General features: G+C 32.1%; 5 protein-coding genes across 6 annotated transcripts; 4 read left to right on the top strand and 1 right to left on the bottom strand.

The window, feature by feature from the left end:
- The first annotated feature begins 22504 nt into the window (after nucleotides 1–22504).
- Nucleotides 22505–47965, top strand: LOC132728251 (uncharacterized). The gene is made up of 15 exons (XM_060713858.1): nucleotides 22505–22584; nucleotides 23978–24148; nucleotides 24654–24848; nucleotides 29936–30085; nucleotides 31220–31414; nucleotides 33414–33572; nucleotides 34297–34476; nucleotides 35016–35153; nucleotides 40792–40914; nucleotides 41497–41709; nucleotides 42249–42362; nucleotides 43123–43312; nucleotides 43988–44095; nucleotides 45118–45225; nucleotides 45574–47965. The coding sequence occupies exons 1-15, from the start codon at nucleotides 22505–22507 to the stop codon at nucleotides 45838–45840; spliced, it is 2391 nt and encodes a 796-aa protein (XP_060569841.1). The 3' UTR covers nucleotides 45841–47965.
- A 13035-nt stretch (nucleotides 47966–61000) lies between these two features.
- Nucleotides 61001–66350, top strand: LOC132728261 (uncharacterized). Its single transcript, XM_060713874.1, has 4 exons — nucleotides 61001–61891; nucleotides 62574–62618; nucleotides 63604–63774; nucleotides 66173–66350. The coding sequence occupies exons 1-4, from the start codon at nucleotides 61497–61499 to the stop codon at nucleotides 66348–66350; spliced, it is 789 nt and encodes a 262-aa protein (XP_060569857.1). The 5' UTR covers nucleotides 61001–61496.
- A 423-nt stretch (nucleotides 66351–66773) lies between these two features.
- Nucleotides 66774–92128, top strand: LOC132728252 (uncharacterized). 2 transcript variants are annotated; one of them, XM_060713859.1, is made up of 10 exons: nucleotides 66774–66879; nucleotides 70336–70518; nucleotides 79548–79703; nucleotides 80502–80654; nucleotides 84371–84523; nucleotides 85531–85719; nucleotides 86892–87081; nucleotides 87386–87493; nucleotides 91156–91263; nucleotides 91497–92128. In XM_060713859.1, the coding sequence occupies exons 1-10, from the start codon at nucleotides 66854–66856 to the stop codon at nucleotides 91761–91763; spliced, it is 1533 nt and encodes a 510-aa protein (XP_060569842.1). In that variant the 5' UTR covers nucleotides 66774–66853; the 3' UTR covers nucleotides 91764–92128. The 2 variants fall into 2 exon arrangements, with proteins under 2 accessions (XP_060569842.1, XP_060569843.1); XM_060713860.1 differs by lacking the exon at nucleotides 80502–80654.
- An 899-nt stretch (nucleotides 92129–93027) lies between these two features.
- On the bottom strand, nucleotides 93028–108383 carry LOC132728256 (uncharacterized). Its single transcript, XM_060713863.1, has 23 exons — nucleotides 108213–108383; nucleotides 107368–107444; nucleotides 106572–106675; nucleotides 105747–105836; nucleotides 105173–105313; nucleotides 104793–104908; nucleotides 104270–104370; nucleotides 103630–103715; nucleotides 103222–103337; nucleotides 102827–102951; nucleotides 101731–101823; nucleotides 101342–101514; nucleotides 100758–100853; nucleotides 100395–100523; nucleotides 99766–99909; nucleotides 98136–98220; nucleotides 97402–97514; nucleotides 96914–97070; nucleotides 96429–96563; nucleotides 95749–95937; nucleotides 94536–94769; nucleotides 93396–93509; nucleotides 93028–93187 (listed from the first exon to the last, which is right to left on the bottom strand). The coding sequence occupies exons 1-23, from the start codon at nucleotides 108311–108313 to the stop codon at nucleotides 93066–93068; spliced, it is 2841 nt and encodes a 946-aa protein (XP_060569846.1). The 5' UTR covers nucleotides 108314–108383; the 3' UTR covers nucleotides 93028–93065.
- A 2527-nt stretch (nucleotides 108384–110910) lies between these two features.
- On the top strand, nucleotides 110911–119433 carry LOC132728250 (protein flp-like). The gene is made up of 6 exons (XM_060713857.1): nucleotides 110911–111813; nucleotides 114058–114237; nucleotides 116417–116674; nucleotides 117063–117316; nucleotides 117580–117713; nucleotides 118137–119433. Exons 1-6 carry the CDS (start codon nucleotides 111485–111487, stop codon nucleotides 118743–118745), a joined length of 1764 nt encoding a protein of 587 aa, XP_060569840.1. The 5' UTR covers nucleotides 110911–111484; the 3' UTR covers nucleotides 118746–119433.
- Nucleotides 119434–124580: the final 5147 nt, after the last annotated feature.

Genomic DNA, 124580 nt, shown 5'->3' on the forward strand with positions numbered 1-124580 from the left:
TCGAATTAAAGAACAAAAAATATGATAAAATAAACGTGACAATATTAAAAATTGAAATACAAAATAAAACGGAATAAATGCAATAAATGAAATAAAATGAAATGTAATTGTTTAATTTTATTAACGATGCAAGAGCATATTTATTAATATTTTATACGATTCTGTCACAATGGTTTATGATTATTAAGACTAATGATACAATTGTTTTGTAAATCTAGTCATTATTATTGTTTGATTATATTTGTCATTTAGTCACTATTAAGTGATCATTGTGTCTCTTCTGACGTAGATTAAATTCTTTGATAATGTCTTTCATTGTTTGTCCCTGGTATCGTTTTATAACATAGTATGTGCAATCAAACCCACACGTTTGATAGAAAAACTCTGTGGTCGTTTATTTTACAAGATATTTTCTTTCTTAAGTATCTTGTCAAAGCCAAATTAGCCAATGCCATAGCTTTCAGGGATATATACAAGTGAGTCAAAATATTCGTAAGGCCCGTGCTTAGGAAAATAGAATGCCACCCAATGTTCTCCTGGTCAATCACTCGTATCTGTGTTCGAAATCACGAAATGACTCCTTTTAACGCGTAATTAAAATTAACATTTCTTTTGTTTTTATTTATTGTATTTATTCCGTTTTATTTAGTTTTTCTGTTTTCAATATTGTCACGTTTACTCTATCATAATTTTTTTCTTTAATTTGAGAATTTTAACACGCATTAAGACTCTTATTATAACGTTCTTAATTAATTAATTCAAACATTCATTCATTCATTCAATCTTAACTTTGTCTTATTTACGCAACCCCGAGTACCCGCTGATTGGTCAATTTCTGCTAGCATTTGAATGGTTTACAATTTTAAATTTCCGAATTCATTCTGTTTTGAAACTTTTTGAATTAGTAATCAGAAAGCGTCATTTCTGAACCGATCAAAATTTAGTATATCCCCCTTTTGTTAATCTTTACCGTCATTTTCTGCGCACTCCTTGATTTCAATTTCAAGTAGTTGGTTATTAAACGCAAATATTATCAATAAATTATATTGACTAATTCCTTAAAACTCTGGCTTAGTTCACAATACCCACATTCAAAAAAATTAGATTACTTTTCTTATAATGCACATTTAATATAATAATATGGCTTTATTAACGATAAGCGTTAATTTCTGCGCACTCCATGGTGTTATGATACGCGTGTTATTCTATTAATAATACAATACACACCAAAACGTAAGTAATTATATTATATTGCCGATTTGTTGCGCAAAAACGGTTGACTATTATTTTTCTTCATTTTTTGGTTTTATATGAAAATTAAGTTTATGTAGCATCGAATTCATCTACTTAAGTCAAGTCATTACCATAATTTAAATCAATACTTTGAATTACCAGACAATAAAACGGAATTTAATGAATACAACATTTTTACTGAGATTAGAAAATGTATCCATCATTCATGCTATAAAGCATATTTAGATTTAGATTCTTTTAGAGGTTATTTATTTCGTACTTTGGTATAAATAATAATCAGTTATATATTTTTTACCGCATTGTAATCTATTCAAAAGTGATATTCTGTAAAACAAACAGTATTTAATATTTAAAATGTGACCAAAATCATAATTCATTATGTAAATTACACATACTTAAAACGTAAATATATTTGCTAAAATATCGCATTTTAATATTTTCTCATCGAAAAGTACAGTAGTTCAGTGTTATCATTTATACCTTATAAGAAACTATTCAAGAGGGATATCAGTATTCTGTATAACAAACAACATTTAATATCAAATTTGATCAAACCTTCAACCATATTTATTCTTCTTATTAGACCAAAAATTATAACGCTTTTATTTTATTCAAATTTGACATAATAATTACGGGTTTTAATATAAATTTACCAGCACAAAAATTCTATTCTATTTTTTCCAAAAGCAATCATTTTATATATAATTTTAATAACCATTCCAAAATTCCCTCCCTTTGTCATTATTATAATACACGTTTAACTAACAATACACCTATGTTCGTATTCTTATCCCCTTCGTTATAAAACGCGTTTATATAATACACACTACTTGATTAGGTATCTTCGTATATACTTTAAATCAAAACCAACAAGAATTGCGGAATGCCATTCAAACTATAATCCAAAATAATCTCGCGCATACGCAGTGAGTGGGGTAAAGTGACCCCTTTACTACTCAACAGAAACTCGGGCTTTTTATATGATTAACAGCTGATTCTTTAAACACGGCCTTATACAGAAACGATCAGACAAACAAGGTAACTAGTGTAATGTAAACAATCTAAAGATAATGACCGAGGTTCGCCTACTGCTTTAAACAAGGTAGCAGACGATTATTTCTCTAAAATAAATGGGATTATTTTAATTCTAACATGATATGAAACAATGTATCGCTGTAGAGAACTATTTACTTGTTGTAAAAATATATATCTACAGATAAACTGACAGCGTAAATGTATGCAAATATATGATAGCAATACACAATAATAACACTAGTAATAAGATTAAATTATTAAAATCACCAAATGGTTTAAGGGCCTTAAATCTGTCTAATCGAATTTTATTGTAAATATATTCAGTATTTATCGGGTAACTTAGATAAATTATACGAAACTGTTGACATGTTTATTGAAATATAATAAAAAAAGGAACATATATCGCAAAGGTAATACTTTTTTCTTACATTTTATTTGTTACCATGAAAGCAGACATGGTAAGTTTTAAAGATTTTTGACAGGTTCCTTATATAGCGGTCGTTTGTTTGTATTTTTAACCAGAGCCACCAGAATCTGTCAAAAATCTTTCCTATACAACGAACTTTCTTTGAAAATTATTTCATAAAATGACAGCAGCCATGTGTATAGTTTGTATAAACGTCACGATTTAAGCTATGAAAACCGAAGTTATAAACGCGCAGTATCATAAAGACATATTTTTAACATTTGTTCACCAGCTATTATTTATTAAGAGGGAGTTGAATTTTCGTGAAATTAGCCAGACAGCCGGAGCAGCCGGAACAAATGTTTGTCTAGTCCGGCTGTGCCGGCTACTCCGCCTAGCAGGAATCCGGTTCCAGCTGAATCGACTAGCAAGAGAATATATAGTTAAACCTTTCGCAAAAGACCATTGGTTTATTCCATAATGTAGTTTAAAAATATTAACAAGGATCACCTTGATCTCTGGCTATTCCGAAAATTAATGCTATCTAAGATATAAAATAGTTTATACGAAAACAGATTTATAAATATTTGTTTCGTGCAAGTTGTGATCGTGTGTCCGCGGGTATAGATGTATCCGTTTGGAAGATTCTGGTACTTTGCAAACGTTGAGCCAAAAATCGTTCCATAGACGGTAATTTCAGCTCATATCTGGTCAATTCAAGTGGGCCCCCTTGAGGCCCAGCCTCAATTCCACAGAACCCCATATAGTGGGATGGTTAGGGGGTCTGACAAGGTGTCCTCGGGTATAGGTGTGACCGTCAGGAATTCTCTGGTATTTCGCCGACATTGAGCTAAAAATCGTAACATAGACGGCCATTTCAGCTCATATCTGGCCTATTTCGGCTGGCCCCTGTGAGGCCCAGCCTCAATTCCAAAGAACCCAATATGGTGGGATGGTAAGGGGGTCGGACCGTATGTCCGCGGGTAAAGGTGTGTCCGTCGGGAATACTCTGGTATTTTGTCGACGTTGAGCCATAAATCGTACAATAGACGGTCATTTCAGCTCATATCTGGCCAATTCTGACTGACCCCTGTGAAACCACGCCTCAATTCCGCAGAACCCCATATAGTGGAATGGTTAAGAGGTTTGACCGTTTGTCTGCGGGTTTTGGTGTCGGGAATACTCTGGCATCCTGCCTGCTTTTGTAAAAACATTTCATTGTCATTACCGCCAAGTTAACCTTCTTTTTACTATTGTGTTCGTTTCTTTAGAATTTAACCTTGAGTAAATAGATTTCACCTAAAAGACAAGATAACGACATATTTACAAATAATATTAACATCAAGTAAGCCTTTTTTGTACCATAGATAAACTTTGAAAATAAACATGTGCAATGAAAATATCTTGAAAAATAGTTTCGCACCTCCTTTTTATCACTATTCAGATTGTCCAGTAAACTTTTTAAATTAAAAAGCAAATTTACAAATTAGAACAGACATTAATATATCACATGTTCTGTCTCAAAATATATTAAGGAACACCAATATTGTCCCAATAAGTTTAAAGACGATTCTTACCACAGAAATTTGAAGTAAATCTTTTTCAGTATAATTTAGGGTATTTTATCTCCATTTTCTCCTTTCTGTCCAGTATTTAATTTCTTTTTAATTCTTTGTTTTCATGATTTTTCGTTTTGAGTTTGTTCTTATTTGTTCTTCACTTCGACGAAATTTTCATAAACCGAATACTTTTTAAAACAAGAGCCCGGTTTGAGCGGGGTGATGCTCCCCGAATAGGTTTTGGACACAGGAAAGTACACCTCTTGTAGTTTCAGAGTTATGTCCCTGGAAAAAGTTCAAAGTGCAAAGTGCAATAATTCCAAAATTAAGCAAGGCAGAGTAACTGTTCTTTGCACTGCACTTCTAATCAATGTGATCAATCAACCTACAAAGTTTATTGATGATATCTCTTATGATTTCCGAGTTATGTCCCGAACAACTTCAAAAAGTAAAGATAAACAAAGGGCAATTACTCCAGAATTAGGCAAGTAAGTGTTATGATTCTTGTGCTCTGCACATCTACCCGTTGATATGTATCTACCTACAAAGTTTCATGTTGATATCTCTTATAGTTTTACAGCTATGTCCTGGACAAGATTTTTCTAAAAGGGGAGATAATTCAAAAATGAGGCTTAACAGAGTTATGGTTCTTTTGCACTGTACCTTTACTCAATGAGATCTATCTACCTACTATGTTTCATCTTGATAGCTCTTATAGTTTTAGAGTTATGTTCCGGACAAAGTTCAAAGTGTTAAAATTAACAAAGAGAAAGAACTCCAAAATTAGGACAAAAAGAGTAATTGTTCTTATTCACTACACATCTACCCATTGAGATCTATTCACCTACAAAGTTTCATGTTGATATCTCTTATAGTTTAAGAGTTATGCCCCGGACAAGATTTTTCTATAAGGGGAGATAATTCAAAAACCGGGCATAATAGAGTTATGATTCTTTGAAACTGCACTCCCCTCGATGCCCTCTACCACTGTATGAAGTTTCAACAAATTATCTCCAAGGGTTTTCAAGTTATGCTCCGGACAAGACATACAACGGACAGACGTACCAATTTTTCAGGTTTATGAGCTATTTCTATTGTTCTTTTCTTTTGTTTCCTTGTGGCCTAACTATTGTTTCATATTGAGCTAACTATTATTTACGGAATGAAGTCCTTTGTTCTCTTTTGTCACAGTGTACCGTTAGTTAGCTCATATACCTAAAATGTTTCTGCGGACAGACGGACAAGGCGCCGACTATATGCTCCCCTGAAATTTTTCGGGGACCATAAAAATATTAATTTAAAATGTGTTGCTGCAAAATTACATTAAACTCAATTTTAGCTACTATCCAACAAATTGTGGTATTGGCGTTTTTAAAATAAAATGTCATCAAAAGACAAAATTTCACGACAGGCTGGTACATTATTATTGAACAACAAGAAGGTGATTAATACATGTCCTATTCGACAAAAAAGTAAAGTTTTTGCAATGTTTATCATGCTGTCATTTTAAACCGTTGCAACGTTTTATTTTGGAAATATTGACTAAAATTATAAACACAACAGTTGACTGGGTGCAAGTTGATCCGTTAGTTGCGGGTTGAGCATTTGTGCGCTTGGTAAGGTTTTTAATTGCTGCACAATTTATCGACATAAAGAGGAACATATCTCAATATTCCGGTATAAAACTAACATTAATATAGTAAGGTCTACCTGTATCAATCTGTCCTATTTACTACATGTTCACGGGTGTGATAACAGGGGTGTTTATATCCCAAGTGAAACATAACAACCGTTAGGTCACAGTAATCTCTTGAAAACTGCAATGTTTACTTCTATGCCTTTTAAATAACTGTAAAGAGATATGTTGAAATAAACCCATTTTGTGTGGGAAATTAACTTAAGCTTTAAGAACGAAGTACACGATAATTATATGCCCAAGTACACAATAAATATATGCTTAAAATGATTTTTATTAGTTAAATTTATAACAAAAGAAAAAAATATTAACGGGGAAAGACAGCGAAGGTTAACATGGTCACCTTAAAATAAATAAATAAATAACATCTAACATGGCTTGATTTTAATAATAGTTTGTAACTCCATCTCTTCTGCGGCAATCCCAGCAAGATTATTATTGATACAATTTAACTAGGAATATACTGACCGGTCCGATAAAAACCATAGGAACTCGAGTACGGGACCGCTGATTGCGGCGCACATTTTCGATCGTGTAACGGTTTTTAAAAACGTTTCTGCTACATCTAAATATATTTAAGCATAATCCGAGCATATGGCCTCAAACAATATATTATCACTTGAACCCAATCTGTTACTTTTAAAACTAGTCAAATTTTACTGTATTATAAAAAAAGACAAGGAGTGACATCCGCCATTTGCCGCAACGTTCGGCATGAGTTTTCCCCCTTTGGCTACACTTGATTACTATTTTTTCAGAATTTTGTTCCCGTTATCGTTGTCAACTATCAGGTATCGTAACGGTTTATTGTTTACACGTGTTGACATGCACTAGTGTTTGACATGTATAGTCGGCATTATAACGGGCGTATTCGTGTTATGATTTGTTTACATGGAGAAAACAGACACTTTAGTAATATGGTCTAATAGATTTTGCGTAACTGAAAAAAAGGAATATTAAAACATGATCCATAGATAAATATTCAAGGCACTCATCTGGTATTCCTTATTAGGAAATGTGAAAGTTTCCCATGTATTGAGTGACATAAAGAGAGTACTAGAAAAATTAAAACAAAAATCAAGCATATCAAGGGGGATAACTTACGCCGAACGTTGCGGCAAATGGCGGATGTCACTCCTTTTCTTTTTTCAATATACCGTAAATTTGACTGATTTTTTAATTAGCAGATTATACTAAATTGAGATAAGATAATTAAAGACCATCCGCTCGTATAATATAAAAAGATATTCAAAGGTCGGACAAACAATATGTAAAGCTGGTACGGATTCGGATTTATGCGCCGCAATATGCGGTCCTGTTCCAGAGTTCCTATGATAAAAACATGCCTTTAGTCACTACTCGACTTTTATACAATTGAATACTTTATAATGGAACTGCTTGTCAGAAAGTTATTGGTCTTTATGTTGGAAAAAAATTATTTTTCAGTCATTTCCTACATGAAGTTTCGGTTTTTGATAGTGAAAAACGGACGACACCATGATTAAACACAATATATACATTGAGCTTGCTAGATAATCTCTTTAAAAGATTGTAAAATAATTGGGTGGTGTATTGACTGTGCTTATCATTTTACCACATACTTCTTTCATGCAAATGTCCTTGAACATAACGGTATCTAAAGAATTTTCATAAAGACATTGAGATTTCGATAATACACAACACAGTGACGTTATGTTTAAATGTCGACAAAATACCAGTCTTTATCTAACGGTCTAACTTGTACCAGCAAAAAAAGGTCTTTACCTTTGCAAATAGTTAACACAATAACATGCCAACACATGTGGTTCTGCAGAATTGAGCCTATAACTCACAGAAACAAATCGGAATTTGCGACATTTGAGCTAAAATGACTACATTACTAGAAAAAACAGCAGACACACATCGGATCCTTTAATACCTCAGACCACCTTCTTATATCCTCGGGCTCATCTTCGCGAATTCACGATTGCAACTTCTCGAATGCACGATTTCAACTTTGTTATTCACGATGAATTCACAATTTCAACTGTATGACGATTTAAACTTCATCAATTCAAGATTTCAACTTCACGAATTCACGATTTAAACATCACGAATACACAAATTCAATTATATGACGATTTCAACTTCATGATTTCATGAATTCACGATTTCAACTTCACGTATTCAAGATTTCAACTTTACGTATTCAAGATTTCAACTTCAAGAATTCAACTTTACGACTTCAAATCCGTGAATACACGATTTAAACGTCCTGAAAGTGAAATCTTGAATTGGTGCAGTTGAAATCGTGAATTCGTGAATTCCGTATGTTAAGTCAAAATCTTTCATTCATGAAGTTAAAATTTTGATTTCATAAAGTTGAAATCGTGAATTCGTAAGGTTGAAATAGTAAATTCACGAAGTTGAAATCGTGAAGTTTAAATGATAAAATTTTGATTTTATGGAGTTTAAATTGTGAATTTGTGAAGTTGAAAGAGTGAATTCGTGAAGTTAAAACAGTGAATTTGTGAAGTTAAAATCGTGAAACTGAAATCGTTAATTCGTGATGTTGGTATGTTGCAAATGTAAATTCACGAAGTAAAATATGTGAATTCACGAGTTTAAGATGAAATAAGGTTTTCATGAAGTTGTCCGAACCAGCCTTTCATGCCTAATCATAAAACGTGGAACTCGGCTTTGGGATCACAGATTCAAGTTGAAAATGGCGAGATTTTAGCAGATATAACAGGCTTTATTCGGCTAATTGTCCGCCCAAAATAGAGGATTCCAAAAAGTGCTCAAAGTAAATTGACGAGATATGAGCTGATATGACCATTTACCGTTCGATTTTTGGCTAAACGTCGGAAAAATACCAGAGTATTCGCGACGCAGACACCCAAGCAGAACGCTTAACCATCTCGCAATATTGAAGAATTGAGTCTATGGCTCACAAGGGGCAGCCAGAAATGTCGAGATATAAGCTGAAAACACCATTTTTCGACGGACACACGTATACCATCAACACTTACAATGCCAAAATATGGGATTCCGCGAAATAGAGCGTGTGCACACAGGTGCTAGTCAGAAATTGCGGGATATGAGCTAAAAGAAGTATTTACAGTTCAATTTTCGGTTCAACGTTGGAAAAATACCAGAGATATCAAGACGGCCACATCTAGATCTATACTAGCGGACACACAATCAGATCCCCAAACCATCCCACTATATTAGGTACTGCAGAATTGAGGCTTGGGCTCACAGGGGCTAGCTGTAACAGTGTATAAGCTTAAATGATCATTTATAATACGGTTTTCAGTTAAACTCGGCAAAATAACACATCTATACTAGTGGATACACAGGCAGATCGATTAACCATCCCACCACATGGAATTCTTTGGAATCAAGGCGTGGGCTCACAGGGCTAACCGGATGAGGCGATATATGAGTTTTAATGGTCATTTATAGACGATTTTCGGCTACATGTCGACAAAATACTGGTAGATTCTTAGAGTGTTGAATTATATTTTTCCGGATTGTAGCAGGGATCCAGGGGCAGGGTGGGGTGCGGTGTCCAAACACTGACAATGCCACCTGTGAGGAAATCAAGTTGAAAATCGAATTAAGTGTAAAAAGGAAAGGGACAACTAAACACTGAGCTTATGGGTCATGTAGAAGTGACATGAGATACCCTGACAAGCCAGAAATGGAACTCTTTTTCATACGATTTCCGAAAATAAAGACGTCGGAGAAATGCACTCGCTTGGCAAAAAACAACAACAAAAACTAAAGAAAACATCATATTGTTAGTTATTAAAAATATAGCTAAACCATCATTTGCCGATGAAATTAGGGGCCTAGTATATTTATGGTAATTTAGTATTTGAACGGAAGTCAAAATACTACAATCACATTTTGCTACTTTTATGACAAATCATTTCATATGTGGCACGATAGCTCAGTTGATTAGGGTGGCGCGATAGCTCAGTCGGTTAAAATATGATAAACAAGATCAACAAGGAAAGGAAAACCACTGGCTGTCACTCCTGAGGTCCCGGTTCGATCTTGGTATTATTGGATTTTTCAGGGACACTTTCAGTGTTTCCCACCTAACTAGAGGTGTACTGGTATGAAATCCAGGTAATCCTCGCATGTATCATCAGTGCTATACACTAGGCATGTAAAAGAATCAAGGGGTTTTTTTTTTCAAAAAGAGCTAGGGACTGGTTCCCGGATTCCCTCGTATCTCATAGCTGTCTCTGAAGTAACTAGTCTAGAGTCATGTCTACCAAGTCGGCCAAAGAAGGCCAGCTTAGCATTCTTGATGATGTTCCGGCCTGAATACTACATTACATTATTACATAACAAATTCATCTCAACTTTTTTCAGGTAACATTTGACCTATTCCTTTCCATTAAACCAATTCTTTCCCAGCCATTTTACGCTTCCGTAAAATCCTCACTTGTAAAACTATGTAATGATATTGCCTATAGGAGCTCTATATTGATTTTGTAATCGATATGCCGGTGTATGGTGACAGTGACACATGAAATACTTGTTTAATCAAGAGCAAGCGTCTCATTGGTATAACATTTTGAAATGTGTTAGTTATAATTCTTTTACCTAAATGTTAAATATGAATATAACTCATGACTGGTATAAAATATACGTATGTTTCTAATTAGACCACTTCTTAACAGAAAAGGAGTCAAAATATGATAAACAAGATCAACAAGGAAAGGCGGCGTTCAATGAACGCAACCCCCATACGACCCAGCAACAAGAACCAGTGGCAAGGAGCCCAGGCGGACCCCAAACAAAAACAGGACAGGGCACAAGACAGAGCACGGACAGGTTAATCACTAAATGATAAATAATAAATAACTGATTAGAAATTCAAAGAAAAAAAATAAATGAATGAAGTTCGTCCCATTTAACTGATTTTATGATATCATTGATTTAAAAGTTTTTTTAAAAGACTAAGAAAAGACAGTATTTGCTATTTGTAATGTCTGTAACTTGGTGTCTTCCTTAATATGTTAAATCTGGAGGTACGTCTTTGACATACATATATATATATATATATATATATAAATCCATCACATATGCTAATACACTACAAATTGCATATGGACTTCTGTAAAATTCATTTACATATAGCATATCGATTTTAATATATTATCTTATTTACAACATAAATTTTGAATTCCATGTCGGATTTGTTTTATATGTTATTTGGTTTTGGAGTGATATATGTGGATATATATTTTACTATCAGGCGGGGGTGATATTTTATCTTGGCAGCTAATATATCCACTATATCATTACAAAAACAAAAATTATAACTTTACAACCCTTCCCTTGCCGAGTAAGAAGATTATCACATAAATCATTGCAGTTTCAATTGAAACTATGAAATAAGATTCCCTTTAGGGCACGCCTTCACCACAACCTGACGTCACATAAATACAGGAAGTACTTGCTTCCGTACCTAGCGAATGTAAACAAGAGCAAAGGAGTAGTCTGTTGAAGAAACTTATTTGTAATAGTATCAAGCTTTGACGAGGTCATATTTGTTTTCAATAATGATAAGAATATTGATCATTACTCTATTTTGGTAAATATTTTTTGTTTGACAGTTAAAATTTGCTCGTTTATCGGAATTCACACGGCGAAAAATCGAACCGTACGCGCATCGCCACAGCGCATGTTGTTTACAACGTGGGGTACCCAATGGGGTGATTTAGTGATATATGGCTTGGTAATATCAATTTCTTTTAACGAATCAATATCCAATCAAAAGGGGGGGGATCTGGAAAGGTTATAGAGCAATATATTTTTAAATCAGTCTCACAAAATAACTTACCTTATAATATATGTGTTTTCTTTTAATTCAAGCCAGCCGTATTGCTCATCCTTGCTTGACATTTATGGACGAGTAGATGATATCATTGACTCTTAGGAACTTAACAATCACTCCTGTGGATTTTACAAGTTTCGACAGCTTTCAAAGACTTGTGTTTCTGCAACAGTGCTTGAGTGTGCGGGAATTCGATATTCATCGTAGGAAAAACAACTTTTCATTTGTTTGATATAAAACTAAAGGATTACAACGGAAAAAAATATTTATGAGGCAAATAATAGTAAGTGATTGGTTTTAAATCAAAATAGCAATATTTATTGCTGAAGATTAAGAAAATGTAACAGGGTGTATCGTATTTTAAAGCTATCAGTTTGTATATCAAGGGACGGAAACGGATATCAATGAAGGCAACTAGGTTGGAAAGTCGTAACATTTTATTAATTGATATCATTAGTCCCCTTTTTCAAAACTGAATTCCAAACTAAACACAATCTGGTAAAGATACATAAGTAACACTATACAGAATGGCAAAAAACAAGACAATTAATGAACCAGAACACACGGCGTCTGAAATAAGTGGCTTTATAAGCGTTCGAGGTCAGTCACACTCGGGCAGCGTCTCAAAGGAACCGGAAGATTATCTGTATGTTTCTTCTAAAGTTATGTCTTCGATTATGAGAAGATGGGATATGGAGACACCTATAGCCTCTCCCTTGTGTGAATCACAGTGTGAATCATCTCCAATAGCTGACATGTGTACATTCTGTGCATCAAAGGGAATAGGTATAATCGCAACACATATATGTCGAGACTGCAGCCAGTATGGAAGATACTTTTGTCAAAAGTGCTGGTACTGTCACAATAAGTTCTTACCCACTCATGATACACTATCACTTTCCGTTAGCAGTGAGAGGTACGTTGAAATAAATATTTTTTTTGAAACCTGATATCTTGAACGACTCGATATTGAGTCACTCCAGTCAAAAACAACATCACTTAAAGAAATCTAGAAAACAAAAACTCTTTTTTTCATTCGAAGGGTCATATTTGTAACGTGTCAAATTATTATATATTTTGATAACATTATATAAATTGTGTTTAAATTGATTAACAATGTCATATTGATGAAGAGCAATGTTTTATTTGTTCGGATTTTACCTTTTTTCTCAATCTTAAAACATTTAAATCAGATTGGTTAATAAGGGCTTTCATTGCCCTCTTGTTAGTTTGAATTTCGATTGATATTTTATTCAGATGAAATTCGACCCATACAAATAGAAAAATGATTAAAATATGTTCAAATGTACAAGCATGTATGGTGTGATTAAGGCTTGCCTAAATGTTCTTATTTATGATTAAGATTCAACACATAGTCATTTAAAATATTATTACTTATGAACATTTGCAAAATGATCCTGGCAAAATTCATAACTTGCAATATCCAACAAACAACTAGTCGAAATGAGTCCTAGACAAGTTTATTAACAATGTATAAGGTAATTGAAAAGAATAATTTAACTGTTTGATTAATTACTATACCTACCTTTATTTCGTATTATCCTTCGCCTATTCAAAGAAAGTAAGTTATAGAAAATGACCATGCTCGTCCGTCTGTCTGTCCGTCCATCTGCCAGTCTGTCCATACTTTCGATATGGTGCTTAATGTGGTCACAGAATCAATAGAAAACTATACCTTTTTCTCTTTCATGTCATTTATTTCTTAAAATGCCTACTGACAATAAACAGAACACAATGTTGCAGTGGGCAAGACTTCGAATGGTTTATTGCTGGAGGAATAAACTCTCTGCTTAAGCCTTAAGATTGCGTACCTAAATTCATGTCTGGCACGACTTACAATTTTAATTTGGTTACAATACATTCATGTGCGTGAGAGTGAATAAGCTTTTCTCTTTCAACGGAAACATCTCGAATCAGATCTGCATGCTGGACGGAACAAATATATATCCGAAGCGGCACATTTTTTGAAACTAAGTCAAACAGCTTCACTAAATGTTCTGGCAATAATATATCTTTCCTTTGTACATGACTAGAGTTTGTTCCTTTTGCACATTCAAGCATTCTTATCACCGTAGCATTCTTCCTGGGATCAGTTTAATCGTTAATTTCATGTTTCTACTTAATTGCGTAGACAGTGTCATTTTTTGTAAATCTGTTATTACATCCAAAAGATACATCGCTACATTGATAGGATAAGCTAGGAAAGTTTTAAATCCGTGTTTAGAACAAACTCTTTGCATTGTTTAACATGTAAATAATACTTTGAAAAAGTTCCATCCTCTATGGAATGTAAAATTTGACAAAACAGTATGCCCACTACATTGCCAATGTTTCTCACTGGAACTGTGGTATCCATAATTGCTTTTACGGATTTTGTGTGAGGCGAACACCTGAAAATAATAATCACAATGGACAGAAGTTACTGTAATACACGTTTCCATCTTTTATGTGTTTTAGCGTTTATAGTTTGTACAGTTGCACCGCAGTGTCATCATTCTGAAAGAAAATGTTTCCTTGCTGCAAACGCTGTTGTTTCCGTTGCCCCTACAAACTGCACCTGTAAAGGGTAATACAAACGTATATTCAATGAAATCTTTACATATTTCCTGTACATCTACCAATAAAGGCCAAAAGGGTGTAGACTTCACATTTGGAATAATAAGTGGACCAACACCCTTCTTAAACTATTGTCTAAGCAACGACGCTTTGTGGTTAGACCATCCATATTTTTTCATTCTTCCACATTTGATCAAAGAAATTAATACCCTCTGTACCAGGTACTCAACATGACGAATTAAATCTCATAGGGTGTAGACCCCATATTTTATTTAAAAACTGAAATACATGATTGCTTACGTACCAGTCATCCGAGTCTAAACATCTACGTAAATGATCACCTCTACTTCATGTAAGTGCTCTTCACTACTAGCTGACTCAGAAATAAACTTTAAATTTCTGTTGTAAGTATAAACCTTTATACTCTTATCACGTTATTTCGGAAAATTGTTTAACAACACCCTATACATTCTCTGATTAGATTATTTTGCATGCCATACGCCGACTTAATGTGATATTTCATATATACTATGCGCTTCTAAAACGACTCTTTTGAAAAAAATGCTTCGCTACCGAACCCACAACTACTATGAGCCACTTCCGAGAGTCCGTCTATCCTCGTGTTTTATACTTAAGAATTTTAACCTGACTCCACTTCCGGTTATACTATTAGTGTTAACTTCCGGATACAATTTTGTTCAGTCTACCACTTAAGTCTTGCTGTTCAAGACTTACCCTGGACAAACTCAAGTTCACTTCCGGGGACCTATTTCTGAAGTTTTCTACTGAAGGCTTACGGTACAAGTTTCTCACCCTGTATGCTTTGTTTGAATCCACTTCCCAGGATCCCTTGCTCGAGTCTACATCTGGAGACTCAATGTTAACCACGTCCGGGAGCAACAGATTCGAATTCACTGCTTTCTTAAAATCCATACCTACGTGGTCATCAAATGTTTGGGCATACTTACTTCTTGTATATAATTCCTTGCTAAGATTGAGTATAAAATTCATTCTAGTATTTAATTAGTCTTTTATACAACGCTTTATTTTAAACTTTTATAGATACAAAATACAAAAGTATTTGTATACACACAGTCGAAGTCATTACATGTTATACAATGATTAAAAATAGTAAATAAAGATCATGGTTTATACATTGTTAAAGCACTTAAATTTATGATATATCATTGTATATACATTTTAACATTCATCGTCGGATACCCACAATTGATAAACATGTTACATAACCTGTAATCAACCGTGGGCAAAAATTAAATGAATCAAATGTCATTGATATAAAGCAACAGGTGCGTAAAATATCGACCAATGAAATCCTTTTTAGCAAAAGTTTTATTCTTCGACAGCAAAGGAAAACAACTACATGTATCAAAAACAAAGAAGCAGCGCCCACGGTGTAAATCTTTTTCACATGTCTTGCCAATATAAAAGGCAAATTGAATACTATTCCCAAACTAAATTATTCCACAAGCAGAGAGCACAATAATAATATAGTAATATTTTTATAGAATTAACGTTTTACCAAACGTCGTATAATACGAGCGTTTCGATTGGTTTTAGTCTCCTCATGAAATCGTTATATATATTTAATATAACACACCTCGTAAAAAGCGAAACAAAAAGGGAAGAAAGTGGGGCGGTTGGTGGTCGTACAGAAAGCAACGCAACGCAAGCGATTCTATGAATGTGAATATCATATTTTATCATTTTTTCTTTCTCTGTACAGGACAGGAATAATTTTAAATTAACAAATTTTTGACTCCCTTTTATCACAGATAAACAGTTACTTATACTTGAATACAACAACTCTTTGTAGTACACCTTCAAGCAGACCATGTTAGATTTGACCTTTAAGATTTGTTTGAATTTTGCTAGCTATAACTATATTATTAATCACTGGGTTGTCTTAATATCTAGGAACAACAATCATGTTAGGCATACCTATTATGAATGACCTCTTCTTTGAAATCATATTTCTGAATTTTGCTATATTTTCGCTATTATTGTCTGTGATTTTGTTATTTTCGGATAATTAAACAAAAGCAGTTTGTGGGCAATGTCTTAAACAAGATTAAGTTTGTCATTGGCCCATTAACGGTCAAACTATAGACATATCACCGTTTAAGTTTATAAGAAATAAATGGATTCCCCTTTTACTTAGGCACACCAATGCTTTGGACAAGACGAGAATATTCAATAAAACTTGAACTTCTCTTTTTATTTGACCATTACATTTTATGTCAAATTAGTGAAAATAGAATAATTGGCCATAGCAATGTTACTTATTTTTGGATTTGATTTATACTTCCAAAAACACTTGTGACAAAACAGGCTTGTTTAATAACATAAGTATGACCTTAATCTTTAAACGACCTTGACTAGTGAGGTCTAATTTTAAAAATTAAGCTAAAATAAACAATACATTATTATTTTTACGGATTTCGTACATATTTGAACAAAATACTTTTTTGATGAACCGACATTTTGTAGATAATAAAATGACCTTGTCCTTCAAGCTCAAAAATTCAAAAATTGTTTTACTTATTTACAGAGTTGATTCATTCGTAGATAAAACGACACAAACGGTTAAACTTATTTGATGAATATTTCAAATATGACCCGAGCCTTAAATGACCGTGAAAACAGGGTCATATTATTGAATTTTGCTGACCATTAAATGGTCATGATTCATGCTTAAACTGACAAACGCAAACTTGTGAATAATTGAAATATGACCTCGACCCATAAATGACATTGACCTCAAAGGATGAATAATTAATATTTGCTAACTTGTTTAAATATTATGTTATTTTTTTACAGATTCGACCCATAAGAACATTTACGCACAAACCGAAATGTTGAATAATTCAAATATGACCTTAACCATAGATGTCAAATTATCAAATTTAGTCCAAGTCTCTGTTTTGGGGTATTTATTTATAACATAGATTTATGCTTGGACAAAAACGCATAAAGCACAATACATGTATTGAAAAGATAAAATGAACACGGCTGTTTATGTCAAATAATGGTATTTGTCTGTCACGTGTTTTTTACTGTTTTGATTTATATTTTGACAAAAAAACTCTCATTGCAAAACTGACATGCCATATTTATCAAGTTTGACCTAGACCTCAGACTAATATTGAACGTTTAAATGTGTTTAAGTGTTTATATTTTGCATAAATTTCTATTACTGTGTTATTAATTATAATTGACAAAATTGATTCGTACTGGTCCCTCGATATGTTTCATGTTTAGGTATAACCTTGATGTGTAAATGAAAGACCTTGTTTGTGAAGGTCATATATGTATTTTTAATCATATTCAATAAATGAAAATGATGTTTTCTCGGCGAATGCTTTACTCCAATATTCATCTTCTTAAGTTTTTGATTTAGAAATATTGGTGATTGCTCGTGTAAAGATATCGCAGTATCATGTTAAAGTCATAAATGTAAATATTTTGAAAATAACAAACGATTGTGTAGAGTCAGAAAATGTTAAATATTTAGATGTAGAATTGCACATTTAACAGGATATTTATTTCAAATGATTAGATAAATGGTCAATACCAATTAAGGATGATGCGGATCTGGTGGAAAATTCTTAAGCTAATGGAACATGAGTTTCCATCATGTTTTTGAGGCACATATCTATTAACATTTGAAATAACAAATTCTAATATTTAATTTAATTTTATCCATCAAAACGATATCACCATTTGAATAAATTGATCAAAATACTAGTTATTTGCATTAAGATATCTATTCATTCAGTTTCTACTTTCTTATAAACATTTGAACATTTTAAGGGAATGCGGTACAGATAAAAAAGTGAAAGTTGCAGGACGTATCCAAAGCAACGATAGCAGGTATTCGTAAGTGCCAACTATATTTTACTTTAGAATTGTAAAACATTAACACTGAATATATCTTTTGTAAAGTACGAGACATATCATAATATCATGCATGTAATTGATTTACAAATTATATATATTGCGTAGCAAAAAAAAGAAGGTTATGATTTCTTTTCTTGTACTGTGCTCATTCTTAAGTAGAATATTTTAATCACAGAAATGTATTTAAATCTATAAAATTATTACTTAATATGTCTAATGTGAAAAAAAGAATGAATAAACTATGTATTAGAAGCTGAGTTCTCTATAACGAGATAAGTGAAGTTCACTGTTGATACTTTTCTTGAAGAAACTGCTAGTTTTTAACGACATTATATACCGGTATTCCTTTTGTATCAACATATAAAGTTTTAAACATAACATATCTACTTCATGTGAAGTCAATGACATGTTTAGGTTATTTTGACAAAGAGACTGTGCAGAATTTACCAATATTTTTAATGTCAAATTTGATCATAATATACATGTATCTTTACATATTATTTGGTGCTTTCTTTAAGTTTTTCTCGACGACGAGGAACTGAAAGGAATAGAACAAAGACAGAGACACCACGAGAATCTAGCAGGTAAATATAACATTTTTAGTTCATTTATTTGTATTAATGTAATATTCAGAAAGTTGCTTGGTCCTATAACCATTGCTGTGTACTTAATAGAGACTACTGAATTTTTATACAGACAGAATGAAAAACGCTATCATTGATTTTATTAACATTTGTATGGCTTTAGAATATTGTCAATAAATTATGTTTAGCAAAAAGGAAATTATAAGTTTTCTTTCAATAAACGACAAAAGCATAGTTCAATTTCAGAAATTATATTTTTGTATACTAAGGATCAAATAAGTTATAAATCAAATATATAAAAAGCACATATAAATAAATTACCTGTGTGTGATAATTTATATGTCATCTTCAAATACAATCCGAAATGCTTTGTCAGTCTGTGTGTACAATAATCATTCAAAGATGATTTTTCCATAAAGCCAAACCAAAGGCGAAACTTAAGGAAACAAAGCATTTGCATGTGGTCAAATACTTTAGGATTCGATTTCAGGTCTGTCGCTCATCCACTTCCTGTTTACCGACATTAATGGTATGTTTTCGTAGCAATTTATTTAGCAACTACTTACTCTCTTGATATTTGGTATACAACATTGAAACGTGGTCGTCCTATACTGTGATGTTGATTTCAGGTCTGTCACTCATTCACATATTGTTTAACAACTTAGTTAAATGTTCGACAAATTTTCGACATTAATCGTGAATGGTAGACAATTTTCGTAACATCACAGCCACATGATATTTGGTGTACAACGGGTGTGCAGCCCTGCCATTTCTATCTTTGACCCATTTTTTATCCTTATTCTCGTTTAATTTTTTTTTTTGATTTGTGTGTGTGTGTGTGTGTGTGTGTGTGTTTTCAGAGAAATATTTCTATTTCTCTCAAAACAACAGCGTATCGAATGAAAGACATAAATACATTTTTTTTGTAACATAGCTATTCTGGCTACACGCTTAGAAGTATCAATGGAAGAATTGGAAATGGTTTTCAGCTCCTCAGCAACAAACACATTTAATTCCAACTGATCATATGTTACAGAACCTGTGACATACTAAAAATGGAGGCCAGGATGAGGATATTGTTGTCTGTTTACAACTTCATTTCCAGCTTTAGCCTAAATTCCAGACTTTGTTTTGTTTTTATTAAGTAATCTTAACATCATCTGAACTTTCAGAAGAACTTGATCAATTATTTTGACATGCTTTTTCAAATTAGCATGGTAAAAATTCAAAATAAAACTTGATTCTCATTCAAATACAAATGTATATCTATAACTATTTTGAGAATTTGGGATATAACTTTACGACGTAATTTTTCTTTTTTTTTTTTCTCAGATCTTTTATAGAAACTTGTTTAAAAGTAACATCAGTTGTTGGCTGAATGATCTTTTTATCACTATTTTGGAACAAATAACCTTATCTCTCAACTAATTAATGTTTTTTTTTAAAACTTTTTATGATAATCGTCTCCTCAATTCCTCTGCTTCTGACAACTGTCAATTTCTTTTCTTTCCCCTGCAGAAATGATAATTCCTATCACATTTGAAGATAATTCACAACGTCCCTGCTATCATCTCACATTTATTTGTTTTTGTACAGGCAGTTTTTCTGAATCCTCACTGGCAACTCCAGTCTGTAGCTGCATATCATCAAGGATTCCTGGACATTAGTTCCGAACTCATTTAACTGACGATACATGTAATTAGCTATTAACTAATTATTCTTGCCTCTCTAGGGTAGCGACTTATATGTACCGTATCTGTCTCCTTGTACGCATTTAACCCGAAGTTATGCTAATTACTACGTAGTAATTTTCGAAGAACGTCCACACAAAAATTGTTAATTACAAAAACGAGCAAATCAAAAATCCTGAATCGTCTGGTGAACAAGACATGCCAGTTCATTTACAAAATTAAATTTCAGTAAAGTCGGAAAAATTTTCTGTAAATCAGATCAAAATGTCAATTATTTCTAAAGTATGTGATCCTTCGACTACAAAATACAGAATGACATTTTTTTCCAGATGAAAAAAAAGAAAATATTTTACCGCCAATGATATAAGCCGTTAATGAAACGTTTTTATACCAATCTGGTGCATCAATAAATTTAGATTAAAGAAAAGATTTGATTTTTTGTTAAGGTCATACAACTTGATAAAAAAAGTTATTTTTAGATAAAAAATAAACAAGATAAGGGGTTTCCGATCTTAAAACTAAATAATCTGCCTTTGAATTTATGGTTTTTTTATGTCGTTGTTGCTATAACTATTGTTGTGTAAATGATAATTACTTAATGGGGATAAACTGAATTTGCATGACTTTAGAATATGATCAAAAATTATTTTAGAAAAAACAGGTTAGGCTTCTTCGATCTTGAAATTAATTAATCTGCTTCTGAATTTATGCTTATTTTATGTCATTTCAAGGGCATATGACTTAAAGTTTTAAACAATAGTTAAGACATTGCTCATTTTAATTTTTTATTATATACCCGTAAAATAAGCAATATGTGTTAAAAAAATATAACACCGTTATATGTTATTCTTATCACATTTTTGTATAGATCATACATTTTTTTTCGTATCATTGAAAATATAATAACATTCTATCATTTTATAAAATTGACTTCAGTTTCTTGCACCATGACAGTTATGTTTCCAATGATGAATCATTGCATAAACAATCACCTTATTATTCGATTTAAATCAGGACTACATTTTTGCCAAAGACCGCCTCCGTGGTCGAGGGGTTAGAGTCGATGACTTCTAATCCAGTTACCTCTCTGGCGTGGGTTCGATCCCCGGGATTGCTTTGGTATTTTTGCGCGGGGAAAGGTATTTATACAAAACCCCAGGACAATGGTTTTGGAAACACCCGCCTATATGACTGAAATACTGTTTGATAAAGGCGTAAAATCAAACAAACAAACAAACAAACATTTTTGCCAAAATAAAAACATACATCGTCATAAAAAATTACTATTTTTTCCGGAAGGGAAAGGGTTTTAAAAGCGAAGTGAATGGAAAATAGAAAAATTGAAAGAAAACTGAATCGCAATGAAAAAAAAACTATATACGAAAAATTTAATTATAAACATCAGTTTTTGCAGGGAAAGAAAAAAAATCCCACTAAAAAAACAGTTTAAAAAGAAATGAACAGGTAGACAGGTACGACAGTTTTCCTTATGACGATAAAAATATTTCAATTATGAATAAGAACAAAAAAATGTATTTTTTAAATGTAAGATATCATTTCTTGATACAAGAATCAGACCTTTGAGCTATTGGGGGATTATAAAAGACACAGACATGAGTCTTTCACTTGAACAATATCCAATAGAAATTACATGTTGATAAAAAATAGTTCTATTAAAACGTTTAGGTATATGTCTTGATATATAAATTTTCTTTTTCAGAATCATAACACATCTTGAAATGACAAGGTAAAACACATATTACACTTAACTTTAATTTCCTGAATATATCTTAACACACATATTTTATCAGCTTGTGAATTCATTGCGTACAAAATAATTTACACATTAATGAGTTGATTCTTGTAAAGGAAATACTATGAAATGATGTGTTGCCTTTATGGTTCATTCTTGTTATTTCACATGTCAGCTGTATATTTCAGAGGCATGAGTAGCGTAAAAGGCAAATCCAAATTTAAACTCGTACAAAATGTCACAGAGAATGTACAACGTGAAGCTAAAGCAAGGTAATTCTTCCTACTTACCAATATATTTCTAGTAGCTCTGTAAACAGAATTTTTATATTAAAGTTTGCTTTCCTAACTTAATATCAACTGTATGCATATTTTATTCGTATAACTACCTCATATCAATATAGAGAATTTTGCCTTTTGTGATATAATTAATTGATTTCATAGTATAATCGCAGAGGTATAGTTTGATAATAATTGATAATAATTGTTTTACATATTGACGACAATTTTGCTTTATTTACTAATAAGTAACATGGTATAAAACAACCGTTAAAAATAAGTCATTGGCGACATACACTTGCTTTGCATAGTTATAGTTATTAATGGTCTGAAAATATCACAGAAACTAAAAGATCGGTATCTGTTGTTAACAATGCAATTAATAATAATAGGTTGGGTATGCATTATTCAATACAAAGGATATTAGAATAATCGGAACAAATTTGTTTCATTGTTTATTGTTCCTGAAATTTGAAAATTATGTCTCAAAAAATACATGATTACCTCCCAGCAAGTAATTATGAGAGTTCTATAATTATTAAAATGAAAATTATTTAAAACATTACACTAGAAGGAAATTCTGATATATTTAATTCTGATGTATTTTCGATAAGTAATTTATGTAATGTTTTAAAGAAAACAACAAAAACCTGGATTACTTACAGTAACCCAGCAAAACAATGACAACAGTCTACAAAATTCTTAAACTTCCATCAACTACATATAAAATAGTTTAATAACTACTTATTAACATCAAAAAGGGGGCGTATGAGCTCATTATTATATTGTTGATTGCTTGTTAATGTCAAGCACACTTTTGATACAAGTTTTTTAAAGTGGGGGTTTCCGGCTTTTTTTTTTCAAAATTTAAATGTGAAACTTACAAAGATTACCAAACATTTCAACATTTCATAAAGATAGTTAAAACTGCATGCCTCCAGATGATCTAAACGTTTTCAAAATAATTAAACTTGAAAAAATATACTATGACTTCATGAAAATTAAAAGGATTCAAGAGATGGTTTGCATGTTTTGTTCAATTAATGACTGATTTTGCTGTATTTGTCACCACATTGATACTGCATTACTTATACAATACTTTCTTTTTTGGCATATTTTGACCGCTTTCTTGTTATCTACCTTGCCTGTAAGTGTTGTTTGCAATGTGTAATTAATTTCTTTGTAAATTTCATTAACTTAAGCATAAATCTGGAGGCATGCTGCTTTTATTCGAAGATAAGTAACGTTCAGCCCTTAATATATCTTATATATTCAATTAATAAGCAAATTCAGTATGTTGAGTCTTTTCTTATCAATATATGAGATGATAAATTTTATGTTGGTAAAAGTTTTGCACAAATTTAGTCTATTCTCGTCTATATCTTAGAATGAAAAAAGTCACTACATGCCTAGAGAAGTTAAAAGTGCAAATAGACGCAAAACAATTTGACGCTCTAGAATTTCAAAAGCTAGGAGGAAGTCATGACGAGAAACAAATAAAGTCTTGTTTGGAAGATATTTGCATGAAAGTAAAAAACATTCATGATACAGGTAAATGGTAGGTGTCGTTTTTGTCTATAAACATTTTCTAGGACCTTTGGAATATTTTCGATAAAGCGTTTGTTTCTTCAGAATTTTTGTTACAGAAAGTTAACAATATTGTTATTATATTGAAAAAAATAAAGCGTGCAGCTATATACGAGGATCAAAATCCTCAACCACAATTCGTCTGTAACAATATTTAAGCTCAAATGTTAAATGTCTTATCCTACCAATTGAACGGTGGTAAAGAGATGAGTGTACGTTCGCTTGATTTGACCTCAAGCAATGACGCCCAACAGGCGGGTTACCTTTCTTGTTTCAAATGGCTACACAGAAATGATGGTTGTATGAATCCTTAGCACGTAATTCTTCTATTAGATATCAACAACCCTACAAGATTTCACCCGTCTTATGAAAAGACTTAATGATACGCTCTGCGATATGACATGTCCATTTCTTTTTTATATTATAAAACGTTTTAATCGCATAAATTTATATGCATTTGTATATTTTTTTCCTAGGCTGAATGACATTCAGAAAATATTGAAAACAGAAATATCATCTCTTAAGAATGAAATTTCTCATTTTTGGGATACGGATGAACCTGCACTTGATTATGTCCAAGGGAACCATCCAAAATTAGTGAAAGACATACTTGATGCAAGACATATGCTGAATCAAAAGAAAAAAGAAGTTGCAAAGGAAGCATCAAAGAGGTAAATTTTTCTATAAAATGTTTTTTCATATTGTTTAATATACCGCCATATTGTTATAGTATGACCTTTGCAAAGTTTAAAGAGTATTGTAGAATTCAAATGAATATTGTATAATTATCAATTATTTTATTATTTACATACTTGTGTTTCTATCACGTACTTTAAATTTACAAATAACCGTTTTCTTAATATATTCATGAATAGACGTAGTTGCGATTTATTAACATGACCAATGGCCACGTCGGGTATTGATTAAAAACAGAAAAATGTGACTGCAAATACCGTTTAAAATTTATTAAGTTTTTGTTTAATTCAAATTGTTCAATTGTTTTTGGAATGATTTCATGACATTTATGCTTTGTATAATTCTTTTATGTACTGTTCTATATAAAGTTTTGATAATAATATAAAAAAATGGCTCAAGGACAAAAAAGACCGTGTTGCATTTGTATACCAAAAATCATTAGGCTCAAAAATTAACTAAGATGGTAAACAGGGAGTGAATGACTGACAGACCAGAAATTGAATCCTACGGTATTGGACTACGTGTTATCTGTATACCAAATATCAAGATACTGTGATAAGTAGAAAAAATGTTACGAAAATTTCCTACCATTGACCATTAAAATCGAAAATTTAACAGGAAATGGTTGAGCGGCAGACCTGAAATCGAATTCCAAGGTATGGGACTATATGTGTATGCTGTATATCAAATATTAATTGACTGATAGCAATCTCGTAAGGTTTTAATGACATCGTACAAATTTGGCAATACCATGATTTTGTATGCAATTGCTACGAAAACTGAAAAATATGTTTTAAATTGTTTATTTGTTAATGTAGTAAAATAAATAGAAACTTATATCAAGTTCTAGTTATGCCTTGCAAGATGCAACTTCATTAAGTGAGGCACTTTGTGTAACCTTGTTTTCTTGCAGAAATTTTCTTGACATATTTTTGGTTAATAATTATTGTACACAAAATGAATTTTTAACGTCTGCCCATTAATTGCTGTGCGGAGAAATACGATATTCCAGAAATGCTTAATATAATTCCGTGTTTGTCTCGAGGCATATTTTCATTGATCGTTTGGCTAGGTATGTGTCCTTAACACAATAACGGGATAGTTTATCCGATTTGGGAGGGTTTCTAACTCTGATTTACTTTCTGAGGCCTCTTCAATACTTTACACTGTCATATGTCAGTGAATGACCAAAGAATTTAAGGTTTTGACAGCTGATTAAACATTTGTCTTGGAGAAACAGTAAACACTTTACAACTGCTCGGGCCAAACGCGTGTCATGTTTGCATCATGCTCTTCGATGTTTGTGCAATTGCATAAAGATCGTCTACTTATGACATAAGACCAACCACGTCCTTTTAATATTCGTCAATTATTTTGAACAAAAATATCTCATTGGAACTGTTTATCCCCATTGGAAAGAGAACATATCGGTATCTACCGAAGTTTCTATTTAATGCCGTCAAGACTGAGGATTTGGCGGTCATTGTTTTATCAATATCCTTTCATCGCGTTCAATACACGGAAGTTTTAAGCACCTGTTAATTGGTTTGTTATGCCTTTTATAATTGTCATTGGTTAAAGGGTTTGAAAATACAGACATTACGTGCTTTTAGGTCTAATCATGCCATCAGCTCTCCATTGCTTGTTTTCTCCAAACAGACCTATAAATTTATCAATTCAGTCAGTCAAGTAAACATTTGGATACAACATTTCAATTCATTTTATCAATAAACGGTTCTGTAAGGCATTGGCGGACATACCACATGTATAGCTTCTGGTTTTTAAATGTAAACTACATGTTCATTTGGTTACAAGCCTATGCCTTTGCATACATCATTGTAATTAGTCAAGCCTTTTGTTTTTCAAGGGTAACAGATTGTTTGTCTACGGATTCTATGTATTATCATTGCGTTCTATCTAGGACCATCCAGAGAACATGGCATAAGTTTATGTTTTCATTGTCATTGATCGTTTGGATAGACAGGTCACAATGTTAACGGAACAATCCTGTAGGTTTAAGCGCTTCCGCATCATCTGCGTTTTAGGCTTGGTGAACGTCCTTGTCTGCCAACCTTCCATGCATCCTTGAGTATTTCATATTTTTAACAGTTTTCACTGATTTCACTGATTTGTTTGATTGTAATTCTGAACCCTCATTTATAATCTATTCTCGTACTTTCAACGAATTTTTCCGACAGAATTGTGCGGTGCCGTATCGTTTCATTTGCGTGTTTAAAACAACAGTCTCGTGCACAAGCTTCTAGACAAGAAAAAATTTATTCTTGTAAACTTGTATCTTGTGAATATTGGATACTTTGCTTGTACAAAAAGGCAACATATTTTAATAAAATGTTTTACGAGACCACCGACCGTATTTTTAAAGATATGACATAAAAGTTAATTTTAGAGCTTTTATTTTTATCTTTTATTTGCCCGTCGACCTCTCTTACTCACTTCTGTTGAAATTTAAAGTTTAATAACATGGAATGGTACACTTTTTCACTTTACACGTTAACGTTTCACTTTGTATTTGTTACCGATTCGTAACAGTATAACTTTGGTAAAGCAACGGAACTTACTAAATCTGAGCCTTTGAACTTTAAAATCAAGACACAAAAGGTGGAACAAAAGGGAAGGGCGATAACTTAACAAGCTTAAATCAAATATACCCTTGGCGAATATCACGCGACACCGGGTCACGGAAGTTCGCATAATACAACTATGGCAATTTGTAAAATAACAAAAACAAGAAGACCATGTAATCACACAAGTGCTAGCCTACTAAGCTGTTACAACACACAGCCGGTAATTACCATCCGTTACACAATTTGATCTGAAGTCATCTCCGCGTTCAGAACAGTGATGAATAATGGACAAGGGATCAAAGGTATCAAAATAATCGAAGGACTTCGACATGTTTACGGTAATATTTTCTCGATTCAACACAGAATATGAGAAAACTTCAAGAAACATTAAAATTTCGACCCGTGTTTATGTTTTATAAAGAAATTTATAGGGGAATAAATCTGGACTTCCATTTTACTTTGACATACCGAGAAAATCGTGTAATCGAAATTTGACTCGTATGTGTTCTACTGAGAACTGATTGTGGTAAATGTTTATTATGAATCTTTGAAAACAATTGATTTATTTATGCTACGAAAATGATACATTCCTAAAAGTTGTTTGGAGGAATTCTTTTTTAATTGTCGTCGTTTCTTGTTGAAATGCAAGGCTTCTTTATACTTGTACGGTACGCAGTCATCTATAACATTTATTAAGTTTATAAATGATATCATGTTAGGGAGTTATGTGTATTTTTAGACGTCTTGTTTACTTGATTTATACTTAATAAATTGGCCTGTTTTTAGTATGTAAGATTTTGAGCATTAGTCCTCTAAGATCTAAAAAAATTGCCTGTAATAAAACTCCAACTTTGTAACAATGTATGCCATTTGATTTTCCATAGACAGTCTGTGGCTTTCATTTTAATCCATAATTTGAAATACGAATAATTTTCCGAAATTTCAAAATTTCTGCATATGCGGACCTAAGGACTTTTCAAACTGACATTGTACAATATGTTTGTACCCTTGTGGCTGGTTAAGATAGCTGACTTCAAATCCTCTGCCTGTGATAATGTGGACAGGAACTTTGGAATGCAGTTTCTTTTTCTTCAGTTAGCTTATAATAAGTTGGTGGTTCTACCTGGTTGCAAGCTTGTGTCAGTAAAGCTTAAGAGTTACAATACGACCTTTTCTTGCATAGCAGACTGGCGTTTCCGTGAGGTTTTACCAATGCCGAAAATTTCATTTGTCATAGGGGTGCCAAATTAGTCGCGTGCCAAACAACAACGTCATTTTAGCGCACTTTAAGAATGAAACGCGTTAAAATGCCGTCGTTTTATAAGGGAAATATGTGCATAGGATGACGTCATTTTGTTATTGTTATTTAAGTTTTAAGTTCATACGCTATTGTTAGAAAATAGTTTTGGATGAAATGACTTTAATTTCCATGAACATATATCATATTGAGGTAAACTATTTTTAATATGAAATATTATGGCAGAATATGCAAGAAAAACATATCTGACATAATATCTGACATATGTTTGCGGATGGGTGGATTTCCTCAGGACGGATACTCCGATCCGAACCTCAACATATGATATATATTATTTTTCTGGAATCCGTTTAAATGAAGGAAATAAAGAAGGAATTTGGAGTTGTGTTGCATGTTAGCCCCCTAAGTGCAAAAAGACGAAACTAATACAAACTAGATCAGCATTAAATATTTACTAAAAACAAAAGCGAATGTGACTTTAAATGAATTTGTTTAGAATTATGTCAGAAAATACTTTAAAACTATTATTTGATTTTTATTACAAAATAAAATCTGTTTTTGGATTGTAAAGAAATGTATAAAAATAAAAAAGGTTTAAACTCTTTAGTAGTTTATTAATTATTTATTTATATTAGTATTTTGTTTCACTGTTGACTGATAAAAACTGAACTTTATTTTTATAATTATTCATAAGCTTCAGGTAAATTTGTACATTCTTAGTGTATTTTGGGCACTAAAATAATCAAAATGAATTTATTATTTCGCTGTTGTTTTAATTAACAATGTGCAATAATTCTGTTCGAGAAAAGATATGTCAATTGGTATCATTAGTCGAGATTACTTTTAAAAAGTTAATATTCTGACACCATCTAATATTGCACGTTTTTTATGTAATGTAATTGAAAGAAACTTAATAACCTAAACATGTTATGTTAGATACATACTAGCATATACTGAGCATGTCCAAACAAGCATACAAGGGTCAGTTCATGTTCGGAAAGTATGATAATTCTACATTATGCTGAATCCTTATATCTTTATTTTAATGATAGAAGTCTTAATATAAGCTTTTCAATAAATTTTGTGTAGAGACACATACGTGGGGGGAAGCTTTGCGTTCAAAAGCAACAGGAATTATGTTTTATAAGACTAAGATGAATCACTAAATTTGCCTTGTTTGCTTTGTCTTCATTGCAATTTTATTTTTTAATTATTAAAGGGAGTCGGGCGGTAGAGAAGCCAAACTTCAGCAGCATGTTGATGAATTATGGAAGTTGGCATTTGATTCTGAAAACAATAAGACAGGCCGTAATAGTGACGAAGGAAATTTGCTGAACATGCTAGAAAAAATAACACCAGAAATAAAAAAGTAAGAAACTCACAGAATATGTCTTTTATTTGTTAATTATCCACAAACTATGTTTGTGACGCTGCATGCCCTATTACTCATCACGTTTATTTGATCCTTACTTTCAACAAGAGTCGCTCATCAGAAACCACCGTTTTCAGTGTTGGAAATTATTTTTAAATAAACTTGCTGAAAGGCAAGTCCAGCTTTTTCGTCAAGTTCAGCTCAACTTTAACTTGCCCCTCTAGTAATATAATTCACAACACTGTTTGTTTTGAAAAGTATCAAAAGTAGGCCAGCAGATATCAAATCATCAGAAATTACACCCCTGGTCCAAATTTCAAGTATGTACATCACATCACAAGAAAGTATTTCTTAGGTCACGTTGTATCAAAAGTATCAGAAGTAGATCAGCTGCTAAATTCAATTTGTCATCAGAAATTGCACCAATGGTCAAAATTTCAAGTCTGTATGTAAAACAACAAGAAATAAGATAAAATGGTGTCAATAATATCAAAAGTAGGTGAGCAAATATCAAAATTCAATTCAACATCTAAATTTACACCCTTAGTCTGAATTATAAGTATGTATGTTAATATACACGGAAGTATGTAAATGATATCAAAAATATCAAAATATATAAGATTTTATCAAAAATTGAATAGACATCAGAATTTTCATCCGTGGTCCAAATTTAATAAAATCAAAATCAGGTTAGCTGAAATCAAACTTAAATATGGCATTAGAAAAAACATCCATGGTCAAAATTTTAAGCCTGTTTATCAAGGAGTATCCCCCTTTGATACTAATAGCTTACCATGAATATTCGGTTCTGGTGTGCTAAAAACCTGCCTTTCTATGACAATTTGGTTAATACTGTGTTTATCTACAGTGTGTATAGTTAAAACGTAATATAATTATCTTCTCTGAGTGTACTCAAAAGGTGGTTATTTCACTTATCAGTTATTGGAGCATAGTATATGTAAATTACATTTATGAGTCAAATAGCGTCGGCAAATAAAAATTTTGCTATTTAAGAATAATTATTCTTTGTATTTTTTTTATTTTATCTTTTTTTTTTGTGAATTTGGCGCATTTTTCTGTCAAGGCTTATTTAAATTTGTTCGCATTGTTTTTCTACGTACTATATATCAGGCTGAAAAATTTGCAAGCTACAATGGAAATGGAGATAAAAGCTCTAAACGATGACGTGGCAAAATATGATGATCAGATTGAGCCTTCTATTATTAATGATTGTTCCGAACATCCTCGAATAATTAACGATATCCTAAATACAAGAAAACAGCTAAGCAGCAAAACGATCGATGTTACGATACAAATAAAAGACAGGTAAGTTGAATTAGCATAGCGATGCTTTCATCTCTTATGATATTTTGTATCAGTCTTCTTTCAATAAACTGGCTGCATATCTTATAAAGAATAAATATATGGCTTACAACCAATTATCCACGAATTAATGTGCAAAATATTAAATAACAGGTTTCAAGTTACAGATCAGCATTTTATTTTCTTTCAATAAACTGGCTGCATATCTTATAAAGAATTAAGAAATGGCTTACAACCAATTATCCACGAATTAATGTGCAAAAATATTTAAATAACAGGTTTCAAGTTACAGATCAGCATTTTATTTTCTTTCAGTAAACTGGCTGCATGATTATTATTGCATTATTATTATTGATTATTATCAAGAATTAATAAATGGCTTACAGCCAATTATACACGAATTAATGTGCAAAATAATTAAATAACAGGTTTCATGTTACAGATCAGCATTTTTCTTTTAATACATTTATCATGTGTTAAATTATTAATCAATCAGTATTCACTTGCAACCTAAGTTTGATGGGGTTATACTTGAGTAAACTTGTTCCCTTCTCAATTTTCCGCACTTGTAATCTTGTAAATTCTCTCTTCCTATAACTCAAAATGGATGTAGTTTTTTTGCACATTGCAAACACAAGTGCAATACAAAATAGAAATGAGGTGCAATTTCTATACGCATGTTACAGGCGAAAACAGAAAAACACATTTCTTAAGCTTTTCTCACTAAAAATAAATAATTATACGGAGGCAATTATGTTATGGTTCCCTTGCAGTGAAAACTCACACACTACCGTGTGTTTATATTCTAAGTTTCATTTGAATCTTTCTTATACTTGCGGTGTTATTTTCTGGACAAGCAAACTACAGACAATGTCAACCTTTGACGTGTAAGTCTGGACTTGAGCTTGCTGGTAGGGGTCTCGGACTTGCACATGACACCTTTTTAAATGTTGTGATCTATATAACTTCACAATTTCTTTTCATAATTATGTAATGAATGGAAGTGATGAGTAGCAGACACAAAGCAGACCATATAACAAACAATTTTAATTTTGAATTCTAAGTTTGACCATCCCCTTGACGTTATGAGGTCAGGATGTTGGGCATGACATGTCTTTTTATGATGAATATTTATAGAAAATATTACACTTTATGGATAAAAAAGTTACGGACCTTATTCAAAATATAACCCCGAACAGACAATCTCCAAATTTTAACTTGCACGTATTCGTATGTGAGTTAACATATGTGTCAAGTAATTCTGACAGATAGACGGACGGAGCTTATTTCTTATCCCCTTATTGTTCGAAAAGACGGGAAACAAAAAGTACCCTGTTTATATTCAATGGGTATTTTGAATCATTTCATTTTAAAACGATTTAAAACAAATTAAAATCTGGAAAAATATGCGATCCCTCGGAAGCATAAATAACAACAAAATTACATTAAAATTGTAGACTCGGTATGATTTAGTCTGTACATGAGGGAAAATAAAAAAGAGCAACACCCTACATGCATCCTTGCACCGACTTGATCGGAATTCAATTTTTAACATTTAAACAGTGTTGGTTTCAATGGTTCTGAAGGATCAAACATATAACAACACTGAAGTGAAGAACGTGGCAAGTTTTATAGCTTTCACACAGCACTTGACACATGCCGTTGTGAAGTATGAAATTCTGAATAAAGTGTGATTCCTTGATAAATCACACCAAAATTACATAAAAATGTTAAAATCGGTTTGATTGAGTCTGTTCATAAGTCATAATGGAAAGGTGCAGCATTCCTCACGCCACCTATCACCGACTTGAGTGGTACTCCATTTTCAACACTTAAAAATGTTGGGATCAATGATTCCGAAGGACCAGAAAAAAATAATGACACTGAAATTAAGTACGGGGCAACTTTGTACAGCTGTCACACAGCAATTGGGTTGATGTCTTAGTCTGAAAAGTATCATTGTCAGACCAGGGGCAGCTCTAGTTTTAAGTTATTTTTACAGCGAAGAAGACAGAAATAAAGGAATATCAACATTGAAGCAACATGTAATTACTTTGTGGCAGTTAGCAACTGAAACGGAAAAATTGCCGGACAATGACGATCATGACAGTGTGTCGAATTTAGTGAAACTGCTGACAGATATTAAACTTCAAATGAAATAGTTTGTAGATCTTGCTAAGTATCGTTCATTATTCTTGGAAAAAAAACTTTAATAATCGGTAGATTATAATAAATAAATAAAACAGTAACAGTACAAGTCATATTTAAATAAAAAAAATATTGATAATTTGTTTTTTAAACATTTTATAATTGAAAAATGTAATTAGTCGTTTTGTAGCTATGATTAATCTATTACCATCTAACATTGAATATGTATCGACTCGAATCACACTGAAGCAATATTGTTTTTCCACAGTATTCAGTTGTCGCTCATCATGTTTCGAATTTGTGTGTTTCAGTCTTTTCAATGTAGCATTAACAGCTTCAATGTTGTTATTTTAATGCCGATTTCCATTATGTGTCTCATGAACATTTGCATGTAATTAAAGTTCTATGATACGATTTATTGTCCTCCTTGTATGATAGATTGTTCTCTTCTTTTATATTGTCGTAAAACTGTCGGGAAAGTATTGTGGCAATTCCAGAAATGAGACTTGCAATAAACTGTCATCATTCCACTACTAAAAATAATGCTTTATTTTCGTTTTGTTCTATATATGTTTTTATATTCAGGGGCGTATAACTTTTTGTAAACAATAGTTTTATCTAAATTCTTTAAAGTGATGCATTAAATAAACTGTTCTTCAGCAGCAAAATTTGATTTATGATTTGTACAAGACACTGTTTAAATACTTGACTAAAATACGTTTTTCAATATATAACAGTGAAAGGAACAAACAAGAAGAAGCACGGAAAGAAAAACAAAGTCAAGAACATGCGATTAAATATTTGTGGGAAAGAATATATCCAGGCAAGGTTATATCAGGCGAAGATGTGGCAACTCTTTTGGTTGATATAGTAAACTATGCTACCGACACACAGGAAAAGCTAGAAGATTTTGATAGGTGATTTGTTTTTGCATGCTTACACAGTCCGATAGACATGATTAACGTTCCATGTATCTTTTAAGATATCATTATTGTTACTGATGCTAAAACTACCACGTCAAAATTATTTAAATGGGAAACAAATCTCACGTGACAATTTATCTATTTAACAGATTCAAGTCATATACGCTATCATGATTGATTTTTTGTTCGCATTTTGTTTGAACAAAATGTTCTCAGATTGTCTATTTACCCTTTTATAAGGCTTTTATATCTTTTGACTTGGAAATTACGCAATGGTTATAGAAGCAAAGGTAGCCAAAAGCTGATTCCCTAAAATAGCATCACAAGACAAAGCAGCGGCCTAATTTGAATTTAGCATTTCATATGACAATGGTAAAGTTTTATTATTTAGAAACATCTGCAGAACGATCCCTAAACGAGAAAACAATGGACACAAACAACAACAAAAAGACAAAATTAAACAATAAATTGCAAAGCTGCGGCATTGAGTGAGAAGAAAAGCAAAACTAGTTATTTTGTCTATCTTTTTGCAGGATAGAAGACCTTGCATTCAAAGTAGAGGATCAGGCTCACAGAATTTATTTAGAGTTAACTTGTAGTAAACATTCGTATACTGACGACTCTAAGACAGCAAATGGTATATTAAAGAGGTCGCTTGAAATACTACAAAGGTACCTTTTTATTGAACAGAGAATTTGTGTCAACTTAAACAGCTTTATTGTAATAAAAACTGACAAAGGGAATTTAACGTTTTATTAAAATATATTTCTTGGTTCTTAACTCGGCAATTAAATATTTCAATATCTTATTCATTGAATTTTAATTATTGTGGTATTCTAATTAAACAATGCCGGCGTCAATAACTTCTCTACGTAACGATAGAAAAAATAGTTGATGTAGTCCCTTCTTACATAACACATTGCAATGATATCCGCTTCACTTACAGTTGTGTTTCGGAGACAAAGGCAATTGTATTAGAAATTAATACGTTCGAAGAAGTATTAAGCAGCCAAAGCAATAGTACATCGATCTCAAAACGATGCAAGTTGGCGACGCAGAAAGCAAAATGATGAGAATCAAACACATTCATACATACGAGGGGTTATCCAAAAATTCGTGGACTTATTAAATATCTTTTTAACAGCAACGTGTATTGTAATGAAATTTTATCAGCATACATTGTAGAATATTATCAACACATTTTGAAAGAAACAGTCAGTTGTGTCCATTAATAATGATTTCATGTTGCTTTTAAATAAGCACATACACGGCACCCGGCGCACGGTAGAAAAACACAGTAAGTCATCGTATATTTTTGCTAAAAACACTAAAAAAATAACGTAGAAAACCCGCTGAACATCGCATGTTTCTTCTATGATGTCATTTAAGTAATTCTTTAAAATAATGGACGTCATTTTACGTTTATTTTTGTTGATATCGCTAGAAACGCCAGACGCCTTTATTGTTTACAACTGGAAAATGACGGACACGCGGTAATTAGAAAATCGCAAGATCATATAACGATCATAAATTTTTGTTGTAATTTGGGGCTTACACCTTTAAAAACATTTCATAAAAATCAGCAGACGAACAGAGAAAAGAAAATTTCACAATCATTAGTGTTAAAGTGGCAAAATAAATTTATTGATGGACATAACATTGAGAAGCAGTAACCGTCATTGACTGCGTAACGTTGAAGCACAAGTTGTACGTTAATATTATGACGTTGACGTCAATAACTTTTTGGAGTGCGCCGCTGTCGCCGACATGTGTTTATGTAAAATTAAATATTGTTGGAATGTAAAAAGCTACTCACATGAATTTTTCTGTGTTAATTTGTTATTAATTCTTCTAGGCAGTGTAAGAATTTCAAATTAATATCTCAAATATATTTTACGCAACAAAGAAAGTCCACGAATTTTTGGATAACCCCTCGTATATTAATGTTTTTTATTCATTGTTAACATAAAATTCAATTGTTGCTATAAATTCATTTTGTTAACTTTATAATTCTAGAAATATGTTTAATGTTTTTCATTTTTGAAACCAAGCTTTGGGGCATAATAATTTGATCCAATGAATACGGGACTAGATAATTGTGCACCTTAATCTGAGGTTCGGTAGGTAGTAATACATTTTATAAATTACTTCAATTTGCATTAAGACTATTTAGGCCAAATATAAATGTTTACAGCTGTATCTGTTTACAGCGGTAACAAGGCTCTGTTGAGTTTCTTTTAAGCAGTTCCCCGATAGCTAGATATTCCTCTCTGTGACTAAAGCCGGTGTTTTATATTTTCTTGCATATTAATACTAACCATATTTCAGAAAGAAATTACGTAAACTTAAATTATTATGTAACTCTTTTTTCTTATAGAAGCATATGAATTTACAACTTCATTTAAAATGGCTAATGACATCATTATAAGGACGCAATTCATTTATAAAAGGCGCGCGGGAATGACTTCATATAAAGCAAGCGACCTGGGTGTAAGATTGATTTTTCTAGCACCAGTGTAATCGGTAGATAATTCTGTCTGATATGCAAGAACAAAACTATTTTTAATATTGTCGTATGTGACTGATTTTTAACAAAGTTTGAATTTATGAAAATAAGTTTTTGAAAAATATAATGTTTTAACATGAAATGTTCAATTTGCGAAATTGTGAAATATTTCATTTTGTGTTACCAGAGTTAGTTCCTTATAGTTTGTGTTTTTCGGATTACATTTGTCAACTCAATACGAAAACTTTTAATGAAATTGTGTTACTATTAGTCTGTTTGAGTACACATTTGGCAATCAGTTTGATACTTTTTTATATTACACTTTAGGAGATGATATACTCGTAATGACTTAGATCCACGTTGAAGTGTATAGGCTAGAATAACTGTCATGAGGGTCAAACTCTAATACGGCAATTGCCTTGTTATTTGTTCTTTTAAAACATAATATGTTTAATACATTGGATCAGTTTTAGAAAAAGGTGTTACATTTAAGTGATAAACTTGTCACAGGTATGTATTGGCTGAATAAGGATAGATATGATAACAAATATGGTGCTTGGTATTTAGAACGTCTCTTAAGATCAAAAGACATACATATTTAACAAGAGCTACCAATATACTTACAAGAAATGTAAACTTTGAGAACAGCCCTGAATTTAATAGTTTTAGAGATGAATATTTATCAGGCACACTTAGCAGAAAATAATCTAACGAGTGTTTTGGATAGGTGGGGTAAGGTAATTTTTATTTAGCTTTATAATTTCAGACATTTTGACTAGAAACAATTATGAAGCTTGAATGAAATGTAAGATAAATGTTATAAGATTTTGCTTAGTAACAATGATTAATAGGTATAATTGTTTCGTAAGCATGATAAAAATGATAATTAAGAATTTCCTTGTTTTTGAAAATGAACCCGGGTAATGATCAAGGTTTTACCGTAAGGCAAATTTTGTTCAAATTTGAATACAGGTATCATTTAATAAATGTTATACAAATGTTGTAAATTTTTCTGTCCCTGATAATGCCCGTTAGGGGTAAACTACCTTATATTAATTATGTTAATTGAAAGTTGGTTTTAACACGGCATATGCTAAAGAACTGAAAAGCAAGTGAACGTCAATTATTATTAAAACATATAGTAACAGTTACAGAGTCAAATATCTATGCATGCAATAGTTAGGTTGATTTTTGAAGCAGATCTCAATATATCTGACATTTTTTCGATAGAAGGACTCGTTTCGAAAGTAGAGGCAAAGGGTATCATGATATATTAAGATCTAAATAGAGGAAATCATTCAAATAATGACGACCCCAATACACTTGTTGATTCATATAAAAGTAGTACGCTTAGAATACTTGAAAGGTTATTTAGAATATAATAGAAATGTTATAAATGTTATATACTAATAAGTTACTTCACGTTTTTTGTATAGATGTCAATTGCAACACTTCGTTCATTCCCGTTATGCTTCGAATAAGTATCTGAAGTACTAATAATTAAAAAGATACATAGTAAAAACGGTATTCCGATTTAATCCGCGATTCAAGAATTAAACTTTAAAGAAGATAAGTAATTGCTTTTAATTGTTGTACATTCTGTAAATTCACGATGGCGTATCAAAAACACAAAGCGGCAAATATGAGGAGTATTTACATTTCATTTTCACTTAAACCATTTACGAAAAGACACCTTCCTGATGCAAGTACCTATACCAAAACTGTTTTCCGCTTTTATCACTTTAGTATCTTAACTTTTGCAGCTTTCCTTGACACAGTGCTGTCCAAAGCTGTTCTTACGCTAATTCTCCATTTCTCTAGGTTCAACATCTTTTTCCCTTGAAACCGTGTATATATCGTGTCATGTTATGCACCCGACTATCTGTTAGGAGGGTAATGTGAAACTTGTTATAATGTAGTGTTTAATTTACATTTAGCTTTTGTCCCATCTGTTTTAAAAATTTATAACGCATATGAAGTCACGTCAAAATATATGCACGACCTTGTTTAACCGTTTCATTACAAATCGGAAAAGCAGCATGGTTATTTGTTTACTTCATGTTTGTCCATAATGCGCGTATCATTTTAATTTGACAACATTCTTTCTCATTTGATATGTTACACATACATGTATTTACATTTTGTGACAAGAAGCATTTAAAATAATACTGTTTTGGAGAAATTTAGTCTCTTCATGTTTTAAGATAAATTTCGTATACTAACAGGTAATTCTTAATATAATTTTCTCAAAAACGCCATAATTCTTTAAAAAAGTTGGTTTTTTTTTTCAGTTTCCAAAATCGAACTCATGAGCCAAGTAGCTGATCCATCTTTTTGGCAATGAGTAAAGTTACAGTGATTCCGTACATATTGAAATGAAATTTGGTATACATATTGATGATAAAAATACCTAGATCAAGTTCTTTTTTTTTGGGTACGATCTAGCAATTTTAGGCTTAGCAAAATTCCAAATATTTGCAGTTACCGTTCATTTTCTTTGCAGAGGTTACTCATACTGAAATGAGACTTAGTATACAGATTAATTATACAAATGTCTAGATCAAATATTGTTTTGGGTATGATCGAGCAAGGTTTGACAGAGTTATGCCACAACCCCACCCCCCCCCACCCCCATTCTCCCCCTGGGCTTGAAAAATTCCAATTATTTTCAGTTTTCGTTCATTTTCCTCGCAACATTTCATGGATATTATAAAGTGGTTGCCATTGGACCTAAAATGCTCAGCTATCAGATATTATGGGAAAATATTACGTTACCAATATAAAATTCCTTTAGGACGAATATCCAGGGCTTATGTATATTATCATTAGACTTGCGAAACACATATAATGCCTGTAATGCACATCCAACATATTACTTGGACCACTATTATATCACTCTGCATCTACTGAGGTCATCTGATTGAATTAAATAAAGAATACAATGAAAAAAAAAGGTTGGTTGATAATAATTCATAATTAAGAAGTACAGTAAACCCTGTCTAATGGTCTATTTGCCAACCAACGTTTGTCAAACCTATTATTCAAAAACGTAAGCCTAGACACGTCATACTTGATAAGTTGATGCATCTCAGATAGTACCAGTAGATTTTAAAGCAGCACGCCTCCAGATTAATGCTTATTTTCATGAAAATTTGAAAAATGTAATTAAAAGTATAATATTGTACATTAACCAAAAGGAAGCAATTTGCACATTATCAATGGCATTTGCAATACATATTCATTACAAAAATAGGTCAAAATATGCGAAAATTGCACTGACTGCGTTAGTTTCTCAGGAGACATATAGCTACACATTAATAGAAAAATAACCACTAATCGCAAATAACATGAAAAGTATTACTCGAATCTAGAATCTTTCTACTTTTCCAAAACTCTTAGTACATTTATCGAAATATTTTCGCTCATCTGGAGGCACGCTGCTTTAAGTTCAAAAGGTAAATTTCATTTCCATGTATACTGCCTATAATGTTTCCTTCCGGTGGGGGCATAATGTTTCGCAAACATCTCCTGTTTCTGTTTAAATAAATATCTATTTATGAAATATGAAATGAAAATGAAAAGATGATACTTCCTATTATTCACTGCGATATTAAATTTAAAACAAATGATTTACCTATTTCAAATTTTAGCTTTTTCAAAGTAATCATTTATTATATTTCAGGTAAATAATAATAATAATTTTATTCTTGACCGTTCATTAAATACACGACGGTAAAGAAAAAGGGAAATGTGATCTAGCTTTCTTCATTGTGTATATATGCATGTTTTGACACCTATTCTAGCTGCAAAAATGAAACCAACGCATTTATCGAGATTGTTACAATGCTTGAAGTGGATTTGAACATCGATAGAAAATCCGATTCAGTTTCAAACAGATGCAAAGCGATTAAAAAAATAGTAGAAAAGTAAGTGTAGTTTTAACATTCATAAACTATATTCTAAACGGACACAATGTATGACTTTAATCCTTAGACGTGAATTATTCAAATATAAATTCCATGATTGAAAGAAATTGAGACAAAAAAGGACACACGCATGTCTTTATTCAAAAGATGGAGATTGAGTACTATGTAAATATATTTCTACCAAGAATGCATTGAATTGTATAATTCTTAATTAAGCATATCCTTCATAACTTAATCATAAGCTGTAGTATGACAGTAGTATTACAACAAAGGCTGCATCCCGTATCACAAGTTTCAGCTTTATCAAATTTGATCGAAACAAAAGAGACTTAGTGACATAGAACACTAATTACATCATCAAGACGACATTCAAATGTCACCGAAACGATCATAGGTCTAATCAACATTACTTAATGTATAAGGTTAGAACATTTAGCTTAATAAATTTGTATTCCCATGTCAAATATGTCTCTTCTTAATTAAATCTTCATCATAAAATACATTAATTAATATAACAATAGATATAAAACACATATATAAATAAAATTTTGATATAACCTTATCTACCTTTTTATATTTCAGACGGAAGGAAATATTTAACGAAATGCGGAGAGTGGTTGATGAGTCCACTCATTCTCTTGCTGTGTCATACTCTGAACTCTTAAACACACCCTACCTGTTTCTAGAACCACGCAAAAATGTGGATTCACAACGTAAAAAGGTACCAGAATGGTTTCAGAACCATGTAGCACTAATTGGTCGTATATGTGCTTGCACGAAGGAAAACAAGGAAAGGTAATTAAAAATGCTATATTTGATAGCGTCTTACTAAATTCCTATTCGTTTGAAAGTTGAAACAGTTATAATCAGCGTTAAATTAAGCGCATTGGTATTTTACGCTCCTCGTATGTTAGAAGTAAAATATTTGAGTAAACTGATAGAAATAGACATCGCTCAATCAGAATACTTTTATGTTGAGTATTTATAGTCTACATTTATTTAAACACCATTTCAAAAAGAGATGAAAATACAACAACACATACGTAATTCTTAAGACACATTAAATTTTGTTCCCAGAAAATGAAAAAAGTAGATACACATGTATATTTTTATGCATCAATAAAATGCCTTAATTCAGTTTTGAACATGTAAAAAAGATTATATAGATTATACTTAAAGGTACACTTTATCCTATGCTTTTATAATTATGAAAAAAAATTATTTCTCCACATAATGCTAAATCAAATCTGTACAATTTAGGCTGCAAACCTTAGTAAAAATTAAAATAATTTCAGTTCATTTTACATAAATTAAAAAGTCTAATTTGGTTTAAGTTTTCAGATAAGATATGTCAGAAGAGAAGATTATGATAATTTACAGGACAAGATGATAAATTTGCTTGTTGAAAATGAACAATTAAGGGAGGATAAAGACAGTGCATATAATAGGTATGATAAAGATATTTATAATTAAGGTACATCAAAGGAGATAAAGTATAATACTGTAAATGTAGAAAAAAAACATAGAGAGTAAAGAAATATATAAACATTTATATACAAGTTATTAACTGTGTATGTAGGTTATACTTCTGATATTGGTTTGACTTCATAGAATTAACATTTTCATAGTAAGTATGAGAATGATTACAATCGTGACTATTCAGAGCATGTCAAAAAAACGTAACTAGCGATAACATTCTAGTATCTGTACAGAACTGTGAGAATAGCAAGCTCATTTCTTAACGTAGGCAACACGATATTTCATTTCACAGCATTAAGTAGATTTTTGAAACATTAAGTAGTCCATGACATAATCAAAATATTTATAGTCACTAACAAGAATGATTTCATAGCAAAACGAAAGAAAAAAAATAACAAAATTTACAAAACGTCTTACAATTGTTAAAAGTATTACAGTCCTTTTTACGTCGACATTGCATTTGCATTATGATAACGTTTCTTGAGATAATGTTTATACTTAGCCAAAGCTTAGCTGTACTTTCTTTTGCAATTCAAATGTAAATACGTATTATATTTTAGGAATTATTATGTCAAAACGGGATTTTATCAGATAACAATGTTATGATTTCAAAGCAATATTGTTAATGTACACTTTTTATTTTAAGTAAAATGTGTAACATTCTTTTTGATCTAATTTTTTTCATTTTAACAATTTAAAATCTGTTATTTAATTTGTAACCAAATTTAGATTATCAAAGGTCGCTGGAGCACGTCTGACGGACAACAACCCATATATTGCAGATCTTGGTGATCCAAATCGTCCAACAAAAATTGCCGAACAGTTTTCAGAGTTGCATGACGACCCTTGGACAGAGGCATACGAGATATTGAAAGATAAAGATCAAGAAAACACAGATTTTTTGTTGAAGATTATTGTAGTAAGAGGCGTATTAAAGGCCCAGTATGCCTCAGAAATGCCTTTATTTACTTTTTATTTCTCAAAAGCTTTTTAATTTTGGTGTACTGTTAACATATCAAAAAGTTACTCATTGACCTATTACCTGAACCATCTTTTTTTATCTGTTGCTTATTTGGTCATCAGTACAGTTAAAATGAATTGGTATTTTGTATGAAAATAAATTACTACTCTGTTAATATTTTGCTACTTTTATGACAAATTATTTCACATTTTTTACTACTCTCTTCAGGAAACAAGCATCTAAATTTCTCCTCAACAATTTTTTAAACACTATAAAAGAAGAAAATATTTAACTGTTTCTAAGGCATGATGTACCTTTAAATTTAACCTGAAATATATACATGTATAAACAATAATCCAAATCTTAAATTGCACTAATAAATGAGGGGTAAGCAATTGGTTACTTATAATATGTATATTGTTAACAGTGTCAATAAAACCCAAATAACATTTTAAATTAAATTGTTGTTGATGTATAAAGGTAGAAACAACTAAGTAAAAGGATGTTTCCACGGCGGATATATTGCGTCAAATTAATATATCTTTATTTTTTCGACCTATCTAATAACATTGCTTTGATAACCTGGTATACTAAATTGAAAATGCATTTTGTTATCTATTACTTTCTTAATAGGATTGTTATGAAATTTGTGGAAAAATATCTATGAATCATCAACGGAATTTGAAGAATGCTGTGTGTTATCCTGCAAATAATATAGAAGTTGGACAAGCATCAGAACAGGTAATAAATAATTCTTGTTCCGGTATTGGTATCTATACAAGTTTCCCGTGATAAATAATTTTCACACAATATAAAAGGCAGTTGGGTATTTAAATATAACTTGAAAGCCGGGGCAAAAGAGGTTATTCTACATTTAAATCAATGGTTTCTTTGTTTGGAAATCATTTGTTTTGTTTATAAGGCTCTCTTACGGTAAAACATAACGTGCACTATGATCCTCAGTAGGGATATTTGTGTTTGTCTCTCTGTCTATCCGATAATTTTCTTTGTAGTTTTCACTTGACAATACCGTCCATGAACAGGCTCAATCAAACCGAGCCTGCAATATTTTCAATTTAAACATTTTGGGCTTTCTTTCGGGATTCTTATTTTCTGTATTTGTTTAGTGCCTGCAGTAAAGAGCGCTCCTTTAATGAATTCTTTAACGCTTTGTTTGAAATACTATATTTATAACATTTTACCAGTTAAGAGCAAAACATCAATTTTCATTACATTAGGCATTTAATTATGATAATTTCTCTACTCTAATTTTAAAATTACATTAAGCGGCATTATACCGACCTTATGTCTGAATGTTGGAATACTTGTGCCTCGCCTACACATTCTGGAAGAACCAGACATGAACTATCAGCTACTCATCCACTCTACACCTTTCTCACTTGCACATCCTTCCATCTCTCATGTGCTCTTTTTGGTAACCACCATCGATGTCCTTGTTTAACTTTTCGTTTTTTTTACGAATAAATGTATTCATATAAACAATAATAAGATATTACAGTTAGATATAAAGTATGTTTTATTGTCACGTTATGACACATGTATTTAGCAAAACGTGTACCAAATATTCAATGTACGTTTCTTTAACGAACAAACATTTATAAGTCAATACGTTAAAGCCTGTATGTGTTTGCTATACAATGCATTTTGTATATAGTTATTTTTGGAGAACATATATGATTTTCAACGTTATAACCTAATTATTACGTTTTAGTTACATACGAATTTGGATATCTCTTTTCCAGAAAAAGGGAAAAACGGAAAACCCTGTCTCCTTCTCAGCGGTTCCGTCAAAGGCTTTATCAGAACTTCGCAAGCAGACTGCAGATATATCTGTTGTTAATGTAATATCGGTATGTGTGTTCTAAAGCAAATGTTATGTCACATAATAAGATTATCACGATTTGTATAATACAGTCAAATAAATGCATGTAAACATGTTGCAAAATAGCCTGTGACTGAATTGTGCCGAGGATGTTTTCTGTGAACGTTGCCTTGCCTTGTTGATCTTTATTCTTATTTAATTTTAAATATTGTTTTTCTGCCATAATACAATACTTTACGAAAACAAATGTTCTTCAACACATAAACTATGAAAGAAAAAATAATGATACAAATTAAATTTATGATTAAATACATGACAAATTTATTAAAAGTATAAATTCAAATTAAAAGTATAATTTTACTTTATATTTTCATAGCAAATAGAATCGGTACATAAGGGCTGGTTTGGTCCGAAAAAGTTGCGAAGTTATACGACCCGTTGTATAGAGCTGTGTTGGTTAATGCACGTACAAACTCCACCTATTGTTATTGATACGTGCGCCAAGCCAGGATCCAACTTTGATACTAGCAGATATAAACAATATACAAAAGCTGGAAAGAAAATAGATTTTGTTGTTTGGCCTGTATTGTTGTTGGAAGAAGGAGGAGCTATTTTGTGTAAAGGCGTTGCTCAAGGAAAATAGATGTTAAGTATCAGTTTAATACTGTTCCTGCAGCATATTCAAAAGCACTGGGATATACTATTTTTACATGTATTCAGTTTATAACATTATCGCACACATTATCTTATTAAAAACCATTTCTGTCTACTGTGGAGTGAGCATATACATTTTAGTTAGCAAACTGTTTGTACAGCTGTGTCTGTGAACTACATTCAATTTGTATGTTTACATTCCTTGCCTTGGGAATAAAAAATACATGTAAACATGGCATGTTTGAATCTTTGGTAAGCATGGAATAACGATTATACATCCATTTAATGTATAAATATTCCAATTTTAGTTTAAAACATGTTTAATTATAAGGAATACAAATGTGACTGTTATCGTTTTAGTGTGTTGATAAATTATTTTTTGTTCATAATCAAATCAGTCAGTCATTGTTGTTTAGTTTCTTATGTTATTACATAAAGTGTTTGATAAAAATGTTTGTATGTAAGTATGTATGTACGTAGAAAATTTAGCTTTGTGTATATCAAAAACAAAACGATTTTTTCATGTAATTAATGTTTTAAATTTTGTATATAGCTATCTATTGTAGTCAATCGATTTCATCAAACTATAAAATTAAATTTGTAAATGATTATAACTTATAAAAAATATTTTAAGGTTATATCTTATTCTACAATACAGTTCTGCTTACATGGTCATTTTTAATTGAATGTTATTTGTTTTGCAAATAATAAGGGTAACAAAATTCTATTGTGTGTGCATTTAAGCAATAGAAAGAGCACCGAAACACGAGGCTATCTGATTTGTACGAGGGGGCGCAGCCCCCGAGTATTAATCAGATTGCCGAGTGTTTTGGTGTTCTTTCTCTTTTGTATCATAGTCAAACATAAAAGCACGTTCCCTGTTGTCACAATATGAAACCCCGGCAAAAATGAACGAATGAACGAACATCTGAATATGACATATATGTCGCTTTCCCTTTCTCTGCCGTCACAGTATGTAAACCCCAGCAAAAATGAGCCAATCAATGGGCATGCTCTTGAGTGCGGGTAACTAATACCCGCACTCCAGTTAACGCACTGTGCATGTATATGTATACGATTTAACCCTGACACATTTTCAACAGAAAGGTCTCCAAACTATGATACAATGTACCAAAGAGTTTTGTATTTTAAGAAATCGTACTACAAGAACATGTTGTTGCCATTCTTTGTTATTTTCTTTTCTAATTTGTTCTGTAAACAATAAAATAGTCCAGAAACTAATGATTTCTAGAACATGCAAAACAAAAAATAATGTGACAGTTTGGAGAAAAAGAAGATACTCAAAATTAAGTGATAAAGCTAAGCCACTACTATGAGATAATGAAACAACAACAAAAAACAAGATAAGGGATTAATCTGCTAGGATTTTGATACTTGTCGCAAGTTGTGGCAAAAGAATTAAACATTATTAATTTAACAATGCAACGTATACATGCATTCGGTTTAATGCCATTACAATAAATACCCACTGACAAAGCATTTTCTGTTATTTATTCCGATTGTACCTGTATGATAATTTGCAGCACCCCATGCATCATACAACATAGGTTTTGTGTCGGTATGTCGAGAAGTTTTGGACATTGCTGAACTTGTATTCAGCAACCGGAACCGGCTGTACAAATTGCACCTCTTTAGTAGGAATGTATTATTTGGTATTAATAAGTAAATTAACAAAGTGCTTTAATGATATGATAATGAAGACAACGCATAAGATTTATTACGTTTCCTGCAACACATTAGTGCTCAGTACTGCCAATAAAGCTTTTCTTATCTTAATAAAGTCTGTCTGTTTTTCTTAGTAGAGCTCTTTAGGGCGCGGGATTACTAGTAGTGATTAAGAGTCGCTGATTTGATCCGCGGGTAAACCGAAATTTCTCCCTGACAAATAAACTTAGATATTGATTCTTATTATCATTTGTCTCTCGCCACTTATTCCGAAATCATGTAGGATTAGATTTTAGATAACATAGTTTTGTATTTATACATGAAAATACTTTGTCATAAAAAGCACAGTAACAATTATTCCCACGGAGCATGTCAGGCTTAAGTCATTGAGTATTACTTTTTTGTTAATCTAAATTGATCTGTTTTGACCATTTATCTTGTCAATCATCCTTTTCAGGTACAAAAGGCCAAACATTCAAAAATCTTGGTCACAACTAAAAAATATATAAGTATAATAATATATATAATATAATTTAAAATGTACTTAAAGACTGTCTAGGTTCTAATCAAATGCGAACATGGACACAGTTCTATTGCCATTATCTTAGTTATTGTAGGTAATATTTACTGATTTTAAGATAATTATTCTTACGAATTTACATTTATTGAACATCTTTCCTTAAGGGAATGTTTTTTACAAACTAACATTTCTTTGTAAAAAACGCTAATCAATGACGCAAGATTTAGAAGTATCTTTTATAAAGGTACTCGGCCGAAGTACACCTGCCTTTTCTCATAGGTTATTTCTGAATTTTAAATATATGGAGAAATGTTTATAATGTTAAGTAATGAAAACAACTGTTTAATTACTAAATACAGAATGATAATTATCTATTATCCAATTCATTTTATTTTTTGGAGCCTGTTGCGAAAGAAGATCAAAATAATTTTCTCCAAACAACTATTTGTTTTCTAAAAAAGACATTAAACGGATTACATCAATATTACAATACATTATCCTCATTGTCTGCAAATTTCTATTTATAGTTTAGACATAAGTGTTTTAATGTATACCTGTTACGTCTAAAGTGACATAATGTGACAGTATTCTTCAGCTGTCAAAATGAGATCAAAGTGTAATATATTTTATTTCAAACGTTTTGCAAATATTATTGTAAGTGACCAATAATTGATATAGAAAATTGTTTATGATACAGTATATATACTAGCTAGATTATGTAAACAATTGTCACATATTTTTAAACCGATACATTTGCACGATATTTATAGTAATTTCCGGAAGTAACGTGTTTTGTTATTTATTATCATTTTCGGTGTTTAATATATTATTGAACAAATTATGGCAAAATGTCAATATTTTTTATCTTTACATGTTAACTGACAATTTGAACTTGAATGGGCATATGAACTTAACAAAACGTTAACAAAACATAAAAAAAATCCAGTTCATTACTTTCTTATCCATCAAGGAATTTTGAAATTACTTAGCACAAATGTTCACAATAAAAAGAAAGCGTATTGTGCGCAACACCTAGATTCCTATCTTCAAGGTCAAGGTCACACTTGGTGATAAAACATCAACATTGTCTGTTCGATCGTACTGTTGGTGTCTGTTCCATTACTTTTCATCCATCAAGGGCTTTTTAAATTACACAAATGTTGGCAATAATAAGACGTAATACCCGGATCGATATCTCCAAGGTCAAAGCTTAACATGGTCTTTTAAATGATTTTGAAATTATTTAGCACAAATGTTCACAATAATGGGACCATGTGTTATACTCAAAAACATTCAACGTCAAGGTCACACTTGAATGACAAAACTTAAATGGTTAGCTGAAAGGTATATTCAGTGTGCAATATATTTTTTTTTCATCAATCAAAGGATTTTGAAATAACTTGGCACACATGTTTACAATAATAAGACTACATGTCATGCACAACATCCAGTCCCTTGATTGATGACTGAACACAAAATATACTATATCACGTACCATATCCTCTATTAATTTTGTGTCTGTCACATTTTGAAATGGTGATAACAAGTACACAAATGCATTCTTGTTCACTGACAATTTGCACTTAAATGGGCATAATGTAAATTCAACAAGGCGTCCGAAATTTGATCAATTTTAACACAATTTCCTTTTCACAATTTAAGAATGATGTCATTTAATCTTTTAAGAATGATGTCATTTAATCTTAAAAACAGAAATAAAACATTAACCAATTTCCAAGATATGGAGGCTGAGCAGCACCACCCGACTTAAAATTGAAATATTCTCAGTTGGATAACTAGCATGTATTTGTTTAGTTATCACTATATGTTTTAGGTATTTTAACCTTATTCTATCTCAAATGCATAAATGCATAAATACAACAAACTTGTTATTATGCAAGCCCAAATCAAAGAACTCTGATCCTTATTTAAACCCAAAACAAACTTACATCGTTTATTTTAATAACTGAAATTAAATAAAACGACTTTGAGTATTTGTATATTTATTTTGTTATATGTATATGACTCATACATGACCACTTCAATTATGTTATTATAAACAATAAAGCATTATTGTACTAAATACAATTCAAGGCTGGATTGTTTTAGTCGCTCGAATTTGATATGGTATACGTGTCTAAATAAATTTTACCGCAAGTAGATCAGAAGTGCTTTATATTACACAATATCGTTTTGCTAAAGTCCAAGCACATTCAAAAACCTGCAAACAGTGTCAAACAAAAACAACGCAACGCAAACGCAAAACACAGTATTCAACAATCCAAAAGATAACCGCAAATGACTTCAAATTGAAGATTCCATTCATCGCTGGGAATCCAACCGTATAAATAGATAAGAGAAAATAAGAATCTCCAAAGAAAGTCCAACACAACATAATTGAAAATGTTGCAGGCTCGGTTTGATTGAGCCTGTTCATGCCACAACGGATGCCATCGTACTGCAACACCAAATACTGCAACGGAAAACATGAATTGCCAAGTACTACGGCCAAAACCAAATAACGCGAAACGCAAGTCAAAACACATGGACGAACTGTATAAAACTTCCAAAAACTAATTTCCTGGTGATAGGTCGGCCAACCCTGACGGGTATTTCGTCTCGAGCATTACAAATAAACTGGGTTTTAAGTTAAAATGCCAGAAAAACACAATACAATGTCTGGATCTCCTCTCGATCAAAAGAATTTAACGACCCGTATACGCTTATAAAACATTTATCCCCCAATTTTTTATCGATAGACTGGTACAGTTTTAATGATAGAATCTTTGAGGTAATATAGGAAGAATTAAAAACCAATATCAATGAGATTTACCCCGTCTGTCCGGCTTAATTGTATCACTTTTACCCGAAAAATAAACTAATTGCCGGCCTATCCTGTTAACTCGTTTACGTTTATTTTCAATAGCACCCCTACCCACGTGGCATTATGCCAGGTCTGACTCTGTAGTATATCTACCCAAATTCGCGCTGAAGTATATCTACCAAAATAAGTACTGTTGTAGCGAAAGCTTCACGCAAGTAAAAAATCTCATCGCGGATAACATCTTTCAAAATAAAGAACGGTAAATCTGGCAAATCATTACCTGCTAAATGAACAATTATAATGGATGGAGGTGAAGAAACAGCACCTGTGATTCAATAGAGTGACGGAAGGACTGCCAACGAAGGCGTTCATTGAACGCCGCCTTTCCTTGTCGATCTTGTTTATCATATTTCGAACACCCCGCCAGGCTTCTGTCATTTCTAAGTTAGTCTTGCCTGTGTTCTTTGCCCGCTGTTCAGCCCAAAATGAAATCGAGTCACCCAGGACCAAAACAGCTAAATACAAGTAAAAGATTACACAGCGTATGATAGTGGTTGAATAAGAATTAGCATTTAAAAACGAAGTCTAAACGCTTGAGATGTCCATCTTCCCAGTTCCATTATTACTGACGCAAGGTAACTTTTGGCAGCTAAATCTTTGGCTCTGCCAATTCTAAAGCTATGGGATGTGAAATGTGCGTCAGACAATAGACTGATTGGCACACTTAGTAAGTACTGCCTAAAACTGACATTTACACACAATACGTCGATACCAACATCTTATTGAATATTACTGACCGAGTTACACACGTTTTACACAGATTAAGTAACATAGGACACACTTTGATAAGTAGAGGGGTGTGTTATTTAGATAGAATGGAGAAACTTGAAATCAGAGCCGTCATTAAGAATCTCTGTAAGAAAGGGATGTCCCCAAAGAAATCCATGAAGACTTCATAGATACACTTGAGAAGGAGTCCCTTTCCTAAAGCACTGTGAAAAAAATGAGCTGCTGAATTTAAAAGGGGTAGGGAGAGCATTAGAGATGATGAGAGGCCTAGGCGACAAAAAGAGGCCACCAACGATGAAACTGTCGAAGCTGTGCACGATCTGGTCATTTGCGACAGAAGACGAGACCTGCGAAAGATTGCTAGGGGAGTGGGTATAAGCTTTGGTTCAGTTCAGGCAATTCTGACTGATGTCTATGGCATGTCAAAGGTTCCCGCTAGATTGGTCCGCTGAAACGGACCGGGCTTGACATTTCAAGATATATTTTGTCTCGCTATGAGGATGAGCCTGATTTTATCTTCTCTAACGAATCGTAACTTAGGATGAAACATGGGTCCATCAGTTCGATCTAAAATCCACAAGAATTTGTAACAGAGTAACCAACGTCCCCCGCCCCGGGAGTTTTATATGAAGCGTAAAAACTGTGCTATTTCAAAAGATTGAGGTATGGATCTCAGGACATTTAGTCCAAAATTATGATCAATGCTAGATCTGCAAATACAACATTAAATTTGTTAAAAAAATAAAATGAAACACGGAATTTAAAAATCTACCATGTTAAGATTTGACCTTTAAGTTTGACCTTGACCTTGGAGGTAGTGGAGCAGGTGTTGTGCATGACATTTTTATTATTGAGACTATTTGTGCCAAGTATTTTCGAAATCCCTTGAACTATGAAGAAGTTATAGATTGGACATAAAATATACCCTATAACAGACTATGTAAATCTTTAACCTCTAAGTGTGACCTTGACCTTGGAGGAAGGAACAGAGATGTTACGCATGACATCATCTAATCATTGTGACTATTTGTGCCAAGTATTTTCAAAATCCCTTGATCTATGAAGAAGTAATGGACGGGACAAAAAATCTACCAAATAACAGACTCTGTTAACCTTTGACCTCTAAGTGTGACCTTGACCTTAAGAGGTAGGGGTGCAGGTGTTGTACCTGACATACCGGCTTATTATTGTGACTATTTGTGCCAAGTTATTTCAAAATCCCTTGAACTATGAAGAAGTTCTAGAGTCGACACAAAATATACCCTATAACAGACTATGTTAATTTTTTACCTCTAAGTGTGACCTTGACCTTGGAGGTAGGGATGCAGGTGTTGCGCATGACATATCCTCTTATTATAGTGACTATTTGTGCGAAGTATTTTCAAAATCCTTTGATCTATGAAAAAGTTATAGACCGGAAACAAAATATACCCTGTAACAGACTATGTAAGTATTTGACCTTCAAGTGTAACCTTGACCTTGGAGGTAGGTGACCGGTTTATGCGCATGACACATCATCTGATTATTGTGAACAATTATGGCTAGTATTTACAAATGTCCTTCGTAGATAAGAAAGTTATGGACTGGACACAACATTTACCCTCAAATAGGCAATGTTGACCTTGAATGAGCAAGTACGACCTTGACCCTGAAGGTTCGGGTCTGGTTGTTGCGCATGACACACCGTCTTATTATAACAAACATTGTGCCAAGTTATCTCAAATTCCTTTGATAAATGACAAAGTTATGGACCGGACACGAAATATTCCCTGTAACAGACTATGTTAATATTTGACCTTCAAGTGTGACCTTGACCTTGAAGGTAGGTGACCGGTTTTTGCGCATGACACATCGTCTGATTATTGTGAACAATTATGGCAAGTATTTACAAAATCCCTTCATAGATAAGAAAGTTATGGACCGGACACAACATATACCCTCAAATAGACAATGTTAACCTTGAATGAGCAAGTACGACCTTGACCCTGAAGGTATGGGTCTGGTAGTTGCGCATGACACATCGTCTTATTATAACAAACATTTGTGCCAAGTAATTTCAAATTCCTTTGATAAATGACAAAGTTATGGACCGGACACGAAATATACCCTGTAACAGACTATGTTAATATTTGACCTCCAAGTGTGACCTTGACCTTGAAGGTAGGTGACTGGTTTTTTGCGCATTACACATTGTCTGATTATTGTGAACAATTATGGCAAGTATTTACAAACTCCCTTCATAGATAAGAAAGTTATGGACCGGACATGACATATACCCTCAAATAGGCAATGTTGACCTTGAATGAGCAAGTGTGACCTTGACCCTGCAGGTAGGGGTCTGGTTGTTGCGCATGACACATCGTTTTATTATAATAAACATTTGTGCCAAGTTATTTCAAATTCCTTTCATAAATGACAAAGTTATGGACCGGACACGAATGTGTGACGGACGGACGGACAGACGGAGCCTATTTCTATATCCCCCTTTTTTCTTCGAAAAGGCAGGGGGAAAAACAGAGCATGCAGTGGAAGCACCCTGGCTTACCCCCTCCGAAGAAATTCAAGAGAGTGCAATCAACATAGACGGTAATGGCTTCAATTGTTAGATAATCAGGGGATAATCATGATTGACTTTCTTGAGCAAGATCATACCATAAACGGTACGCACTATGGAGACAAATTGAGACGTCTGCGTCAAGACATTGTGCGTAAAAGGAGGGGCAAACTGATTGCAGCCCCCATCCCCCATATTCTCCGGACTTGGCCCCCTCTGACTTCTACCTGTTTCCGAAACTGAAAACAAAGCTCCGTGGTAGACATTTTGAAAGTAATGAAGGTGACATGGAGGCGGTCAATCATTTTTGTGAGGACCAAAATAGAGAGTTCTATTTTGAAGGGTTAAACAAGTAAGAGCACAGATGGGCATAGTGCATGGATGGAGAGGGCGATTATATTGAAAAGTAAGATCATTAGTTAGGTTCACTGACTACCGGAAGTACATCGGGCCAAGAACTTTTTTATCAATCCTCGTAGTTACCGGCTAACCATGAGCATGACAAAAAAGAGTGTCTTTTGAAGGAGACCTGATGAGACAAATTCAAATAAAGCGTTAACAGGGCATAAATGACCCGTTTCTCTATGTATTTTCAGTAGGACAGGAGTTCCTCTTTGATGTGTTTTAAAATGACGTAATTGAATAACTGCAAATTCTTTTTTGACCTACAAATGTCAAATCCGATGAACTGGGCACATTTTCAGTTTGCATACCAGATGACATATCCAATTTGCTGACCCGAAACAAACCATAATAGGCCAAGGTAAAGATTGACTTGAATAACTTGTTTTCATAAATGTTATGATACACGCTCGGCAGTGTATACCACACAGAAACCGAGTTGTGTATTGTTAATGGCGCCCTACAATCGTTAGTCTACGAAGGCTACTTATAATTTGTTGACCATGAAAACATCATTCATGTCGTAAAAGCCATATAATTTATGATAATAATTCAGGCCAGCGATGTACGTTGTAATATTTTTGGCGTTTGGTCTTTCTCAAAACAAAAGGCCATAAACAAAATCACGTGATTAATTGAAATAGGTCATTTTTGACTTAACATGTTGTATTATAGTCTAAATTTTTCAAACATATTAACGCTAGTTTGGTAAGTTGATAGAGCTTAAAATAGAAAAATCTTGTACGGCCTTCAAAGGTCAAACTACCGGTGGGATTTCAGCCAAACTTTACAGGTGTGATCATTGAAATCGGTAGTTGTGCATAACGATGGCTCAACTTGTGGGATTTTAACCAAACCTTTCATGAGTGACCAATACCATCCATAATTGTGCATATCGCTGACAGGTTTTGCTTCCCTGCACAGACCACAGCTATTAATAGAAAAATCCTACCTTGTTTTTACAGGGGCAAGCTACTGGGGGGTTTTTAATAAATTTTAAAAGGAGTGATCAAAATTTCCATTTTGGGCCCTAAATTTATATCGCCCGGGACGTTCTGTATCCTGCATAAAATGGGAGTCCCGAGCTATAATTTAAAAAAAAAAATCTCGTGGGTTTACAAAAAAATAGAGAAAAACAGAATCCCTAAAGAAAGTCCAACACAAAAAATTGAAAATGTTGAAGGCTCGGTTTGATTGAGCCTGTTCCTTGTCAAGCTGCTGGTGGGATTTCAATTAAACTACACAAGAGTGATCATTCATAGTTTTTGGGAGACATGTTTCTGTGACAAAAACCCTTTAAGTTAGAATGTTGAGTTCAAACAGAGTAAGGCCAAAATTCCGACAAGACATATGACTGCCTCTGATGTTGACGTTAACTTATTGGGTATATGCACAACTGCAATAGTGTCACAATTAAATTTTATTTTTCTGTTTACTTCGTCCTGGTCCCAAATGAATAATCCAGACCAATCGGGGGATACGCTTATGTTTGACAACTGACGCTCATTGAATGGTCCAGCTACCCGGCCAGCTATAATTTCTTTATTAATTTCACTGTTTATTATTTCTTGGTTAAACAGAGTAGAACGCAAATTATTGCACCGGCTTAAGCAGAATTCAACATTTAACACGTAAATGGTGAAATTTTGAATTTTGAGACATCCACAGATGTGGCGGTTATTATGGAACCTTCAATGTGACACAGTAGTGCCATTCCACGAAAAGCGGCGAATGGTCCCCAAGTAAAAGAATGTTTTTGCCCTAAACGAGAAAACAATAGGCGGAACTAAATAAAATGGAATTTTGAAAGGGGATCTGAGGTTATGAACTGAACTGAATACTGTAGCGGAAAGTCCTTCTTAAAACCGTCATATGAAATAATCTGCTTAAATTTCATTATAAAATTGTTAATGATATTCCAGGGCCGAAGTTTTAATTGGTAATTTCGCAATATTATGAATATCTGGAACTATGACTCACTGATTTACTTGTTCGACTGCCCTGTATTGAAACCTCTCCTTGAATGAGACTGAAACCCCCTATCTCCAAATTTCCGTTGAAAAGCTGGTGTTCGACTTTTCTGTTTCTGAGTTGGAAGAGAACATTTTATCTCAGGATGGGGTGCATTACATTTTGCGCATAAATGAGGGAATTTGCAGTTTTGTCACGTGCATATACCATTATTAAATCAAGACACGTGTACTTAAATTTTGAAACGTTCTGGGCTTGATCAGACTGTCTAACTTGCATACACGGCCACCATTGGTCATTGTTGATTTTAGACCATGGCGAAGGTGTAATAGCCTGGCGTAAGCAAAACTGTTCATCATTAGATTTCCAGGCTGACCCGCTCACATAGCGCATTCTCTTATATTGTAATATAATATAGCAGTTCATAAACTTTGTCTGATTTAATAGGTATATGGAGGCATAAAAGATAAATGCGTTTGTCTATTCATCGATATCATAATTTGTTCTTTAAAAAAAACTTTTTTGGAGTAGAAACCAATTGTAAATCGGAATGTACCGTAACAATGCCGGCCATGAAATATTCGAATAGCTCAATTGTTCCCTTTTAATAGCAACAACGCAAAATTAATGTGCTTGCTTCTACATATTTGCTGTTTTAGAACTGTAGGGATATGATCAGCTAAATCACCGTCTGCTAGGCGAACATACGGTGCTGAGTATACATTAGCTGTTTGATTAAATCGTGATCCACTAGCCGGTAAAACATTTGTCAGCGGCATGGATTGGCTTATTGCATCATTACTGGTTGTGCCAGACCACAGAGTGAATAATCATTTTTTACATGTGTAAGTAAATCTTTAATTGAAATAATACTCAAAATTCGCTCGAAGTCGACAACACTGGACTTACCCGCTTCTGTCTCTAGAAGACTGGCAGCTTCCATGTCGACCATTTACTGCTCTACCTGTACGACGCGGGGCTAAATTTTCTTGACTTTCGATGGTCCCTTGTACATTTCCCAGCCCACAATGCTCCCCTTGAGGAAATTCAGACACTGAAGCTGCCTGTCCTCTCTCGCTTTGTCTTGTAGCCATTTTTCTTCTCGAAGTTTGACTCCTTCGACTTGTACGGCATGGCAAATAATTTTCAGCTTTCTCTTATTAGTTGACTAATTTGTTGTGTTATAACTTAGTCGTCAAAAATAACTGAGGCAGTTGCACGAGAAACTCGGGCTTTTACATGATTAACATCTGATTCTGTAAACCCTGCCCTATATAGAAATGGTAAGACAAACACGGTAACCAGTGTAATGTAAAGAATCTATAGATAATGACCGACGTTTGCCGACTGCCACGGAACGATAGCTTTAAACAAGGTAGCAGATGATTATTTCTCTAAAATAAATGGGATTATTTAGATTCTAATGTAATCTTTATTATTAACCATTTATACAAAATATCTTTTCAACTGTTCATTGAAACATGATATTTAAACTTCATCTAAAACAATGTATCGCTGAAGGGAAATATTAACTGGTTGTAAAAAAATATAAATCTACATATAAACTGTATGATTATTCTGACAACGATAAGGTATACAAATACGATAGCAATACAGAATAAAAACACGACTGATTAGAATAATTTACATTTCCACATTTAGAGGGCCTTAAATCTGTTTTATCGCATTTTTATTGTAAATATATGCAGTATTAATCGGGTAGCGTTGATAAATTATATGTATCTTGAATTTTAATAAAAAAGGAATATCATGAATGTATATCGCAAAGGTAAAACTTTTTTCTTACATTTTATTTGTTACCACGAAAGCAGTCATTGTTAGTTTTCACGATTTTTGACAGGTAATATGACATTGTCTTTCAGCTATTATTTATTAGAAGGGAGTCTATGGCAGCCAGTGATTTACATTATACACGTATGATTTTGTGTCAAAATATCCAAAAAGCTCTAATAACATTGACTCACATTTCTAGGTTTTTGTTTCTTTGATTACCAGCAATGCATTATTTGTTTCTACGCCCCCACTAAATGAGAGTGTGTAGGAGTTGTTCCATATGAACGTCCGTCACCTCTTTCTCGTTTAGACGCAACAAAAAAATAGCCGTGGTTTGTACAAATTAGTAGAAAACTCATTTTGGTATTAGTAACTCAGAATTCAAGATCAACGTGTCATTGACCTATTTTCTACCGTCCTTAAATTGAGGGTGCAAGTTGGTCATGTATCGATTCTTGGGTTAGTCAGTCAAAGGTCAATGTAAAAATGCTTGAGTCAAACATATGTCGTATCATTCACTTGGGAAGTAATAAGGTTAACTAGGCATGGACAGTTCATGATCACAGAGACAGTTTGTGTAAATTTCTTGTCCTATAAACGAATTTAGAAGTAATAAACCTAAGTTTATAAAACTTTATGATGAAATACCTATAGAAGCCCTATATTGACTCTGTAATCGATATGTCGTGGTGACAGTGACGCATAAAATACTTGTATAGTTAAGAGAAAGCGTGTCATAAGTATTACATTTTGAAATTTATAAGTTACAATTTCTTTATATGAGTATAACTCATGACTGGTATGAAATATGCATATGTTTCTCTAATTAGACCACTTCTTAACAGAAAAGGAAGCGAGTATATCCCATTTAACTGATTTTTGATATTATTGATTTAAAAAGGTTTTTTGAATAAAATATGAAATATGTTACATGTATTAGACAAATTAAAAGACAAAGAAATGAAAGTTAATATTTGCTATTTGTAATGTTTGTAACTTTGTGTCTTCCATAAAATGTTAACTCCGGAGGTAAGTCTTTGACATATATAAGATTTATCGATAATGTGTATTATAATATTCCTTCGACATTAATGTGCATTACAATAACTCTCGGTAATGTGTATTACAAAAGGAATGCATTATTAATTTTGATAAATCGGGTCACATCTTTGTCACCTACGTACGTAAGATATCTATACGAAATAGATAGTTATCCATCACATATGCTAATACACTATTAATCGCATATGGACTTCTGTAAAATTCAGCTACATATACAATATCGATTTTAATATATACATTATATGTATTATCTAATTAACAACATTAGTTTTGAATTCCATGTCTGATTTGTATTATATGTTATTTTGGTTTTGGAGTGATATATGTGGATATATTACCTGCCAAGATTTCATATCAGGCGAGGGTGATATTTTATCTTGGCAGGTAATATATCCATATATATCACTCCAAAACCAAAATAATAATTTTATAACCCTTCCCCTGCCGAGTAAGATGATCATAACATAAATCATTGCGGTTTCAATTGAAACGTCGTAAGAACTGAAAATATTCGATTTTGTCGACTTTGAACGGACACGCGTTTTAAAATGTATATAACCGTGTAAAAAATCATGATTGACCTCGAAAAATAAGTGGCACCCAGTTTTACGCCATATGATTCAATGATCGGGCCTCATCCAAATTTGGAACATAAATAATGGAATCTATACGGCAGCCATAGGTGACACCTTCGCGATAACATGTATTACGCTATAGTCGTTGAAATGATATCACGCTTTATTAGTTGTCTTTAAAAGGTATATATATATCTCAGTCTCAACACTTGATAATGTCTATTTTAACTTCTAAAGCTTTTATTTAGAAATATTCATAGACTTCGCTCCTCTCAATATACCAAATTAATATCGCCTTGCGCTCGCTCAACATTGAACCTTTCGCTCCATCTCTTGCCCTTTAGCCCCACTACTTTCGAAAAATATCGATTTACAAATTTAAGAAATCCTTCAGGAGTAACTGATGTTGCACGAATTACAAGTTCTTATTACAGGTTGATATTTTCCTAATACACTTTTTATAAAATCCGAAGGGTATGGCATTTTAATTGTTTGGGAAATTAATATTCTACAAATCGTCGTTCGCTTCGTCAGGGAGAAAAGTTCTTCCGGGCTTGATATAATTTTGTTTTTGTAACAGCTTAGATCATTAAAAGGCTAAAACAATCCTACACGGAACTACATTTTCCGTTTTTCGAAAAAAAAAAAAACTTAAATGAATAACAAGACAAAAACATAATCAACACTTACAATTATCCGTTTAAATCGGCCTTCCGCTCTTTCTCGGAAATGCCGTTCGCTCGTTTTACAGTATACCACAATTTTGAAGTGGAGCGACAGTTTGCCGGGCGTGTACTCGCATCGCCACAGCGCGTATATTTTCCGCTCAGCTCGGTAATACATGCATAAATTTCTTTTGACGAATCAATATCCAATCAAAAAGGGGGAAAATCTGGAAAGGTTTTAAAGCAATATATTTTAAATCAGTCTCACAATGTTACTTACCTTACTTATGTGTTTTCTTTTAGTTCAAGCCAGCTGTATTGCTCATCCTTGCTTGACATCTATGGACAAGTATATGATTCATCTGACTCTTAAGAATTTAACAAACATTCCTGTGGGTTTTTTCATGTAACGACAGCTTCAAAAGGTTTGTGTTTCTGCAACAGTGCTCGAGTGTTCCGATATTTGATATTAATAGTTAGAAAAACAACTTTTCAAATGTTTGATTTAAAATTGAAGGATTACAACGGAAAGTATTATTTATGAGGCATATGAAAGTAAGTGATTGATATAAATCAAAATAGAAATATTCCTTGCTGAGGATGAAGCCAATATTACACGGGTATCTTTGACAGCAAAGGGTTAATAGTGTTTCAAAGCTATCACTTTGTATAACAAGTGACGGAAACGCAACTAGGTTGGAAAGTCGTAACATTGTACTAATTGATATCATTAGTCCCTTTTTCAAAACTGAATTCTAAAGTAAACACAATCTGGTAAAGATGCATAAGCAAAACTATACATAATGACACAAGACAAGACAATTAAGAAACCGGAACTGAAACGTGCGGCTTCGGAAATAAGTGGTTTTATGAGCGTTCGAGGTCAGCCACACTCGGGCAGCGTCTCAAAGGAATCGGAAGATTATCAGTATGTATCTTCGAAAGATTTGTCTTCGGTTATGAGAAGATGGGATATAGAGACACCTATAGACGATACCTTGTATGAATCACGATGTGAATCATCTCCAATAACTGACATGTGTACAATCTGTGCATCAAAGGGAATGGTTGAAAAAGCAACACATATATGTCGAGACTGCAGCCAATATGGCAGATACTTTTGCCAAAGTTGCTGGGATTATCACAATAAGTTCTTACCCACTCATGATACACTGTCACTTTCCGTTAGCCGCGATAGGTATGTTATAATAAATACTTTTTATCAACAAACATAATATCTTAACCGCGTCGACATTGTAAAAATACATCACCTAATTAATCATTGAAAAGATCATATTTTAACGTGTCTTATTATTTTATATTTTAATAACATTAATTGTGTAATTTTAGGTTAAAATTAATCAACAATGTCATATTGATGAAGAACACTGCAATTTTCCAAAAAGTTATTGTTTTTTCTCGCACTTTACCTTTTTCTCAATCTCAAAAATTTTACTCAGACTATTAAGGGGCTTTCATTGTCCTCTTGTTTGTTTTAATTTCGATTAATATTTCATTTGTATATTAAAACTAACAGCATTTCCTGAAATAAACATTTCCAGACTAGTATGACTAGTAATGATTTACTGAAGATCGTTTTTAATATTCGCAGTTAATCTAAAGCCAAAGTTTTCCTTCTGCCAATATTCCAAAAGCTATTTACTTTTATGAAACATGCAATAAAGATAAGGATTCAAATAAAAATAAATAACATTATGTAAGAGTAGAAATGCAACTTTTATTTAGAACTTTCAAGTGTTTTCTAAAGACTTGTTTACCTAGAAGAGAATGTTTTACCATAAAGATTTGGATTGCAATTGAATTTTGACGTTATAGCACTAAGCTTACAGTATGTCTGAACAATTATTGATTATTTTCAGTAACCCAGGCGCGTCAGTCAAATCATTAACGTCAGCCTCAAATAGGTAAATATACTTGAAGCATATTATGTTTATAGCTTGTCATATATTATGTCAGACGTTCCATTACGAATGAAAATATCGTAACAATGTAAATTGCATACTATAACCTATGTAAGCATTTATTAAATAGCAACAATTTTAAAAAATAATTTTGTCATATGGTGTTACAATGTATAAAGTTAAAAATAGACAAATTATCGCACGTAAAAAGATTTCAATAATTATCACTTAAGGTATATAAAACCTTAACGGTTTATATCAAACTTGTAATTAATATTACGGGGCTATCATTATATCTTAGTCTTAAACTTAAACTTGAAATTAGTTAATTAATCATTTATAGACTTCTCAATTGTGATATCTGCAACAGCTTAATACGAGTAACAGAAAAGACTCTTTTATAATACTTTTTCGTATTTGAACTATATATGCAACCTTAATTTTATGTCATTATGCTAGCAAAGTTGCAACGAATCTGGCTCGTATACAATACGGAATTATTTCTGTCAGTGGTTATTTATGTTTGTTACTCCATGTGAAGGTATTTTATATGTCGAAAAGTGTTACATATATTTTATATTGAATACAAGGTGCGTCTGTTTTAATTGCCTTGTCAGTTTCTATTATGTATTATTAAAATAATCTACCCGTCCGTGTAACGCCTTGTGTCCATTCTGGTATTTATTTGGCGTCCTGCTAGGCTCATTGCCGGTGGTCCTGTGTTACTGGGTCGTGTAGGAATTGCGTTCATTAAACACCGACCTTCCTTGTTGATCATGTTTTTCATATTTTGAAAACGTTTTGTTTAATGAAGTATGTGTATATAAGATGATCTGGCTGATAATTCTTTATTCTCAATTAAGATTAATTCCGTTACTATTTATAAGTTTGCTTTCACGTTAATGAGCTGTATTTGATAAAAGTCATTATATGGATAATATAACTATAATTTATTATGTGGATTATTACGGATATTTTTCTTTTGAAGTGACGATGACATAAAAATGTGGCTGAATGAACTGAAACAGCAAATTGAGAAAGATGAATACAATGCAAGGGCATTTGAGAAAAAACCTAATGGAAATGTCGAGTCAGAACATATTTCTGTCATTTTAAAGGACATTTGCAAAATCATCCAAAAGAAAAGTATATCTCAAAGGTACATCTCAAAGTTATTAATAATTTCAGAAAAAAAATCTTTAAACACAGTATAATACTGTACCTATTCAAAATGACTTGCACTGGTTTATTTGAGACAAAATTCTATGTAGCCTTACATACTTATAATCGTATTATATCCTTATTGATTTAAACTTATTATAAACTACTTTACTACTAAACATTACCATAGGCTATGTTTGCCTAAGAGTTGAGAGATATAATTATCATTATATGTGTAGCAACTCATATACATCATTATAACACGACCCGCATTTTTCACTACTGACCATAGAAGAACCGAAAGTGTGTTTATTTAAGAAATAATAAATCAATAACCTGCTTTGTTTATGTACTTATTTTTAGCTCGTCGCATTTTAGTGGTTACGTCAAATGCATAATGATTACGTCACATGCCTAAATCAGCAGTCAATTTCTTGCATAATAACTCACACTTTTGATTCTTCTATATATGCAATAGGGAAAAAAGCGGGTCGTGTTAGAATATGCAATTAAATCACTTCAGACGTTCTATATTTAGACATTTGACGTTATCATTATACATGTGACGTAACCACTAAAAATGTGACGCATTGAAAATATGTACATAAACAAAGCAGTGCAATTTAGCTTAATATCAGGTACAGCAACATTTATTTGTTGATGTCGTGTTAGAATCCAAATCGATCACTCTGTCGCTCACTAAAATCATTGTGCGAATTATATCACTCGGGATGCGCATCCGAACTCCAAACAGTGATTTTGAGCGATACAATCACTGTTTGGGATATACTATTTCTTAATTACAATATGATTGTCTATTGTTGGACGGTATGGTAGAATACATCGAATGATATACTGTTGAACATGGACATCGAGTTAAACCAAGTTGTCTTAGAAGCAATACTCAATGTAAAATATAACCATTAAAAATAATTCCTATAATAAAATAAATTTCATACCTTATAAAATATAACCAATAAACTTTGAGCGTCTACACCATATAATCTCCAAATTAAAATTATTATTGGATTCAATAAAATTAACCTCGTTTTAATTTTTTCCAAGTCCAAAAAGTCAAATTCGATTGTGCCTCGTTTTAGTTTTGAAAATCCAGAAATTCAAAAAAAAAATACTTATTGTTCTTTTTGTTAAAATGTCAAAACTTGACTGTGTGGAAAGTTTATTTTAAATACATTGTCGAATACAATACTAAATTTATTGGACTCGTACACAGCTCCAAAACTTACGTATTTGAACCTTTTATAACAACAATATACGCATCTATATAATATCCATAGTCATAGTGTGATAATAATAAAGTTTGAATTTAAAATATATTTTGATTTGAATCGAGTAATAAATATATGAATTTTGTATTTTATAAGTTCCAGTCATTATTCCATGCATATTTTGAAACAAGCCTGGTTTTTTTTATAATATTCAATTTGCTATTAATATTGCTATCATATTGCTAAACCCTTATTCGGAAACCTAATTTCATCTTTTTACTTAAATAACTTGTATTTATGGACTGATATATGTCACGGTTAACGCTTTAGATATTTTTTTTATAAAATATGCTTTATTTGACACGAGGCTAAAATGTTTTAAGTGCTTTTAGTTTAGAGAGTAAATACTATTTGAGGATCAATATTTCATTGACAGTTGTTCTGTATGTAACACTTAACATTTCACTTCCTAAATAACCCTGTTCTGCCTCATCTATCTTTTTGTTGTTGTTGTTGTTTTTTTTAATTTCTTAACATGTGTCAAATACGTGCTTGATAATGTTAAAGTGGATAAGTTGCATGCTTTTTACCTTTGTCTGTTGACGCATTGTCTGTGTTTCCTGTGACTCGGAGGCTTAATAACCCGTTTGTTTTTTTACTTAGGGCACGCGAGTATTTTACCTGGAGACCATATGACGCTTTAATATGCAGGTTCCTTGGTAACCACCGTATAAACATGTCATATATAATGGGGATGTTTCCAAATTCACAATTCCATCATTTTCGTGTTTAAATGTTAAATTTTGCTTCGGGCGTAGACCTAAACTTGCACTTTTACAGTACCGTCCATGATCAGGCTCAATCAAATTAACACCGAACTTTTTAAAATTTATCGTTTTGGGCGTTCTTAAGGGATTCTGTTGTTCTCTATTTTATTGTCACGTCAGTGGTATTTATGCCGTTTGGTGGCCGTAAAAAGTCGCCCCGTACATATAATCAAAGCTTTTCTAGTTTCAATCCTTGAAGAATGTTTAGCACGACATTGTTTGTGTGTACATATATGAGATATAATGCTGTGATATTTACTTTTAGATACAACTTCGTCTAATGTTTTATGATGAAGTCTTTGAATTGCTAGATTTAAATATTAAAAATTGAACACTACAGGGACTTGCTTATCAAAGTAGAAACATTATATTCGAAGTTACATAAAGCTTGCGACGATTTTCCAGCAGATTCATCAGAGACTTCGACACCCTTCGCAGTGCAGGGAGCTGCTGCACGCAAACAAGAATCTCTGGAAGAAAGACAATTATCAACTGCTATTGTTAATGCAGAAAAGTAAATTGTATTATTTTTATGTGAATAATAACACTGCAAAAAGAATAAAGACAGTAAATCACAAATGATCAGTCTTATAATGACCATAATTAAAACATTAATAATCCTACAATTTCTATGTAATCAACAGAATGCATTCTTTGGCTTTGGAATTTGTTGATATTTTCGCTCTGTTCCATCTAACATTCATATATATATTCCCTATTTCCGCTTTTCACTATTCACGTTTCGCTAAATAAACAATTCGTAATCATAATTGTCTTTTGATTTTGTTTTCAGATTGATTAAAAAGGCTTCAGCACAACGGTAATGAATTTTTTTAATACAAATTATTTTAACTTCTCTCAAAATTAAACAAAACGGATTGGAAAAAAACAACGTTTGTCTCATTTTACTAATTTAAAACAGATAATTATCTCAAAAAATTCATATTTGTATTTTACCATTTTCAGTGAAACAAAGGACAAAAGAGCAGATGAACAAAAACAAACACAAAAATCATTGCGAATGGAAGAACAACATTGGAAATCAAAGTAATTCAGAATAACGTTAAATTTTTGCTAATTCAAAATAATTTATAAGTTCAATTATCAGTATAACACATCCATGACATGTTTATACTTTTTAATAAAATAGATAATGTACAGAAAGCAAGGCCCTTTCAAAATGTTATAATATCATGATAGCGTTTTTGTTTTATTTATTTATTTATTTATTTATTTATTTATTTATAACTGTTTTAATGCCCCCGAAGGGCGGCATATAATAATCGCACTGTCCGGGTCTATACAGATGAGCTTCATTCCATTAAGGAAATCCCATAAGCCAACTTGTTTATGCAGTAATTTACTAATTTTAATGTTGTATGTGGAAAAGATCAAAGAAAAGCACATAGATATGTTGGCACGTCCGTCCGTCAATCCATCCGTCCGTCCGGTAATCTTGTCTGCGCTTCATCTCCATAATCACTCGGAGGGATATCAGTGAAACTTTGCAGGATTCTTTGTAACCATGCCTAGTTGTGCATAGTATCTTTTTGGCACAGTTTTGACCCCTTTATGGTCAATATTTGAGTAAAAAAGCTTGTCCTCACTTCAGCACTAAAAATGTTTGGAGGATTTCAGTGAAACTTCACAGGATTGTGTCACCAAGCTTAGTTGTGCAGATTATCTTGATTATCCGCTTGAATGTTTTTTACACAGTTATGGCCCCCTAATGGTTAATGTTTTTGTAAAATAAACTTTTCTGTGTTACATCACCAAGACCTGTGGGGTCTTTCTGTTAAACAGGATTGTTTGTCACCAAGCCTAGTTGTGCATACCCACTTTTTATCAGCTATACCCCTTAATTGCTAATACTTGAGTACCACGCTTCATCTTAAAAATCGCTGGGCATTTCAGTGAAACTTCACAGAACTGTTTGTCACCATGCTTAGTTATGTATAGTATCTTGATTTTTTGCATGAATATTTTCGGCGCAGTAAAGACCCCTTGATTGTCAAATTAGGAGTAAAAAAATCTTGCTGGTGCTTCATCACCAAAACAGCTGGGGGGATTTCAGTGAAACTTCACAGGATTGTTTTCCACCAAGCCTAGTTGTGCATACTCTCTTGATATTTTGCTTGATTTTTCGTTACAGTTATGGCCCCTTAAAGGTTTACTTTTTAGTAAAATAAGCTTGTCCACGCTAAATATTCAAAACCGCTGGAATGATTTAAGCAAAGCTTCACAGGATTGCTTGTCACCAAGCTTAGTTGTGCATAGTCTCTTGATATTATGTTTGAGTAAAATAAGATTGTCCACGCTACATCTCCAAAACCGCTGGCCGGATTTCAGTGAAACTTCACAGGATTGTCACCATGCCTAGTTGTGCATAGCATCTTGATTTTCTGCTTGGTGGTTTAGTCATGGCCTCTTAATGTTTTAATTTTCAAATAAATTAATATTGTCCAAAAAGTAAATTACATTTGTACATCATTAAACTGCAAAACTACTTTCGAAATTTCATTGAGCATTTATAAAATTTTGTGCATGGTGTTATGATATTCCAAGCCTAGTTGTTCATTGTGCTATGTATCTTTTTGCACAGTTGTTGGCCCTTGATGATGATTTTTAATAATAACTTGGCACAAGTGATCATCTTTATGCGACGATGTGCAGAGCACAAAAATTGGATTGCTTCCCCCAAGTTCAAGGTCCCACTGAAAAGTCAAGTATTAAAATTCTACAATTCGTGTCCACTCAATACTTTTTAAACCTATGAAGATATTTGAAATAACTTGGCAAAAGTAATCATCATTTTGCGACGATATACAGAGCCCAATAATTCGGTTGCTATCCCCAAGGTCAAGGTCACACAGTACACTCACACTTAAAGGTCAAGTGTTAAAAAGTGAAAATTTGTGATGCCTCCATAACTTTAAAACTGCTGATTTTTCAATAACTTGATCACCATTATGAGACAGTGTGCACAGCGCAATAATTGGGTTGTCAAATAATAAAATTTACAATTCACGTCCACTCCATAACATAAAACCGCTGAAAATATTTTAAAATAACTAAGCACAAGTCATCACCATTATGCGACGATGTGCAGAGTGCAATAATTGTGTTGCTATCCACAAGGTCAAAGTTAAAGTGAAAGGTCAAGTTTTAAAAGTACATTTCGGACCCGCTATATAACGTTTTAAAAGCTGCAAAAATTTTGAAATAACTTTGCACAAGTGATTACTATCATCAGACAATGTGCAGAGTACAATAATTGGGTTGCTACTCCCAAGGCAAAGATCACACTTTAAGGTCAAGTGTAAATAACATTTAAACTACTGCAAATATTTTGTAATGATCACCATAATTAGACGATAAGCTGAGTGCAATAATTTGTTTGCAAGCCCCGAATTCAAGGTCACAGTTTAAGGTCAAGTGTTAAAAATTCTGCATTTTGTATCCGCTCCATAACTTTTAAACCCCTGAAAAAAATGAAACCACTTGGCACAAGTGATCAGCATCATGGAACGATGTGCAGAGCGTGATAATTGTGTTGCTACCCCCGAAGGTCATTGTCACACTGAAGGTCAATTGTCAAAAACATCTACATTTCATATCCGCTTTATAACTTTCGGACCGCTGATTTTTTTAAAGATAACTTTGCATAAGTGATCACCATTATGAGTCGATGTGCAGAGTGCAACAATTGGGTTGCTATCCCTAAGGTCAAGGTCAAACTTCAAGTTCAAGTGTTAAAAAGTCTACATTTCGAGTCCGCTCCATAACATTTTCACCGCTGTGAAAATTTAAAATAACTTGCCAGAAATGATCACCATTATGACATGATGTGCAGAATCCAACATTCAGGTTGCTACCCCAAAGGTCAAGGTTAAATCTTCACTATAACCTTTTGACGTTAATGAAGATTAGAAATAACTTGACTCAAATAATTACTATCATGAGACTATATGCTTATATACATGTCACAACATCAATGTAATGGTCTGTTAAAGGTCAAGAAGTACACACTCATGTCTGCTGCGGAAGGGGATCTAGCTGTGCTTCAGACTGCCTAGTTTTAGTAAAACCTGTTTAGACTATTTCATTTCTCCTACAATTCTAGTTGAATTTCAATTATATTTATCGAAGGCGGTCGAGCGTATATTACTGTTGTTGTTTTTTTGTGCATATATTGCGGATTTTATGTCAAAGCTTCCTTTAGGGGAGCATAAGTCACTTTTCAGGGATTTTTTTGTTGTTATCTGTTTTTACTTTTATTTATTTTTATTTTTTTTGTTTGGGGTGTGTTTTTTAGAAAATATTACACAGTCAAACATATAACTATTTGTTCCGTTCATTTACAATAAACATATATTTTGCAAGTCTTTTTTATTTGTTTCCTAAGACACGGGCTCACTATTGTCCAGGATATTATTAAGGACAGTAATTTTCAAGCACAAATGATGTGTGAATCTGCAAAACATTTTAATTTTATCGTTACAGATTTAGTGACGTTATGTACCGGCTTAATAAGTTGCTCAAACAAGTTTCGAACAGCAAATATAACGAGGAATTATTTCCAATGTCGAAAACCACGGAAGGAAGTCACGATGAAGTAAATAAATGCAATAATATCATTCTGGAATGTTGTAGAAGGCTTAAAAATGAAAATGATTGTAAAACGAGGTAAAAGTACAATTTATTTACGATTCATTACTTAATTCATTTAAATCTTTATCCGTTTTACGGCAGTAACCAAAATTTGAGCGTAAATTTCTTCAAATGACAAAGTTTAATTGTAACTTAAGGTTTTAGGATGACTTTTCTGAAGATTATTTATTTTCAATGAAAAGAACTTAGATTATTTCGGTATTTCGGAGTGGGTTCAAGCCTTTCTCTGGGCTTGGGGTTTTACTTTTTTACTCTTTTTGTTTTGCACAATTATTTATAGTCTTATATTTTTTTAAAATCTTGAAGTAAGAATTTTTTTGCAAATTTATATGTACTTTTAAGTGTTAAATGAGTGAATATAGGGCAGTTTTACAATTAAACCATTTATATGTCCAAATCAGTTTGGAAAACCGCCCTCATTTTTGACACAAATGTTCAAATTTGTATCTAGATAACTACATGTATTACATTGGAAACAAAACGATGCCCCATTGAAAGGTGAAAAAACATGACCGGTTTACTGAACATTTTCTAGTTTATCAAATCTGATAGATACCGGTTTCAATTTACCTTATCTTTTTGTATGTGCTTTTCTTTGGTATTTCGTTTTAATTTCAAAACTATGGCTGTTTCTTACCACTTATGAAAAGAGAATGAGATGAAATATGTAAAACTTATATTTTTCTGATCAAAACATGTTTTGATGTTGTTCGATAATACTGATACAAAAATTTATCTTAAATCATCAATGTTTTTCGAACAAGACGGTAAACTTTCGCTATTTTTTTTTATTTATGTCAAGAATATGATAAAGTTTTATTATGTAATGTTTCAGAGGTAATTATACATCTAATACATGTAATTTTCATTGCATTTCATCTAACGATTTTTTATGAAATAAATGATTGATCGTAATTTGAATACTTTGTGTTAACAAGAAGGCCATGATGAAACTGGTTCGCCCTCATGATACATATTTCAATTAAGGTCACAATTCTTAAATGCAATAATACTGCTGAAAATAGACTCCAATTACTAGCTTCTTGAGTAATGTTACCAGATCATAAACAAGGGGTTTCATAAACAAAAGTATTTCACGGGTTCCTAGACTATGAAATAAAATTCATCTTTCTCAACAGTGTTTGGGGACTTGGAAATCAAAGATTGTGTCCAAACTAACCGCCAAAACAATATAAAAATCACTATCAGCTATTTATTTCCTAAACTTGACAGTTAAAACCATTCAATATATTTGTTTTTAACATTCTGATATCAAATAGGTTTCTGTTTCTATTTGTACGGGAAATGTATGTTTTGATAATTAAAACAGAAAATTATAATTGAATTATTTAAAAAAAACAACAGACAAGGTCCTTTATATATTTCCTTATTTTCTTATAATTCAACAATGATTTGTTTTCTTTTGACTAATTTTATAAAAATCATAGAGGATATTTGCTTGTTTGTGTGTAAGATGAAATTTTATTTCATTGAGTATGCTTTAAAAACAGTGAGAATACTATTTTTAAAGTTCACGAGATGAAATAAATTTACATCTCACAAAACAAACAAACATTTTTAAAAAATAGTTTTGCTCAAAACAAGTTTACATGAATTTTCCTCAATATTTATGATATAAATGATATTAAAATTTGTTTTCCACACTGGTAGCCTCAATTTTAGTCAAATATATATATATTATATATATATATATATATATATATATATATATATATATATTATATATATATATATATATATATATATATATATATATATATATATATATATAATAAAAAAAGCTTGAGCTAAAAACTAAGTTCGACAATCAACGTTAAATGGCGATGATATTATTTATCTTATTCAAGAAAATGAATGATCGCTCGTTTTAATAATAATAACAAACAGTTCTAGTAGAAGAAAAAGTCACACCATCCGACTTGATATTCCGTTACTTACGGCGAATTCATATTAGACCAGGCTTTGTGTAATATGATCAGTAATCCACTCAAAAGCATAAAATATAACTTTTTAACATACAAAATGAGTCATTGAAAATTTTCATTTATTTATATATTTATATAATATATATAATTTTTAGGATAATGCGTATTTTAAATGGGTGGGATAAAATGATGAATTTATTTGATTTTCAAAGTACTCCAGATAACATTATTTTTGAATGCCTAAAAGACTTGTATCTACTAATAAAAATGTTTGAAAACTTAGTGACTCCAAGGCTCAACTTTCTTGATCCCAGGGGCATGACTACTGTATATTACTTTTGTAAAGGACTTCAAATCCATTTCGCATGTCATTATTTAAGCTCTTGATCTTAAACATATTTGATTAAATGATGGAAATAATCATGCGTTTGATTTTGTGTATTATTAAGTGTTTTAAAGTTACAACATTTAAAAGCTTTTGCTTTGTACTAAGGTTGATGCAACAAAGAAGTAATCAGGTCACATTGAGCTTCCACTTTTGACCCAACTTATTTAAGCTGTTCGTAAAACAATCCTGCGTTTAAACTCTTACCTTCTCCACACAAGAATATTTTATTGTGATTTCCCTTTTAAATCTTTTTAACCGAAGTAACTCCCAACTATGACCCGTTTATCATATTACTTTGGTAGATGTCAGCAAGGTCGTGCTACAAGCCAACTATTAATGCGCTTGGCATTGTATTTTCGAAGTGGCAGATTTGAAAATATATTAACTATATAAATTTATGTATAATTAGGCCGTAATTGACACGAATAGCATGAGATATTTAGCTTTGCAGCAGTTCTCTAGAAAATTTATATCTAGGCATTGTAGATTTTCATAAGAAGCTTTTTATGTTATGTTTTTCATATGTAAGCCTGCATAAAAGGTAAGGCCACTTTAATTCCAGTGGAATGATTTATTGATTTATTGGATTTTTAGAGGACTACAAGGTGGTGCAACATGCAAAATATCTGCTCTGGGCATTCTGTTTCTTACACGTAACTCTATAAATCCATGAACGCAAGATAAGTAAAATCTTTGTTGATTTGATTACTAATAGGGCAAGGCAAGTGTGATTTATATAACTTTTGCAGAGATCATAGATGCAAAACACTAAGCTCTGTACATTACAATTTTCCGCAAAATCATCAAAATGCGATTTCGATGAAGTAAAGGGTAGGACAAATTTTGACTTCAGCTTGTCGTTTTTCATGTAGTTTGTAAAAGATAAAAAGTTGATGCTGTATACCAAAATCTAAACTCTGAACATTGTAGTATTTAAGGAGAAGATTTTTTAGACATGTATATCATACAAGTCTACTTAAATTAAGTAACCATCAAGGCGGGCTATTTTTTCTTCCCTGGTTAAAAATTAAAAGAATTTTAAATAGATTTCCTTAAGGCAATGCTACAAACTCTAAGCCTTTGACATTGTAGTTTTCTACGAGAAGATTTAAATGGTTTATAGGTTAGGCAGACAGCCGGAGCAGCCAATATAGGCATATATAGGGAGAATTACCCCCGTTGTGGTGTCAATTAAGATCCCTTGGGTATGATATAAAACTTTTGTAAAAAACCCAATAGGTTATGCTACATGAACATATCAAATATATATGTTCTTGCCATTTAAGTTTCGGAGAAGTAGAATTGTCAAAGATTTCACTTTTTAAGCCTATTTTAGTGTTACCTACTACAGACCGGAACCATTTATAGACATGTTTAGAGTATTACTTTGGAAGATTGTTTAGAATCCGCATTGTGGTTTAGAAGGAGATACTGTATAGAGTAACTGTGGATAAGGATTGACGATGGACGACGAATACATTGCCATTTCAAAACCTCACCTCTCAGCAAAAACGAAACTTCATAAACCATTAACCGGTTTAAACTCCCCAGCAGTATTTATGCTGCTGACCGTTCCAAGGCGGCGCCCCTCTGTGTTCCTCAGATGTATGTCTATGTTGTTTCATACTGTTTTGGTGACTCTTGTGTCCCTTGTTGTTTTCTCGTCTACGGTAAGTATTTTCCCCTTTGCCCCTAGTTATACCCCCAAAAACGAAGTTTGGTGGGGTATATAGGCGTCACCCGGTGGTCGGTTTGTCGGTCGGTCGGGCGGTCGGTCGGTCGGTCCAGACGTCAGTTGCATTTTCCTTGTCCGGACAATAACTTGAAGACTAATGGTTGGAATTCAATATAACTACATACAATGGTCAAGCACATTAAGAGGAAGGGCCGTGCACAAGAACCATAACTCTATCTTGACTAATTACAGAGTTACTGCCCTTTGTTACTTTTCCTTGTCCGGGGCATAACTTGAACACTACTGGTTGGAATTCAAAACAACTTCATACAATTGTCAAACACAATAAGGGGAAGTGCAGTGCACAAGAACCATAACTCTATCTAAAGTAATGACAGAGTAATTGCCCTTTGTTACTTTTCCATTGCTTTCTTTTGTCCGGACCATAACTTGAAGACTAATGGTTGGAATTCATTATAACTACATACAATGGTCAAGCACATTGAGAGGAAGTGCAGTGCACAAGAACAATAACTCTGTCTTGACTAATTACAGAGTTATTGCCCTTTGTTACTTTTCCTTGTCCGGGGCATAACTTGAAAATTACTGGTTGGAATTCAAAACAACTTCATACAATTGTCAAACACAGTAAGGGGAAGTGCAGTGCATAAGAACCATAACTCTATCTAAAGTAATTACAGAGTTATTGCCATTTGTTACTTTTCCATTGCTTTCTTTTGTCCGGAGTATAACTTGAAGACTAATTGTTGGAATTCAATATAACTACATACAATGGTCAAGCACATTGAGAGGAAGTGCAGTGCACAAGAACCATAACTCCATCTTGACTAATTACAGAGTTATTGCCCTTTGTTACTTTTCCTTGTCCGGAGCATAACTTGAAACTATTCCATGGCTGGAATTTAAAACAACTTCATTCAATGGTTAAGCACAATAAAGGAAAGTGCAATGCACAAGAACCATAACTAAATCTAAAATAATTACAGAATTATTGACCTTTGTTACTTTTCCATTGATTTCTTTAGTCCGGAGCATAACTTGAAGACTAATGGATGGAATTCAATATAAGTTCATACAATGGTCAAGCACATTGAGAGGAAGGGCAATACACAAGAACCTTAACTCTATCTTCACTTATTACAGAGTTATTGCCCTTTGATACTTTTCTTTGTCTGTTGCATAACTTGAAAGTACTGGTTGAAATTTATAACAACTTCATACAATGGACAAGCACAATAAGAGGAAGACTAATTGTTGGAATTCAATATAACTACATACAATGGTCAAGCACATTAAGAGGAAGTGCCGTGCACAAGAACCATAACTCTATCTTGACTAATTACAGAGTTACTGCCCTTTGTTACTTTTCCTTGTCCGGGGCATAACTTGAACACTACTGGTTGGAATTCAAAACAACTTCATACAATTGTCAAACACAATAAGGGGAAGTGCAGTGCACAAGAACCATAACTCTATCTAAAGTAATTACAGAGTTATTGCCCTTTGTTACTTTTCCATTGCTTTCTTTTGTCCGGACCATAACTTGAAGACTAATGGTTGGAATTCAATATAACTACATACAATGGTCAAGCACATTGAGAGGAAGTGCAGTGCACAAGAACCATAACTCTGTCTTGACTAATTACAGAGTTATTGCCCTTTGTTACTTTTCCTTGTCCGGGGCATAACTTGAAAATTACTGGTTGGAATTCAAAACAACTTCATACAATTGTCAAACACAGTAAGGGGAAGTGCAGTGCATAAGAACCATAACTCTATCTAAAGTAATTACAGAGTTATTGCCATTTGTTACTTTTCCATTGCTTTCTTTTGTCCGGAGTATAACTTGAAGACTAATTGTTGGAATTCAATATAACTACATACAATGGTCAAGCACATTGAGAGGAAGTGCAGTGCACAAGAACCATAACTCTGTCTTGACTTATTACAGAGTTATTGCCCTTTGTTACTTTTCCTTGTCCGGGGCATAACTTGAACACTACTGGTTGGAATTCAAAACAACTTCATACAATTGTCAAACACAATAAGGGGAAGTGCAATGCACAAGAACCATAACTCTATCTAAAGTAATTACAGAGTTATTGCCCTTTGTTACTTTTCCATTGCTTTCTTTTGTCCGGACCATAACTTGAAGACTAATGGTTGGAATTCAATATAACTACATACAATGGTCAAGCACATTGAGAGGAAGTGCAGTGCATAAGAATTATAACTCTGTCTTGACTTATTACAGAGTTATTGCCCTTTGTTACTTTTCCTTGTCCGGGGCATAACTTGAAAATTACTGGTGGGAATTCAAAACAACTTCATACAATTGTCAAACACAGTAAGGGGAAGTGCAGTGCATAAGAACCAAAACTCTATCTAAAGTAATTACAGAGTTATTGCCCTTTATTACCTTTCCATTGCTTTCTTTTGTCCGGAGTATAACTTGAAGACTAATTGTTGGAATTCATTATAACTTCATACAATGGTCAAGCACATTGAGAGGAAGTGCAGTGCACAAGAACCATAACTCGATCTTGCCAAATTACAGAGTTACTGCCCTTTGTTACTTTTCCATTGCTTTTTCTTGTCCGGAGCATAACTTGAAGACTAATGGTTCGAATTCAATATAACTTCATACAATGGTCAAGCACATTGAGAAGAAGTGCAGTGCACAAGAACCATAACTCCATCTTGACAAATTACAGAGTTATTGCCCTCTGTTACTTTTCCTTGTCCAGAGCATAACTTGAAAACTACTGTTTGTAATTCAATACAACTTCATACAGTTGTCAAGGACATTAAAAGGAAGTGCAGTGCATAAGAGCCATAACTCCATTTTGACAAAATACAGAGTTACTGCCCTTTGATACTTTTCCTTGTCTGGATCATAACTTAAAACGTACTGGTTGAAATTCAAAACAACTTCATACAATGGTCAAGCACAAAAAGAGGGAGGAAGTGCAGTGCACAAGAACTATAACTCCATCTTAAGTATTTATAGAGTTATTGCCCTTTGTTCCTTTTCTTTGTATTTCTGGACTATTTACAGAGTAATTCAATAAAACTTCTTCAATGGTCAACCACATAGAAAGGAAATGCAATATACAAGAACCACAACTATCTTTAATTGCCCACAACCATAACTCTATATTTCAATTCTTTTACAAGGTATTCTGTTACTAGTAACATCCTCATTTCCGAAGCAGTCTTGTGGGGGTATTAATCACATTTAGTGATAGTTCTAGTTTTTATTTATTTTATTTATCCCCTCATTCCCCAGATCTCCAGTCCCCTTCCCCTATGCCCTTGAGTTTATGGGCCTATTATTCTATCATTTATTTGTTTTCTTTTAGTTCCTTATCAATTACTAATTATTTATGATTTTAGTGGTTAGCCTGCCCATGCTCTGCCTTGTGCCCTGTCCTGTTTTTGTTTGGGGTCCTCCTGGGCTCCTTGCCACTGGCTCTTGTTACTGGGTCGGGTGGGGGTTGTGTTCATTGAACGCCGCCTTTCCTTGTTGATCTTGTTTATCACATATTTCATACTTTTATCAATGTGTAAACGAAAAAAGGTTTATTTATTGTTATGCTTTACTTGCCAGGATGATTTCAAAAAAATATTTTCATATATTCAGAAGAAAACATATGTATTGATTTTATTATTGAGACTCGTTTGCTTCAATAACTGCCAACAAAAGGGATGACATCTTTAGATACATATTATACATGCTTATTGTGCTCGTATATCTTACAAAATAACAAAAATAATTATTATTATTCTTTTTTAATAATTTTCAAGCATCAGTCTGATGAAACTGAAATATTAAAGGTTATGATGATAAGTTAATAAATTCAAATAAGTCTGGATAAGATCAATTATCACAGGAAAATACGTCAAGGTTTATAGAGTTGCTCTGTAAGAACTGCAGAAAATGGTATTCATAGCATTAAGATTATGGAAAATTAAAGATCCCTCGGAAGCAATGAAATACATATAGTACATGACAATTACATCGGTTTGCTTGAGTCTGTTCATGAGTATTATTTCACACTTCCGCTAGCACCGGCTGAAGCGGTATCGTATTCACTCTTTAATATAATTAGCTTGAATCAATAATCACATGAAAAATGCTATTAATATTCCGGTCAAATCTTATGATCGATCGGGAATAGGCGGGCAGTCGTCAAACGAAATAGTTTCAATCACGAAACGTCTTTTAACAAGATTTTCAATGATTCTTGGTACAAAGCAAATTTATGTGAAGACTTCGCAAGGGATTGTTGATGGGCTCCCTAGGGTCAAGGTCACTGTTCCAAAACATAGAAAATCGATTTCTGGTCAATAACAAGAGTTTTGAATGAGACATTTCAATCAAACTTAGTGTATGGAAAGCTTATATTAAAATCTCGTTTGGGATTGCTTTTTGGCCTTAAGGATCAAGGTCAAGGGTACTGTTAATAAAGATTTAGATAAAAATTTGTGTCCAGTCAATAGCTTGAATAAGGAATAAGGCATTTTAATTAAACTTGCATATCTTTCCTATAAGAAAGCCTCAATTTGGATTGCTTGTGAGCACAATACTATCAATGTCGAGGTCACTGTTGGATTCAGGTTGATAAGAATAGTTTGGAGTAAGATATTTTAAAAGAAAAGGTATCTTGTTGTTTTTGAAGACCTCACTTGGAATTAACCCCCTCTACCTCATAGATAAATGACTGTATAATATTAATTAAAAAACTTATATTTATTTATTTTGTTACTTCTTAGTTATTATTTACATTTCACACAGTTACATTGTATGTTGCTGGTATTTGTATTCTAACTACAACAAATCTTTGTACAATGGTAATAATTATCGTTTCGTGGCTTTACCATGTTTCTTGTCATGATATATTAGACCCAAATTATGATATTCTTTGCAAAATCATATCATTATGCATTTGCAATTGGGACAATTTGATTAATTCAAAAACAATTATCTTAACAATTTATGTTTTATTTTAAGAACGAATAAAGAAGTAAAATGTTTACTGAAAGAAATTAATGACTGGAATGATGTCGAAACTATCAATGAAACTAAACAAGGTGGTCAAGACAAAATTGTAAAAGAATTTCGAGAAGGTCGTTTGCAGCTACATAAGTGGAAAAATGATTTTAAAAGGTAATACAATTTAAATTATCTGTATTTTAATTTAACTTAATTTTCTGGCTGTGCAACTGCATTTTATTTCAAATAGCTTATATAGCAGAGCTTGTAATAATTATCAACAAATTCAGCCAATACAAAGAGCATACTAAACATTTTTCATTTAATACTTTTCTTAAGATTATCGGATGGGGTGACTTGCAATACGTGTGAGTCATTGAAGTCAACATGTGCATATATCTTGTGGGAACTAGACAAATATTAAAGTGGCTGTTTATTTTGCTACTGCAGTTGTAATTATACATTGATGTCAAATTATATGTCTCTTAAATTTGATTATATTTCTTACATTTTTAAGTTGCTTCAGGTCCTTAAAACGATCTAAGCCTCTAGACAAATTTACATGACATTTATAAGATTATGTACGAATGCAATGAGAATACCGGACGTCTTTCATTTAGTTTATCATTATTATTATATTTGTCTTTATTTTAATCTATTATTATTATTATTATTATTATTATTATTATTAGTAGTAGTAGTAGTATTTATATGACGTGAACTAAAAGTTAATATTAACTTTATCATTTTCAATATTATTCAAACATTATATTTAGATAGACATACAGGTACAAGGAAACATAAGTTAAAATTGTAATATAGATTCCTTATTTAAAAGAACAAATATCTTTGCAGATATTTTGTTTCGAGCTTTTACAGGAGGTAAAGTTCATAAAAACATAGCGAAGTTAATATAGAGCAACTGTTCGATATAGTGTAATTTTTGATATGATTATCTATAAATGTTGAAAGCGCAAAACAAGAAGTTGAGTGTCTTACAAAGGAGCTAAAGTCTTGGGTTGACGTAAAAGCTAGAGAAGGGGAAATAGATTCTTACTGTGAATTGGCAAAAGCAATACGTACAAATCGTTCCACAATTTTAGAAAAAAAGAAAGAACTTCAAAGGTAATTCATTTTTATATGTCATTTAATCTTAGATAGAAGCGTTCAGTTTCATTTTAATTTTTGCCAATTTCAATGTCAGGAATGGTAAGGAGCTTTTATAAAATATATAATTATTCTAACACGCTTCACACTGTTGCCTTATCAAACAGACAGGGCAAGCAAGTGCATTATAACGCAATATATACACAGCATTAATGCTATACGTTATATGACATCAGATATGACGTCAATAAACCAGATAACGTCAGAAAAATTACCTGTACGGTCAATGTAGTGACATATTTTAATCTTCTTTTATTAGGCTATTCAAATGGAAATACAATAAAACCCTCTATTAAGACCACCAAAAGGACTTGATTAAAATGGTCTTAATTTCCGGGTGGTCTTAATTGAATTTTTTTAGTATCAACGCATGTATATTTCATGACCTCTCTATTTTACATATTATGTATAAACATGTTTAAACAATATTTTAAATAATCTTCAATATTACTATAAATTGATGTTATAATATCTAATCCCCATTCGAACATAAGTCTTGAGAAATTAAATATTAATTTTTTAATTTCCATGGGTCTTGTTTCATGTAATTAATTCACCTATTAAATAAGAAATAAATGTTTTACAAAATAAATGTGCAGAAAGTTAAATTAAACCGCTCTGAAGTATATTTTCTCACCTAACTTTATATAATTTTCAAATCATAACAGTTTTACACCTTGTTTCATCAAGTGTCATGCTTCAGAGCATTCAAGCAGATGAATAAACTGGATTATCAGTGGTCTCCATAATGGGGTTAGATAAAGAATAAAACGATGTATATGGACAGAAACTGATGGATAAGTGGGGTGGTCTTAATTGTGAATCATGTTACTATAAACATGAAGAACAGAAAATTCCGTTCTTTGACAATTTGGTCTTATTTAAGGGGTGGTCTTAATTCCTTGGAGGTTTTAAGCAGGGATTCTAATGTAGAAATAATAGATATGTTTTTGCATTATAGTAAACTGAAGCATGGTTTATCGTTCAAATGCTTAATAATTAATCACTAAAACCTGTCGTCCATCATGATTATATTCTGAAGCATTTGAACTTGAACCTTGTAGCATTATTCTACAACAATGCACACTAAATCAATATCTATTTCCTGATTTCTTATATATAATGTTCTTTCATGCATTTTAATTAAAGCTCTTCGCTTTTGACAGTTTTTCTGCTGTCTCAAATGAAATCATTATCATTATTTGCTGTTAAACGCATAATCTTTTATGATTTAATGATCCCATATCGGATAAATATGTGTATAGATTGTTTGAGATCACATCATATTAAATAAAGTTATTGAACTTTAAGCGTTTGAACCAAGTACCATCAGAAGTAATTATTCGATCGAATTATATTAATTTAGCCTTGTTTGTTTTTGTTTTGTTTTTTAGAGTTCAAAACTTCCACATTAAATGCACATTCGTACCCTATTTGCAGAGTCCAAAATATCTATCAAATGCTTATCATATTTCATAATGCTTCGGTTACGTCTCCATAATATCCACTATATATCAATTACATATCTTACTCAATCTTATCAAGTTTTCATTTTCAGACTCCAAAAATATCATATCAAATCCTATTATACTTGAAGCAATTCAGTTCTGTCAAAATTAGTAATGTGAAATAAAAAGCTCAATAAACTTGTATATTGTTGACAACATCACTGACTATTAGACTCCTATATCAGTGTTGGCCAGCACCCCGTCCAATAAGGTTTTACAGGTGTAACTCGTCCAGTACAATTCAGTATGATACTCAATTATTGTATTACACCCTCGTGTATTTCTTTTTCAAAAATATTGTTATTCAGTGAAATAGAGAAAAAAATAAGACACAATGAAACTTAAACAAAACCAGAATCATGCGCTTAAAGATATAAAAACCAAATTATACCGTAAGTAGGACATCACATATTGACTATACATTAATTTAAGCATAGAAACGGGTTGGCATCATGCACAGATTGAAAATATCTCTTGATATTAAATCTCTTTAAGTAATATACAACTCTTACATTCGACTAATTTAAAAATATGCTAATGTTATTTGGAATGATTGCTCCTTGGATGAAAAGGACATGCTTGACAAGAACAAAAACGAATGACGTATTTTATCGGGAGCAACCAAACTGGTCTCTCTCGATAAGCTTCAGCAGTGAATTGGTCATTACTAGAAGAGAGACTACGAGTTCACGGACTGATAATGTTCTATAAGATGATAAATGATATTGCACCATATTGCCTTACAAATCTCGTTCCTCAAAATAGTGTTGCCTTCGTACAACCTTTGAATTCCAGACCTGTTGAAAACCATGCATTCCCAAACAAACCAATATTACATTTTTTTCTTACCCGTGATAGTTCGTGATTAGAACAATTGACGTAAGATATGCACCTACTTCAAAGCTTTAAAAAGTAAATTTATGCCAGTCCATGACAGTACTTCCACTGCTTTTTACAACGGATCACCAATAGAACAGGTCTTACATGCTAGGCTTGGAACTAAATCATCACCTTTTTATTCGAAATATAGTCCATGTAAATAAATTAATTTTCACTTAATTACTGTCTATGTACCCCCGAAAGTATCATTTGTTTCCAAAACTCTTAGCGTTGGTGTCATCTAATTTTTCTCTTCTTCTCTTTCTCTTTCTTTTAATTTTTTTTCTGTTGATATATACTAATTTATTAATTACTCATATTTCGAATGCCTTACCATCTAGTGTTTCCGTCAAATCCATAGCGTGTGTTATGATAATATGGTTTTTAAAATGTTTGTCGACTGCCTCCGTGGTCGAGGGGTTAGAGTCGATGACTTCTAATCCAGTTACCTCTCTGGCGTGGGCTCGATCCCCGGGAGATGCTTTGGTAGTTTAGCACGAAGGAAGGGAGTCTAGTACTGGTGTAACTCTCCAGGAACGATGGTTAGGAAACTACCCGCCTATATGACTGAAATACTGTTGGGAAAAGGCGTAAAAATGAAACAAACAAACAAACAAATATTTGAATGGTGTAGTCTTATTATATCATATATGCAGTAAATATGTAGAAACAATATTACAAGCAAAGTACATTTCGCAAATTTAAATTCTTTGGATGAAAAAGAGCTATATATGTCGGATATACGAAAAAGAAACGTAAATGAGTAGGTTATTGTAACACAATCAATTTTAATTTTTATGCAAAAATAGCTTATTAATTAACTGATGGAAATCAATTTCGTATCTGAAAAAAGTCATTGAAACTGTTCAGTTCGCACTTGAAAAACTATTTCTCAGGGGAAGTATGTCCTGTACTAACAAGTTTTGTGGTATTTTCAAATTACACGGGCTGAGATCTATTCTAAGTATTTCTTTAGAACGACTTGAGTAATTTCAAGAAATTGAATACTTTTCACATATTACTAAACGTTTTTTGTTCTGATTTGTTTGACTTGCATCGAACGATATTACGCCTGTGCGTAGATATTGTAGTTCTTGGGCCGAAGCAACGGCAAATAGGAACGCGTTATCGCCTTCCAAAACGCTATCTCCATCATTTTAAATCTTAAACATTTTGTATGTTAGTATTTTGTTTATGGTATAGAGGACATTGAAAGGCATAGTTCCATTTTATGCAAAGTGTAATTTGAATTAATCTAAATAATATCATGTCCAATCTTGCTTTAAGTATCGAAACAGAAGTAAACTCTTTACTGGAGGAGATTAATGCATGGGATGATACAAAACCTCTTAAAGAAGCAAAAGGAAATGCATGCAAAGTGGTCGAAGCTCTCCGTGATTGTCGCTTGAAGTTTCGCGACAGAAAACTTGATTTTAAAAGGTAAATAATTGCTAAAGTCAGTAATTTTTTATATCATGTATACAAATGGTGGCTAGAACTATTTTGTAGTAAGTATATTTCCTTATTCTTTTAATATCTATACTCCGTTTATTTAGATCATTCTCATGTCACAAAGAAACAATATTTAATATATAAAGCACAAAGAAACAATATTTAATATATAAAGGCCAATTGCCTTTTTGATATTATAACTGCGCATTTGAACTCCAAACATGCTATATTTAGAAAATATATCCTTCCTTATTTTGAGCATATTGAGTAAAATACATCGCGGAAATGTTGAGTGAATAATGACGAACATGTGCTGAAAGACATACCCTGCAATATTGTACCACAATGCACTTAAACCAAGACATATCTATTCCAACATAGAAATACCATGACACGTAACATTTAGTAAGATTGGGCACCACACTAAATACTGCATTTCGGTATATACCGGTCAAGGTGCTTTAATGATAAAATGCTAAAACTCTTGCCTTTTCACACGCCGAAATGCAAGTTAAAGTTTTTAATGTATCATTTCACACCTATTTATATACGCTAATGACTGAAAAATGTAAATATCGGCTAAAAAGCGATATATTTCTGCGTTGTGATCATGATGTCTGCAAACGTCTAGTGTACTGCTGAGTAAAATCCAACAAAATTAATACTGACGTGCCATGTGACGTCAGATGCGACGAAACATGTCTGCCCAATGTATTTCAACATATTTGAATTAATTTTCTTTCCTAATAGAATGTAAGAATGAATATATATATTAAGCTTTCTTGCTTTTGAATTTTGATTATGCCCGGCTAGCTTTCAAATGATCAGGTTTACTTCTTCTGACAGTCATTACTTTCTTGTACGAGCAAACTTTGATATGTTGATCCTTTTTTAGTTGTTGTACCAAGTATACAGGTATTAAATCTGATAACTAACTTGTTCAAGGTGTAATGTTTAAGAATAGCACATAAATACATTTTACCAATATTATACAGTGGACGTAACAAAGCGAGTGTCGCGCGCAAAGAGAAACAAAGTCAAGATCAAGTGATTAAAGAAATGTGGACAATGATTAGGCCTACATCAGGCAAAGTGAAGTCGGGGGTAGATGAAACCGGAAAAGCTTTGACAGAAATCAAGAAATACGTGTCCGATGCGCAAAGACGTCTAGCTGAATTCAACGAGTAAGTCTATTTTTTGACAGATCACTAAGGTCAGACACTCCAAATATCCTTACAAGCATAATTAGATGTTGTGTCTCGGTGGCGAAGCAGTAATTCTCTTAAATATAGTCGTACGTGACTGATTTTTTTTTAAAAAAAAACGAATTTGTATTTGTTTGCTTTGTATAAAAAATATGTTGTTCGATCATGAAATGGTCATTTTGCGAAATTTAAGGCTAGCGAAAATGTTTGTCTTTGCAGTACCAGTCTCAATTTTAAATCGTTTTCTGATTCCGTTCGACGATTGAAAGTTTTCAATTCGAGTGTATTTGACAATCAATCAATTTTATACACTGTATCGAAGAAGGGAGTCACGAGACCTCTAGTACGTAAACATCGTTTGTATTGCAAATACACATTTAGTCTTGCTACAAAATTGTTATAAGTCAAAAAAGTATGGTGTTTTACTGACAAATAGTTTGCAATGCATCAATTTCTTAACATCTGAATAAGGCGATAAAGTACATGCAAAGGCTCCAGTGTGCACTACAGCTGTATTCTGCTCTGTTCTGTTTTTACAGAAAACAGTTGCTATCTTTAACCCAAAACTAATTCTGAAATTTATCAGTCCTACTGGTACTTGAATATATATATGACCACACAATTTGTGCATTATGTTCATGTTTATGCTAAGTCAAAACTTTTGCAGTTTAAATGTAAAAAAAAAATAAAGTTATTAAAACTCTATTTTCACATGAATGAAATCAGAAATTGTGCACACTAGTTTGTAATCAATAGATTACAATCCATTATTATAATAAACCTAATGAACATGATTATGTATTAATTTTATTTGAAAAATGACTAAGTATGTAATTAAAACAAACATTATTAGAGAAGTGATTTAATTTTACACGAAACTTGAGCAATTTTAAGAAACAAATGTTAAGCTTGTTTGACAAGTTTGCCAATACAACTTATTAATTATCAATACCTTTAGGTGAGTAGTTTGGCTTACATTTACTGCCTCGTCCAAACGGGGTTATTGCTAATGATAGTGCTATTTATAATTTCAAATCAATATTGTAAATGTACAAACTTTATTTTATGTGAAATTTGTAACATTTTAATCGCTATGAATCGTTTTATTTTAACAAAATATATCTGTTATTTAATATCTTAACAAATTTTAGATTATCAAAGGACTGTGGAGCACGTCTGGTGGACAACAACCCAAATATTGCAGATCTAAGTAATCCATATCGTCCAACCAAAATAGCTGAACAGTTTTCAGAGTTGTATGACAACCACTGGAAAGATGCCTTCCAAACTTTGAAAAATAAAGATCAAGAAAACACAGCATATTTGTTAAAGATTATCGTAGTAAGAGTCGTATTAAATTTAACCTGAAACATGTACATGTATTAACAATAATACAAGTCATAATTGTACTGATATATGAGGGGTAAACAATGGGTCACCTGTACGTACAAAGTAAACAATGGCATTTAAACCAAAATAATAATATTTTAATTTAATTGTTGTCGGTGTTCAAGACAAACTTTATAAAGGTAGAAAGAACTAAATAATATGATTTTCCACGTCAAATAAAATATCTTATAACTTTGCTTAATATTTCCTAGTCTCGGGAAATGAAAATGCATTTTCTTCATTATTTTCTTAACAGGATTGTTTTGAAATTTGTTGGAAAATATCTAAGAATCATCAACGGAATTTGAAGAGTGCTGTGTGCTGTCCTGGTGAAAATATAGCATCTGGACAAGCATCAAAACAGGTAAAAATAATTCTTGATTTGATATTGGTATATATATTTGAATAATAAGTCTCTCGTGATAATTTTTTTTTCATAGAATGAAAAAGGCCATTTGGTATTTAAATATTATTTGAAAGCCAGCGAAAAAGAGTTAATCTGCATTTAAATCAATTGTTAAAAGAAAAGATAGTCTTTATAATTTGTTTATAATGCTCCCTTACGACAATGTCACATTGCCTTCACACGCACTCAGGTAACATGATGGGATAAATTTCCGTGTTCATTCTGAAAAGACTGAAAAACTGTCAGAATCGGAACTTCAGCTACAACAAAGGAGGGAGCATATACTTATCATGTTCTAGTTAAGTGGGTTATGTCCCTTTAACGCTTTAACAGTTTTTGGTAAGAATTAATTTACAGCAATCAATTCAATGACTGAGAGTTATCGAAATTTCATTGGAAGCTTCACTAAGTAATGCATATTTTCGGTTCATTGATTCTTCACAATTTTGTTTCCATTCAGCATACATTGTTTAACAATTCAAAGGATTTTGCTTAAACTAAACATAACTCCAAAGTGATTTTGTAATAAAAAATATATTACGGTATGCTTATATTTGAAGAACACTGATAATTACTTTACAGTTTCTCTTGAAATGTAAAACAAGCATCTTTTTGAATACACAAAAAGAAAATATGTAACGCATTAAACTCTACACAACAAAGGTAATCACAGTATAATTACATAGTTACATTAAAAAATGGCAGTTTTTATAAGAATAAACAAAATTAATTTGACAAGTAATAAGGAATGCAGCTTCCAAAACATAGGTAATAAATACATTTACTTATTAGACATATTCAGGAAGAATGTACTAGATTTCATTAATTAAGATGTCTGCATTAAAGTTAGTTAAACAAAGATGAGCGTTGTATATCTTTAAGAAAAAATGCAAACATAACGTGCAATATAATCTTCAATGGGGATTCATGTAGTCGCCTCTCTGTATAGGCGTATCTCTTAATTTTCTTTCCATCCTATTTTCTTTTCCGGAAAACCTTCGCGTAAATATTGGACCTTCAAAGGAAGTTAAACTGTCAACGGAATATGTAAAAACTATATGTTTCGGTTTTAGTTTTTAGTCCCACTTAAATATATAATTATTTTAAGACATTCGGCATGCTTGGTGTTTAACCCTATTTCAGATGGACGCTTTTAATTGCATCTGACGGACCAAGTGGAAGACTAAAGCCTTAAGGAATGAACTGTTTTAATTTTCGTCTTCTGTCTTGCTTCATCGGGCGTTTGTAGGTGATTTTCTTGCTGCTCTGTCTTCGTTAAGGGCATCGAGTACCTTTTCTATGGTCAGTAGGCTGTAACTTGTGTACATATTTTCTTGATCATTTATGTGTTTTATTTATTTCATCTAATGTAACCATGACAAATGTTAGAATTCACTTGGCGGGGATTCATTTTATTCAAACCCCTTGTCTTAGGGGCAACAGTGAGGTTTGACGCGCCTTAAACCGGTTTAATCTCCCCAGTGGTGTTATAACTACTGACTGTTCCAAGGCGGTACCCTCTGTGTTCCTTCACGTGTGTGTTTTGTGTATTGTTGATTGTTTTGAATGTTTGCACGTTTCGTGATTGGTGTAACTCTCCAGGAACGATGGTTAGGAAACTACCCGCCTATATGACTGAAATACTGTTGGGAAAAGGCGTAAAATGAAACAAACAAACAAACAAACGTTTCGTGATGTCCTATTTTGGTTATTTGTCGTTAACTCGTTAACGGTAAGAATTTTCTTCCCATTACCCCTCTAATCCCGTTTTGTGACCCCCTTTTATTCCCCTTACAGCCCTTGTCACTTTAATTCCCGTATTGGACCCTTTTACTTATCATTTTACTTAATAGATATCCCTGTCCTCCTTTCACATCACTTTTGTCTTCTCTCAATTTTTAGATCGTTGCTTTCTGAGTGCCCTTCTGGTGTGACTGGGTTGTGTCGGGGCTGCGTTCTGTGAACGTTGCCTTGCCTTGTTGATCTTTATTCTCATTTTTTCTGTTTAGTCCCACTCCTTTAATGACTGCTTTTAACACATTATTTGAAATATTATGATATCACGTTTTACCAGTTAAGAGCAGAATATCACTCTTCATTTCATTTTCCTATTATAATGTAGCGTGCACCGAGCGGTAGATTATTATTCAAGTGCCACAAAATAAAATCATAAATATTCTTAAATGCAAATATTTTTTACTTGCGATACTTATCCGAATCGATTTGAAATATTCAAATTTAAATTTTTCTTGTGGTTTCTTAACCTTTTGATGAGATATCAACTTAATATAACCTCCAGAGATAATAAAATGCAAAAATAACAATCTCAAACTTATTCTTGAATTATCCGAATTATATCTTTCAAGAAACAACTAAACAATATACTTTTAAACAAAAACTTATATTCAAAAATATATCCTTTAAAATACTGTTTTCGAAATAAACTATCCCGTATCAAACATTTGCCCAAGAGGTTTTACTGAAGTAATAAAGTACTTTTAGCGCCAGATATCTGGGATGCCTGTGTACTAGTAAATGCAATATCACTTCTATCCAACTCTTACAAGGACAACAAGCAGTCTAACTATTCAACTCTCAAAATATTTCCTGAAACAGCAAAGATATTTTACCACCAGATATCTAAGATTTCTGGGTACTTGTAAATATAATTACCACTTCGATCTTAGCCGTACAGAGCCAAAGCCAAACTTACCTAAAATATTTCTTTCTTAAAGTTATTTATGCCCAAGGATTTAACAGAGATCATACAAGGTCCTTTGTATCAGATATCTGAGATGTCTGTGTACTAGTACGTATTGACGACTTCTTTTCCACTCTCCAACGGACAGGACTAACCTGAATATTTCACACTGCGAACGCTCTATGTATATGCTGGTGAAGCATCATCCCCGCAGTGAATAAAACAATTATTTCGATTGGCTAAAATAAAAGTGTCTTGTAACTAAACCTTATAAGCGTCTGTTAATAGAAGTGACTTTTTTTACAAACTATTGTTAGTAATAGATCAACAATTTCAAATGTAAACACTTTGATGATTACCTAAAAGTTATACATATTTGATAAAAAAAACCTTAAATACCTACTCTTTATATCAAGTAAAATATTTGAATGGATTATAATATTTTTTCGTATACAAATGGCAAACTTATAGAAAAGGGAGGCAATCAAATTAACTATAACGTACGTTTCCGTTACAATAATTTCTCCTCAGTATTTATTTTTTAATTATCATAAAATCTGAATTTTGGAATATCTTTGCATAATTTACATATTCAAAAAGGATCAGCGATGATCTACAAACTTCTCTTTCACTCAACACCTTTCGCACTTTCACACCCTACCATCTCTCATTTGCTTTTTTGGGGAACCTTCGTCGTTTTCAACGATATCTTTGTTAAACATTTAGTTGATTTTTACGAACATACTAACAATAAAAAGATGTTACAGTTAAATATAATATGTGTTCTATTCTAATATTATGAAAATACCAAATATTATACAAAAAAGTGTATGTCTATATGTTAAGTCATGTCTACGTTTGTAATACAATGTATTTTGTATATACATGTAGATATTTAAGTTCCACTCTCGTTTTTCAGAAAAGGGGAAAAACGGAAAACCCTGTCTTCTTCTCAGCGGTTCAGTCAAAGACTTTATCAGAACTTCGAAAGCAGACTGCAGATATATCCGTTGATGGTGTGATTTCGGTATGTTCGTTTTAAAGCAAGTGATATATAGTACAATTTTTATTTCACATAATAAGATTATCAAGATTTGTATAATACAATCAAATAAATGCATGTAACCATGCTGCAAGAGTAGACTGTGACTGAATTGTGCCGGGGGCTGCGTTCTGTGAACGTTGCCTTGCCATGATGAAAGACAGGACAAATTTCAGAGTTAAATTAAAACGTATATTTTACTTTATATATTTTCATAGCAAATAGAATCGGCAAAGAAGGAATGGTTTGTTTCGAAAGCGTTGGGAAGTTATACTACCCGTTGTATAGAGCTGTGTTGGTTAATGCACGTGCAAACTCCACCTGTTGTTATTGACACGTGTGCCAAGTCAGGATCCAATTTTGATACTAGCAGATATAAACAATATACAAAAGCTGGAAAGAAAATAGACTTCATTGTTTGGCCTGTATTGTTGTTGGAAGAGGGGGGAGCTGTTTTGTGTAAAGGAGTTGCTCAAGGAAAATAGTTAACTGTATCAATTAAATACAGTTTCTGCAGTATATTCAAGAAGCATTGGAATAAACTCTTTTAACATTCTTCTAGTTTATTACATTTTCGCACATGCTATTTTATTAAAAACCTAATTTTTAAACTACTGTCTACTCTGGAGTGACTATAAACTTTAAGTTACCAAACAGTTTGTACAGCTGAGTCTTCACTATGTTAAATATATGTTTATAATCCATGCACACATTCAAAAAAGATTCCTTCCCTTGGGAATAAAAATACATGTAAAGATTGCGTGTTTTAATCTTTAGTAAGCATGCAATAACCGTTATACATTCATTGCATTACATTTATCAATTTCAGTTTAAAACATGTTTACTTTTTAAGGAATACGAATGCATCTGTTCTCGTTTAAGGGTGTTAATGTATGTATGTATGTATGTATGTATGTATGTATGTATGTGCCTTTTGTATATATCAAATTTAACATTTTATATATCAAAGAGACCAAAACATTTTTTCATATAATAAATATTTTAAATTGGTGTATGTAGTTAATTTATAATGTCATTCTATTTCATGAATTATCAAATTTGTAAAAGACTAAAACTTTAAAGAGATATAAGGGTAACAATATTCTATTTTGTATGCATTGGTACCAATGAGCTTTGTATTTTAATAAATCGTATTTGTATTACATGTTGTTGCCATTTTTTATTGTTATTTTCTTATTGGTTCTGTTAACTATAAAATAGTCCAAAATTCAGTTATTACTGAAAGGGAACATGAAAGACAAAAACAGATGAGTAATTTGGTAAAAAGATACTCAAAATTATACGATAAGCTAACCCACTGCTATGAGATATTGAAACAACAACAAAAACAAGAGAAGGGATTAATCTGTTAGGAGTTCGATACTTGTCGTAAGTTGTGGCAATAAATAGTAATAATTAATTTATTAAATAATTTTACAAACTTTTCATTGCCACAAATAACAACAAATATTAAATCCAAAGCAATGTATTTGTTAATAATGTCCCGGGATCCACACCGTTACGCCGTACTATAAATATCCCGACCGTAGTATATTTAAAGAATGTATATCTCGATGGCGGACAAGTGAACTGTTTTTGAAGCAAAAAAGTCAAAAATATAATTGTTATTGAAGCAATGTTTTGATTCCTTTTAACTATATGATATATAGGAAGAGATTAATTGAAATATTAGTACAAAGGTATCTTCTAGGGGCCAAAAACTGTGGACACAATAAAATAAAAACAGCCTTGGCTTTGGTTAAAATATATTATATGTAAAAGATAGATTATGGGAAAGTTTTCCTCGCTGTAGACGACCTATAAAATGCTGTAACTGGATATCTGTCATCAGATCCACATTTTGTCCAGTAATATTCCGCTTGATTGAGACAAGCATCCTTTGAATCATCTGTAACAGCAAAAAAACGTGCTTTGTTTAGTTATTGTTTATTGTGAGAATAGTGTATACAACAACATAGAGTTATAAACACATTCTGTAACCATGATCATTAATTTATTTTTGCATTAGATGTTTCATTAAGTCGTATATTCGGTTTAAATGCCATTACACTAAACACCAATTTACAAATATTTTATCTAATTTATTCCAATTCTACCTGTATGATAGTTTGCAGCACCCCATGCATCATAGAACATAGGTTTTGTGTCGGGAAGTTTTGGACAATGCTGCACATGCATCCAGCAACCAAAACCGGCTGTACGGATTGCACCTGTTTAATAAATAGATAGAGGATATTTGTTTAGTTCAGTGTAAGATCGGAATATATTTCACCGAGTGAGCACCAAAAGGTATATTTCACGAGTGGCGCAGCCACGAGTGTAATATGAACTTTTGGTGTTCACAAGGTGAAATATATTTCGATCTTACACTAAACTAAACAAATTTTCTTTTTATTATATGCAAAGAAACGTTTTAAAAAGACATTAAACCTAATACTGAATGAAAAGCGCGCCAAATAATAATACAACGTGACGTCATTTACGACGTCACATCATTAAGTTGGTACCCAGTTCTGTGCACGCTGGTATTTCCCTGAAACAACGTAAGGGGCTTAAATTCAAAACAGTGAAATTATCAAAGTGGTAATTTCACTGTTTCAAACAGTGAAATTACCAGTTTTATATCACTGATATATTTCTATAAACCAACGAAAAGCATGTATTAAAAGCGTGTTATTTGGTATTTATTAGTGACTGAGCAAGTTGCTTTAATTAATGACATGATGTTGACGACAACGAGTAAAATTTATTACATTACCTGCAACAGCTTAGTTTCCAGCACTGCCAATAAAGATTTTTCGTACATTACCTTCATAAAGCCCGTCCGCATTACCCAAAATAATTCTTTAGAGCATGGGATTCCTAGCAGTGATCAAGATTCGCTGGTTTGATCGCGGGCAAGCCCCAATTTCTCTGTGTCAACTGAACTCGGACATTGAGTCTTATTATCATTTGTCTCTCGCCACTTGTACAGAAATCATTTGGGACTAGTGATCGGTCACTCGCGGAGTTGTTTGTTGGTATTGGTGAGCTATTATGGAACGCATGTGAGGCAGTTTGACCGCCGAGATATACTTAATATTTTGTTAAAATTGGTTCCAAAACAGAAAATCAAACAAACAATCTTTATCTTGAACGATCTTAATCATATTAAGAAAATGTTCGAAATATTATTAGAAAATAATGACAGTCATAACTATTGTTTACGCTTTAATATTTTGGTCAGAGTGACATACCAGTAGGTCTATATATTGAAGTAATCGGATGATTACTGCTAGATCCACAATATACCCACTGAGCAATTGCTCGGGACAAACACTTTTCTTCATCAGTGGCTGCTCCATGTTGCTCAGCATAGGTATCACGGAATATATTTCCAGTGTGGAGGACATGGCCGTCTGTTGGCCCGCCGTGTTTGGGGCAGCCATACTTTGCCATAAAACAACCATCCCCTGCTAATCTTGTTGCACCTATCAAACATCTATTCTTTTAATACAACATAGAGAAAAACAGATTCCCTAAAGAAAACCCAACACGGCAAAATTGAAATAAGTTGTAGCGAGTCCGTCCATGGATTGTAGTATTAATTGCAAGCTATCGTTCACGCACCCCCCCCCCCCCCCATCTCCTCGAAACGGCTTAGGTAGAATTCATCATTTACGATAAACTGATGATACAATTTTGAGTTTTGAAACATCCACAGATGTGTTCATATCGCGGTAAACATTGAACCTTCAATGTGACACGATATTGCTATTCCATGAAAAGCGGCATGTGATCCTCCAAGTAATAAAATGCGTGTGCCCTAATCGAGAAAACAATGGACGAAACTTAATAAAATGGAATTTTAAAAGGGGATAAGAGGGTATGAAACCTGCATATCACAGATTAGCTGTCAAAAGACAAAAATAAAATTAAAAAGCAGATCACATATCCCTAAAGGGTGATTAAACAGTATTTAAGTGAGGAATACTGGATGAAGAACTTAAAGTACCAAAAAATGCACTCACAACAATTATGTCGTGCTGAACGATCTTTAAATTGAAATAACATAATAAATAAAACTAACATCTTCGATTAAATGTACGAAAGGTGTTTAATGTTACATTTAACAAAATGTTTTTGCATATATATAAAGATGAAACTTAGTTTTGTCGACAATATTTCAGTGTACGTCATCAAAATAGCATGGTTTTAATACCAAAGTCGCCCACACTGTGCTGAGAGGAACTAGTTAATATTTATGCATGTTATAATCAAAGTAAGGGATGGAAAGTCTAAGAGGTTCTCCACGTCTTTCAATTGACCTTTCAAAATGGCTCATAACATACGAAATATCACTCGTCTTATTTGTCTTAAAACAAACCAGAAATACGATCATATCTAATCAAATGTTCAATTTTTATACGCCAGTGTACTGTCTTATTTGTATTGCTCTATATTATTTACCTGAGGGACCGTAAATGGCAGCAACTTGTTCATTTTTATGCGACCCACAATATTGCCATTGAGCTACCGCTCTGTGAAAACACATTGTCTCATTATCAGCAGCATGTCCATGTTGTTCTCCATATATGTCCCTGTATGTTCCTACTGCTGTAGGATGATCTGTGCAACTAGAAACACTTAACCAACACCCTAGAGAGAAATATGTATGGTTACCACTGTGTGATTTTCAAAATGTGAAATAATGTAATTGAATCACATGTAAGATTTAAATTATCTTTAATACACGATTTTTTTTATCAATTTCTAGATGAGGTATTCTTTCTGTTGTCTATTCGTTACGAAGCCAAGAGCGTCCATACCACTTCTACTGACACTCTTGAAAAAGTTATCATAGATATTATGTTAAAAGATTTACCATAGATATTTACTTTGTATCTCCAAAAGTATACCACGTATAGATATCAGTCAAAGTTGTTTATACAAATGGTTAACAATGAATTTGTTTGTTCTATTATGATTTTTGATACTATGGAATACATTTTATTTGTAAAATTATATTTCATGGTGATACACTCCGTTTTGAATACCTGCAAATGTTTATTTCCAGGTTAATTCACTTAATTTAAAAAGGAGCTTATGTTCATCACTGAATAATGTTGTATACGATATTTTTGTTTTACCTTCTTCCGATACATTAAACAGATCATTATGTCGTGATCCATCTGGTAGATATGCTGATACCGGTGCTGTTGTTACCGGACGATGTGTACTGCACACGTGCGAGATTGACGTCAGATTTACCATGTGAGAGAGTTCTTTTTAAGGACGAGAACAAAATAATTTTGAAATTGTTGATACATTGTATTCTATTGCTTTTCGTCAAGCATACGAGAGAAGTACTGACTTGAATTATAGATATAAAAAGATACAATGAGAGTTAGCTCTGCAACATGAATATTGAGAATGCCAAAAGATGCGTAATGAATTTCATTATCATCAAACATGTTGATTATAGAAATTGCAAAAACGTTTACAGAATGCTCAAAGATATGAAAATTGTCTCTTTGAAATCATAATTAGTATATTTCTTTTCGCTGGCGATCAGGAATGTATAGCTGTGCATATGTGTTTTTTATGTATGAAAACTGAATTAAATTTTATATACTTCTTTTGATGTATGTTGGTCCAACTGACAATCTTGGGCCTACATCATTCGGTGAAGGAACCTGTTCGAAATTCACATGGTTTGCCCATTCGGCAGCATAACATTTTAGTCTATAATCACCCTTGTCAACATCGAAATGATCTGTTTTTCCTAGTGACTGATTAAATACAATTAAAAACAACAACGCTAATTTACTAATACCTAGGGAAAGCTTAATATGCATGGCTTATAATCACATGAATTACAAAGATGAAATGTATTTAACATTTTAAAAGCACAAAACCAATTAACCCTCAGAGTCAGACTTGCACGAACGTGCTACATGTTGGTAGCAAAGGCTTTCAAAGGCTAATCACCTTCGGTTCATGAAGGTTCAAAATTAAACAAATACGTTGTTATCATGGGTCACATGAGTGTTGTATGGGAAAACATATTTTAATTCTTGTTTAACAAAGCAACAACTGGTAGAGCGATACAAGTGTACTTACAAATCCTGTTTCTGATATGTTGAAGAAGTTAGGCTTAATATAAGCATTGCTATATCTATACACGTACTCTTGGTGTTGAGCATTGTACACCAAATTCTTTACGATCTGGTTCCCTGTATCAAAAGAAAATGGCCATAGTTAAACAGATATTAAACACACTCGTCTTTAGATTGCAGCAATGAGAAAAATACTATAAAAATTCTGGTCATCATATATACATGAATGGCATAATTAATCAATTATATTTTTAGTGTCACGAGTAACCACAAAAATCAAAACCAAAGCAGTTTATCTCTGGTTGATCCGGATCATAGGTCCCGATATTATCATGTGCCATCACGTGGTACTGGAAATAAGTTTCTGTTTTCAGTGCAACAATGTTAAAATATGAAGATATTTAAGTAACTTTTTGATTTCTTTGTACTATATAATGTTTTTGAAGAGAAATAATAGTGAGACAGAAAATTTCATGTTATCTTCTTGACATATGCTGCTTTACCATTGTTTCGTTAATCAAATATTCAAGACAAGAAGACCTTAATTAAAAGGTACGAGAAAATATAAACTTTCAATAAATGAAAATAAATAAATCACATAAAATTATATTAGAATGAAAATCAGTAAGAAAAAGGAATTATGTTATCAAGCACATTGCAGAATATATCTATAAAATGGCTTAGCATGCAAAAGTCCACTCATGTATATTTGTAACATTATCATAAGTATATTCTTACCCTCTGGTAAACTGGCATTTTTTAAATTGAGATATTGTAATTCTGGATATCGCAGTAACCATAAAGAGCTGTTGTAAGGTACAGCCTGTCATGACAAGAAAATTACATTTACTTGTAACTTTTAAATGTCATATATTGGTCTCACTAATTGCCTGTGATGGAAAATAAACATTCCTAAACAGCTGCAACTCAAATATTCTCATTCATGAAGAGTAGGAATCATTATTGTAAGAATAATATAAAAAATATTGTAAATTTTACTTTTAATAGTGTTTTATTCGTACATCCTATGGCAGGCCACCAATAGAGTTATAAATAAATGCTAGTATATTCTTTCAACATCACAACTCATTTAGAATTAAGATGTATAATATTTTGAAAAAAAAACAATGCAATCTAACTATTGACATAAAGCTTACTAAAAACATGTGTGTTCATGTTTTATTCTTTTGCCCTGCTGAATTTAAAGCGTAACATATCGACTTGTTAACTTCCAGATTCCAATTTCAAAACAGAATGTGAAAATGCAAAATTGATTTTACTTAGTTAGACTTCATGTAGAAAAATCTATATGAAATATTTCCACACTATAAAAATTATATGACAAATATTGAACGTGGTGTTCTTGCATTTAAAGAAGGGAAATTAATACGTAGATCATTTATCATATAGTTTTGAAACGTTAACTCCCTTTGTCTTTTTAACGAAAATATATGACCAAGTAAACATTATTACAGTATTTTGTAACATAACTTCAGTAACAATATGGTATATTTTGTATATGTTTATGGGAATATTTAGTCTTTCAATCAACGTCGTAGTATTTTATATGATATTTATGAATAATATGTAAAATCTAGAACAATATGTTATATGATCCAAATGTAGGACAAAGCCCCACACCTCAAAATCCCACACCTCAAAATTTGATAGAGTGGACAAAACACCACATATTAATTTTATAGAGTGGACAAAACCCCCTCACCTTAAATTTTATAGAGTGGACATAACCCCATACATAATTATTTGTTGTAAAACCATACAGTTCATATGATTTTGATCTTGTTAGAACAATTTGATATTGTTAATATAATTATTTTTCATGGTAAGATTGATAAAAGACTATACAAATATAACAAAATGTTATATCAAAATCAAAGGGTAAACATTCAAATATTACAAACTGTTAATTAAAAACCAAAAGGTAGACGTTCGTTATACTTTATTATCATTAATTATTTAAAGTTTCGAAAATGTGTCTTATTTTATTGTCAATCAAAGGTCTTTACAGCTTAGTAATAAAAAATGTTATGTCCACTCTATTGAATTTCAGGTGTGATGTTTTGTCCTCTCTTTAAAATTTATGTGTTGGGTTTTGTCCACTCTTTAAATTTTGAGGTGTGGGGTTTTGACGTGTTGGGTTTTGTCCGTCTTCAATATTATCAACGAAATTACCAAAGTTAAATTATTATTAATGCCTTCTGTTATGACTATAAGAATGTTCTTTTAAAAATCATTTAATTTTATTATCGCACAATGGAAAATGATTAAGTTCATACAATTTTTACTTGTTAGGGCAAAATCACATGTCAAAGGAAAATATTTGTGTTATATAAAAGAAGAACCATACATGAAGCCGTTGTATGAGATATTGATCATTGGTATGTGCTGTCCCCCTGTTGTCTACTTGTATACTATGGCCAGTGGCATTATACATCACATTGTTGGAAATGATATTATATCGCCCTCCTCCAATGTTTGCATGAACGTGGTTCTATATAAACAACAAGTATTATGCATAAAACATAATATTATAAACATATCCTATATTCCACACATAATAAGTATTGATCATTACATTTTAAAGATTAAATAGAAATCAGATTTAACTTTTTGGACACCACATTGTCCTCCTCTCTATTCATTACAAAAGGTATTTCCGTTGAAAATCTAGTTTCAAAGTTAAGCTGAAAATAGTTTTAGTCTTCTGACAACACTACACTGTTGACGTTTTATAATTTGTATTACTTGTATTTTCTTCGACGTTTGCTGACTTACGTTCTTTGTCAATATATATACATAAATTATAAACTAAAAAATTATTTTACTCTATGCTAAAGTACAATGAAGAGGACAGAAATACTTAATACGTATGTTTCATGAATATCTCACAAAACAACTACATTTACCACACATGTTCTTTACCAAGCATTTACCAAAAGTTCCTTTATCTTTTATGTATGCAAAACTGTTACCTACGTTATAGAAAACGTTGTTTGTTATTCGGGTGCTTGAGGATTGGTCGTCTAACATCACTCCCCTGACGTCAGCCCCAGGTACAAGTCTCAATGTATGGTGCACAATGTTGTAGCGTATTATATTGCCACGCTAAGAGGTAATGATATAAAAAGGACCTCATTAGCATCTTATCAACTAACGTAAATTTGAGAGATTGTGAGGTTACTGAATTTCAAAACAAGATACTTTATTCTGAATATTTTATTTATGAAATAATAGAATCTACCCAAAGACAAATATGAGTATGTAGATCATACTGATAAAATCACGGTTTATATGTATTATTTGTATTTTTTCTATCAAAAGATAATGTGAGATACATACAGTGGTCCAGTCACGACCAGTATGAAAAGCTCCACAATCTGATGCATTAAGGCAGTTGTGATTAAGTAGATTGTATTCCATCAGGATATCGTTACCCTAAAATACATGATTACAGTGATATAAACTATGTTTATGAGAAGTGATAGACAAGGCATGTACGATGTCATTTAAAGCTACAAAATTTCTTAAAATCAACGTGAAGAGCACGGGTATGATTAGGTCTTACCAGGCTAATAGACATGATAATCTGCATATAAGCAATTATGCAATTATTGACACTATCATTGAAATTAATGTGATACTAGTAGTTGATAGCCAATGAAAATAGAAGTTTATGGCCAATAAAAATAAATACACAACGTGGTCTTAATGCATTTATTTTTGTAAACAACATTCTGGTATGAACTCAAGCAACATGTTGACATAGTAAGAAGAAAACAAAAATGACTTTATCACTCAGTAAAATAGATATGAAAGTATTGTTATGAAGGATGAATATAAAATCATAAAAATAAGAGAAAGCGCATCGGAAGATTTTCGCTGAAACCACTTTCATGTTTGTAAGAAATAAATATAACACAAACCGAATACCAAACAGCGGTATACTGTCCGAAATACACGTGATTGTATCTTATCACGTGACCAACACCTATCGCCTTTATACCGTCACTCCCAATTGCACGAGTTCTCGAGTAGTCATATATCTCATTGTTCTCTATTGTATGTCCCGATGACTGCAGTGAATATCTACTTCCACCTTAAAATGACAAAAACAGTTTAGCAAATTTTTCTGCTCAGTGTAATCGTTCGGTTATTTACGAAATGATTTATTTATGTACGTAACTTAACAGCAATCAAGATATTTTTGTCCATAAAAAGGCGATACAAATCTTATCTAAAAAATTTCTAATAACAGAAGGTGATAATAGAACAAGAAAAAGGAAATGAATTATAAACAATAGTCTTGGAATACCGTAAATTAAGAGTCCACCATTTGTATCATGTATGAGGCATCTATTGATAGAACAATCTCGGGAGTCACCACTAAACTTTACAGCCGTTTGACCTAAACAAACAGAACATATCAAAAGTTAGTTCTATGCTTTAACGGCGGTTTCGAGTGCATCTTTACACATATTGTTTTGAAAAATAGAATTGACAATTTGACACCCAAGGTTGGTTTCAGTTGGACCCTGTTTACGTATAAACAAAAATAGAGTTTAATTTAATATTAATTGCTAAGGAAAAGATAATTTTATCTGTATATGGAATAGGAAATTATACTTTAACCCTTTCCCTGCCAGAGGGTTATTGTTTTATTGTTCACCTATTTGCCAGAGGATTTTCTAAGAAATTACTATATTGTTAATTAATATAATTATTATCATTTGTTATTAGTATTATAATAATTATATATGTTTCCAAATCTGTTAGTATAATAATAATTATTGTCGATGGTATAATTTTCTTTATATTTATTATTATTTTTATTATTATATTAATTTATTATTATAACTATTATTTTTATAGAAACGGCTAAAGCCGTCCATATGGCAAATACGCCGAAAATAACAGGGACGGCTTAAGCCGTCCCTATGGCAGTGAAAGGGTTAATCTGTATATGGAATAGTTCATCCAAAATAGTTCGAACGTCATAACAAGTATGTATATATAAAAATGTATTTTCAATTGGCATACATTACTCTATAAACAATCGATGTTTCTCAATACAGTTTTTACACATGTATATTTACAATTTAACTGCTGTCTTGATAATGTCTAAAACTAAATTTTACACCATTTAAGAATTATTAATTAGTAAATAAAATCTAGAACGTCACTATTAGAATACTCACTGTAGAAACGGAATCACTTAATTATTGATTCCAAATCTATTCAAATCAATTTGTGTGGTTCATTGGGAGCACAAGCACCTTTTTACTTTTGATCGCTGTATCATTCATTGCGAGATTATCTAATTCAACGCATTATTCACTGTTTTATTTAGCTCTGACTCATGCGTTTGTCATATAATATAATAACCAAAATTGAATTAAAAAATACATTACCAGTGTTTTTTATTTCTAACTTTGATAACTGTATGTTGTGTAAACTGTTTCCTTGTATTCCAAACCCTCTGCAAGCTTCCAGTGTAAACCCCTCCAGTGTTATTTGCCGGACACCTTTATTAATTCTTATGAAAATAAAGACAAAAGTGTATGCTTTAGTTTCTTTTTTAAAACCTGTTGCTTGGATAATGAACCTTTGTGAAACAGCAAATGTCAGACACAAAATAAAATGTAAATCATACCCACTGAGTCTGTTGTTTACATAACAGTTAAAGATAATTCAAGAGTGAAACTGAAAAGATAGGTTATTGATTATTATAGAAATATTTAATCGTTTAAATCTAATCTTTTCATAGCCGCCGTCATTTTGCTTTTCAAAAGAGTAAAACTATTACAGTATGCAAGTGCTGATTGTAGAAGCGTAGATGATATCTGTTGTCTTTGCATTTCCATCAGCATTTGGAAGCCAAACATAAGCATTGCCATTCTCTCTGTCTATGTAGTACTCTCCCTATTATATAAAAATATATGCTCGATGTAAGATACAATATATAAATATAGATGTAATTTCAAACAGACCTTTTTTCTTGACAAATAATGTAAACAATTGTACGGAAGAGTAAAAATCAGTGAGATGACAAAGGTAAACAATCAATAGATAATCCATGTCAATATCTAAATAGTCAATTCAAATAGAGCAAACAAACTATATTTTTCTCAAAGTCATATTGACATATGTGTCCATTTGTATTGTGTTATGTGATTATAGTTCATAAAGAGTCCAAAACAATACCAGTACTCACAGGCTTATTCAACGCACTTAGTATGTTGATGAACTTAAAGTAGCCGCCCTGTTTCCTGAAACCCGATGAGGGATCATCCCAGTGACCTTCAGGTGTTGCAAAGGTACAGAATTATAATGAATAATCTTAACCAACCACCATTTATGTTAAACAAGTTTTATATCAAAGCGATACCTATCTACTAACCTCGTAAGACTGACAGTAAAGAATTATAATATATTCATGAGTTGATTAATTCTAATATGTTTTTATTTGCCATTGTGTGTAATAATTTTAAAAGCAAAATGTCTTATATATTTTGATTTGGAGACAAATCTTAAAAACAAAAGGCCAAGAGTCAATTAAAATGTAAAAAAGCCAAACAAAATATTTTTTATTTTCAGTTATAAAGTTTCAAGCATTATACAAAACTTTAATAAAATGTACTCATTTGTTATAGTTAGATCAACAAATTCTAAATGAATTTTACAAACAGTATTTTTTAAACAGTATAACAAGTAACGTTAATCGACAATTATCGCTAATATGCATAACAATTGTTCACAAAATAAGAACATAAGTATTTTAGCAAAATTTTAATTGGTAATTAAACCAATTTAACACATACATTTTCCAAAAAGATATGTATATTTTATCTAACCTATTGTGAGACCATAATTTATCTTTTCAGCCAATGTTACAGTTCGAGTTGATGCATCCAAAGATTTCACTTTAGCAGATCTGTCATTCCAGCTCCAAAACCTAACATGAATTGTTAAAAAAACAAATGGTGCTTTATTTAAAGTAAAATAATAATACATCTATGAAATAAGGTTTGAAATAAGAATGTTCTAATATAAAAAGCTTATCAAAGACGCTTCCCATCATTTTGGCCTGGAGATCTAACACTTTTTTTCATTATTCTGATTAATCTTTCTCCACTTTTACCTATGCACTAAGTCAATATCTTTTTTCTTCTTCCTGTACGGACAATTCGATTACTTTCCATTTCCATTCAGTTTTAAACAAATATAAGAATGCCTGGACTAGCAATATGTGACATGTCATGTAACGATTTGTCATCTAAGGTCTCCCTATCCCGCTTTAACGTTAGATGTCAATTTATGGATGTATCTTTATCTTTTTAGAGCAAAACTAATTAATTGATTTAGCCATGAATTTACCAATATCCATAAACCCATGGATCAGTTTCGTTGTGCCACGTTTGTGGGACTGTCGAATTATACCGAAATCTAAGCCCGTCTTTACCATCGGGAATTTCTACAATATTGATGAACCCCTAAATAATAGAAATATAATTCACAAGATTCCTCATCATATCTGGTATTTTGGTACATATACTTGATTGACATTCTAAACAACTAAGTCCATTTTAAACATTAACATATGGTGTAAGAAATAATTACCCTATACTGTATCTATATTAAAACAGAATGGATAGTCCAACATTACTCAAAATGTACCTTTTGTAAAGTTTTAATTTATCAAAAGAGTTTCATCAAAAGAAGTAAAATGAGTTTAAGAGGAGATAAAATATTTGAACCTCATCAGGCCACTGAGAGAGTTGCAAAGGGCTCCCGTTGTAAAATAACTCTAGCGGCATATCACTATATTTCCAGCCTCCATAACAATCCATCTTGCCATAGTTTGTTATACCAATATCAGGTAGATGTGCTACACGAATCTGAATAAATAATGCAACAGTACCTTAATCAGGTAAACTGCAACCGTACTTTTACTATATAACTACCTATATCATTAAAACATGTGTCCATAGTCTTAGCGGATGCTATATTTCTTTCTATCTGCAAACTGTTCCAAATTCAAATTTAATTTAAAAAGTTTAGATATCAAGATATCAAACTGAAAGCTTTATTAACATAGTTGCTGCTGTGCTATTTTTACTATTATAATTGAGCATATGTCTAGCTTATTTGAATAACTTCAAGTTTGTATACATTTGTATATACAAAAAAGTAATATGGTTTGATTAAAATGAAATTTTGTGATTTGTTTTTGATCAAATCATTACGAATAGAGTGTTTTTCGACACGGCTTCAGGAGATTTATAGTAATAGATTATTTCTACTCTGCTAGTAAATGGTACATAAACTAACGTGCGCCCGAGACTCTGATGGCAGTCTTGATAGAATTGCTTGATCTGTGACTTTCTTGAACAGAGAGATAGGAACGCGTTGACCTCCAGTCTAAAATAAGAATGAGTTTGATGGCATATGAAAAAGAAAATATGTGTGCATACATATGTGTTATATACAAATAATACATAAGATTTGATGAGCAAGATAAGAAATAATTTTTTTATAATTCGTCTGACTTCAAATGAATACTAGTATAGTTCGTTTTTTATTTTAGCCTCATTCCAGAGAGCAAATTTATGTTTTTCATAATGAACTTACACGATGATCTTAGATATCTTGCATAAATGCAATAATAAAATTTACATTACCGTTTCATCTTATTTACGACTTTTTAAATTATATAATATAGTTGTCCAGTTTGATTTTGTTTTAACTACGTCATTTGTAATAGCGTATGAATAAATAGATAATGTTTCAAAGGGTGAGTAAAAATTATACATGTACAAATTGAAAATTGTATATCGCTATAGCATATGTTGTAGCTAGGGGCTATAAAACTTAATAATAATGGACAAAAATACATTTTGAAACATACTTTAATGTACAATATAGATTTGATTTAAATACGTTTAGAACTGTATCAGTCAAGATTGATACATGCCAAATTGATACTGAGTTAATTTTAGTTTATGTAACCCGCCATTTTTATATACATGTTTTTAAGATAACATCTATGCATCCTGTCAAACAGTAATACTTCTTTAAAGGCGATACCGAATCAAAGTTTTAACGGGATTTTACCCGAACCTTCTACGAAGGTATAATCAATGTGAACATAATTACCACGTGAACTTCTTCATCGTTGTAAGCTCTTATTATAATATTGTTTCTTCTGACAACGAGAGTACTGGCCAGGTCGTGATATCCAGTCATTAGCTCCACATATACTACATTATATGAAACATTTGAGCCGCTTCACGACAAAACCAACATAGTGCGTTTGCAACTAGCATGGATCCAGACCAGCCTGCGCGTCCGCGCAGTCTGATCAGGATCCATTCTGTTTGCTATCAGTTTCTCTACTTGTTATAGAGCTGGTAAGCGAACAGCATTGATCCTGATCAGACTGCGCGGATGCGCAGTCTGGTCTGGATCCATGCTGGTCGAAAAAGGCACTATGTTGCTTTTTTCGTGACGCGACTCAATTATGGAAATCGATATGATATATAATTTAATATCTAAAGAAAGCTGTTCTTGTCCATTTTGTTTTGATAAATACAAATATTAAATAAACTTCTTCAACATTATAATGTAAATCATTATTTGAAATATTGTTTATTATATATTTCTAAATGATATTTGCATCTGGCATGACAAATTATATAAAATGATATACTTATGAGCTAAATCATTCATAACAAAACGAAATTTGTAACTACATTTATTATGCATTTTTGCCATCTCTTTAATAATTCCGTGTGCTTGAAATAATGCTGAGGTCTTCTTCCACGAGTAAAGCTGGGATTTCCCCATATGACCTAGTAGTGTTGGTGTGACATAAAAACCAGTCAAACAAACAAACATAATACTTCAGTAACAAATTATTGTTTCGTTACTTAACGAAAGTTAAAACACTTACCTGTTGTATGGACAGTGATTTTCCCTGCAAGTACCAGAGCATGATGTATTGTTTGAACTGCAGAGGTTGTGGTTAGTCTGGTAACGTATAAACATATTACTACAGTTTTAAAAAGTATGAACATCTCATTTCTAATTTGTTCCATAGCTTATAACATCTGCTACAAATGTGAAACATTTATAATATACGGTAGTATTCTTGCCATCTTGATTCATGAATTATCTAAGCAAAATAAAGGAGACCATCCGAGTAACAATCAAGTTTAACACAATCACACATAATAAATAAATTATTTTTACGTAATGAATGAAATGATTATTACACATTTAAGTGAATGGGTCTAAAATGGAAGGTCTGTGATACAATGAATAATTATGTTGATAGTATTAAGTAACAAACCACGAAATAATTATTAGAAATGCTGTTGGCAAGTGTTAGATACGTGATCTGATATTACATATATTTATGAAGCAGATAAGTTGTTCTAAAACAGAATTTTATTATTCATCATATTCGAATGTTCTTACTGAATCTTTTAGATCTTTATCAACAACTTTTTTTCAAGCAATATTTTATAAGAATATGCAGATGATATATTTCTATTGTTTTCATAAATGTAAAACGTGCCCATTGTAGATCTATCCACTTAAATGAATGGATAGAAATCATTAAGACAACATTATGATAAACTTTAAATAATAAATTAATACTGACGTTAAGTTGGGTTGTTTTTAATGCCTTGTTTTATTTTGTGCCGTGAATTGCACCGATTATCAAGACAAACCCTTAGCTATGGTATAATAAAACAGTAACATGAAAACTTCAACCTGTTCTAATATACTTACCCGTTATTTTGATCTGAGCCTTGTGTGCTAACAAATATATGTACATCTGCTGCTTCTGTAATACGGAGAAATATCAACACAAACACCGAAATAATGTTCATTTTAAATTAATACCTATAACCGAATTTATATAGAATAATTCATTAACTCGTGTCTGGAGTATTGTGCTAGTTAATGCACTTTAGTGGTAGTATATGATAAGCTATCATTTTATTTCTTATCTTTCCTTCAGTCTTTAATAATTAAATGTGATAGAGTTCATTTTATGTGAAATGATTTTAAACATGTATGATAGAAATAGCTCAAAACTTTATACCATTCCCACACTGGCATCATTTATTGAAATCAAATAGGTATCTGGCTCAGAGAAATAATGACAAAGTAATATTCAATTATGAACGTTGATAACAAATCGAGATAGTGAATTGCTTGTGATACTTCCGATATAATAGTAAAACATTCTACCCATTTTTTATTTAACATTTGTAATTCTCGACCAGCAAAATAAAACAAATTTGCTTCTTAAAAATAAAGTATGTGAAATGTTGTTTTTTTTGCAGTTGTAGAAGATTTATTTTATTGGGAAAGTAAGAATTTTTGAATGGTCTGGTTGCATCTCCGAACAATAGCAACATATCGCCTATTTCCGTCAATCCAGAAAATCTCTTATTAAAAATAACAGACTGGATGTTTAAGCAAATTGTTTGTACACGGATCACTCGGTTATATATGGTGTTTGGTGATATTGTAGCTATAATGTTTACGTTACTATTTTTTCGAAACATATAATAGTAAAACGCTATTCAGAACACAATAATCAATTAAAAACGGAATGAGCCACTGCTCGTAGAATCAAATGTAACGTAAATGATATTTTCCGATTTTTCCTTTGACCGATTTATTTGCAGCGATGTTAACTTTTCGTTATGTTTTGTAGACTTGTTTTAGTGATTTTAGGCTTTTAATGAGATATATAACTTCAATTTGACAGGCAAAAATGGATGCCGACAGCAATCATTCTCATCACTGTGAGATGAACATGATGCAGTGTTTCCACAAACAACTTTTCAGTTCTAAAGATTATGTAATGTTTTAAAGATATAACGAACAAAATTCAGTACTGAGTACCTACCTAGTCAGAGTGTTTTTATACACAACAATTGTTTTAGTTGTTTCTGGTTTATTTCCTGGTGTGTCTTTATGACGTGCGTGTCACATCCTATCAAGCGAGCAATTAAATGTTATTGTTTGCGTAAATGAATGAATGCAATTTTTGCTGTTATTTTTATTAACAAGTGATCTTAGCGTTATGAAGAAACAAATCAATATATTATTTATCTAAATATATTCATACTCATAATTATCCAATGTCGGAGACATTGATACCAGAAAGTGTCAGTATGTAAATCACAAACTGTTTCAGACGCTGATTTCTAAATTGTATATACAACTTTACTAAGATTGTTTTAATTGTAAAATATAGCCTTAGGAAATCGGCAAAATCTTATTTTGCTAGGTTCATAGCAGCGTGTACCAAGAATGCGTGCACAAAGCCATGTTTACTCCAAAACAGTTTTGATATTGAAAGTACTTTTATAAACCAGTACATCATTCTACATGTATGTGGCATGGATGTGTGCCATCCTATAATGCTACTCTTGAAAAAAAAGTTTAGATCAGTAATTAGTTTTTATCAAAATATCTAATTTCATAAAATAAAGCTTTTTTAAACATAAACACCGCAATTAAAACTTAATATATCAATAATTAATTTTAATTGAAAATTCATTCATTATTCACAAAATGCGGTCAATGACAGGAATATTCTTCACTGATACTTTCAAAATTAGGTCAGCATTTTTCCCAATCGCATCGACAAATCTTGTATCAATTTCATTAAGCAAATGAAAGGTAATGATGTCACGTGGGACCACCATAAAACAATGCTACACCTGACCACATCAAAGTGCACGCAATAACAATTGTCTGTGACTTCCATTTGTGTTCAGTGTAAATGTTCCCGGGGGATCGTTAATTGTTCTGCCTCACTTTTGCCGGCGGCTCCTGATGTATTAGTCCTATAAATTAGGCTAGAAATGAAATAATTAGGTTATATGAGTACATAAGAAATCTTCAGTTATAGTTACAAATGTTTGTCGTGTCAGCATCGGAGTATTATTTCTTATTTATTAATTTTTCCACTCCCTTCTTCCATACTATCCTGAACAGACCCGTCTATACTGTTAAACGTATAACGCAGCAAAATTCTAACTATTGTTCAATGTAACTCAAAATGTTACTAGTTTCGTTCTAATGTATAATTGTTAAATCAACAAATACTTTCGTATAAATAATACCTGTGGGTGATTCATGTAATACGATATTATTATACCATTAACCTGCTTGAAGTGATAAGCCTTTGCTATCAGTACAGGTCTGGGCCAGCCTGCACGTCAGTGTAGTTTGGCCTGGTTGCTTTATTTCTGTAGCCTGGCATTGTTATCCCTTAAACATTAATTTTTTTGTCCAGATTAAAAGCTGGGAACAATACATTTAATACACAAATTCAACAGGTAAAGATGTAAATAGCTCCAAGCACTAATCACGATGTGCATAAACAATAAGTGTCTGACAATATCAACACATATTTTCTCTATTGGCCTTTTTGATACCAAGTATGATGTTAGCGACAGTTACGTGATAGCAGCAATTTTATAAGAAAGAATCAACAATAAAACGATTCGTAATTGAAAAAATAAAATTTCAAAAGAACGATTGTAATGAATTAATAATTGCTGTAAATGACTTTGAACTTGCATGGATAATCATCAATACTTTGATGTAAGAACTGTATTAAATCATTGATAGCAATTCGGGGATTTCATTCGGATTTGAACAGACTAGACTGTAGGTTTAATATGTCTCTGAGGATAGCAGACTTACTCTAGAGATTCGCTTCTGATCCTAGTAGTTGATTTAGATAGGCTTTGCTTGATACGAATTAAAACAGAGTGTTTATTTGATCATAAATACGGATATTAGATAGTTTGTGGTTTATTTACGATAGTTTCCCTTGTAGTAATGAAATATAACATGGTAGATAATGATCGCAAACGTCAGTGCTTTGTGCTCTGTATAATGGAATGTCAATTCTGATAGTATTGACGACAATTCGCTCTTGTATCTTATGAAGTATTTAATAATATTTATAAATCAACGTCGACAAAATCTCATTTCTAAAAAGGAAATGTTAAAAATATGCTACAACGGCAATGGAGATGTTATGTGTAAGAAAATTATGTAAAATATTACTACTTTTAATTTTTGGATTAATGTGTGCTGTCTATACTGAAGGAAAAAAATTGGATGAACAGTTAAAGGAGTTTGATCAGTTTGTAAAGCATACGTTGAAATGCCGAAACATTCCGAGCATTGCGGTGTCCTTGGTTAAAAATGACGAAGTGCTGTTTTCGCGCGGTTATGGTTATGCAGATATTGAAAAGGGGAAAAAAGCAACGGAGCATACCCATTTTTGTATAGGATCTCTTACGAAAGCTTTCACAAGCACCATAATGGCTGATGTCTTATCAAAAGATATTAAGTAAGTTTATGTCATTATAGTATAATATCATTTATATAATTTATTCAGTGTCACTATAATTTATTGCAACGAAAATCTTGACGAAATCCTTTTGCAAAATATTTCACCTTCTCTTTCTTGTAATTCAAAGAACGATACAACCACAATTTAGAACAAATGTTGTTGTTTTTTTTTCATAATTTTAAAATTTGCGGTTTGTTTTGTAGTCCAGTTTCTTACTTTGTTTTTAACTTAAACGTTGCGTTCCTTTATTTCATAAGTTTTTAGAGTAACAGAAAATAATTAAACATAAAGTTTTATTTCAAAACCATACAGTAACGTTACTTTGACTACTTGAAGTTATCTAATTTTTAAATCAAACTCCCTCTTTAAAATCGTGCTTTTTGCTTGCAATCCATACGTATAGTAATATTTAATGTTACGGGGAAAACTTACATTACTGCTTACATACGAATATTTATCGTATTTCTAACGTACAAACATGCCCTACCGGTATCTATGCTGTTTTTTAATTACTTCTTAAAGAAAATATATATATAACAGTTATTTTATCAGTGTTGAAAGAGAACGAAACAAGAGAAATTAATATTATAAAACATCTTTGAAAGATCTTTAGGCAATATGTTACGGATTAATCAATGGAAATCTATCATGTAAGGTATATGAAAATCGTATCTGAAACATATACACTTCATTATATGAAAATCATGATTAAACGAATAATTCGTTCTTACGCAAGTAAAATAATGTCAGGCTTTATTATTTTGTAGCTCAACATTAAACTAAATAACTTTCATTACTCGGAAGAGAATTCTTTATATAATCCCCTGTATTAACTATATACGCTGGTTACAAACACAATTTCGAGTTTATTAGGTACATTGAATTAATGAAATGTATTTTTAATTTCGTTTATCTTATATATCATCTCGTCTAGGGTGTTTTGTATAAGAAGATTAAAACTGCATTTTGTTCTATTATAAAAATACTTTAATAAGGGTCAATAAGTTTTTAAGAAGATTGAAACTTCATTGTAAAAATACATTCTTGGTACAATAGCTTAGATAAGGGTCAATAAGTTTAATTTTGTGGCCTAACGTCTACTATTTCAAATGTATATGAGTAAAACATAGACTTCAAAGACTATATGTAGTGTTCGTAGTTCATGTTATCATTTTTAAAAGAACTATTCTATTCTTAGAATGCGTTAAAGTTGGATCTTAAGATAAACTTACAGCATACGAACAAATTATAATAAAAATTCAAACGACAGACTAGCATCCAATTATATTAAATATGATTTATTTTTTAAATCGATGCTATCATATCGCTATAAACAGTTAGTTGAGAAAGAAAGGCATTTGAGCCGCGTCATGACAAAACCAACATAATGGGTTTGCGATCAGCATGGATCCAGACCAGCCTGCGCATCCGCGCAGTCTGATCAGGATCCATGCTGTTCGCTTACAAACCCTATTACAAGTAGAGAAACTGATAGCGAACAGCATGGATCCTGATCAGACTGCGCGGTAGCGCAGGCTGGTCTGGATCCATTCTGATCGCAAACCCATTATGTTGGTTTTGTCATGACGCGTCTCATTTCTATTTGCTCTTTATAGTCTCTTGTAACAGGTGTTCATTATCTAGAGATAATTTTAAATATATATTTTACTGTTATTAAAGCTTTATTGTTGAATTATAATCTTGTCTGATGTTCTAATTTCAAACCAAATCAGTTCGTTTAATCATATAAACTTTTTTCTTTGCACCATACCTTTAATGTAAATTAACTTTGTAATTTTCATTCGGTTTCTTTATGAAGAAATACATTGACAAACATCTTCAATTGATTAACTAGCTGATGTTATAAAACTTGCCAATTTCATAATTGAAGTAAGCTTACTTTATGAGTAAATTTCTCATATCCCGTTATAAGTTTATATGAGTTATATGTTTTCTCTAAACTTAAAAAAAACGAATTCTCACAATCTTTCTTGCTCATAATATATAGAACATTATAAATCTTCTCGAATCAATAAATCATGTTCATATTTGAATTTTATTTTCTTTGTTTCATAAAATCAATGTTCTGTATTATATAATTAATACGTGACAAGCAAACGTTTTGGTATTGAGAAGTTAATTTCTGAAGCATTTTTTTCTATTTTTAACAGAAAAACATATCTATACACTAAAATCAAATGGTTCAATTAAATAATGATCATATGTTATTTTGACAATCAGTTTATCCTGGGACACTCGGATAAGAAACATTCTTGGACCATCATTCAAACTCAGTGATCAGATTCGTACAGACAACGCTAACATTCAAGACATTCTTTCACACAGAGTAGGAACGCCATCGAACTTTCACCCTCTACTAGTTGGCTTCCCTGGCAACCTGTCAAGATCAGAATTAGTCAAGTAAGTGCTATTTCAAATGTTTAAACGTACCTCTGTAGATGCTTTTTTGATGGTCCTCGGTATAGCATCCAGTCAAATGGGCCTATAGACAGCAAAATTACATTATTTTCAATATTCATATTTTTAAAAAAACGAAAAATATATAACAAACGAAAAGCGGCAATAGGTACAGCTATATGAATTTTTTAGAACTGGTTCTTAATTTAGCATAATATTGGTTGCTCAAGATTAAAGCTTTATATGCGCTGTAGTTCGTCGGCTGACAGACTAAAACTCTACAGAAAGATTGATGTTTTCAATAAAGATATAATATTCATATGGCCAATACTTTAATCTGGTTTAAAAAGTGATGTTGTCTCAATTTCTAAATATTTGTTTGCTGTTGTTTTTCTTAACATTTCACCATGTGTAATGTTGAGAGGTAATGGTCTTAAAACTCATTCATTGAAGTCCCAACAATACAGTAACAATGATGTTGTTAATGTTATAATCAGTTAAAAGGATTCAGTGTCACTATTATTTTCAAAGACGAGATATCAAACTAAATTGAATTTTCTATTCACATTTTCAATTTACTAGACTTAAATTAATAAAACTTGAAGCCTTTTTATCAATTACATTTCACATAAGGTAGCTCTGTTACAGTTATAGAAGCTGAATTCATATTGTTTCTTTAAAATACGAATCTTATAAAGTTTTCTTTAAAATTTTTAAATTAGGCTGCTGCATATCGGGACACTCCGTCAATACAAAATGTATATCTACATATTTTATTAGCCAAACTTTAATAGTTTGATTTTGAAATTTTTATGTTTCTAAACAATATTAGTAAAGGGGGGAAACAGATTGTAGAGCTCATGTTTGTAAAATGTTTGTAAAATATGTACATAATTGAATTATATAGAAAAAAATAAAACGTAAGAATAAAAGAAGAAAGAATTTTGTTTGGTATATTGAACAAAGAGCTCAATTATTTAAACACTTGATTTATTATCTTTATGATGTACAACTTCACCTAAGTAAGTCAAAGATGAACAGCTAACCCAATCAATAGATGAAACTATCAACATTGTTACAGAATAAATACAAAATTGCAAATAGTCTAATTATTTATCTAAAATATTTTCAAGTATTGACCATTTCATTTAAGCGATTGCCATCAAGGAAGAGTTACTTCACTTACTGGTTGTGACGTAAATGGGGATTTTTTCTATACAGATCGCTTCGAATATTAGCTTATCGAAAGTCAAATGCTTAATTACTGATCTTGCAATTATGAATATAACATGTGAAATTTGACTTATAAATACAAGGTGGCTGGCTGATCTACTGACATGTGTCACCGCTAATGGCCGCATCAATGACTTATACGGTATTTGCTATTTTTCGTTACACCTTTAAATATATGAATTATAAACATTATACCATGCAAATACATGCCGATTCCAATGGCACATATTTTCCTTATGTAGCCTACATGCTGGAAGTAATTTGTTACACAATTTTATAAAAAAATATTGATGCATAGAAAAAATTGCAAGCATAACGGGAACAGTAAAAGAACTACATTGGAATAGGCAAATATTTGCCTTGAATATTGTATAAGTTTATTATTCAAATATTAACAGATATAACCCAAAAAACTAGTAAAAATATTTTTTTAAGTAATGCGCGTGGCCATTAGCTTTGACACAAATGTCACCGTTAACAAAGGATGTGCCGTGATCACCCACTCTGGTCATATGTAACTTGTTTTATTCATATTTCTAGAGATGTTTCCCCATATTAGAAGCAAAATCAAGCATAAATATACATACTTGCGAAAACAAAATACCTATACATTAAACAAATATATACGAGTAATTGATACTTCCCTCATAAATATCAATAAAATATAAACGAAAAAAGGAGGAATACATTTAAAAGCAGACATATGAACTAAAAACAAAAGTATTACGTAATCAATAATGTGTTTGTGTTTTAAGCAAAGTACTGTCTTTGTTTATAGTGGAGTCAACTGAATAATGTTGTACGTACAGGTTATATTGTACATGTATGTGCATATGATGAAGATGGTTTGAATCATTCACTAGTATATCCTTATAAACCAGCTTGTGCTATATCCTTGAATAGATAAAAACATTGTACTATCGATAATGCAAACTTTATCACATTTCAGGAAACTACAGTACATGCCTGCACAGAGTGAGTTTCGTACAAAGTTTCATTACAGTAACTACATGTACATGCTGGCCGGTCACGTGGCTGAAGTTATTTCAGGAAAATCATGGGAGAGTCTAGTAACTGAACGTTTATTGAATCGATTGACCATGCATAGTACTGGTTTTGTTGACGCCGGTGTAGGATTGGATTCAATAGCAATACCGTATGTGTCCAGAAACAGAAAATTGGTCGCCATCGACAAGGAGCTCCTTCTGTAAGAGACAGTTGCGTCTTATCATTTTATTCTTTTGTTTCATGAAAATAGACCAAGTAAAACACTTTTAGATAAAACAAATATACGTTCATGTGCTCAAAAGCACTTAAGATTTTGAAAATTGTGTAATCATATCAACTTAGATTAAATGTGTATGTGCATTTTCGGCGGAGCATCGTAAAAAGCTATCCAGATATAAAGGTTTATATCACTAAATGTAACTACATTCCCTTGAATCTAATGTTTTTGTAGAGCATAATATTAGACATACATATATTTGATTTTTAACACACATTTTAAACCTAGATTTTGAAAACATGTTTTCTAAAAGATGTCGTGCAATAAGGCAATGTTTCAAATAAAAAATGGAATTTTGTCATTATTGCAGTACTGTTTCACCGTCGGGACCTGCCGGTTCTATATACTCCTCGGCAAGTGATATGGCGAAATGGATGATGTTTCATTTAAAAGGAGGAAAAGATCATCACGGAAAACAGGTGGTAAATGAACGTTGGCTACAAGATACCTATCAATCAAAGATGACACATCCATTCCAAGAGAAAGATCTAACAATACCAAAGTATCCCATAAGTGACGTCACTATTTCATATAATATGGGATGGATGACTTCTTTTTATCGGGGTATGTTTCAAGATGTTTTGTTTAAGCTGTTACAGTCTGCATAAAAACAAGGAGGACAGACAGTCTATTTTACGTTTAAAGAACAGTTGTTTCTACTTTTAGGCTTGAATTAAAGAGTTTGTCGTTTAAATACGTTATTGCAAATTAGAATCAAAAGTCCAAATCTAATAGAAAGGAAAGGAAAGGAAATTGTCATAATCTATAACATTGGTTATGTGAAAACACATGTCAACATCTTTTCTAAACATATTCCTCTCTTCCAGGTTACCGTAAGCTATGGCATTCCGGTGGAATAGTTTCCTTCATCAGTCAATTGTGGTTGTTTCCTGACGTGAACGCTGGTTTATTTGTAACTGCTAGCGGTCCTTTACCTCCTCATAGTTCTGCAGCAGTCAAGGTAAGTCTTGATGATTTGTAACTTTTGATCATTTGTCTTTATAATGTGGTTATTGTCATTAGGTCATTGACTTGATATTGATGTTTGTAGAGAGATATAAAGATCCGTTAAAAATCATGACCATTTTATTTATGTTGTATTCAGTGAACACTGCTCATATAATACTGTTTTTTTATCTAAAAGTGTTTTGCTTGAAGCAAAAAAATGATAAGATACAATTGCCTCTTACAGAATGAGCTCCTTATCGATGGCGACCAATTTTCTAGACACATCTGGTATTGCTATTGAATCCAATCCCTCATAAAGGTCATATAAAGTTACATCATCAGCTAGAAGTAGTGTTTCAAATTGTTGTATAGAAAATAAAAAAAATTAAAAAGGGGAATATGTTGTTTCAGTGTTGAACATTTATTTATATTTCAGAGTATTGCTTCGAGAGCATCTGATATTCTATTGGGACTAGAGCCATGGTTGAACCAATCAACGGCATGCACATATCCAGCACCTTGGGATGAACCAATACCAGAAAATCTTGCTAAACCGGAAGTGATTTATTCGTGGAATATATCCCGAGATTATTCGGACTTCGTCGGAGTTTATGGAAACATGGGATTTGGCTCTATTACAGTGTATGTTGAAAACAAGAATAGTGTAGGAAATAATAGTTCACTAATGCTTAGTTATGGCCGATTTGGTAAAATGAAAATAATGCCAATTTCTGATGATGAATTCCAAGGTTATTATGTTGACAAGCTGTGGTTTGTTACAAATTGTGATGGAAATATCAATCCTTTTTCATTTAAATTTCTAAGCAATAGTGACAAAGTTGTGATTGGATTGTTATTCCCAATAGATTCCCAATTTAATAAAACATTATTTTTAAAAGGGTCAATGTATGAATCGACTGATAGGCCTTACATTCTAAATACCTCGACAACCTGTTACTCAGGACATGTTTCCGCATCAAACTTGGTTTTCTTGGAAGGTATTGTGCTCATGGTTTGTTTGTTTCTGAATTTGTTACTAACATGATGATGAAGTTGAACTCTAGATACCATTATACAGAGCTGAATATAAGGACAAGTTGTCAATCTACTAAATGATAAAAGAAGACGAGCAAGAAATGAAAGTGTTATCAGTTAAGTTTCAGGTGATGGTTGTGAATATTTGTTTACACAAAACAAATTTTACAAAAGCGCATGGATAAGTTCGGGCAGTTTAAAAGCCGCAAAAGAAGCCCTCTCGATCGCCGATTTGAACATATAGAAGAAATGCTTCGGGATGACAGAGAATTTTTTATTATTATTATTATTATTATTATTATTATTATTATTTTCAATCAATTATTTATGAAGAATTCATGTTGTAAATCGTCATTAGTTAATAATATTGGTTCCCTGGTTGTTTGGTTATGCAAAAGAGAACAAATGCAGTCATAATATATTTGTTGTATTTTATGCTGATTATTTGCATTGATGCACTCAAACTAGTCTGTTTCTAGTTCGTTCAAAAGTTAATTGCTCTTAAACTATCTTTTGAAAGAAAATTTGCAAATCATCATACACTTTATAACCCGAGAGATCGTATAATTGTTTTAACAACACGCTTATATCAATTGGCTTTGATAAAGCCCCGCAGAACCCATTTCGTACAAAATCACATGAGCCGCGTCACGACAAAACCAACATAATGGGTTTGCGACCAGCATGGATCCAGACCAGCCTGCGCATCCGCGCAGTGTGATCAGGATCCATGCTGTTCGCTATCAGATTCTTTACTTGTTATATGGTCTGTAAGCGAACAACGCGGATGCGCAGGCTGGTCTGGATCCATGCTGGTCGCAAACGCATTACGTTGGTTTTGTCGTGACGCGGCTCACATGTATATGCTTAATTGATTCTCTTTAATAGTAGACGCCAGGGACTATTGTTTTTCCATGGATATTTGTTTGAAGTTTTGTTTTATCACGTTAATGGTCTAAAGATCAACAATTGCTTTATTACGACTACGATTTGTATGAAGCATAGAACAAAATACATTGCTTATAGCCAAACAACAATGATAGTAGAAAAGTAACAATAGAACAAAAATAAACATACAATTGTTAAACATTTATGAAAATAATCAAAGGTAGGAACTCTTATATAAGTATTATTTCAAAAATATTAGTTATTCCAAGAAACTAGTTCATGGATACATTTATAATTAGCCCAATACAATATTTGTATCGATGAACATTCATTTTATTTGGCGATAAAATACTTCTAGTATCTATTTAATTTTTATTCTAGATAATGGCTTGTATGAATTAACTCAAAGATCTTTGCAATGTGTACATACACGTTAAAGAAGATTTTAACATAAGCTGTTTTGAAAATAAAAGTAGTAAAATCGCATACAATGCGGAATGTGATTGACGGGAGTCTCTTTTATTCTAATTGTATCAAAATATTCCAAAACTTTTGTTATTTTAAACTTTTATGGTAATCGTCCTTTTTTATTACGTCCAGTATACTGTTACTCTTACGAGTATATGTTACATAGCACCGATGTAACACCGATCTTGTTGTAAGTTTAAGCTTTCGTGGTTTGTAACATATAGTTTGGTTCCTACATTAACATAACGAATTGCATTGAGTTTTATTATATGGAAGTGTTCACCTCTAGTAAACAAGTAGTAGTATATTAACATAAGTTGTTTAACTATGAAATCGGATTTGTAATTCTTGAGTCACATTATGAGGAAAAACATGTGCAACCTGATTGGGGCTCGAATTCACAGTCAAACGCTCTACCTGTTGAGCATGCCGGACTGTGCCAAAACAATGTGAAATTGGACTCGGTTCTTTATACAATCACGGCCTCACGTTGAGAACCAAATGTCACAGCTAGAGTGAGAAAATTACGCAGCCTGACTTAGATTCGAACTCGTCTGATTCAGGAATCGTCACTTGCGGAGAAATTGCTATATTCTAGTTACCTATCCAGACAAACCGGTAAGGTGGACTGATTGTTGATATATGACTTTAATGTCGAAATGTAAATCGATGTACAAACAATCAACGTTTTAAACGATTTTAAAGAAAAACTTGTGCAAGTCAAGTGGGTGTCTGAACCTACAAGTTGATATAGTATGATCAATATTGCTAAATATTTTGAATATTTAATCATAATTGTAACGACCTTCGATGATTATATGCTTGTAGTTTACCATCTATTTAGGCATTTATCTTCGATTTTCAGCAAGCAGAAATATGTCCATTAAAAGACATATAATTACATAGAGAATACAAATGCTTTTGTCGTGTATATTTAATGTTGTATCAAAGCAATATCATGTTGTTATTGTTTGCCAGTTTGATTTTATTGTTATGCTGTTATCATAATTTCCTTAAAACATTACATATTTTGTAGCAATTTTTATCAATAAAGGTTTATTTCTTTGAAGTTTTAATGTTGTATTTCATATTATCCCCCATTGTGTAGCAATACAGTTGCTCTAAATTCATTCCGCTGGTGATGAAAAACCACAGGAGTTGACATAAACTTGTTGTCAGTTTTCAGCATGTCATTTATTTTCCCTCGAATGTGATACAACCGCTTGCAAATTGTATCATTCACTTTCGAGTTAGATGGTCATATGTGGAAGTAGTCATGACCCGAGAAGAGCTCGAACCCACGATTCCTTTGTTTAGAGGCAGACCCTCACCACTAAGCATCCACTTGCCGTACTTGTATTTGATCTTATTGCATCACATTTAATACATTGTCTGTCAGACATTAAACTTATCAAAAATGTGAAATGACACTAGTATCGGCTTAATATCTGGGCAAACCAAGTAAAACGTTTGGTCAGGGAATAAACCAGATTCCAATTGAAGTTAAATGTGTTAGTAAGACAATTAGCAAATTGTGACATTGTCCGACAAGATGCTATTTGTTTGTTTGTTTGGGCTTTTACGTCACATCGACACAGTATAGGTCATTTTGGCGACGTTCCAGCTTTACTGGTGGAGGAAGACCTCAGGTGCCCTTCCGTGCATTATTTTAGACACAAACAGGCACCTGAGAAGAACCACCGACGTTCCGTTAGCTAGCTGGATAGCTTCCTCAAATGAAAGAATCCAAAGTCCCTGTCGGGATAAGATGCTATTGAAATACAATGTAGAATAGGGACTATGATAAGATGATAAATATACTCATATAATTACGAGTCTGATATTATTCAATGGAATTAGCAATTACCCAAATGTACACTGTGAAGTAAACAATATCAAATAATTATACTGATTTAGAACCATAATTTAGTACAATGAGTACATTAAGAGGACTATTCACTAGATGATATAGTTTCAGATAGATACAAGAATATAAATTGCTCACTATCACATTTCTGCACGAGAAGACATGAATACAGAAACGGAAATGAATAAATCTTGAAAACCCCCAAACCCGTGAAAAGTTTGATTACTTTTGCCGGCGTCTGATAGATTTTTTTTTCGCTAGCACAGGCAGATAAGTCACAACTAAGACGCTTTACAATATAAAAGTACAAGGAAATTGTGAGACCATCAACTGTTACTCTTGTGTACAGTGTACACTGGAATAATTCTGATGTCGCTTTTGAAAGCAACCGATTTGTGTTAATTTTCATGATTTTTTGAAAATGTTTTTGAAGATAAAATATTGTGCAGTGAGCAATATACACATTGCAAACGTCTCTTGCAATCCACGTTAATAACCATAAAAATGCAAAAATTTGCAAAAAATAACACTTAGTGCGCTACTCACGCAGTAGAAATATTGTGATATTAAATACATTTGTACTGCAATATCAGTCATTAATCGCATACCATGCAACGATTTTATGTTTCCATAGTTTAGTCGATTGCCTTTAAATGTTTTGCAACATTTGTACATCATCATTTAAAGCATGTTTGTGCTTGTAAATACTTGTTTGTTTTATTAAATGTAAAAATAACTTTTTGTATATGCTATCCTGGCGTTGTCGGTGAATGTCACATTTGGAGTTTCAATAAAAACTGCAAAATATAAAAAGACTTTTGCTTAGATGCCAGTTGTCCTCTTAAATATATATTTCATAACGTGATTTCAGAAAGTGGATGCGTCACATAAAGAATGCATTTTACCCATGTTGTTTTTGTATAAAAAATGAAAAAAAACAAATGATTTTTTTCCCGAAATTTAAAAGAAAAAAAAAACACAACTGAGCTTTTAATTTTATAAAAAATTTATTTTTTTCCAAGGAAAATTTTAAAATTTAAAAAATGAAAACTTTTAAAAAACAAATTATACTTTTCCCGAAACAAACATAAACAAAAGTGGGAATATAAAGAATTCATAAAAAGGTTTACATTAATAAATAATGAAATGCTATGTTGGAATAATTAAAAAAAATTATGCCTCAGAAATAAATATTTTCTTTTCTTTTTGGATAGAGCAGACATGAGTTTTATAATGTTTAAATAATGGTTTAAAGCATGTTACATGCGTATCATCTGAATAAAGTAGTGCAGAATTCAAAATTATATGTCATAAAAAATAATAAAAATGTGACCAAAGTAGTATTATGACTTCAATACAAAATACCCATTTGATATAATTTATCTATTGCTAAAAAGCAACAATGCAAAAATTACTTCAGGTAATTAGCCACGTTTAAACTACAACCAGACACCAAAGAAAAAAGTTTTATGAAATGAAAATAAAACCATTTCTAAGGCATAATGGGCCTTTAATAGAACATTATCACCATCTTTGTAAGTATGTATAACTTTAAGCATTGTTTCACATCCCAAATAAGGAGATTCAATTCTAAATAGAAATAGAATTTATCAGCAAATGTTTTAATATATATATATAATAACTACACTGTAGGAAGATGGACGGTCATGTTGAAGATAAAACAAAAATCCAAAATGCGATTTATTGTAACAAAACAATAAACTAATATAGTAATAATATGAGAAAAAAATAATACTTTGTTGGACGGAAATCATATAAAGTTTAAACCTGTAAAGGCAACCATGTGATAAAGTCCTTACATTTTTTACCAATCACCATAAATCTCTGACATACTATCTATGATTGTGTTGATAGAAATGTTTATTATGCATGTAAAATACTTGCCTTTATATAACTGCCTTTATGTCTTTTTATTTTACACTGGTATAAGTACAAATAACTTTAACAATCATTAACAAAATATGATTATTCAAAACAGAAAATTCATGAGAAAAAAATTAGTGACCACTTCATATACCATACACTTAATAGTTGAGTAATGAACAAATATCTTGTTTCCATATATTGACACCTTAGTGCAATAACTGGTTAACTCCTATTAGATTTAGAAGGACTTAGCCCATTACTGCACTAAGGTAATGATTATTATATTTCTTGCCTGTTTAACAAGCAAAATAAACAATGAAATGTTGAAGGGCATAATTATAGATAAACAAATTTTCATCACAATACCCACATAATTTAAAAGAATTTTTTAAATCTTTGAATATCAAAACCCTTTTTTTTAAAACTGTTTTTTTTCATGAAAACTTTCAGATTCAAAAAATTTTGTATCTTAGAGTATGTGGGAAAAATGACAAAAAATAATTCATTTTACATGAATTCACTGATAAATGATACTTTACACATAGTTATTTACATGTATTTTAGGGCCCCATTCAAATTTTAAAATTTAAAATGAAATATTAAAGTGTCCCAATTTTATAGAGCAAATTTGTGTATGGTTTTAAAAGGGGAAAGTATTTTTAAATTTTCTTCCAAACATATAAAAGTAAATAACTTATTAAAGAAAATAATATATAAATGTATCACACATACATG

This window comes from Ruditapes philippinarum, unplaced genomic scaffold (assembly GCF_026571515.1).
Source record: "Ruditapes philippinarum isolate M1 unplaced genomic scaffold, ASM2657151v2 ctg2552_1_1_1_1, whole genome shotgun sequence".
NCBI classification, from domain to species: domain Eukaryota; kingdom Metazoa; phylum Mollusca; class Bivalvia; order Venerida; family Veneridae; genus Ruditapes; species Ruditapes philippinarum.

Excerpts from the sequence above, each read along its gene's own strand:
- LOC132728252 (XM_060713859.1), top strand. The coding sequence starts at position 66,854 with ATGGAAGAACAACATTGGAAATCAAA. Across the intron at positions 66,880-70,335 it reads GAACAACATTGGAAATCAAA|ATTTAGTGACGTTATGTACC; the intron begins GTAATTCAGAAT and ends TTATCGTTACAG. Across the intron at positions 91,264-91,496 it reads CCGTTGATGGTGTGATTTCG|CAAATAGAATCGGCAAAGAA; the intron begins GTATGTTCGTTT and ends ATATTTTCATAG.
- LOC132728250 (XM_060713857.1), top strand. The coding sequence starts at position 111,485 with ATGGAGATGTTATGTGTAAGAAAATTATGTAAAATATTACTACTTTTA. Across the intron at positions 116,675-117,062 it reads ATCGACAAGGAGCTCCTTCT|TACTGTTTCACCGTCGGGAC; the intron begins GTAAGAGACAGT and ends TCATTATTGCAG. Across the intron at positions 117,317-117,579 it reads GATGACTTCTTTTTATCGGG|GTTACCGTAAGCTATGGCAT; the intron begins GTATGTTTCAAG and ends CCTCTCTTCCAG.
- LOC132728256 (XM_060713863.1), bottom strand. The coding sequence starts at position 108,313 with ATGAACATTATTTCGGTGTTTGTGTTGATATTTCTCCGTATTACAGAA. Across the intron at positions 102,952-103,221 it reads ACAATCAGCACTTGCATACT|AATTAATAAAGGTGTCCGGC; the intron begins GTAATAGTTTTA and ends TATTTTCATAAG. Across the intron at positions 95,938-96,428 it reads GTTTAATGTATCGGAAGAAG|GGTGTTGGTTAAGTGTTTCT; the intron begins GTAAAACAAAAA and ends ATTTCTCTCTAG.
- LOC132728261 (XM_060713874.1), top strand. The coding sequence starts at position 61,497 with ATGACACAAGACAAGACAATTAAGAAACCGGAACTGAAACGTGCGGCT. Across the intron at positions 61,892-62,573 it reads CTTTCCGTTAGCCGCGATAG|TAACCCAGGCGCGTCAGTCA; the intron begins GTATGTTATAAT and ends GATTATTTTCAG. Across the intron at positions 62,619-63,603 it reads TTAACGTCAGCCTCAAATAG|TGACGATGACATAAAAATGT; the intron begins GTAAATATACTT and ends TTTCTTTTGAAG.
- LOC132728251 (XM_060713858.1), top strand. The coding sequence starts at position 22,505 with ATGAGTAGCGTAAAAGGCAAATCCAAATTTAAACTCGTACAAAATGTC. Across the intron at positions 24,149-24,653 it reads ATTCATGATACAGGTAAATG|GCTGAATGACATTCAGAAAA; the intron begins GTAGGTGTCGTT and ends TTTTTTTCCTAG. Across the intron at positions 41,710-42,248 it reads ACGAAGGAAAACAAGGAAAG|TTTTCAGATAAGATATGTCA; the intron begins GTAATTAAAAAT and ends ATTTGGTTTAAG.